The 117,503-nt window shown below is 50.5% G+C and overlaps 2 protein-coding genes and 1 non-coding gene across 4 annotated transcripts; 2 read left to right on the forward strand and 1 right to left on the reverse strand.

The window, feature by feature from the left end:
- Positions 1 to 15,502: 15,502 nt before the first annotated feature.
- Positions 15,503 to 23,824, reverse strand: NEFH (neurofilament heavy chain). The gene is made up of 4 exons (XM_087423991.1): positions 22,917 to 23,824; positions 20,849 to 21,048; positions 19,712 to 19,836; positions 15,503 to 18,059 (listed from the first exon to the last, which is right to left on the reverse strand). Exons 1-4 carry the CDS (start codon positions 23,785 to 23,787, stop codon positions 16,106 to 16,108), a joined length of 3,150 nt encoding a protein of 1,049 aa, XP_087280117.1. The 5' UTR covers positions 23,788 to 23,824; the 3' UTR covers positions 15,503 to 16,105.
- Positions 23,825 to 64,556: 40,732 nt separating this feature from the next.
- Positions 64,557 to 115,425, forward strand: AP1B1 (adaptor related protein complex 1 subunit beta 1). 2 transcript variants are annotated; one of them, XM_087423992.1, is made up of 21 exons: positions 64,557 to 64,695; positions 80,852 to 80,914; positions 84,002 to 84,107; positions 87,093 to 87,228; positions 88,004 to 88,249; positions 89,495 to 89,685; positions 90,509 to 90,730; positions 93,361 to 93,481; positions 93,953 to 94,048; positions 95,081 to 95,196; positions 95,754 to 95,919; positions 101,211 to 101,309; positions 101,832 to 102,091; positions 102,759 to 102,960; positions 104,421 to 104,564; positions 109,359 to 109,504; positions 111,301 to 111,430; positions 111,729 to 111,813; positions 112,509 to 112,595; positions 112,700 to 112,854; positions 114,460 to 115,425. In XM_087423992.1, the coding sequence occupies exons 2-21, from the start codon at positions 80,878 to 80,880 to the stop codon at positions 114,532 to 114,534; spliced, it is 2,820 nt and encodes a 939-aa protein (XP_087280118.1). In that variant the 5' UTR covers positions 64,557 to 64,695; positions 80,852 to 80,877; the 3' UTR covers positions 114,535 to 115,425. The 2 variants fall into 2 exon arrangements, with proteins under 2 accessions (XP_087280118.1, XP_087280119.1); XM_087423993.1 differs by lacking the exon at positions 64,557 to 64,695 and adding an exon at positions 79,386 to 79,532.
- LOC147912449 (small nucleolar RNA SNORD125) lies at positions 110,081 to 110,177 on the forward strand. The gene has a single exon (XR_015549988.1). It is a non-coding gene; the product is annotated as a small nucleolar RNA SNORD125 (small nucleolar RNA).
- Positions 115,426 to 117,503: the final 2,078 nt, after the last annotated feature.

Genomic DNA, 117,503 nt, shown 5'->3' on the forward strand with positions numbered 1-117,503 from the left:
GGCCTTACCTGCCTGATGCCCATTCCTCTGCTGGAGGGCTCCCAGGCTCTGGACGCCCAGCTCTCTCTGGCCCCATCCCTCCTTGCCAGCAGCACATCCACCGGTCAGTGGCTAAGCTGGGCTCTGCTCTTGGCTGAAGCGAGGCTCTCATTACCCATCACTCACACTAGGCCAACTGCAGCCTGTTAGCCACACATCTGTTCCCTGCTGTCTGTGGGCCTGTATCCTGGTCCCCGCCAGAGGGTCACCGCAATTTCCTGGGCTCTTGAGCCACACCCTGTTCTAACGTGGCTCTCTCACCACCTCCGCAGATGACCTAAGGTGGGAAAGGAAACCCCAGCCCTCTCCACTGGGGCTGGTGGAGAAGGACCCTCAGAGTACATTTGTGGAATGGATGGATAGATGGCAGGGAGTCCCAAAATATTTCAAAGATAGACCCAGTCTAACAAGTTGAACTGTAAAGTCCTACATGAAGGACCTAAAAGCCAACCTCTCACCCATGTGCTGGGATGTAACAGCAGCTTGAGTGAAAATATGTGGTAGTTTTAGTGAGCAACTGGCTTAAAATGCCTAATGGGGCACCTGCCCTGGCCACGCAGAGAGCTGGCAGACACCTTGAAATTATACTATTCCTTTTCTTATTCCATAGGATCAAATCCCACAGGACCAGTACAATATGTATTTCCTACTATATCCAGAATAACCACTTATGGGCTGGGTGTTTTATATTGTTCGATTTCGTATATATTTATTTGTTTTCTTACTAAAATTAGATCATAGTGTACAAATTGTTTTTTTAATTTAATTTTTAGAATAAGTAATACATTCAGAAGTTTCAAAAACCAGAAAGCATAAAAAGTAAAAGTACAGTGAAAGGCTAATCTTATTCCCCACCTGCCTAGTTCCCATCTCCCTCACAAATAGGCAACCAAGTTGCTTAATTTCTTTTGTATCCTTTCAAATTCTTTAAGCAAACACAAATTATTTTTCCATTTTTGCACACAAATATCATACTATATACATTGTTCTGCATTTTGATTTTTTTCATATCTTGGACATCTTTCCATATCAGATCAGACATATGAAGAGCTTCCCCATTCTTTTTTACAGCTGCATAGTAGTCCGTTGAATGGATGTACCAAAATTTATTTAATTAGTCTTACTAATGGATATTTGGTTACCAATCTTTGCTTTAGTGAATAATCTCTGCACAGGGTCATTTCATACATATGCTAAATACATCTGTAAGTTAAATTTTCAAAAGCGTGGGCTGGCCCCATGGCTTAGCAGTTAAGTGTGCACGCTCCACTGCTGGCGGCCCGGGTTCGGATCCTGGGCACACACTGACGAACGGCTTCTCTGGCCATGCTGAGGCCGCGTCCCATGTACCGCAACTGGAAGGATGTGCAACTATGACATACAACTACTGGGGCTTTGAGGAAAAAAAAAAAAGGAGGAGGATTGGCAATAGATGTTAGCTCAGAGCCGGTCTTCCTCAGCAAAAAAAGAGGAGGATTAGCATGGATGTTAGCTCAGGGCTGATCTTCCTCACACACACAAAAAAAAGCAGAAGTACCAGACTAGAGGATATATATATTCATAATTTTTAAAAATAATTTTATTTATTTATTTATTTTTCCCCCAAAGCCCCAGTAGATAGTTGTATGTCATAGCTGCACATCCTTCTAGTTGCTGTATGTGGGACACGGCCTCAGCATGGCCGGAGAAGCAGTGCGTCAGTGCACGCCTGGGATCCGAACCCGGGCCGCCAGCAGCGGAGCGCGCGCACTTAACCGCTAAGCCAGGGGGCCAGCCCTATATTCATAATTTTGAAGGATACATCCAAATTCTCCTCCATGAGGGTCATACCTATGTTCCCACCAGCAACATATGAGAGTACTAGTTTCTCCAGAGCCTCACCAAAATATTATGTTATCAAACTTCCGGAGTTTTGCTGATACAATAACTAAAAAAATGCATTTCGATATAGTTTGGAGGTTTTTTAATGCAAAAAAGAGAATTTATTGACCCAGGTAACTAAGAAGTCCAGCAGAGGATGTCTTCAGCTACAGCTCAGATCAGCTGTTCAAATAGTATCATCAGGACTCAAATACTAGCAATAATTCCAAGGTGCTTCCTTCTCTGCTGTTGCTCATTCTCAGGGTGGACTTCGGCAGAGCTTCTCTGCACCAATAGCTCCTAAAATAGTATTGGAATTGGTTCTCATTGGATAGACTTGCATCACATGGAACTCTGAGCTAATCACGGAGGCCAGGAGGACAGCATATGATGAGCAATATCTGGAACACGTGTACATCTCTGGTCCTTGGTACATGGGGTCACCCAAACCATATAGCCTATATTAGATTTCTATGGCTGCTGTAACAAATTACCACAAACTTGGTGGCTTAAAACAACACAAATTTATTCTCTTATGGGGGCTGGCCCCATGGCTTAGCAGTTAAGTGCGTGTGCTCCGCTACTGGCGGCCTGGATTCGGATCCCAGGTGCGCACCGACGCACCGCTTGTCTGGCCATGCTGAGGCGGCGTCCCACATACAGCAACTAGAAGGATGTGCAGCTATGACATACAACTATCTACTGGGGCTTTGGGGAGACAAAGGGGAAAAAAGGAGGAGGATTGGCAATAGATGTTAGCTCAGGACTGATCTTCCTCACAAAAAAAAAAAATATATATATATATTCTCTTACTATTCTGGAGGCCAGAATTCATTGGGCTAATGTCAAGGTTTTGGCAGGGCTGGTCCCTTCTGGGGGCTCTGGGAGAGAATCTCTTTCCTTGCTTTTCCCAGCTTCTAGAGCTAGCCTCTTGCTTTCCTTGGCTTGTGGTCTCTTCCTCCATCTTCAACGTGTATCACTCCAATCTCTGCTTCCATCATCACACATCACTTTCTCCTCTGACTCTGACTCCTGCTCCCTCTAATAAGGAGCCTTGTGATGATGTTGGCCCCATCGAGATAATCCAGGATAGTCTCCCCATCTCAAAATCCTTGACTTAACCACATCTGCAAAGTCTCTTATGCCATATATGGTAACATTCAGAGATTCCAGGGATAAGGACATAGATGTCTTCAGGGGACCATTATTCACCCTACTAGATGGCCTGAGAGTGGGGAAGTGTGGTTTCTCTTTTTATCAAAAAAAGAGAGAATGGAAGCTAAGAGGCAAAAGCCAACAGAGACCCACTAGAATGGAACATGTAACAAGTTTCATTATGTAACCATTTGTGTTTTACTCTTCAATATTTGTTTTCCTGTTAGACTGCAGCCTCCAGAAAAGGCAGAACACACTTCTGTTTTGCTCCCCTCTGCATCCCCAGGGCCTTGTACAAGGTTGGCCCACAATAGGAGATCAATAAATATTTCTTGACTGAATTAATACATGAAGCTGTAATCTGTTAGGAGAAGATTAAGGTAAATCGTTTAATGAGTAAACTCAGATTTGGGATAGCATGAAAGGCAGAACATTATTTTTATAGTCATTAATGCACTACGTAAGGCTGACATTTATATATGACGGTTAAAGAATCTCCAGGCTTTAGCAAAAACTATAGCAGCAACAAAAACACCTCTCTCCCCGTATCTCCATCATCTTGGTATTACAACATGCAGGATAGACTATTCCCAGAAAGAAGCCAGACACAAAAGCTCGCGGATCGTATGACTCCATTTATATGAAATGTCCAGAATAATAAATCCATAGACACAGAAAGCAGATTAGTGGTTTCCAGAGGCTGGGGGAAGGGGGGGTGGAAAAGACTGCTTAATGGGTAAGCGGTATCCTTTTGGAATAATGAAAAAGTTCTGGAACTCAGTAGTGGTAATGGTTGCACAACATTGTGAATGTACTAAATGTCACTAATAGTGAATTTTATGTTATGTATATTTTACCACAATAAAAAATTTTTAGAAAATAATCTGTTGAGGTGAAACTCACATAACATGAAATTAACCTTTTTAAAGTGAACCATTCAGTGGCATTTAGTACATTCACCAGGTTGTGCAACCACCTTCTACCTATTCAAAAACATTCTCGTCACCCGAAGAGGAAACCCTGTACCCAATAGGCCATCATGGGGATAAAGTGAGGAGAAATCCCCATTTCTCCCTATCCCCAGACCCTGCTTTCTGTCTCTGTGGATTCACCTATTCTGGATGTTTCATACCGATGGAATCATACAATATGAGATCCCTTGTGTCTGGCTGCTTTCACTTAGCATAATGTCTAGATTCATCCAGGTTGTAGTATGTGTCAATACTTCAATCCTTTTCATGGCTGAATAACATTCCATTGTATGTATGTACCACAAATTGTTTATCCATTCATCCATTGGTGGGCATTTGGGCTGTTTCTACCTTTTGGCTGTTGTGAATAGTTCTGCTAGGAATGTGTGTGTTTGTATTTGTTTGAGTACCGGTTTTCAATTCTTCTGAGTATATAGCTAGGAGTGGAATTGCTGTGTCATACGATAGTTCTTTTTTTTTTGTGAGGAAGATCAGCCCTGAGCTAACATCCGTGCTAATCCTCCTCTTTTTGCTGAGGAAGACCAGCTCTGAGCTAACATCTATTGCTCATCCTCCTCTTTTTTCCCCCAAAGCCCCAGTAGATAGTTGTATGTCATAGTTGCACATCCTTCTAGTTGCTGTATGTGGGACGCGGCCTCAGCATGGCCGGAGAAGCGGTGCGTTGGTGCGCGCCCAGGATCCGAACCCGGGCCGCCAGTAGCAGAGTGCACGCACTTAACTGCTAAGCCATGGGGCCGGCCACATATGGTAGTTCTATGGTTAGCTTTTTGAGGAACCATCAAACTGTTTTCCGTAGTGGCTACACCATTTTACATTCCTATCAGCAATGTATAAGTGTTCTAATTTTTCCACATCCTCACCAATACTTGTTATCTTCCATTTTTTAAATTATTATTATAGCCATCCTAGTGGGTATGAAGTGGTTCCTCATTGTGGTTTTTTTTTCCTTGTGAGGAGATCAGCCCTGTGCTAACATCTGCCAATCTTCCTCTTTTATTTTTTGCTGAGGAAGACTGGCCCTGGGCTAACATCCGTCCCATCTTCCTCCACTTTATATGGGACGCTGCCACAGCATGGCTTGCCGAGCAGTGTGTCGGTGCACGCCCGGGATCCGAACCGGCGAACCTCAGGCCGCTGCAGCGGAATGCGCGCACTTAACCGCTTGCGCCACTGGGCCAGCCCCCTCATTGTGGTTTTGAATAGCGTTTCCCTAATGACTAATGATGTCGAACATCTTTTCATGTGCTTGTTGGCTATTTGTGTATCTTCTTTGGAGAAATGTCTATTCAAGTCCTTTGCCCATTTTTAAATTGGGCTGTTTGTCTTTTTGTTCTTGAGTTTTAAGAGTTTTTTAAATATTCTGGATACCTGACCCTTATCAGATATCTGGTTTGCAAATATCTTCTCCCATTTTATAGGCTGTATTTTCATTTTATTGACGACATCTTTTGATGCACAAAAGTTTTTAATTTTCGTGAAGTCGAATTTATTGATTTTTCTTTTGTTGCTTGTGCTTTGGGTGCATCTAAGACTCCATTGTCAAATCCAAGGTCACGGGGATTTAACCCTATATTTTTTTCTAAGAGTTTTAGTTCTTATATTTAGGTTGTTGATCCATTTTGAGTTAATTTTTCTATATGGTGTGAAGTAGAGATCCAGCTTCATTTTATGTGTGTGGATATCTAGTTGTCTCAGCACCATTTGTTGAAGAGACTATTCTTCCCCATTGAATGGTCTTGGAACCCTTGTTGAAAATTAACCGTAGATTTATGGGTCTATTTTTGAATTCCCAATTCTATTCCATTGGTCTATGCCTATCCTTATGCCAGTACCACACTGTTTTGATTAGTGTAGCTGGTAAGTTTTCAATAAGGAAGTGTGATTCCTCTAACTTTGTTCTTCTTTTTCGTTATTGTTTTGGTGATTTGAGGCCCTTGCAATTCCATATAAATTTTCCATTTCTGTGAAAAAGACCACTGAAGTTTTGATAGGGATTGCATTGAATCTGTAAATCACCTTGGGTTGTATTGTCATCTTAACAAAATTAAGTCTTCCAATCCATGAACACGGGATGTCTTGCAATATATCTCAGTCTTTTTTAATTTCCTTCAATAATATTTTACAGTTTTCAAAGTATGTCTTTTGCCTCCTTGGTTAAATTTATTCCTAGGTATTTTATTCTTTTTGATGCTATTATAAATGGAATTGTTTTCTTAATTTCCGTTTCAGATTGTTCATTGTTGGTGAATAGAAGCTCAACTGTCCTTTGTGTGTTGATCTTGTACCCTGAAGCTTCGTTGAATTCATTTATTAGCTCTAGTAGTTTTTTAAAATTTTTGTGGATTCTTTGGGATATTCTATATACAAGATCATGTCACCTGCAAATCAAGATGGGTTTACTTCTTCCATTCCAATTTGGATGCATTTTATTTCTTTTTCTTGCCTAAATGCTGGCTAGAACCGCCAGTACTATGTTGAATAGCAGTGGTGAGAGCAGGCACTTTGTCTCATTTCTGATCTTGGGGGGAAAGTTTTCAGTTTTTCACAATTGAGTATGATGTTAGCTGTGGGTTTTTAACAAACACTCTGTATCATGTTGAGGAAATTCCCTTCTATTCCTAGTTTTCTGAGTGTTTTTATCAGGAAAGGGTGTTGGATTTTGTCAGTTGCTTTCTCTGCATCTATTGAAATGACCATGTGGGTTTTTTCCTTCATTCTGTTAAGGTGGTGTATTACATAGATTGATTTTCTTATGTTGAACCATTGCTGCATTTCTGGGATAAATCCCACTTGATCATGGTGTATAATCTTTTTAATATGCTGTTGGGTTGGATTTGCCTTGTATTTTGTTGAGGATTTTTGCATCTATATTCATGAGGGATATTAGTCTGTAGTTTTGTTGTGGTTCTTTGTCTGGTGTTGGCATTAGGGTAATACAGGGCCCTGAGAGTGAGTTAGGAAGTGTTCCTTCCTCTTCTATTTTTTGGAAGTTTGAGAAAGATTGGTGTTAATTCTTCTCTAAATGTTTGGTAGAATTCACCAATGAAGCCATCTGGGCCTGAACTTTTTTTTGTGGGTAGTTTTTAAATTACTAATTTAATCTCTATTTGTGGTAGGTCTATTCAGATTTTCTATTTCTTCTTGAGTCAGTTTCAGTAGTTTGTGTCTTCTTAGGAATTTGTCTATTTAATCTAAATTATCTAATTAGTAGGCATGCAGTTGTTCACAGTATTCCTTTATAATCCTTTTTATTTCTGTAAGGTCAGTATTCAAGTCCCCTCTCTCATTCCTGATTTTAGTAATTTGAGTCTTTTCTCTTTTTTTCTTCATCAGTCTAAGTTTTGTCAATTTGGTTGATCTTTCAAAGAACCAACTTTTAGTTTCATTGATTTTTCTCTTATTTTTTCTGTTCTGTATTTCATCAATTTCCACTCTAATTCTGCTTTGGGTTTAGTTTGCTCTTCTTTCTCCACTGTCTTAAGATGGAAAGTTAGGTTATTGACTTGAGATCCTTCTTTTTAAATGTAGGCATTTACAGCTGTAAATCTTCCTCTAAGCATTGCTTTAGCTGCATCCCATAAGTCTTCATTTTCATTCATCTCAAAGTATTTTCTAATTTCCCCTGTGGTTTCTTCTTTGACCCTTTGGTTATTTAGGAGTGTGTTATTTAATTTCCACATATTTGTGACTTTTCCAAATTTCTTTCTGTTATTCATTTCTAATTTCACTCTCTTGTGATTAGAGAACATCCTTTGTCTGATTTTAACATCCTGTTAAATTTATTGAAGCTTGTTTTATGGCCTAGCAAATGGTCTATCTTGGAGAATGTTCCATGTACACTTGAGAAGAACGTATATTCTCCTGTTGTTGCGTGGCGTGTTCTATAGATGTCTGTTAGGTCTAATTAATATAAATTACTTTTAAAATTAAAAGCTAGTTTTCTTTTTTGCTGCAACATGTTTACTAATATAGATGTAATTTAATTTATTTAGCCAATCTCCTATTATTGTATATTCAGAGTATTTTTCACTTTTCCAAAATATAAAGAAAACTAAAATGAATATATTTTGTATTTGAATATTTCTGTACAGACCTGATTATTTAGGATACATTCCTGAAAGTGGCATATTTTGGTTAGAGTATCTAAGCTTTTGAGGCTTTTGATATATCTCTTTTTTTTTTTTTTTTTAATTTTTTTTTTTTTTTAATTTTTTTTAAAGATTTTATTTATTTTTTGCCCCCAAAGCCCCAGTAGATAGTTGTATGTCACAGCTGCACACCCTTCTAGTTGCTGTATGTGGGACTCGGCCTCAGGATGGACAGAGAAGTGGTGCCTCGATGCGCACCCGGGATCCGAACCCGGGCCGCCAGCATCGCAGCGCGCGCACTTAACCACCAAGCCACAGGGCCGGCCCTGATATATCTCTTTAGTTTGCCTTCCAGGAAGGTTTTGTCAATTTTTATTTCAAACATTGGTTCCAGAAAATTCAGGTTTCTCTGCACACCCACTAACACTGGGTATTATTGCTCCTTTGGATCTTCTGCTCCATGCACTCAAGAAACTGTGGACTTGATCATTGTTGCTGCCCAGCATCCACTCCTTTTTCTTCTGGTAACAGTACCTCTAATTTCCTGTGGGAACCGTGCCTTCCAAACTCTCAATTTCAGTTTGAAGGGCCTCACTATTCCCCCAGCTCCAGGCACGGGCATGTGACTACTGCCTAGCACCTCAGTGTCCTGTGGGTGCCCAGCCACAGGGATTGGCTCAAGGAGGAGCATGTGACCTTACCAGCCCAATGAGAACCAACTCCTGGACCTCTCCTGGAATGATGAACAAGAGTTCTTATTTCCCCCTGAGTTTATTAAACTGGTGGGATGTAAGCCTGAAGCTTCTGGAGACCACATGGAGAGGTCCTGCCCAAGAATGAAGCCTACACACAAAAAAACAGCTGAGATATGGAGAAATGAGTGACAGTACCTTGGGGAATTTTCATTTGAAAATTTGAAAATTCCCCTGGATCTGGCTATATCTGAAGCAAGTCAACTCTCTTCAACTCCTTGGTTATGTAAGCTAATATTATTATTATTAATTATTAAATATAGCTAATATTTTAATATTTTTATGTAAGTATTTTAAAAAGCTAATATTATTAATTATCACTAGCAGTAGTAAGTATTTTGTTTAACTAGTTTGATTCTGTTTTGACCACTTGCAACAGAAATAATACTGATGAATATGGAAAACTCCAGAGCATCCCCTCAGGAGCTGCAGAATTCTCTGGTCAGAGAATTCTCTGGAACATTGCTATGGAGTTATCAGTGCTGCTCCCTAAAAGAGTCCTCACTCTCCTCCCTTCAGGCACTTGGTAGGACCATTCTGCCCAACCCCTCTGATGTTAGATATAACAGTGTGAATTGTTTGGCCAATGAAATGTTGCTGGAATTTCTCACGTGAGTGAGAAAGACACTTTCTTTGTGTTAAGCCACTAAGATGTAGTTGTTGATTATTACAGACAGAACCTAACCCATCCTGTCTGAAACAATCCCCCTGGGGGAAAAATGAAGGATGTTTTTCATCAACCCAGCTGTATCTGCTGAGCCAACACCTAGCTTCAGGAAGGGCACATCCTAAAGCAGTTAGCCCCTTCCCACATATAGTCTGTGTCCTCCAGGCCTCTGACGTCTGACAAGCAATTCCTTAGCAAATTGACTCTATTGGTTTTTCCTAAGATTTGTTATTGTCCCAGAGGGAGGATGATTTTGTTTGGCAGATGGTTAAAGTCAGTCCTGGTTGGTATCTGGCCAGCTAATCCTGCCTACAGCTTTAGGAGTATGTCCACTTAGGGAAAAAGAGGAGGGGCAGCTGGGTCAGATCCTTCTGCCCTGCCTGTGCCAGTCGGGGTCACCATGAGAATGATGTCATCAAGGAGGGCTAGGGCTTTTGACTTCCAAATACCTTGAGCATCTGGTTTGGGGATGGCCATGTAATATATCCCGGGAGAGGACAAAGGCTGAATGGCGGAGTAAGGAAGAGCCTGGGCTCTGTGGTCAGACGGGCTCAAATTTAAATCCAGGCTCCACCTCTTCCTGGCTATGGGACTTTGGGCAAGCTCCACTTCTCTGAGCCTCAGTTTCCTCAACTGAGAAATGCACATTCAATAGTGCTCACTTCATTGGGCTGTTGTTAGACCGTAGACATAAAATGTGTAGCCCAGGGCCCAGTCCTTGGAAGCGCTCAGTAAGTGGTGACTATGGTGGTGCCAAAGCTGATGACCTGGATTCTAGTCTGGACAAGTCCCTTCTTGTCTTCTGTGGACATTTGCTGAGTCAGTGATTCATAAGAGCCCTTGTAGCTCTAACATCTTTCATGTCTTCCCTGTGATTTCAAAACTGAGTAAATGTAGGTAGGTTTTCTGTGTAAGGGTCACTGAGGGCAATTTTTAAAAAATTAGATTCTTAAAAAAATTAATATCCATGTAATTCATATTTTCTCTATAGAACAAATAGTAAAGTATGGCTTCTGCTACCAACTGGCTGTTTGGCCTCAGGCAGGCTCCTGCCTCTCTGGCCTCAGTTTCCTCATCTGTGTAATGAAGAGATTGGACTAGGTGCTGTTTCGGTCCCTGTTTGCTTTGACTGGTGATGATCTGCTTATAATAATGCACAGGGGCCTTTGCCTCCTCTCCCCGACCCCCATCTACTCTTATCTTCAACTCTACATCCTAGGTTCTGATACTTACCTCCATGTTTCATCATATGGGATCTCTTGATGTATCAGTTCTTTTTAACTTTTTATTTTTAGTAATTTTAAATTTACTGAAAAGTTACAAAGATGGTATAGCGAGTTCCTGAATACCCTCACTCAGCTCCCTCTAATGCTAACATCTTACATGATCATGGTCCATTTGTCAAAACTAAGAGACTAATGTTGGTACATTACTACCGTCATATGTCGCTTAACGATGAGGGTACATTCTGAGAAATGCGTCGTTAGGTGATTTCATCATTGTGTGAACATTATAGAGTGTGTATACACAAACCTAGATGGTATAGCCTACTACATACCTAGGTTATATGGTACTAATCTTATGGGACCACCGTCATATATGCAGTCAGTCATTAACTGAAATGTTAAGTGGAGCATGACTGTATTAACTGAATTACAGACTTGATTTGGCGTTCACTGGTTTTTCCACAATGTTCCAGAATCCAGTCCGGAATACCACATTGTGCTGAGTCATCATGTCTCCTCAGTCTCCTCTAGTTTGTGATAGTTTCTCAGTCTTTCCTTTGATTTATCAATTTTAAGCATTTTCTCCAGACTAGTATGAGAGATGAGTGTTTTTGATCAATTGCACGCTCCGTTGTCCCTTTCCCTATCTTTCCCATATATTTTTCTTACTTTTTGGTGTAATCCAGATTAATCACTTTTGTTATTTTTATGTAAATATTGTTACCTGCTGAATTGATTAGTGTACCATAATTATACTTCCTCTCATATATAATTTTTTGTCTTGGAGTTATTTTATTATTTGTTTTATTTTCTTTGAAATTGACTTAATCTTCTCACATTCTCCAATAGTTCAGTAAAAGGCTTTCAATTCAATTTTATACATGGTGGATCATGTCAAATATTTTATCAGTTTAATTTTTTTCTTGGAATTCCCTCTCTCCTCCCAGATCCACTCCAATCTGCATAGAGGCTGCACAGCTATTGTCCTTCAACTCCTCTGTCATCACTTTGGGGATTTCTTTCTCATCTCGTTTTTGTCGTGGTCCCTGTTTTTTGTATTCCTAGATATTTTATTTCTTGGTGTATGCTCTTCTTTTGTTGGAGCAGGTCCTCTAAATTTTCAGAGAAATAATTTATGGGAAGTAATATTTTGAGACTTTGTATGCTTTAAATTGCCCTTTTTCTACCTTCACACTTAATTTGTCAGTATAGAACTCTAGGCATTTTCCATCGTTGCTGCTGAGAAGTTCAGGGCCATCCTGTATTTTTCTCTCTGGAAGATTTTAGAATCCTCTATATCCCTGGGTTCTGAAATGTCAGGTCTAGTCTATGTAAGTCAGATGGGCTGACTCCACCCCTGGATCTAGCTTATCATGTGACCCAGCAGGTCCAATTAGTACGTTACATTAATTTCGGGATAGGGCACGTGACGCAATCATCTAATGAGACTCAATTTTCAGACTTTGGCTGAACTGATAGGGATAGAATCTCTCTCTCCCTGATTTGTACCTGGAAGGGTGAAAGCCCATCACTGCTTAGGATCTCCATGAAAAGAAGGCCTTCCTTAGAGAGAAGATATATTAGTGGCTTAAAATAACAAACAAAACTTAGTGGCTTCAAACAACAAACATCTATTATCTAGGCACAGTTTAGCTGGGTGCTTCTTCCTTAAGGTTTCTCACAAGGCTGCAATCAGGGTATTGTTTGGGGCTGCAGTCTCATCTGAAGGCTCAGCGGGGAGAATCTGCTTCCATGCTCACTTATGTGCTTGTAAGCAGGATTCAGTTTCTTGTTGGCCTGAGGGCCCCAGTTCTTCACTGGCTGTTGGCCAGAGGCCTCCTTCAGTTCCTTCTATGTGGGCTTCTCTTTAGAGCAGCTCACAACATGGCAACTGGCTTCCATCAGAATGAGCAAGTGAGAGAGCAAGAGAGGACAAGGAAAACAGAAGCCAGAATCTTTTTATAACCTACTCTCAGAAATGACATCCCATCTTTTTGCCATATTCAAGTCATTAGAAGTAAGTCACAAGGTCACGTTTACATTCAAGGGGAGGAAATTATAAAAAAGCATGAATACCAGGAAGTGGGGAACATTGAGAGCCATTTTAGAGGCTGCCTATCACAGAAGCCAATGCTGAGAAAACAGAGCTGAGACACAAGACATGATCAAGTCCCAGGGACTTCATTTCAGCCCATGAATCTAGCTGGGCCTAAACTTGCACCATCCTTGAGTGTTTCAGTTAGGCCAGCCACTGAATTCCTTTATGTATTTGTGTTAGTCTGCTAGAGCTGCCATGACAAAATACCACAGACTGGGTGGCTTAAACAATAGAAATTTATTTTCTCACAATTCTGGAGGCTACCAGTCCAAAATCAAGGTGCCATCAAGGTTGGTTTCTGGTGAGGCCACTCCTCTTGGCTTGTAGATGGCTGCCTTCTGTGTCCTCACATGGCCTCTTCTCTCTGCATGCAGAGAGAGAGATCTCTGGTGTCTCTTTCTCTTATATAAGGGCACCCATCCTATTGGATTAGGGCCCCACCCTTATGACCTCATTTAACCTTAATTACTTCCCTAAAGACTCTATCTCTAAATACAGAAACGTTGGGTGTTAGGACTGCAATATGTGAATTTGGGGGGATTACACAATGCAGTCCATAAAGTGTTTAAGCCAATAGATTACATCATCTGCCATATTCTGAAATGTACTAAAGTGGCTTCCCAAACACTAGGGAGAGCAATTCATCCTCATTTGCTCAGGACTTTCCTAGTTTTAGCACTGAAATCCCTGTTCTGGGAAACACCTCCATCTCAGGCAAATTGGGACAATTGTCACCCTACATAGCAGTCCTCTGATGACCAAAATTAAACCAATGAAACACCAAAGCAACTTGCTCAGGCTTCTGTGGCATGGTACTACAGAAAACATATGGACTCTGGAGTTAAGTTCTAGGTTTACGTTTTGGCTCTACTACTTACTAGCTGTACGACTCTGGGCAACTCACCTGACGTTTTCTCACCATTATCAAATAGGCATCAGAATAGCTACCTTGAGAATTCCCATGTGTATTGGAAAGAATTTATGCAAAAACACGGTTATCTCAACAAATGGTAGTTGTTATCATTGTAAGCAATTTGGGGAACTCAGCCAACTGTGACTTCTTTTCAGGTAAGACACATAAGGATTCCCTAGGTCCCAAATCCCCGCTTGATATTTAGATACTGTAGCTATGTGCCAGCGTCTGTGGAGGTCTCTCTGATTTCCCTAAGACAGAGATGCTCAGAAAACTAATGCTTAGGTTTTCACAGAGTCCTTGGACATGTTTGACAACTTGAAGACTCAATCAAAACCATTTCTAAAATGGCATTTAAAGACCCCTTGGTTTAAATGTGACCACCCTGCACTGTCTTGGCACTTTCTTTAAAAAATTCAGACCAGTGAGAGATGAAAATGGTTGCTGAGGGTGAGATGTGGACCCTGGGCTGAGAAGTTGACCTTGGGCAGAACTTTGAGGGGCCACTTACTCATTCCCTGAGAGATTATTTGGTTTCTAGCAAAGCAACCACCCTCTTCGGTCACTATATTATTCAGAACTCTTCTGGTTCCAAAGACAGAGCCATGTCCCAAATGAGATTTGGCAAAAAGAGGACTTTATTGGCTCAAAGAATGGCCAACAAGCCATGGAAAAGAACATCAGAATCGGGACCTGATATCTACCATGACTCTCTGGGTATCTTGTCTCTGTCCACCTATCACACCCTTTCTCACAGACTAGCTTTTCCACAAGGGTGGAAATATGGCAGCCCATAGCTACTGATTCCCACATCCTCCCACCTTCCACAACCAGTAGACTGCCAGCCACTCTCACTGGTCTCAAGTTTAAAATCCCGGAAAAGGGCTCTCATTGGCTCACTTGGGGTCAGGTGGCAATCCTTGGACCAATCACCAGTGACCACCGGTACAAAGCAATTAGAAAATATGGTGGCTCTGAGAACCATCTGATTGGGACAGGGAAAGAAGCAATTCCCAGGAGAGGTGCTAGGAAAACACAAGGCATCATTACCGGCCTAAAGTTGGGAACCGCACAAGAATTTTATAGTCAAGACCCCACATAAACCCACAAGTGCACCACAGCTTTCAACATCATATCCAAAGCATATTGGTGTCCAATTAAGTGACTATTGATAAATTGTTCCCAATAGTCGTGACTATAGTCTTCACTACAGGTGAATTAGCTACCTATGGCCCCTCATTCAGAAGGCTCGTCCCTCCTTACAAGAGGACATATGCAGAGCTCTATAAATAAGATCGTTCAATTTCCTTAGGACCACATCTCTTCCCAGACTTCAGTGTGCATTAGAATCAATTGGGAGTTGGTGAAGCATGCACTTTCCCAGGCCTACCCCTCAGACAGATAACCATTCAATGGTCTAGGGTGGAATCAAGGAGTCTGCATTTTTATAAGGCTCCCAGATGATGCTGATGTAGGTGGCCCATGCACCATGCTGAGAAACCAGGGCCCCTGTCTATAGCAGCATAAAAATAAAGCACCTAGCATATTGCTCAGCACAGTTTGCCCAGGTGAGAAGCCATGTAACTGTCCCAGACCTGCACGAGACCTCTGATGCCCGCTCTGTCCTGTGCAGTCTTGAGTGTGACATCTAGATCTCCCCTAGCCCTGTCCCCCAGCCTGCCCAGGGAAAGAGAATAAATAACACAGCAACATTTTCATTTTATAAGCACTTGGTTTTATTGCAGAGAAGCAATTGAAAGTGGACTCCAGTGGAAAAGTGCGCCCTGGCATGATTCAGTGGCCATGCCCAGCCCCACCTGCTCCAGCTCTGCCAGGATAGAGAGCTCTGGGCTAGGGCTCGACCACTCCTTTGGAAAACAGAAGGCATTCAGGAATAGGTTAAGACATCTCAAGCATAATGTGTTTCTAACTGCTCATTCATTATTGCAGTCACCTGTCAGTTGCACATACAGGAAGTAAATGCACTTATTTGGAAAGGAGGGGGGCAGTTTTTATAGTCAAGTGTTTACATATGGCATTTGGCATATATCACATTCAGCTACATAAGCTATCATAACATAATTGTCCATCGCCTGGGGAGGGTTTGGATGTGGGGTCGGGGATTGGGGGTGCCCTCTTGCTAATATATTGCTAACAAAAATTCCTGTTTGGTGAAAGAGGGCCCCGTCATCTAAGTAGAGTTTCTTCTTACATAAAGGAAAGAGAGAAAACATGAAAATTTGTTATACCGACCCTTGAGCTCCCAGACCCTCCTACGTTTCTTTGGCTGCTCTGGATGTTTCTTTCTCCCTGCCTTACTTCTCCCCCTTGGAAGCCTTCTCCTCTGTGGCCTTCTCTGGAGGCTTGCTTTCTTTCTGCTCTGTGCTGGAGGATTTCTCAGCCTTTTCCGTCTTGGCTTTGCTGGGCTCTTCCTTGGCTTGGGCCTCCGTTTTGGGCTTCTCCTCAGGCTTCTTGGCCTCTGTGGCCTTCTCCTTGGCATCTTTTTTCTCAGATGCTGCTGGCGTCTCTTCCTTCTTTGGCTTTTCCGGCTCCTTCTTGGCCACATCACTCTTCTCTTTGGGTTTGGCCTCTTCCTTCACCTTGGCAGGAGCCTCCTTCTCTGGGGTCACTGCTTTTTTGTCTCCAGCCTCTTCCTTCTTGGCTTCAGCTTTGGATTCTTTGGGCTTCTCCACAGCAGGTTCCTTCTTCTCCTGGACCTCAGGCTTTGGAGCCTCCTTCTTGGGCACCTCATCTTTCTTGCTATCCTTCTTCTCCTCAGTTTTTGGTGTGGCTGGAGCTTTCTCTTCCTCTACCTTCTTTGGGGGCTCTTTGACTTTCACCTCCTGGGGTTTCTCTTCCTCCTTCTTGGGGGACTTTGCCTCTTCCTTCTTTGGGACCTCCTTCTCTGGAGCCTTTGCCTCCTCCTTCACAGGAGATTTGACCTTCTCTGGGGACTTGACCTCCTCTTTGACAGGGCTTTTGGCCTTCTCAGGGGACTTTGCTTCTTCCTTCGTGGGAGACTTGGCCTTCTCAGGGGACTTGGCCTTCTCAGGGGATTTGGCCTCCTCCTTCACTGGGGACTTGGCCTTCTCGGGGGACTTGGCCTTCTCAGGGGACTTGGCCTCTTCTTTCACTGGGGACTTGGCCTTCTCAGGGGACTTGGCCTTCTCTGGGGACTTGGCCTCTTCCTTCACTGGGGACTTGGCCTTCTCAGGGGATTTGGCCTCTTCCTTCACCGGGGACTTGGCCTTCTCGGGGGACTTGGCCTTCTCAGGGGACTTGGCCTCTTCCTTCACTGGGGACTTGGCCTTCTCAGGGGACTTGGCCTCCTCCTTCACTGGGGACTTGGCCTTCTCGGGGGACTTGGCCTCTTCCTTCACCGGGGACTTGGCCTTCTCGGGGGACTTGGCCTTTTCAGGGGACTTAGCCTCTTCCTTCACTGGGGACTTGGCCTTCTCGGGGGACTTGGCCTTCTCAGGGGACTTGGCCTCTTCTTTCACTGGGGACTTGGCCTTTTCTGGGGACTTGGCCTCTTCCTTCACTGGGGACTTGGCCTTCTCGGGGGACTTGGCCTTCTCAGGGGACTTGGCCTCTTCCTTCACTGGGGACTTGGCCTTCTCGGGGGACTTGGCCTTCTCAGGGGACTTGGCCTTCTCGGGGGACTTGGCCTTCTCTGGAGACTTGGCCTCTTCCTTCACTGGGGACTTGGCCTTCTCGGGGGACTTAACTTCTGCTGGGGACTTTGCCTTCTCAGGAGATTTTACCTCAGTTGGTGATTTTGCTTCTTCCTTCACTGGGGACTTGGCCTTCTCAGGGGACTTGGCTTCTTCCTTCACTGGGGACTTGGCCTTCTCTGGGGACTTCACTTCAGCTGGAGACTTGGCTTCTTCCTTCTCGGGGGACTTGGCCTCAGCTGGCGATTTTGCTTCTTCTTTCACGGGGGACTTAGCCTTTTCTGGGGACTTGGCCTCTTCCTTCTCTGGAGATGCAGCCTCTTCTGCTGGGGGAGACTTTGCTTCTTCTTCTCCCGCTTCTTCCTCTTTGGCCTCTTTCACCTCTTCTTCAGTCACTTCTTCAGTCACTTGGATCTCCTCTGTCTGTTCCTCCAATATCACAGTTTCCTTCTCTGACTTTTCTACTACCTTGATCTTCTCTTCACTTTTGACCTTTATGTGAGTGGGCATGGAGGGGATTTTGGGGAGTCCTTCTGGAAGGGCGAAAGGACTCGGGCCAAAGCCAATGCGACACTCCTCGCCCTCCAGGAGTTTTCTGCAGAATGGATAATGGAATACGTTACTATTAACCCAAAGCAGACTGATGATCTAGGGGTCTTCTTGAGTTACTCTGAAGGTCCATGGCCTCCAATGATACAGACTTTAGCAAAAGAAGGAATGTGAATGGTGGGCACTTTGAAACTGGAGAAAGTCACTTAGTAAACCATTCCAGGGACCACCCAGAATCTGCACCCCAACGTCACTGCTCTTGTTTAATGCAGCTAAGGCTGCAACTTACGAAATAAAACAACTTTTTTTTTTTTCCTGAAAAATGGTCCTCGAGAGAGTGCCTACATTAACAAAAATTACATTTATTGTCCCTCAACTAACACGCTATTCAAGAGAAAGGTGAGAGCCTCAGCAACCAATTCCACATTTATAAATTTGGGTTCAAGAGGTCTTACAATGTTCCCATTTGAATTTCAAGGGTCTCCTGCAACCTTATATTCTCATCCTTTGAGTTTTAGGAGTAGGGTGACAGCAGCAGTTTCTACTCTCTGCCACTCACTAGATGTGTGACCTTAGCCAAGCCAGTCCAACTCTTTAAGCTTCAGTTTCCTCATTGGTAAAAACAGGTCCTAAGAATCTCTACATCAGAGGGTTGTTTCAATGAGATAACGAATAAAAAGGACCTGGCAGTTCCTGCCTCAGAGTAAGTGTAGGGGTGACCCCTATAGACCAGTGCTTTGCAAATTTAATGGCATACAAATCACCCAGGGATCTGATTAAAATGCAGATTCTGATTCAGTAGGTCTGGGATACAGCCTGAGAATCTGCCTTTCTGATAAGCTTGTGGATGATGCTGAGTGTGCAGGTTCGTGGACGAGCTTTGAGTAGCAAGATTACAGACTAGAGCAAAGAGGTAGAAAGTGAAGGGTCACCAGCCAGCAACTGGGAGAGGTCCTCAGGGAGTCAGCCTTGCTCCTTAGCAGGAAATGGCTATGCTGGGAGGTCTCATGGCTTTCTCATGGCTACTATTTCTCGAGGGCTTTCTCTGTGGCAGCCCAGTGGTACCTTTGTTACCTGGATTAGCTCCTGAACAGGATTAGCTCCTCCTCCCAACAACCCCATGACATGGGTAGTGTTATAACCCCCAGTCTATTTCCCCAGGAAACAAATGCTCAGAGAGCTAAGAAACTCTGAGAGAGAGAATTGGAAGGGCCCCTGAAAGCTCAAGTACCTCCCTTCCCTCCAAAGCAGGCCCCTGGTTGGCTGGATTGGGGAGGATGTGAGGAGCTTGAACCCTCCAAGTCATTATCAGAATGAAAATAAGCTACTCAAAATTTTTGTCTCTCAGAAAGTAGGTGGTTGCCAGGGCCGGGAAAATGGGGGAAGGGGGAGTGGGAAGTTACTGTTTAACGAGCTGAGTTTCACTTTGGGATGATGAAAAAAGTCTTGGAGATAGATGGTGGCAATGGTTGCACAACAATGTAAATATATTTAATGCCACTGAACTGTATACTTAAAAATGGTTAAATGGTAAATTTTATGTCATATGCATTTTACCTCAATAAAAAAAATTTTTTTTGTCTCTAAGACAGGCAGGCTGCCTCACTGGGGGCTTGAAACCCAAGGCTTAGTTCCTCATAAAGAAGGAGGGCTCACAAGGGTTCCCCACCACCCTGAAGGCCCCGCGGCCCACCTCACCTGTAAGCGGCAATCTCAATATCCAGGGCCATCTTGACATTAAGCAGGTCCTGGTACTCTCGGAGCTGGGCTGCCATCTCCCACTTGGTGTTCCTCAGCTCGGCGTCCAGCTGCTGGATAGCTTCCTGGGGAGGAGAGGTCACATACACATCATGTGCCAGCCAGTGCCTGGCCCTCAGCATCGGAGAAGTTGAGGGGGGCTATGCTAACCCAAAGCAGTCCCGTCCAACCGGGCTCTCTGGGGCCAACACCTGCCCTGTCGAAGCTGCAGGGGCCTCATCCATTGGACATGGAAACCACCCAGAGCAAAAATCCTGCTGTGTATATAACCTTAGCCTGGAGAATGGTCTGGAACGAAACACACCAGATGCCAACAATGGTTATCACTGTTCAGTGGGATGATGGGTGAATTTTTACAGATCTCTTAAGCTAAGAAAATGTTCAGTGGGACCAGAGCCTTGTCTGTTTTGGCTCCCTATTGTTTCCCTAATGCTCCAAAGTGCATGCCACATAGGAAGGGCGTGGGAAGCACCTGCTGTTGATGACTGAAACAACACACAGATGCACACAGTAAATACGGGTTGAAGCTTCTCCCCGTCCCCAGGCCCACTTAGCCACTGCTTAAAGAGAACCATTAAGGCTGATTTTTATTGCCTCTTTTTTTCTTCCTCCATTTCCTAATTCTTCTACAATCACTACATATTACTTGCATAATAAGTTCTTCAAAAGTGATATTTTCGTTTGCCAGTTGTCTTTAATGCAGAGACTCTGCCAAGGCTTTCCCCAGGCTAACTCACAGACGCTGCTTATTATTTACCGAATGCCCACTGTGATCAAGACCCCGCTAAGCATGTTCACACTCATCTCATGAAAAGTCTGTCTATCTCTTTAACCTTCACAGCTCTGCACAGCAGGCATTCTTTTTTTTTTTCATTGCATTGAAAGAATTCAGATTCAGAGAGACAGATAATTTTCCTGGGGTCACACAGCTAGAAAGACATACTGGTACCCCTGGTATGTCTGACTCCAAGGCCCATGGTCTTAGCCACCGCAACCCTGCTGGGAGAGGGGCAGTGTCTTGTCCAGGGTCACTCAACCAGGTGGGGCAACCTGGCTCTCTGTCTCAGCCCTGCCCACCTGGTAGGATGCGATGTCAGCCTGATGACGGTCCTCCAACTCAGAGCGCTGCCTCTCTAGCGAGTCCTTGGTGCCTTTGAGTGCCTCTAGCTCTGTGGTCCTGGCCTGCAGCTGGCGCCGGTACTCAGTTATCTCCTCCTGTGCTGTGCGCATGGCGTCTGTGTTCACCTTGGCTGCCTCGGACAGTCGGTCCAGCCTCACTGGGGGAGAAGATGGCAGGGCACAGGGTTAGACATACCCGGATTTGGGTTCTAGAGTATCTAGTGATACACATGGACTGAGGACCTACTGGGTGCTGGGTACCATCTTGGATGCTTAACTCACCCTATCCTTTGTGATAGGCAAATGACTACTGCCCAACGCCACTCAGCTAGTGAGCAGCAGAGCTGAGGTTCAAATCCAATGTCTACTGGCTCCAAAGATCAGACTCTGTCTCTCCCATCTCAGAATCCAGAAACTTGCAGGGCAGAGGAAGCCCCCATTTCTGGTCTTAACACCTGGTTCAGCTCCCCAGCAAGGGCTGGCAGTGCTAGGCGTTCAGATGTGAAACCTGGCCCACAGGGCTGAACTCTGAGCTTGTGGCTGAACAAGTTAATGAACTGGTGACCTTTGGAGGCCTGAGGGCCTTGTGAGCCACCATGTAGCCACAGCCCCTTCCTTGCAGGTTTCTGCTGTGCAGAGCCCAAGGTCACTGCAGAGCCTGGGGCCTGCGTGCCAGTTCCTCTGTCCCTTCCTCCACTTGGCTGTGCATTCACTAGCACAGGAGCCCCTGCGTCAATGGCAGCCACACCCTGGCCCCTGTGAGCAAGGAGCTGCTGGTTCCCAGAACACCTTCTGGGGCCAGAGGAGGTCTGGAGACTAGTCTACATCTCCTGAAAGTGAACGTCCTGAATCCCAAGATAGTGACACCCAGGACCTGGCGATTGGGAGTGGGAAAAGAAGAAGGGAAGCTAGCTGGGTGGGCCAGGAGTCCTGGGATGGTCTGCCTGTATGAAGGGCAAAGCCCAAGAGAGCAGAGAGCCTTGCTGCAGAGATGGGGGAGGGGACGCTTCTACCACTGCAGAGGGGAGGAAAAGGAACAGGAAAAGCCATGAAGCCAAATCCCAGCTTTCCTGGCTTTCCCTGCTAGTGCCGGCAGAGACTTAGAAACCATCCAGGTGGGTGAGGATTCTTATCCATTGTGGATCACAGGCCCGTTTGAAAATCGTTGAAGCCTCTACACCCGCTCCCAAGAACAATGCAAAAGTTTTATACACAGTTTCGGGAAGGATCATGGAGCTCCCCAGAGTAAGAAGCCCAACTGGTCGACCCCCACACCTTCAACCCAAAAAGAAAGAAAAACCAGAGAGGGCAAATGTTGGTCAAGATCACCCTGCAGGCGCTGGGCACAGCTTCAGAACTGCTGCAGCTGCAATCTAGCTGACTCAGGGCGGCAGGGAGTTGGGGGAGGGGGCGAACTTGGGAGGCTGCCAGATTCTCTGAAGGGGAGAGGGGACATTAAAGGGCAACCTCAGGCACCGACTGGTTGTGGTGATGGTCCCCCCTGGGGAGAAAGGATGTGAGAATGCCTCACCCCTCCCCAATGTAGTGGGGAGGAGACTGAGGTCCCCTCCAGCGTGCAGGAAAGGAGGATGAGCAACCTTGGGCAGGGAAGGCAAGTTACTTTGAAGGACAAAGAATCCCCAAGCGCCTGGGACCAGAAGCCGGCACTGCTTTGGTGCTGTAGAGGGAACCTGATAGAGAGGGGCCTCAGAGTGGGGTTTCCTAACCTTGGGAGGGGGAGCAGAGGGGACCCAGAGCTGAAGGACAGATATAAGGACTCTACAGGAGGGGAACCAAAGGGGAACCCAGAGTTGCGAGGAGGCACGGGGTGTCCCACAACAGACCCAGAGGGAAACCGTTATCTAACTAAGGGGTCTGCACACTGCAGGAGGAAGCTGAGCAGGGCTCTCTCCAGTCCTGCCACCTCCGCGCAGAGTCCACCACCGTCCCCTCCCCTTACGCCACTCTGCCCCTCGCTGCCCGACCAGCAGGGGGCGCCCCCTCCTCCCCACTCCCACGCGCCTACCTCGGAACCACTCCTCGGACTGCAGCGTGCTCTGCACCGCGTGGCCTTCGAGCTGCGCGCGGATCTCGCGCAGTGCCGACGTCACGTCGCACTTGAGGGCGTCGCGCGCTTCGGCCTGCGCCTGCGCCTGCGCGGCGCTGGAGCCCTGGATCTGGCCGAGCAGCTCGCCCACCTCCTCCTGGTGGTGACGCCGCAGGTAGCCGCACTCCTCCTGCAGCGCTTGCGCCTTCTTCTGCAGCTCGACGCGCGCCGCTTCGGCCTCCTGCGCAAAGCGCGCGAGTGCGCGCGCCGCCGCCTCAGCCTCTTCGCGCTGCCGGGCCTCGTCGTCTAGGCGCTGGCGCACGTGCGCGATGTCCTCCAGCAGGTGCTCCTGCTCCAGGCGCAGCTGGCCGCGCGCCGCGCCCAGGCGCAGCACGGCGCCGCGCATCTCGCGCACCTCGCGCTCGTACAGCTCGCCCATGGCGGAGCGGCCTGCCTGCTGCTGGCGCAGCGCCGCCGCCTCGCCCTCCAGGCTGCGGTTGTGAGCTTCGAGCTGCCGCACCTTGTCGATGTAGCCGGCGAAGCGGTCGTTCAGCGCCTGCAGCTGCTCCTTCTCGCTGCGGGCCACCACCACGCAGCCCTCCGGTCCGTTGCTCAGCGTGTCTAGAGAGTCGGTGCTTGAGGCTCCGGCGCCGCGGAAGCGTGCGGGTGAGGCGGTCACGGAGCTCACAGATGTCCGCGCCCACGAGTGGAAGCCGCTAGACGAGCCGGCAGCGGAGCGCATTCCGCCCGCGCCGCCCTTGCGGGACAGCGCGTAGTGCAGGCTGCCGCCTCCATGAAGCGGCGCGAACGGGGCGCCCAGCAGCGCGTCCGCGCCGCTGAAGCTCATCATGGCCGGAGCAGGTGCGGCCGCCGGCGGAGAGAGAGCTCGAGGCCGGGACGGGGCGGGTGGCACTGCGGCAGCACCGGGATGCCGGCCTTTTTATAGCAGCCCGGCCGGGTCCAGCCCCTCGGCAGTTGCGGGGGGGGCAGCGGGGGAGGAGGGCCCCGCCCTCTCCGCCTCCTCCCCCTCGGCCCCGGGCCGGTCGGCTTCGCCGCAGTGAGAGGGGCGGGGCAGGGGGACCAAGGAGTGAAGGGGAATCGGTGCCGCGTCAGAGAAGCCCCCCGAGGTCGGGTCAGAGCGTAGAGGACTCCCGGAGTGGACCAGCGGGGACCCCCCCGCCCCGTGCGTGTGGGAAGACCCTGCTACTGTGTTCAGGATAAGAGAAGGGGCTCAAAATGGGAAGAAGACGAGGAGACCTGATGGGAATAGGGATAGGGTGCCTTCGGGATGGAGCGATGGGAGACTCTAGTCAGTAGGATGAGGGACCCCTGAATGAGAGGGGAGCACAAGATTTTCCTAATAGTTAGACCCTCAGGATAGGGGGTACAGAGTGTCTGCCCCTGGCCCCCGGAATAGGGGAGGGAGCAAGGTAATCCTGAATGGAGGCATGGTGGATGCTACAGAGGGTAGAGATAGAAGACCCTTGAGTAGAGGTACACTTTTCCCCTAATAGCTAGAGGCGCCACCAGGAGAGGGCTTAAGAAACTCTGCAGCCGGCTCCAGAACAGGGGAGGGGGACGTGGAGTTGGGGAGGGGAGCAAGGCAACCCTGAATTGGGGGTATGGAGACACGGCAGAGGATGGAGAGAGGGAAGCCCGGATGGCGGCACAGTGGTCTCCGCAGGAGAGGAGGCGAGAGATCCTGCAGCTGCCCCAGCAAGGAGGACCCTCAGTGAAGGGAGTAGAGGGTCCCCTGAATAGGCAGGAGGAACCTGGGCTATGTGTGAGGGTCAGAGAACCCAGACTGGGGTGCTGCGGGGGACTGGGCATGAAGTTGGGAGAGCTGGCCCCTCTGTGGGGTGGGGGTAAGTGACAGGTGTGCTAGAAGTCACTCAGGCCAGGGTCTGTACACTGAGGTCAGCTCAACAGTTTGCTGGTCAAATGACCTTGGACAAGTTGTGTACCCCCACCCTCGGTTTTCCCATCTGTACAGAAAGGAGGCCTTGCCCTGGGACAGGATGCAACTCAAGACCCCATCTCCCCAGCAGCTTCTGCTTTGGGGGTTCTCTGGCTGAACTGAGGGAGAGGAACCTGCGTAGTGCCCGTGGTTGTGACAACTGTTTTCCCACAACTAGGAAGTCCATCTTTCTCACTCTCTCCTCCCCATCTCCTTAGCTTCAACTTGTCATCTCTCCCCCACCCTCACAACAGACAAGTGGGTACCAGGATAGGCATCTCTTCTCTCCCCCAGGGAAATGATGGAGTGCTTTTGAAGTACCAGAGTCCCTCACCCCCATAAGCCCTAATTGGGGATTAGGTAGAAAAAGGGGTCCCTGGGATATGGGGGGCCCTGCAACTGCTGGTGTTATTTGGCTTTTTCTTGGGTTTGGCTCATGTCAAATGCCTTTGGAGTGGGGCAGCGCTGCTGTTGGTGCTTCGGCTCCAGGGACAGGGCCTGCTCCTTGTTGGGGAGAAAAGGGTTAACGCCTGCCTTTACCTTGGGGGGAGGGGAGGGAGGTATGCCATTTCCCCCTTGCCTGACCCCTGTGCTGTGCAGTTGGGGACCTAAGGAGGGGTGGGTGAATGATCAGGCAGGGTCACACCAGGAGCCAGGGACCCAGTCCTTCGACCTTCTGTTAGGGGTCCAGTCCCCTATTTTCTGTGAAGTTCTCCCCTCTATACAATTGGACTGTCCTGCTCCTCTATTGGGAGCTGAAAGGATCCCCCACAGATGCCAGATGCCAGAAAAGACCCTTGAGTCCCTCTGGGGAGTCAGTGTAGACTCCCCCACCCCAGATCTGAGCCTCCCCCAGGAAGTTATCTCAACCCCCACTACATTTCCAGTTTACACTGGTTTTCCTGTGGGATCCCCAGGATGGGGAAAGACAGACCCCCCAGGAAAGACTTCTGCCAGGTCTTTCTTTTCTCTTTGCCTTCCACCTCATTCCCAGACCCCTGGTTCTAAGCAGACCCTCAGAGATGGGGAGTGATGGTGCTGTCCCTTTAACCACGTTTTACTGGAAGGAGAGTGCGCTGGGAGGAGGCAGGAGGGGGAAGGGAGTTTCTGGTTTTGCATGGAGAAGCAGAACATGATGAAGCATTTTTCTCCCATTTAAAGATCCAGTCATGCTCCAGTTTGCAGGGGATGGAAGGGCTGGTTTGCAGTTGGTGCTGGGAGGATGGAGGTGAGTGTCTGGTCTGAGGCTTCTGAGAGTGGTACTTGGGGGGCTTGAGCAGGGCCCCCATGCTCTCACATGGCTCCCCATTTCCTTGTCATTCTGCTTGGAATTTTGCCATTAGAGCCTTGTTCCTTTGGGTCTGTTCAGTCATCTGCATAATGCGGATACATCCTCTGGGTGTGGGAAGGCTGGCAAGCAGCTGACAGCAAGGGAGAGTGGTGGGATGGGCAGGGAGATATAGGGGAGGGGGCCAAGCCTGTCAAGGCCAGGGGGCCACAACTGTGGGATCTGTGGTTGTAGATTCCAAGCAAGAAGCTGCCTGTGGATTCCAAGCAAGAAGTCCTAAGCATGATTCCTGTGGCTGGAAAAAATGACGTGAGGGTGGGAGCCCTGAGTTCAGTTCCCCAAAGGGCCCTTCAAGATCACCTCTAGGAAGCTATCCCAGGCCTCCTTTACCCCCACATTTAGTTAATTAACCCCTCCATGGTCCCCAGTGCTAATTCGCTGCATCGCTCTTACCACTCTGTGTTTTTATTGGGTGAATGAACGTATGGATGACTAAGTTCCATCAGTTCTCCAGCCAAACTTGTGGTCTAGAGGGAACTAAAAATGATTCTGCCCCAAGTCCTTGGGTCTCAAATCACTTTCATCTTCCTCCCCTCAATTCTTACCATTTGGAAGTGAGTAAAACACCATATTCATTCATTCGTCCACCATATTCATTCATTCGTCCATCCATCTCATGTTTACTGAACACCTGCTGTGTGATAGGCACACACAAGGCACTGAGGTTACAGAACCCTATAAGCCTCTAAAATTGTCTCCCCGAGACAAGGATCCCCAAGTCCTTCCCAAATACCAGTCCATCATTTCCCAAAGCACCTTCTTGAGGATGATAATGTGTCCTCCAAAAAGGAGAGGAAAAGAAGAGTTTCATGGCTAATGGAGTTAAACAGGGCTCTCAGAGCCTGGACTTGGTGATGAGCGTTGGGACTCTCCCAGAGGTGAGTCAAGTGTGCTGAGTTCCCCAAACTTGTTTGACCACAGGCCCTTCTTACCCTCAAGTGTCTCCCACGGTGGCCCACACTGAAGGACCCACTCAGAATTGGGCTCCAGCCTCTGTTCTCCCTGGGCTGTCATGTGGGCTCCTGTGGACCCCAAGGTTAGTGCTGTTTAGGAACAGAGCTGCAGTGTGAAGGATAAAGCAGTACAGCTCTCTGTGAACATCGGCTAAGCATTGCTGTCACTCACTGTATTCATTCAGCATCCACAGGATTAGACCTTGTGGTGAGCACTGGGGACTCTGAATAATGAGACCCTAGTGAGGGTGAATCCTCCCCCATGTGTACAGCAGAGAGAACTCAGCCACCACTTTCTCCTTGGTAGGTCCTCAAACCTGGTTCACAAGGCAGGGATCATTGTCCCTATTTTATAGATGAGTAAACTGAGGCCAGAGTGAGGAGGTGGGTTGCCTGAGTTGAACCAGTGATCCATCAGAGGTGAGCCCAGTGTCTCAAATCATCCAGGCCTAAGCTGGTGCTGGACACACGGGGTGGAAACCCATTTCTCTGGCACAGTAAAGGGGCCCGGATGACCTGAGGGCGGAGGAATGAGAGGTCCCCAGAGAAGGAACAGGTAGCTGGCTGGGGTTGGGGTCTGGCCTCTGACAGGTCGCCCAGCTGAGAGTCCCTGCGACCTGTGACCCAGTGTCAGCACATCGTTTATGTGGGGGCTCACTGCCAGCCTGGGCATCCTGCACCACTGTGTCACCTCTCTGGGGAACAGCAGGTGGCCACTGTTTGGGGGTACATTTGCTAAACTCCTCATTCTCTTCCTGCTTTATTTTTCTCCATAGAACGTGACGTTTCTAACATGGGAAATTCTACTATCTTGTCTCCGCCCATAGAATGTAAGCTTCATGAGGGCAGGGATTTTTGTCTGTTTTATTCACTGCTGTTTCTCCAGCTCATGGAACAATGGCTGGCATAGTGTAGGTGCTTAACAAGTAGTTGTCCAATGGCTGAGCAGCCCTGCCTGCGAGGCTGGTAATCACCCGGACATTTCAGCACCAGGCATCCGGACAGTTCCCGGCCCGCTGAGCCCTTAGAGGGAGGCCCCTGCAGGGTGTCTGCGAAAGGTGGGCTTGAAAGTGCGGCCCTGCCCTCAGGCTTGGAGTCTCTCAGCCTGAGCTGTGGTCAGCTTTGCTGGGGCTCAAGCCCTGCTCACTCCATTGCCTGCAAACTCCCCTCACTCCTAGTATTACCTTTTCCTTCTTGAGTTCAGCAATTATTTTTATATATCTATGAAGCACTGAGCCTTTCTCTTTCTCCTTGCCTCTCTTCCCCTTTAGTGCCCCACATTCTCTGTCTCTCCCTGCCTTGCCCCCTCCTTTCTCCACTTCTTTCTCTTTCCCCTCTCTGTGCCTTCTCCCTCTGTTACATCCCTCCTTCCTCTTTCCCCCTAATTTCTCTGTCCTCCTTATCCCTTTTTGCCTGCCTCCCCTCTTCCTCCTCCCCTTCCGTAGAGGTGTCCTATTTCTGCATAGCTTGATTTATAGTAAAGAGGAGGCAGCCTCCCTCCCCCTACTCCCTTTATGAAGCAGACCGCACAAAGTGAACTACGTGCAGTTTTGCATAAACCTCCCCCTCCTAGTGTCCACCCACAGTCTTAACCACCAGGGGACTGGCCCAAAGCGATGAAAGCCTGCAGCAGGCCTGCCTGCCTGCCCACCGGTCTGCCGCCCTGGGACGGCACGGGGTGTGAGGCTGAATTCTGCTGCAAAGATCAGGAGCTGGTGGGCGGATTTACAGACCGCCCCATCTCCCCCACTGCAGTTCCCTTTGTGGGCAATTATGGATGAATGATTCTTGGGTTCCTGAGACTGGGAGTGAGATGGTTCATTGGTCTTTGCTAAGGGACCAGTTCTAACAGCTGGGTGAGGTTTGCTGAGTTACACGTGCTCTAGGGCTGTCATACTCTTGTTACCTAGAGCAAGAGGCTAAGCAGCAATAGGAATGAAGGCTCTCATCTAAGGAGGGGAAAAGGTGCGTCTGCTTTTATGCCTGGCCTCTCTCATCCCCCAACCCTATGAAGTAGATAGTTACTATCCCCATTTCATGGTTTGGAAATGGAGGCCCAGAGAGGTTGGGTAACTTGCCCCAGGTTACACAGCTAGCAAGTGGTGGAGCTGGAACCACTTCGAACCCAGGTCTGATGGGCTCTGCAGCAGGTATACTCAACTACAAGATTGTGCTACCACCTCTCACGTTCACAGGACAGCCCAGCTGGGTTCCCGCAGGACCACTGCTTTAGAACTGGACCCAGCACTTTCCTGGTTCCATCACAGCTGGCATGAGCTCTGGGGGTTCCTTCTGGCACCTTGGTGGAAGCAAAGGGGGTTGAGAACTGGCATTGTGTTGGGGGAAGAGGCTTCCCAGGCAGTAAGTTGAAATGACAGCCAACTCAGCTTCTGGACAACCTGGCCTGAGGAGACAGATAAGTAGAAAGCAGTCACGGAACCATGACTGAGAGTCACAGTATAGATCTTGAGTCATCAAGAAAACAATTTTGGCAACCTCTTGTGGTGAGCACCTGCCTGCTGAGTGCTGGCTGCTTACATACATGGTGTCTGCAACAACTCTGCTAGGTCTGTAGGGTCATCCTCCAATACAGAGTAGGACATCTGGGTCAGAGAAAGAAAGTGACCTGCAGAGCAAGGTGGTGGAGGGGCTGTGGCTCACACCTAGGCCTCCTGCACTTCCCAGGATCCACAACGGCTCTCAGGAAAAGAGATTTCAGTGACACTTCATCTCTTTAATCAGGAGGAGAAGGCAGCCCATAGTACATGTTAGAAAGATTCTATGCTGATGAGTTGAAGTGGGGGTGTTGGGGCTTGAGGGGAGAACTGTCAATTGGATAAAAGTTCATTCTTTTTTTTTTTTTTTTTTTTTTTTTAAAGATTTTATTTATTTTTTCCCCCCAAAGCCCCAGTAGATAGTTGTATGTCATAGCTGCACATCCTTCTAGTTGCTGTATGTGGGACTCGGCCTCAGGATGGACGGAGAAGTGGTGCCTCGGTGCGCGCCCGGGATCCGAACCCGGGCCACCAGCATCGGAGCGCGCGCACTTAACCACCAAGCCACGGGGCCGGCCCTAAAAGTTCATTCTTGATGGTCAATGGTGGCAGGTAAATGAGGCATTACTAGGCTTTAACAGAGGCCCCTGCAAGTGGGTACAGCCCCAGCCTTGGTGGACATGAAGCCTGCCTTGCTTGGGGACAGCCACTCCCTGGCCTGTCCCTCTGCAGTCAGGATGGGTGAGGATACGCAGGGCATGGCAGCAGCCTGCACCACCCAAAAGCAGCAAACACCAGCAGGGGGGAGACATGCCGGGAAAGTTTCTGAAACCTCTTCCTGGGCCCTGAGCCAGGCGCCTGCCACGGACAGAAGGAAGACTGCAGGAGCCCAGAGCGGACGTGGACCAGGGATTCGGTCACACCCACCGGTAAAAGCCCTGCTGGGCGCCTGAACTGCCTTCTGGCTTCTGGGGAGGTTAGTGGTGGACGAAGGAGGGACAGAGCTGACCTTGAGGGCTTTGCAAGAGTTAGTGTCTATCTTAGGGGGAGTTAGTGGAAATAAAGTGCTTGTCATTAAAATTTTTTAATAATTCTTTCTGAGTGTTGGTCACAATTCCTGGGCCCACCCACATCCTCAGAGTCAGAATCTCTAGTGGAGGCTCCTAGGGATGTGCATTCTGAGCCAGTGTCCCTGGAGCAGAACTGCCTCTGGATCTGTTCTCAACCAACCTTCCAAATTCACTGACTGAGCTCTTGTTATTAAGTCTTTTACATACATCGTCTCATTTAGGTGTTGCATCCACTCTAAGCAGCTTTGGTGAGAAAACTGAGGCCTGGAGAGGTTAAATCACTTGCCAAGCACAGAACCAGGATCCAAATCTAGAACTCCACCCTGTCCCACCTTCCTGACTTTGCTCACAGCTGGACCTCTCCCGGCAATGCCTTCCTGCTTCATCTCTCCAGTCCGAGCCTTCCTCCTCCTCCATGTCCTCTCCTCCCTGGTGCCTTGTGCCCTGCTCGTTACCAGACTGCATGTCCTGGGACCTAGGTGATGACATGTGCTGGAGTCCCCAGTGCCTGTGCCTTCTGGTCCTTCCTAGACCATCAGCTCCTGGGTGCAGTGATGTGTGCAGTGGGTGAACAAATGGTGGGGACATAAACACTTGAGACACAGACAGAAGAACTCCAGAATGTTCCCTGGTGGTGGCTTTGGAGGGGGCAGGGCTGGACAGAATGGACAGAGAGAGCTGGTATGTCCTCCCCTGCCCACATCCCTCTCTTCTCAAATCTCTTCTACCTTCCAGGCCCACCTCCATGAAACTCTTGATTCTGCCATATTCGCTCATACCCCAAGCTTCTTGTCTGAAATCCTTTCCCCCAAGCAGGTATTCACTCCCCCCGCCACCGTTCACATAATTCCTCTTTATCCTTCAGCTATTCCGTGTTACCGCCTCCTTCAGGGAGCTTTCTCTAACCCCCAAGGTTTTGATGGGTGCTTCCTTTGGGCTCCCACAGTCCCCTGCCTTTCCCTCGTTCTAGCCCTAACAGTGTATTCTAAAGGGCAGTTTATTTGTCTCCTAACTGGACTTGAGCTCCACAAGGGCGAGAGCCATCTCTCATTCAATGTTGCTTCCCTAGGACCTGGGACCAGAGTATGGGCTCAGTGAAGTTTATTAAATGAATAAAAGGCAATTGGTGGTGACTTCCTGTAGACTCTACTCCACCTTATACATCTAATTACAAGCCACCTTGGACTGCTTCACAAGCCAGAGTCCAAGGAAGCTGGGCTAGAGGGCCATAGAGGCCATCAATTGTACAGATGAGGAAACTGAGGCCCAAGTGGTCAGTGGCAGGTCTGACTCCCGGCCAGGGCTTTCACTGCAGCTCATAGCTGCCTTGCTTCTGGTTCTGCAGCTGGAGCACCTTAAGGGCAGGAACCAAGACTTGGACGTTATTTCCTGGCTTGGCGGGGTGCTTTGCCCATTGCCTTTTACAGGGTGCTTACAAGGTGCCAGTCCCTGTATATATATTTTTCCCACAGTTTGCAATTCTCACAATATACACAGGGAAGGAAGGTACAGTCATCTGTATTTAGAGATGAACAAACTGAGGCGAGTCAAGTAACTTGCATAGTTATCAATGTGTCTTCTAATTCTTTTCACAAACTTATCCGGGTCCCACTGGAGCCTCACAAGACTTGTCATCAAGTCCATTTTCCAGAGGAAAAAACCGAGGCTCCAGAACTACAGAACCTATTTCTGCGCCTCGGAAGACTAGGCTGGCTCTCCCGCTTGACAGAATCGTGCTGGCAACAGCGCCCTCTGCAGGCGGCGGCGGGCACGCCTGCGTCACAGTCGGCCCCGCCCCTCAGCGCCGGAAACGCCCGAACACTCCCTCCGGCCTCCGAAGATTGTCGAGCGCTCCTCCGAAAGCCTGGGGTCGGAGAAGCTGGGCGCGCCGCCTTCAGCCCGGACCTGGCTTCCCGGCAGCCTTGGTCGCTACGGCGTCGGGTCAGAGGCATCCCCGGGGGCCGCGGAAAGGTGGTGGCGGCCTTGGCTGCCGTCGCTTCCTTCGTCGTGAGTAACCCCCGGACCAACGCCGCAGGGTATCCGGGAGGACCGGACGCACGGCCCCGAACGGAGGAGGAGGGGCTCCGGAAGGGGCTCCTGGGGAAGAGGATCTTTCCTGGGGGACCGTGCCACAAGCGGCGACACCGGTGCGTCAGGCCCTGGGCCTGTGTCCCAGCCGGTGCGTCTGTGGGCAGCATCCTCCCCCTCCCCAGACCTCAGTTTCTGCACTTGTAAAATGGGGGCCTTCCGGGACACTTCCACAACTGCAAAAATCAGAATTTCCTCCAGCATTTTCAGAATTCGCGTTCCCAGGCAGGCACTGAGAAACCAGAGCGGGGTCAGGCGAGCCCGTGTGGACACTCAGAGCTCTGGGATCTTCTTCCTTTGCTGCATTAGCACTCCTGAGACTGGAGGTTGGGGACCAGCCTCTTCCTGGTGGACCAGGCGCCCTGCAGCCTGGGATGTGACAGACATGAGACGCGGCCATGAAAATAACAAGTAGCAATGGTAGCTCAGATTTATTGAGCATTTACTGTGTGCCTGGCTTTGCATGAAGCATTATTTCCACCTCACCACAGCCCTGTCTGGTAGGTACTGTTCTTTCCGTCCTCAGTTTGTTGAAGAGGCACTTGAGACCCAGAGTCACAGAGTAGTAACCACTGCAAGGTCACCCAGCTAACAAGTGGCTGGAGCGTGGGCCACAGTGTTACCCACTATGCGGTGCTAAGAAACCTTTGACCTGGAAGGCAGAATGGCGGAGGGGAAAAATGACAAGGGCCTACCCGTGTTAATAATAAATACCATAAATAGAGCACTTAATATGTGTTGGGTGCTGGCCTAAGGGCCAGCGTCATTTATACTCCTAACAGTGACCCTATACTCTAGGTTTTGTTACTTCCATTTCACAGATGAGCCTCGGAGAGGTCACCTCATATGTCTCAGGTCACACCTGAGCAGGTCACACGCTAGTAAAAAATTGGAACTTTTGAGTTCATCAGTGGTGCACTCTGCCTGCCTATATATCACTCTTAGGAAGTTCCCACTCTTCTCTCAATTTCCCCTTCTGAAAATGTGAGGCTTCGGCTGGAAGGCCCTAGACGTTGTTTCCTGAGCCCATATTCTTTGATTTTATGGAGCATCAACGTAACGTCCAGATTCCTGGGTTTGTTTCTAATTACCTGTGACTTGGGAACACCTTGGCTAAGTGCCTGCATCTCTAGGCCTCAGTTTCCCCCTTCATGAAATGTGGAGACTAGACAATCCCAATCGCCAGGGCATCTTCCGGCTTTAATATTTTATGACTGCAGATGATGAAACAAGCCAAGGCTCGGCAAACTGCGCATCCCCTGGGAATTTCTCGTGAATGTGAATCTGCCACTTCACTCAGGATGTTCCTGGTGCTCGGCTTCCAAGGACAGACACCCTACACGAGTGAGGGGGAGCAGCCACCCCCAGTGACTACTTGGGGGCTCATTCTCCTATTGGTTGAGGGCCCACCCCTGAGATCAGACCAGCCCGAGGCTGAATGCCAGCACTCTCGCTTCCCAGTGGGGCAAGCGACCTCGCCTTTCTGGGCCCCAGTTACTACATCTGTAAAATGGGGTGCTGATAGTACCAGCTTCGTTTGCGATTTGGGGGAAAAACATATGCAAAAGCCTAACACCATTTCCAGCCTAGAAAACCCTCAGTCGTTATCGATTGTGTCTGCAGCATCGTGCTGGGCACTGGGAGAGTTCCTGAGCCTTGGACTCTGCCCACCCTCTGCCTCCTGGGACCAAGATGGTGTTAGGGGCAAAGGAGGAGAAGCAGTGTCCTGCTGAGTCACTGGGGGACCCAGATGTGGGATGCAGGCAGCCCCTGCATCCTGAGGCTGCTGACACAGGCTGCCAGGCCTGATGGCGGCTGAAGTAGCATTAACAAGCATTCCAGCACGTCCCTGGCTGGCAGCAGCCCCTGGGGGAGGGCAACGGCCGTGTGAGGCCGGATGGAGGAGGAAGCGGATGAACGGTGTCAGGACTGCCGCATTGTGTGCCAGGGCTTCCGGCTCGGTGCAGGTGTGTGGTTTGAGACGAGACACCTGAAGTGCATGCTGTGCTTCAGGCTTTTATGAAGTGCAGTTGCATCTGTTGTGTCCCCAGGACAGGGCTGTGTGGCATGGTACCGGCTTTTCAACCTGCAGTACAGAGACTCTACTCCTGGGGGCCTGTGAGTGACCTACAGGGTGCCAGGCGCCTTCAAAACGGTGTGCAGGATCGTGTGGGTGATTCTCCAAGAGGCCTAAGACCCCAAAGTGTCAAAAGAGTTCTAGATTTAGGAGTCGGAAGAACTGGGGTAAGACCCTGTGATGCTAGTGAATGGCATCTGTGATTCTGGAGAGATGGTTGCACCACCCGCCCCCACCCCTCAAACCTCAGTCCTCCCTTCCTTCCTTTCATCATCCATTCAACAAACATTTCCTGGTGATGGATTGTAATTAGTATTTGGGTGGTGAACATGATGTAATCTATGCAGAAATAGAAGTAAAATGATGTACACCTGAAATTTACACAATGTTATAAATGAATGTGACCGCAATAAAGTAAAAAAAAAAATTAAAAACCCAACCAAACAAACAAAAAAGAAACATTTCTTGAGACCTGTTCCAGGCCCGGGCCTAACCTGGGAATACAGCCGTGAAGAAGACTTGGATCCCAGCTCTCCTCAACACCAACATGTAAGGAGCCAGTTTTATAAGGGCTGATAAACGGGCAAGTCCAGCGGCTGTGGGAGCCACAGATGGGGGCTCCTGACTCGGCGTGTGATGGGGGGCAAGTTGGGGAGTCAGCAGATGAGTCCTGGCTCAGTGCCTGTGGCCTTGGGCAGGTCACTAGCCTCGTCGAGCCTCAGTTTCCCCCTCTTTCCCATGGCTCTGATGACACCACTTTCAGAATGGGGTGAGAGTGGAGGAGATGATGGCTTCCTATTTGAAATAGGCTGGGGGAAGAGCGTTGGTGTGAGAGTCAGGGATCCAGCCCTGGTCCCCACTCTGCCTGGTCTCACTGGGTGACCCCAGACACCTCCCCAGGGTCTCAGTTTCCCACCCACACAGAGAGGGAGCCAGGCTGCCTGGTCTATAGGCAGATGCACACAGGTAGTGGAAGCACCAAGAAAGGTGAACAATCAGGGAAAGCTTCCCAAAGGAGGCGGCATGGCTGAGGCCTGACGGATTGAAAGCGGGGTCGTGAGAGAACTGGGTGGGGTCTTTGGGCCTGGGGTTTCCCTGGCAGAAACCTGGGTGTGATGGAGGAATTTAGGGGCAGGGCCCTGGGTTCAGATAGAAGGGAGGGGAGGAGTGAGGGAGTTAGCTCCAGGGCTCACTCACTGGTAGAGTTAATGACAGAGCAGGACCTCTGGGGTCAGGCAGGCCTCGGTTTCAATCCTGCCCATCATTGCTCCATTGAGGGCCCTCAGTAAGGTTTCTACCTGTCCAAGCCTCAGTTACTTTCATCTGGAAATGGGGGTAATGATAACACCCCTTCAAAAGTTGTTGGATGTTATATGACACCATTTATATGAAATATCCAGAATAGGCAAATATGCAGAGAAAAAAGAAGGTTAGTGGTTCCCTAGAGCTGAGGGACTGAGGGGAGTGAAGGATGATAGTTAAAGAGTATGGTGTTTCTTTTTAGGGGGATGAAAATGTTCCAAAATTGTGATGGTTGCACAGTCTGAATCCACTAAACACCATTGGATTATATACTTTAAATGGTTAAATTGCCTGGTATGTGAATTATATCTCAATAAAGCTGTTCCCAAAACAAAAGGTGGTTGAGAGGATTAGATGAGATGCCACGTGCCTGGCACGTCATAAACGCTCCCTAAATGTTAGCCATCACTGGCACCATTTATTCCTGGCAGCAAGTCCAGCCTTGCCCTAGAAAGAGCTAATAGGCTCCAGGAGACCGGGAAGGCGCCTGGCCTACTACTGGCTCACTAGGGGCCCCAAGCAAGTCTCCCTGAGCCTCAGTTTTCTCATCTGTGAAATGGAGGTGATTTTCCAGGCCTTGACCACTTCTTGGGACCCTGAGTTGCTCAGATCAGACATGGGTTTTGCCAGATACAGAGGCAAGGTCAGATGTGTGTCCGCTTACATGGAGTGGGTGTTCCCTCTCTGCCTGCAGTGGGGCTGGCTTCATGCCTCCACTCATTTTGTGCACTGAGTGCAGGCTGTGTTTAAGGCACTGGGCAGGGGATAAGGCAGGGACAGCGACAGACAGAGCCCTACCGCCTGAGCGCAGAGCCCTGGAGGAGGGGCGCACAGGCGTCTCTGGGCTAGGATGGAGCAAGCCAGCTATGTGGGCCGTCTTGTCATTCTGGGCCTCAGTTACCTCCTCTGTAAAGTGGGGGAAAATAGTGCCTCCCTCGTAGGGCTGCACTGGGGCTCACAATGACTGGCCTGGTGTCTACACTGAATACACGGGAACCATTATTGTCATTATTACTATCATTAATATCATGATCATCCACCAAGTGCCTTTTGTCACCTCAGCTGTCTTGTCACACAGTGAATTGTGTCAGGGCTGCATCTCCCCTGTCCCCGCCCCAGACCATCACCTCCCCCAGGGCAGGGCCTGGATGCCCCCTCCAGGCACTGCCCCTTTCAGACCCAGCCCCAGGGCCTGAAGAAGCTTCTTCTCTGGGCAGCCCCAGGTCCCCTTCCTGTCCCCTTTCTCCAGGCCCAGCCAGTAAAGGCACAACTGCCTGGACCTGCAGGCCTGACCCGGCAGGGAGCTAAAGCCCCCCTCCTGCCCACTCCTACTCAGCTGCAGGGTAAGGTCACCAGGCCACCCCCCAGTGGGCCTTTCTGGCCATTCTGCTCTCACTGCGGCTGGAGCTGGAGCAGGCTCAGCCCGACTCAGCATCTCCTCCCACATTCCTCCTTCTGCAGAGCCCTAGCGGGGCTGCTGTGGTGGGCAGAGGGCATGGATGGGAGTTGCGTTTTCTCTGCTGGGCGCTAGTCCCCACTCCAGACCTGCAGCCGCAGTGCCTGCTTTCTGCTCCCTCTGAGCTCTCTCCAGCAAAACTGCTTGCAAACCACGCCTCTTGCCCATTTTACTCTGGTTCCCACTTGGAGACAGTCAGGTTGGCTCAGGCCACAGCCTGCCGGGCTTCCCTGGGCACCTGAGATAACAGGGCAGGATGTGCATTGAAAGGAAGGACAGAGTCCCATTCCGGCCCTGCTCTGGATGGGCTGGGCGGCCTGGAGTGGCTTTTGGAACCTCTCTGGGCCTCAGTTTCCCCATTTGTACAGTGAATGATCTTGAAGGTGTCATCACTGACATCCATGCTTCTGATTTCCCTTCACCTCCCCCTGACCCTGAATCTTCTACCTTGGAACTGAGTCTCCCGCATATCTGAACAGGGGTCCTGGCAATGAAGCCAGGCGAGCAGGAGAGAGCTAGGACAGGGTGGGTGATGTGGTGGTGGAAGAGCCCAGCTTTGGAGCCCCGGGGCCTTGGGCAGGACTCCCCTCTCCTCCCTGGGCTGGTCCTCACCTCCCCATAAAATCAAGAGAGTCAGACCTGAGTTATTGGAGGTGAATCCCTGTGCCGGACACAGCACTAGCAGCTGACAATAAACAAGGGTCGCCTTCCCCTTCGATGCCCAGCTCCCTGAAGCTGGGGCTCTCGAGTCCAGGCCCCTGCAGACAGTGTCAGAGATGGGGGATGGACTGGCGGTGGGCATTTTGTGGCCAAGGTGGTCCCCAGGTGGGGAGGGAGGGAGGGACATCACTGTGCCGCCAGGTAATCTGTGTGACCCCAGCTCAGTGGTGAGCAGGAAGTGGGGAGGCCAGAGCAGGCCCCGACTCTGGGGCTTGCACAGGGGGGCGTGGGACTGTCCCAGAGCTTGGCGGCCAGTTTCCTCATTTGTTCATCCACTCAGCAAATATTTAGTCAGCATCTTCGCCTTGAAGGCTGCTGCACGCCTGGGCCTGCAGAGGACAGCAGAACAGGGATGTGTGCCAGCCCCTCTTCTCAGCACCTTACGTGAATTAACTCACTTTTATCCTCACAACAACAGTATGAAGTAAGCACTGTTTGCCTCATTTGGTACAGAGACGTTAAGTAACTTGCCCAAGGTCACACAGCTGATGAGTGGTAGAGCTGGGGTCTGAAACCAGGCAGTCTTCCAAGATCCATGACAAAAGCCTTCCACAGCTTCCCACTGCCCTCAGCGCCAAGCCTCCTTCCTGCTTGTTCTGGAACAACCAATTGGGTCTTACACCTCCAGCCTTTGCTCTTACTGCTTTCCCTGCCTGCAGTGCCTTTTCTGACCCCCTTTCTCCTCTGACTGACCAACCCCTGGTTATCCTTCAATGTGCAGCTGTGGCAACACCTCCTCCAGGAAGGCTCCCTTGGTGCCCTCCCCACCCCAGGCTGGGTTAGGCTCCTCTGCTGGCTTCTCTTAGCTCCATTTCCCCCATCCACCACTTCTCTCTCTTGTAAGCATCTGTTCATGTATCTGCCTCTCCACCAGAATGTGAGCCCCTCGCCCTCACCGTGGCACCCCCTGTGCCAGGCGCCATATGTGGTACAGAGATCACTGGGAAATGTTGAATGACTCAGTCTTGTTAATAATCTCATGGACAGTGGGCAAGTTCTAGTGTCTCTGTTTCAGAGGAAGAAACCAAGGCACAGAGAGGTGACATGATCCACCCAAGTCACAGAGCCAGTGGTAACAGAGCTGGCATTTGCTGGAATGGCTTCCATCTCGAGGATGAGATCCTGGAAGGAGACAGAGGACTGTGGCAGTAGCCTTTGCCTGGGGTCTGTCAGGCAAATGGCCAATGATAATAATAATAGTAGTAGCAATCCCATTTTAGGGGTTCTTACAGTGTGTCAGGCACCATGCTAAGCACTTTGCATGCATGCTTTCATTTATGCCTCACACTTGCCCTTTGAAGTAAGTGCTATAATTAACCTTATTTTATAGCTGGGGAAATAGAGGCTCAGAGAGGTTAAGTGACTTGCTCAAGATCACACAGCAATGATTTACCAATCCAGGATTTTAAATATTTAAATTACTTAGTAATGGTTCAAAAGTCCAAAGGCCTGAAGAGTAGATGGTGAAAAGTCTCCCTCCCCCTCCTCTGTCCCCAGCCACCTGGCTCCTACCCTCGAGGCAACCAGAGTGATTCTCAAGCGTCCTTCAGTGCAGATTTGTGTGTTCACAGACAAACCCGGGTGTGTGTTACTCAGAGCCAGGTGTAAACCCAGGCCTGTGAGATGCCCTGTCACCCATGGAGGCTCAGGGCTTGACAGAGAGTGCCCACCATGCCCTGGCAGAGATGTGGGGCCACCAAAGGCCTCCGTGCCCCCGCCCCAGTCCCCCTCCCCGCTGCCGTTGTGCCTCCCCAGCAGTTGGCTGAGCCGCCTGCCTGGCTCTACGCCCTGGGCTGCAGCAAAGCCTGGGCACCAGTCCAGGGCCCTGCGGGCGATGGGGAAGGGCTGCGGCAGGCCGTGGGGGACCCGTCAGCGCACCGTGAGACCCATTTTATATCCCTCGTGGAGCCCAATGAGGGGGAGGAGCCCACGCGAAGGCAGGGAGGCCGGAGTGAGCATAGGGGCATGTCGGTGCAGGGCGGGCGGCCATGGTCTTTGGGGCTGAGCAGACTTGATTTTGAGTCTCCGCGCCACCCCTTCCTGCTGTGGAACCGGGTGAGCTGCCTCCCTAAGGAAGATCAGGAGACGAAGTACCTGCAGCTGCTTGGGGAGTGTAGTTGGCCCTGGATAAGTGGTAGTTGGGTTGTTTTAGTTATAGAGGCCTCTGCTCTGAGCTTTTCCAAGCTTCTGTCTGACCCCTGAAAAGGAGGGACGCAAGACCCTCAGAACCCTTCCTTCCTTCCCACGTGCAGAAGGGATTGAGTGTGAATAAACATTAGGTGGTATTGTTGTTGTTGTTATTATTATTATTACTCTTATTTGGTGCCCAGTTCTGTATGTAGACCCCAAAGACCCCCACCCCCACCCCATTCCCCGGGGTGACACTCTGTGGGGGAGCCCAAGAGCTGGGGTGTACCCCCAGTGGGGGGCAAGGCGGCAGGGAGTGTGTGCACGGGTTCAGAGAGTGGGGGAGGGAGGCTAACACGAAGCTGGGTGGTGACAAGACAGGGCACAGGGCTGGGAATCAGGTGTCTTGGTCAGCAGCCTTGGCCTGCCTGAGCCCCAGTTTCCTCCTCTGGAAAATGGGGGTCATCTTCCCTCTCCCATTAACTCCATGGGATTTGGGATGCTCAGGCAGGGGAACACGTGAGAGAGTATTTGCCACCTGCAAAGAGAAGGTCACAAGCAGGCAGCTCAGGCTAATGTGGCCTGCAGACCAGCTTGGTTCAGTCCCCTGAGGGTATTAGAAGGATTTCATTTGGAAATAGATAGTGGTCATGGTTGCACAACATTGTGAATGTAATTAATGCCACTGAACTGTACACTTAAAAATGGTTACAATGGTAAATTTTATGTTATATATAGTTTACCACAATAAAAAAAATGTGGGGAAAAAAGAGGATTTGAATTAGTTGCCATATCAGTCAGAAAAATGGAGCCCACTTTCGTGGGAGGGTCAATAGGGGCAATTTTGAAAGGCCAAACAAAAGGCAGTAGGGGCCGGCCCGGTGGCGCAAGTGGTTAAGTGTGCGCGCTCCGCTGCGGCAGCCTGGGGTTCGCCGGTTTGGATCCCGGGCGCGCACCGATGCACCGCTTGTCAAGCCATGCTGTGGCGGTGTCCCATATAAAATGGAGGAAGATGGGCATGGATGTTAGCCCAGGGCTAGTCTTTCTCAGCAAAAAAAGAGGAGGATTGGCAGATGTTAGCTCAGGGCCGATCTTCCTCACACACACACAAAAAAAGGCGGTAGGGGGCTGGTTACCCAAACTCATGACTTGGAACCTTGGTGGGTGAGTTGTCTGGAGGAGGACACTGGAACTTCCACTGCACAGAGAGGCAGAGAAATACCCTGGCCTTGTCCCACCCATCAGTCTCCCTTCAGTGCCTCCCATTGGCTGAACCTAACCAGGGCCAGTTGGCAAAGGAGCTTGGGAAATGTAGTTCACAGGGGTCAGCCCCACGGATGACAAGCAGAGCAGGGGAAGGGCAGGGAATGGGTGTGAGATCACACATCAAATGACCAGTAGAGTTGTCAACATTTAACAACTGGGTGATTTAGCATAAAAATCTGGATATATAGCTTTTTCTGAAACACCCTTGGGCCCACTGTCCTGGCAGTGACCCTTAAGACTGGGGAAAGGAAAGGAAGATGGGAGTTGGGGGATGGTGAGGTCTACCTCTGCCTAGTCGTGCTGTGGCACTGGCCTTGAGGACTGAGGAGTCCCGAGAAGCCTACAGTGTCCGCAGTGACCTGACTAGCGCTTGGCGAGGCGTGAGGGGACCCCAGGTCCTCCAGAGCAGGGATCAGAGGAGGAGAAGCCGTGAGGACCCTGAGTGGAGTGGACTGAGCAGGCAGAGCCGGGGGAGCAGGTGGGGCAGGATTGGCTCCTAGAAAGAGCACATTAGGTATCCGGGACTGTGGGAACCTTCCTGTCGTAGCTCTTGGAGACTGGTCCTGTGGGCATTTTGTTTGTTTTTTGTTTTTTATTTTAGTTTTCTTTCTGAGGCTGTCAGGCCCTGTGTTCAGACCACATCTTCCAGGAAAGCCCAAGATGTAAACTCATGACAGAGCTATCCTGCAGGAGGAGGTCGTGGCCTGGAGTTTTCCTCTGAAAATCCCTGAGGGAGATATTGAAACACCCTGGAGGAGTCTCAGACCTGCCCAGGGTCCCACATGGAGGCTGAGGGGAGCTGTGTGGGCCTCTTGGCTGTCTGGAAGCTGAAAGCAATGGCCCTGGAATCAGTCGGACTGGCTGTGGCTCAGTGACCTGGGACAAGCCGCTTCACCTCTCACTAGAAGAGGATGCCAGTACCTCCGTCGCAGGGTGTGGGGAGGGGTGGAGGGGCTTATGCTTCTCAGGTGCCCACACAGTACCTGGGAGTGGGGTTGTCATGGTTACCAAGGGGCCAGTCCCAGGGCTGCCATGATGACCTGGGCTGCCCTCTGACCCCCAAGACGGGGAGAACTCCCCGGATTCCCTCCTCTGCTCTTCCTGCTCCTTCCCAGGCCACACAGCCATCAGGAATTTGTCCTCTGCAGGGATGTGCCGGGAGAGAGTCTCCTTTTTTGATGAAACAGCGATGAGGTGATGTCTGGGTTTTTTATATCCCCATTGCTGAACTGGTGCCAGGCACAGAGTCCAGGCCAGATTCCATTAGCCACATTTGTCCTCTGGGCTCCTGGCCCTGTGGGGACCTTCCGGGGGTCCAGCTTGAGACCCAAAGGCTGGGAAGAAGTTGACCAGGGCCAGTGAAAGCAGTTCCAAGACCTAGCACCTCCACTGGGGACCCAGGCAGGGTCCTTGAGAGCCTGCCTCATTCAAGTGTCTTTTCTTTAAAAAAAAGAAAAATTATTTTTTTCTTCTTACCAAAGTAAGAAACGCTTTGAGGTGTAGGAATCACCACTAACCCCATTTTGGAGGGTAAACTGAGGCCTAGATAGGTTAATTACCTTGCCCATAGGAATCCAGTTGTAAATGTCAACTCATGGTCTTAATCCTGTTGATCCATTGTCGATCAGACTTCAGAAGCCTGAGTCCTCATTACCGTTCTGCTCAACAGAAGAGCAGAGAATTGGTCTGGAGAATTGGAGATTGTTGGTGATATTATAGGAGCATATTTTAAATGAGAAAAAAATATTCCTAAAAGTAGCACACACTTGTTAAAAAATATTCAATTACAAAAATGTCTGAGTACGCAGTAGAAGGCCCTGAAAAGCTCTTGAACCATTTATTATATATATTCCCCAAGATTTTTCTGAATATTTACAAGTAAATGTTAATGTTTATGTTTTAAAAAGATTATGCTGTACATTCTGATTTGCAACTTGCTTTTTGCAAATAACAGTAACTCCTGAAATGAAGAGGTTCCTAACCAGGCAGATTTGGGGCAAATCAGGTAGGGGAAGTGGCTGCTAAAGTTTTGTGCAAAAGAGTGTGTTATGTGTGTGAGCATTTTTTAGGGATAACGATTATGACTGTCATCAAAATCTTAAGAAAGAGTCAGACCCAAGCCCACTGTTTTTCAGATGGAGAAAGTGAGGTGGAGAAGGTACGGGCGAGGTGAGTGGGGAGCCCAGCCCCTCGGGATGGCCTTGATGGCTGAGGGTGAGAATGCCGCAGTCTCCTGGCCCTGAGCATCCTACCCTGGCCCCGGAGAGGAGCTGCGCCCTGCAGAGCCAGGAGGAGGGTGAGGGAATCAGCCCTGCCCGAGCTACCAGGCAGAGCCTCTGCAGTCCCTGCCAGGAGAAGATTTACGGCCACCAGGAGCTCTGGGAGGTTACAGAGAAGAAGCCTGGTACAGCACTTGGGGACTCTGCTGCCTGCAGTGCCTGTAATGGACCAGCTTCTGGTCAGGCCTGGCTCCTCCAGGCTTGGAAGAGCCCTCCAAGGGGCAGGCCTGGAGCATGAGCGTGGTGAGGGGCAGGGGTCAGAGGGCACTGCCGGGATCAGAATCCCCCGCCACGCACACAGCTGGTGCTGGGACCCAGACCCTGGGGAGGGCGCTGGCCGGGCTCTTGTTACTGCGCTATGAGCATTGTCAGTGCAGCCAGCAGGCTTTATGGAGCTTGGACTGCTCAGGACTTTTCCAGCTGCCGTGGGAGGGTCTGATGTCACCAATAACGACCACCACCATCCATGGAGCGCGTCTGCTACATGGGCCCTGTGCCAAGCACCGTGTGTGCACACACTGAGGTCTTCGACCTGCCCAACAACCCTGCGTGGGGGTCCTGCGTTCCCCCACTTGACAGTGGCTCAGCAGGGAACCTGCCAAGACCAATGCGGTCAGCAGTGGCACCGTGCAGGTTTGAGCCTGGTGTCCCCAGTGCCTGAGCCCCTGTCCTCAGCCATGAGTGCTCTCCTCTGCCCTCCTGGGGAGGGGTGGCACCCTGGCACAGGAATGACTTGTGCAAGGTGAGGGTAGAGGAGTTTTTGTTCTATTTGAATTTTTTTACCACAAACACACGTCACTTTTGTAGTTAAAGGGAAAAATTTTTTTTTCAAATTTGTATTTCTGAAATGATAGGCAAACAGCCCAGCTTAGTGCCCTACATGTTGGGCCCAATAAAGCCCCACTGAGTCTGGGATACCACAGGCCTCCTGCCCGTGGGTGCCCCTCCCACACACCACCTTCCTCAGACCCAGCCTTGGGCTGAGCAGAAGCTCCTTCCATGGCATTCTTGGCCTCAAAGCAGGGCAGGCTTCCAGGATGAGGAGGGTCACGGGCTGGTGGGGGTGGGGTGGGGTAGGGGGCCGCAGGAAGGCCTTCTAGGCTGGGTATACAATCTAGACAAAGGCTCACAATTGTGGATGAGTGCAGGCTGCTCTTGGAATAAGATTGGCCCAAGAGGGCTTCTGGAATACTACCAAGAGCAGAAAGTACTATGTTTTAGGCTGGAGGGCAACAAGGCCTGCTCACTCTTGGTGAAACAGCCGGGGGCGGAGGGCCACGGCAGGGGCCCAGGCCTCTCAGCAAACCCGGACCCTCGTAAGCTGCTCCTTAATCAAGTCATCTCTTCTTTCAGCCCACCAGTCTTTGTTTATTTAGCCCTGCTGGTCACCAGATCTGGAGCTTCCAACCTACGCTAAGGAGCATGCTGTGACGGGGGGAGGGACAGGCGCACACAGCTCAGGGTGGCCATTAAAAGGCAGGCTTTGAAAAGAGCCTGAGAGATAAGGGTTCGCTTCCCTGCTCCACCCCTTGCTGACCTAGCACCCCTTATGGACCAGGCCCTGTGCTGGGCACTGGTGGGACAGTTAGGAGCACCCCTGCCCCCACAGAGCTCAGCGCCCAAGGCTCTTTCCGAGTCTGTTTCCTCATCTACATGGTAGAGATCATCATAGTGCTCCCTCACCCTGGGCCGTGTGTGAAGACTGAGTGAATGCCAGGCGCCTGGTGTGGTGTTCAGTCTACAGGGCAGTTATAATGGACAGCTGGGGAGTGCAGCGGCTGCAGAAGCTTCCTGGGTGAGTTCTGCCTCAGCTTTCTGCTTCGGCCGACCTTTATTGAGCATTTACTGTGTGCCAGGCTCTAGGCCAAGCAGTTTGCCCTTCATCACCTCATTTCTTCCTCTGGCAACTTTATGAGGTGGGTGCAGCTCCCCCCACTTGACAGATGAGGAAACTGAGGCTCAGAGAACTGAGTTAACCAGTCCAAGGTCACACAGTGATGGTTTCACCCCCAGAACTCTCGCAGCCAAGTCTACTGCACTTGCGAGGACACAGCCTAGGGACCTTCGGGATTGTTCCAGAAACCAAAAGATGTGTTATGTACGTGGTGTCTGGAGTCAGAGCCTGGATTTGAGTCCCAGCTCAGTCATTTCCTCGCTGTGTGACGTGGATTGGTTACTCAACCTCTCTGAGCTGCAATTTTCTCACGTGTAAAATGTGTTGATAATATTGACCCTGCAGAGCAGTTGTGAGGTTAAACATGAGATGATTGAACTTGCACATTTATCGCGGTGCCTGTCACTTGGAAGAGCACGGTATATGGGGGGCACCATTGTCACTGTTGTCATTGTTTTGGGCCACAGCTTCCGCTTCCTGTGCTGTGTTTCAATCTCAGCCTCTCTGCTGGATGTAAGCACCATTCACACAGATGTTGGACCCAGGCTGACCCAGACTGCCCTAGCCTCTGGGTCCCCCAGCCTCAGCCTGGAGACCCGGGGCAGCGACAGCCTTGCTGGGCAGACCCCCGAGGTATGTTCCTGGTGAGCTGCTGAGGCCTTCTTGCGTTCTCTCCCGCAGTATCTAAGCCTTCATTCTCTAGCAAGGTCCAGCCCCTCTGCAAGGTGCTGGTGAGCGTGGAGAATTGGACAGCCATCGCGCCTGCACTCAGACAGTTCCTGGTCTGAGGGTGACGGACATTCACACACACACTTATGCTGAGAAGACAGTCCCACGAGCACGTCTAACGGAGCCCAGCCCCGACTTGAGGGTCAGGGTGGATGCCCTTGGGGACTACCTGAGGACAGGCCTGGGGGAAACAGACCCACTCAAGCCGCTGGAGTCAGTGGCCTTGCCTCCCCAGGCCTCTTGTTGCCCCTGCTCAGCTGCTTCTCCTCTGTCACAGCCAGCTCTGGTTTTCCCGCTAGGACATCTGCGTCCTGTGGTTGAGAGGTGCCCTTGGCTGCCATCAGGCCTCAGTCCTGCAGCTCCGAGGGTGCAGGGTGTGTGTGTCCAGACCAATTCCTGGGAGAGAGGGTCTGATGGCCCCACCCAGCCGGGTGTCCACTGGCTGAGCCCTGGGGGAGGAGCCTCAGGACTCTGGGCGGTGGCTGAGGCTGGGGGAGGGGCGTCTTCTGTGATAGCGACCCCCTCCTATCTGAGCTTCCTCTGTGACCCTGCCTTCCCTACCTCCGGCCTCCTCAGCTCCCAGGGTTGTAGCCTCAGCCCCTTCCTCTTCTCTCTTGTTCTCCTGTCCCCTATCCAACCTTACCACCACCACCACCACCCCCACCAGAAGATGTATATCTCACCTTCTCTCCCGCACCCACCTGTCACTTTCCTGCTCCTTAGGCCTGACCTCTGGGCAGTTTCAGGTTGGCCATTCCATCTGGATGTCCCAGGAACCCTTCCACCTTGCTGAGCCCGCACACTGTTCTTTGATCCGTTCAGGAGACGTCTAATGGGCACCCGCTGTGCCTGGCCCTTGTTGGACATTCACGATTCACAGGAAGAGAACAACACAGCCAATGCCCTCTTGGAGCTTGCCTTCTTCTGTGTGTTCATTCACAGATTCATTCAACAAACACTTCTCAGGCTGGGGCAGGGGGTGGCACCCACAGTCAAGAAAGCTGTAGTCTGTGCCCCGCAACGAGTTCAGAATGAGCAGAGTCTGTACCAAGTGACAGGTAAGGGTGTGGGTTTTGGAACCAGGCAGCCAGGTTCTGCCTCTTGCCAGCTGTGTGACCTTGGGTGAGTCCTGTCCCCTCTCGGAGCCTCAGTTTCCCCTCTGTAAAATGGGGAAAGTAATGGTACCTACTTTGTAAGGTTGATGTGAGAATTAAAGGAGATGATGTTTGTAAAGAGCACAGCTCAGTTCTGGGCATATACTAAGCCTCAGTAAGTGGTGGCTATGATTCAGAACCACAAATGCTGTCATTGCAGAGGACGGGAAGGGCCATTCTAGGTGGACGAATGCTCAGGGTGGTGGAGGAGCCCAGTGGAGGGGCAGCAAAAATTTCCTGGCAGAGGTGCAGCTGAGCAGGTGGGGCAAAGGACAGAGTGAGCAGCACAGGTAGAACGACATGAGGAGTTACCAGGAGGTCCATACGGCTGCAGCTCAGAGCTGGAGGGTGAGGGAGGAGAGGAGAGAGGCTGCAGAGGGCATGGGGCATCATGCCAGGTGGAGAACTGTACCAGGGAAGGTTCCAAGAAGGGCCTAGGCAGGGCCGACCAGGGTCAGATGCAGTATTTGAAAGCTGCCTCTGCCTAGAGGCTGGATCCGGGGAAGCTGGGGATGGGAGGGTGGTGAGGAGGCAGCTGCCGGCACCTGGGTGCCACCCTGGGTGGGGTGCAGACAGGGCTGGGCCACAGAACTGACTAGGGGGCTCACACCTTTGGCTCCCTGCCCTTGTTCCTGACCGAGCTGGGCCAACAGATGCCTCACCACAAGGTTTCATGCTGGCACCCTCGAGAGCAGCTGAGTATCCCCCCTGCACCTCCAAACCCACCGCTAGCACCCAGGTTGTGGTGCCCATGTGGCTCAGGAAGGTGGGCATTGACTGGTATGGGTAATCATACTAGTACCAGGCTGTGCTCGCTTCTCTCCATGCTGTCCCTACGTTGGTTCCAGGAGGTAGGGACTGTTACTCTCACCTGTTTACAGAAGAGGAAACTGAGGGTTGAGGAGGTTGAGAACCTTGCCTGAGGTTCCATGGCTGCTGAGTGGTGGCACACAGAGTCAGGACTCAAATCCGGGGTTCCCAGTTCCATTGAATGCCCCTGAGTCCCCAAAATCCAAAGGCCAAACCCAGCCCTGCATCATTATTCATTCATTCACTCCATTCATTCATTCATTCATTCATCAACACTCTCGTGAGCCCTGGCTGTGTGCCCGCTGCTCTGTCATGCACTCTGCAGAGGAGGTACGCAGGCAGCAGCCCCTCCACTCCCAGGGGGCTACCCTGTGTGCAAAGGACAGCAGCTTTAGCAGAAGCTGGGTGGTGGGGACCCAGGAGACCAGGGACACCGCCAGCCCCACCCCTTGATGGCATCCACCAGACACAGACGTCTTGTCCCCTTTGAGAACAGCATCTCTTTGGTATCCAGGCAGGTGAGCCAGGTGAGGGCAAGGGGATCAGCCAGCTTGGGGGTTACTGGGTGAAGGATCAGGCAAGTGAAGGAGGCCAATTTGGGGGGACACTGAAACGATATCTTCCAAAGGGCAGCCCCTGGGAGGTTACAAGGGGTTCCATTATCTAGTGAAACGGAGGCTCGGCTGGTAAGTGCCTTCTTACCTTAGACACCCAACAAGGAAGTGGAGCCATGGGTATTCCCACCATGGCCCGAGTTCAGGTCACTCTGTCGCCCTGGGGAGTCCTGGGAGGTGGCCCCTGCCCTGCTCTCCAGGCCTCTGGCACATCCATGATGTGTCCCCTGGGCTGCAGCCCCACATACCGTCCCCCTCGCCAGGCCCCCTGGCCCCCAATGGGCTAGAGCTCTGCCAGCAGAACCAGCGCCTGTGGGTGGAGGACAGGGAGACCGAGATTGGGCAGTTGAAGGAGCAGGTGAGCATCTGTGAGAGAGAGTGGGCTCAACAAACAGACCAGCCAGCGCAGCCAGGAGCCAGTTTTCCCTCTCAGAGTTCACAGTCATGACCACAGCTGTTTCCAGCGTAGACATCTGTGCATCCCTTGGCATTTTCACACTTGGGTTTTTGTCCACTTCTTCCAGCTCGGCAGGTGGAGAGGGCACTATTGTCATCCCCATTGTGCAGATGAGGAAACAGAGGCTCAGGGAAGGCAAGTGACTTGCCCCAAATCACACAACCAGGCCAGCTCATCTGGCTTCCAATATCCTGCTGTACAGTGAGCAGCCCAGGAAAGTGTCCTCTTTCTGGCCCTCCAGCCATGGCTTGGCTGGAACCAAGGTGGATGTCATCCTGGTGCTTCATTACCCCTACTGGGTAGGGGTAATGGCCACATCCACTACTGGGGACCCACCTTAGGAGAGCCACTGTGCCAAGTGCTCCACATTCGTTCACACGGTACATCCGCCCAGCAACTTCCAAAAAGAGACATTATTGTTCTCGTTTTACAGTGGATGGAAAAGAGGCACCAGCAGGTTAAAAAACACCCAAGGCCACACGGCTAGAGCCAGCACTGCAACCCAGGTCCTCTTTCGCTTTTTAAAAATTGAGCTATCATTCGCATATCATAACATTCACCATTTTAAAGTGTAAAATTCGGTGGCTTTTAGTATATTCCCAAGGTTGTGCATCCATCACCTAATTCCAGAACATTTTTTTCACCCCCAAAATAAACTCCATACCCATGAGGAGTCGCTCTCCATGCTCTCCTTCCCAGCCCCTGAGCAACCACTAATCTCCTTTCTGTCTCTATGGATTTGCCTACTCGGGACCTTTCATATAAATGGGATCATACACTACATGGCCTTTTATGTCTGGCTTCTTTCACTTCGCCTAATGTTTTCAAGGTTCAGCCATGTTGTAGCATGTGTTAGTGCTTCATCCATTTGTATAAGTATACAAACATACATTTTGTTTATCCATTCATAGCCCAGGTCCTTTTGCCCCCAAAACTCAGTGCTATTCCAGGTGGTCTCGGGTCCAGCCACATGGCCTTGGGGTCATGGGGGCTGTGGCCTCACTGTCTCGCCGGCACACGCCGACGTTGTCCAGGTCGGTGAATGCATGGCTGAGGAGCTGAGGTGCTACCACATCAGCAAAGGTTCGAGAGGAAGGCTGGCCAAATGGTGTGGACGCTCAAGGCCCCTGGAACTTCCCGGGGGCTGCCAGGGGCTCCTCTCCTGCATCTCAGGGGTTGTGGGTACATTCGGACTTAGAGTGTAAGAATATGGAGATTCCTCAGAGATGGGCCCACTCACCCACTCCTTGGTGTTGATAGGGTTGTTAGCTTTAACAGTATTGACGGTAGTGGTACTATCAATTGTGGAAGCTCAAAACAGGGCCAGCCTGGGGCAGTGGGTGCTAGTTGGGGCAGTGGGTGCACTAGTTGGATCACTTTCCTGAGCACCTACTGTGCACCTGACCTTGACTGGGCCCTTTGTGTGTCTGAGGGTCTGGGAGCTTACAGAATAAGAATCACCAGGGGGCCGGCCTTGTGGCATAGTAGTTAAGTTTGCACGCTCCACTTTGGCAGCCCGGGGTTCATGGGTTCGGATCCCGGGCACAGACCTACACATCGCTTATCAAGCCATGCTGTGGCAGGCATCCCACGTATAAAGTAGAGGAAGATGGGCACGGATGTTAGCCCAGGGCCAATCTTCCTCAGCAAAACGAGGAGGATTGGTGACAGATGTTAGCTCAGGGCTAATCTTCCCCACCAAAAAAAAAAAAAAAAAGAATCACCACTTAGTTCATGTTCATTATCTCATAGCAACCTCACAGCAATAATAGCACGTTTCAGGTAGCTCTCATTTTTACAGATGAGTAAACTGAGGCCTGGAGAAGTAAAATGACTTGTCCAAGGTCACACAGCTACTGACTGAAACCTTGGTCTGTATGATGCTCTAACCTGGGCCTGATATCAAGGCCCTACTCAGACATGTCTTCTTCAGGGAGCCCTCCCTGCCCCCTCTCCAGGCCCTCTCCCCTGCCCCCCTGCTTTGACCTCGCAGGCAGGGACTGTCTGTTGATGCGGCATGTTCCCAGGAGGGCAGGTCTGGCACAGGGCCTGGCACAGAGCCACAAATATTTATCAAAAAGAATGAAAAAATGAATTAAATCTCCCTAATTTGTTTTAAGGAGAGGACACTGAGGCACCCCATCATTCCCTGGGTCCTCTGACCCTCCCACCATCTGGAACAGACACAACCAGCTGGCTCATTCATTCATTCATCCAACAAGTAACATGTGAATGAGACAGTGCTAAAGTGAATTGGTTCCAGTTCTGGATCTGATGGAGAGTCAGAGCAGAACAGGCCAGCACCGGCTGGATCAGGCCCGTCCTCAAAGGAGGTCAGGGAATATGGGAGGTGTTCCCTGGAGGACAGAGCAAGGAGAGTTAGAAGGCTAGTTAAGAGCATGGACTTGGGACCAAAGAGTCCTGTGTTCAATCCTGCGTCTGTCACCTACCAGCTGAGTGGCTCCAGGGAGATCATGTGGGGGAAGCACTGGCACAGGGCGTGTGTCATCCTCCTGTGGGCAAGGGTAAAGAATAGGACAGCCACGGCTGATTCTAGAATAGCAAACATGGAGGGCAGTTGCTCCTATGGCAACAGCTCAGTCCTGTGGGGAGCTCCGGGAGGACAGCAGCTCTGGAGACCCCCAAGGATGGGGCTGCTGTTGGGGGTCTGGTCGTAGGGCTCTCCCAGGACCTGGTGGAGAAGTGAGGTATTAGCTGGGCCTTGCAGAGGGGGCTCAGAGAGTTTGGTGAGGAGCAAATGGGAAGCTCCTGGGGGCAGAGGCTGGCTATGGGCCTGCCGGGATGCGGTGGCAGAAGCTGCTGGCCAGGGGAGGCGAGAACGCCTGTGCAGCCCCCGGGACAGCCTGGCCTGGCTGGGGAGCTGGGCAGGCAGCTTTCTGGGCACCTGGCAGGCCTGAGTGCAGCTGCAGTGACCTGGCTCCTGTAGCAGGCGACCTGAGCCTGTCATGAAATTGGAGTCCTCAACCCAGGCAGCATTTCACCTCCTGCTTCAGCAGGGATTTACCCAGAGGATGGAGAGCCAGGACTGTGGGATCAAACGGAGTGTGGTTCAAGTCCCAGCCACAGATAATGATGCATTAGTCTGGAACAACGATTGATATCCACAGTGTGCTCCCTGGGTGCCAGGCATTGGGCTCTACCTCCTTTGGTTCTCGTGGCAGTCCTGTGGAATGGGCATCAGAGGAGACAGAGGCACAGAGAGGGCAAGTGACTTGCTCAGGGTCACACAGCTAGAAACAGCAGAACCTGGGTCCAAGCCAAGGTCCGTGTGATTCTGGGCTGGGCTCTTCCCAGCTGTACTATCTCCCTCCCAGCTCAGCTCCTTTCCAGCTGTATGAGCCTCTATGTCCTCACCTATGAAATGGGAATGACAACTGGGCCTACCCCATGGGGTTATCATGCAGATTAAGGGAAACAGTCCAATTAAATGATTTTTGTGTGGAGTCTGGCACATGATGAGTTCTTGGCAAATGGCACCACCATCATCATTGCCACTATCATCACCATTGTTACTGGTAGGCCGGAAGCCACCTGAATGATCATCCAGTCCAGCCTCTTCATTGTAAAGATGGGGAAACTGAGGCCTGAGCAGGGATCAGTGGATCACACAGTTGCTAAGCAGTGAAGGAGTAACAGAAATCCTCGTGAGGCTGAGACCTGCCACCTCCAGCCTCCCCACCCGTGTGATGACAGCCTCAGGCCTTCCCATGAGCGTAGCCCCGGTGGGGGTTCCAGGTAGCACTGACCCAGCTTCATACTCCCAGCGGCCCACGGTGGAGCAGATGGAGCCACAGCACCAAGAGTCCCTCCAGGGGCAGCTGGCTGCCTTGCACAGAGAATTTGCCCTGCTCAACTTTGGAGACCCCCACGCCTCTACCCTGGATTCTTCCTACCTCCCAGCACCCTCTGACACCTGTAGGGACATCACTGCCTTCCTGGACATGGCCTCAGAGCCCCCTGGTGGCCATCCAGGGCCCGAGCTGCAGAGTCTGGGTGTCAGGAAGTCCAGCTCAGCCCCAGCGGGGACCCCAGCTCATGTGCGCCTCTTTACCCAACTGAGTTCTGGAGCGGGGTCCCAACCTGGAAGCCGAGGCCCAAACCCTGCTCCTGGGGGGCACGTAACCCCATCCTGGTGGGCGGTTAATACCCACCGGCAGAGTCCCTTCACCAGATTTTGTCCCTGAGGTGCCCCAGTGCTGGGATGCCTACTCAACAAAGTAGCCCCTATGATACAGAGGATCTGATGTTTATGTAGGATTCTGGGTTCTTTTTGTTCTGTTTGGCCCATGAGTCAGCAGGTGACTGCAGCTTTTTGTTGTCGGCCCCAGCTTGGGAAAAGTCCGTCCTCCTCCAGCCGCTGATAGCCACAGGGCAGTTAGGAAAGCTGGACTTGGAGCAGGAGGACCCGATGCTAACGGCCTTTGAGGCCCTGAGCTCTAAGTTCCCATCTGCTCTGAACCAATGTCTCCCCTGATTCAGTCAGGGTTCAAGCGGAAACTCCAGGCCATAGAGACTAAGAGGTTGTCACAGGCGTCTGAATTTAGGCGATTGTGGGAGCTGCGTAAGCAATCTCTGGAAGGCTGTAGTCCTTGAGTCTGACGCTGGAGCTTGAAGCCACAGGGCAGGCTGCTGGGAAGGACAGAGGGATGTAATGTGGGGGAGGGTGAGAACATTCTGGAATCCACAGGCACGAGCTGAAGCCCATGCAGACACACTGAAACCCAGGTCAGTACTTGCTGCTGCCAACCTTGGTGGTGTGCATGGAGGTCTGGGAGACGCCAGGGCCCTTCCTTGCAGAGCTAAACACACATACCCAGCCTAGGAGTGGAAGCTGAGGGCCCATCTCTGGGCAGCTGGGGCAGTGGCAGGCCTGCCCCTGCCTCACACCGACAAAATGAGCCAGCCAATCTGCTCCAGCTTGTGTGAGCTACAGAAAGGGCAGCTGCCTCACTTCTGCCCTCCAAATCTTGCACAAGAACCTCTCTTGTGGCCGGCCTAGGGAAGGAAATTCTGAAAAGTATCGTTCAGTCTAGCCAAATGGACACGTTAGAGATCCACCACGGCTTCTGAGGCATCCATCGTGAACTAGCTCTTCTAGTTCATTCACGTCCCCCTGCCCTCCCTATCTCCCATTATCCATCAGAGAAAAGAGCCCCAGCCTTCGGGGCCCACAGACCTGGGCTGAAACTCTCCATCTACAAGGCCATTTACAAACTGAGCCTTGAGCCTCAGTTTCTCCATCTGTAAACAGGGATAATAATAGTACCCAGCCTGCAGAGGTAACATGAGGATTAAAGATAATGCACAGAACATACCCAGGATGGTGTGTCCAGGTAACCTAGTTAATATTAACCTGAAGAAAGCATAATTCATAAATGTAATCTGCACTTAATAAAATCATGATCCCAGAGGTAATTTATTTAGAAAAGTGGTTGATTCCAGTGCTGGAGCAGAGAAACTACAAGAAGAGCCTGGAAACATCTTGAGTAACCAAGAAAGTAAGGAAGAAATGAAAAAAAGTGATGAGGGCTTGTTGAAAGGAGCCACCCTGAAGGAATTCCCAAGGACCAAAGCTGGAAACAATGATCAACAAAGTAAATGACGATAGAATTGGAGTATAACTCGGAATAAAACGTTCATGAGTTCATACAGATAATAAATCATTGCATTTAAATAAATAACTAATTGAATATGGATATAAATAAATAATAGAATACATTAATGAGGAAGAAAGGGCAGCTCTTCCTTACAGCAGAATTCCGATTAATAAATGTGGCAAGAATGAGAGAATAGAAAAATCATCATTAGGGCCGGCCCCGTAGCTTAGCAGTTAAGTGCGCGCACTCCGATGCTGGCGGCCCGGGTTTGGATCCCAGGCGCGCACTGACGCACCGCTTCTCTGGCCATGCTGAGGCCGCGTCCCACATACAGCAACTAGAAGGATGTGCAACTATGACATACAACTATCTACTGGGGCTTTGGGGGAAAAATAAATAAATAAAATTATAAAAAAAAAAAAAAAAGAAAAATCATCATTAGGCAAACACCATAGTAATAATTGTTGCAGGCAAGAACCATAGAGGGAGGCTAAAATTAGTGGAAAAAATGTGATATGAAAAAGGATTTTGCATAGTCTCAAAGTATTTCCCCACAAGATATTCATTAATTACAAAGGAAAAATAGTAACTTGACAGTGGAGAAACATTGCATACATAATCTCGAGCAAATGACCTTGGTTGACATCACCAGTAACAAGATACATCAAAATCACGTATCATGTGTCCCCTGATATGATGCACCGAGAAGGGCACATCACTTTTGTGGTATTGCCAAAAATGCATAATGCTTAAAGTTGATAAATCAAAGGAAAGACAGAGAAACTGTCACAGACCAGAGGAGTCTAAAGGGACATGATGACAAAATGTAATGTGGGATCCTGGATTGGATCCTGACACAGAAAAGAGACATTAGTGGGAAAACTGGTGAAATCTGAATAAAGTCTGTAGTTTAATCAACAGTATTGTATCAACCATTTTGATTCCTGGTTTTGATCACTGTACTGTGGTTAGATAAGACGTTAACATTAGAGGAACCTGGGTGAATGGCAAATGGGAACTCTCTCTGCTATTTTTGTAACTTCTCTGTACGTCTAAAATTATTTCAAAATGAAAAGTTTAAAATAATTTTGCAGATTCAAAAAGAAGTACAGTGAGGGGCCGGCTCAGTGGTGTAGTGGTTAAGTTCGTGTGCTCAGCTTTGGCAGCCCAGGGTTCCCAGGTTTGGATCCCAGGCGCAGACATACGTACCACTCCTCAAGCCATGCTGTGGCGGCGTCCCACGTATAGGATGGAGGAGGATGGGCACAGATGTTAGCTCAGGTCTAATCTTCCTCACCAAAAAAAAAAGGACAGTGAAAATCTCCTTTCCACCCCTGTCCTTCAGCCGCCCAGGTCGCTTCCCCACAGGCATCAATGTGATCAGTTTCTTGTGTTTCCTTCCCGCACAGTCTATGTGTATGCAGTAGCTAGTCTCAATTGTATCCATGTTGTTTTATCTGTTTGTCATCTTGGCCTCTGACTTCCACGTTCCTCAAATGCCTGGTGATCCTTGGCTGCTTCCTCAGCCTTACGGGATGCACTGACAGCTGAGTGACAGCTCTGACGGGGTGGCTTGTCCACTGTGGTCCTCTCTGCCGGGATCCCTGTTTCCTCCCTGTTTTTACTATGATTACCCCCTCCACCGGGGGGTGTTCCGTGGCCCTTTGTCTTACTGCTTTCTGAGAGTAAACCTCAGTCTTCTGCTGGAGGAAGGAGTGGACATATGGCCGACGGTCAAAACTGGGGAAGGATCTGGGGGTGTCTAACTCTTTTTCAGACTTTCTATCAATCTTTCAAATTTTAGTCCATTCTTAACCCCTACTTCCAGAAGTTTCTGGTGCCACCAGTTCCTGAATCTTCGGGGTTCTGCAGTATAACTGGGTTGCCTCTTGGCTTCCCTCCTTGTGGCTTAGGATTCAGCTAAGTTGGTAACCTTTTATCCATTTGCTTTCCTGCTTCCAGTGTTGTCACTATTGTCTCCTTTCTTGTTCTCCTTGCTCTTGTGGATTTATACCTTTAAAAAATCACTTTAGTCACAGTGAGATATCACTTCACATGCATTAGTATGGCTATTATTAAAAAAGTCCAAAAAACAGAAAATAAGTGTTGATGAGGACGTGAAGAAACTGGAACCCTTGTGCACTGCTGGTGGGACTGCAAAAGGGTGCAGCTGCTGTGGAAAACAGTATGGTGGTTCTTCAAGAACTTAAACATCAAATTACCATATGATCCAACAATTCCATTTCTTGGTGTATAACCTAAAGAATTGAAAGCAGGGACTTGAGGGCTGGCCCCGTGGCTTAGCGGTTGGGTGCGCGCGCTCCGCTGCTGGCGGCCCGGGTTCGGATCCCAGGCGTGCACCGACGCACTGCTTCTCTGGCCATGCTGAGGCCGCGTCCCACATACAGCAACTAGAAGGATGTGCAGCTGTGACATACAACTATCTACTGGGGCTTTGGGGGAAAAAAATAAATAAATAAAATTAAAAAAAAAAAAAGAAAGCAGGGACTTGAACAGATATTTGTACACCAATGTTTGTACAGCATTATTCACAATAGTCAAAAGGTGGAAGCAACCCAAGTGTCCATCGATGGATGAATGGATAAATAAAATGTGGTATATCCATACAATGGAATATTATTCAACCATTGCCATTGAAGACATTAAGCTAAGTGAAATAAGCCAGACACAAAAGGACAAATATTATATGATTCCACTTATATGAGGTACCTAGAATAGTCAAATCCACAGAGACAGAAAGAATGGTGGTTTCCAGGGGCTCAGGGGAGGGGGAAATGGAAAGTTAGTATTCAAAGGGTTTAGAGGGCCGGCCCTGTGGCTTGGTGGTTAAGTGCGCGCGCTGCGATGCTGGCGGCCCGGGTTCGGATCCCGGGTGCGCATCGAGGCACCACTTCTCCGTTCATCCTGAGGCCGAGTCCCACATACAGCAACTAGAAGGATGTGCAGCTACGACACACGCTGCACAACTATCCACTGGGGCTTTGGGGGGAAAAAATAAAATAAATAAAATCTTAAAAAAAAAAAAAGAAAAAAAAAGGGTTTAGAGTTTCATTTTTGGAAGATGAAAAGAGTTCTGGAGATGGATGGTAGTAATGATTGCACAACAATGTGAATGTACTTAATGCCACTGAAGCGTACACTTAAAATGGTTAAAATGGTAAATTTTATGTTACATATATTTCATTAAAATTCCAGAAAATGAACAGCCACATGCAAAAGAATGAAAGTACGCCATTATCTTTCGCCATACACAAAAATTAACTCAAAATGGTTCAAAGACTTGAAGGTAAGACCTGAAACCATAAAACTCCTAGAAAAAAATATAGGGAATACACTCTTTGACGTCGGTCTTAGAAGGATCTTTTCAAATACCATGCCTACTTGAGCAAGGGAAACCAAAGAAAAAATAAACAAGTAGAACTTCATCAGACTAAAGAGCTTCTGCAAGACAAAGGAAACCAGGAACAAAACAAAAAGACAACCCACCAACTGGGAGAAAATATTTGCAAATCATATATCTGACAAGGGGTTAATCTCCAAAATATATAAAGAACTCACACAACTCAACAACAAAAAAACAAACACCCCTATCAAAAAATGGGCAGAGGATATGAACAGACATTTTCCCAAAGAAGATATACAGATGGCCAATAGGCATATGAAAAGATGTTCAACATCACTAATCATCAGGGAAATGCAAATCAAAACTACATCGAGATACCACCTTACACCCATTGGAATGGCTATAATCACCAAGACTAGAAATAACAAGTGTTGGAGAGGATGTGGAGAAAAGGGAACCCTCATACACTGCTGCTGGGAATGCAAACTGGTACAGCCACTTTGGAAAACAGTATGGAGATTTCTCAAAAAATTAAAAGTAGAAATACCACATGACCCAGCTATCCCACTACTGGGTATTTATCCAAAGAACTTGAAATCAACAATTCAAAGAGACGTATGTACCCCTATGTTCATTGCAGCATTATTCACTATAGCTAAGAAGTGGAAGCAACCCAGGAACCCATTGACTGATGACTGGTTAAGGAAGATGTGGTATATGTGTACAATGGAATACTACTCAGCCATAAAAACAGACAAAAATCATCCCAATCACAACGACGTGGATGGGCCTTGAGGGTATGATGTTAAATGAAATAAGCCAGTCAGAGAAAGACACACACCATATGATTTTACTCATTTGTCGAAGATAAACTAATACATGGACAAAGAGAACAGATTAGTGGTTACCAGAGGGGAAGGGGGTGGAGGTAGGCATAAGGGGTAAAGGGGCGCATTTATATGGTGACTAACAAATGATAATGTACAACTGAAATTTCACAATGTTTTAACTATTATGACCTCAATAAAAAAAATTCTAAAATTCCCTTACTTTTGTTTTAGTGGGATTTCAGAAAGGTGTGGAGTTACATACACATGTTGAATTCACTCCCTTACCCAGAAGTTTCAGGAGTTAAATACCTAAAGTTAAACTGCTAACTAAATAGTTGAACTAAATATTTAGATAAACTAAAAAGGTAAACTAAATAACTAAAGTTAAACTATTTAACTAATAGTTAAATAACTAAAATAACTAAATTTAAAGAGTGTTTTATTTGCCAGGTGTAGAGTCCATTTTCTGATTTTATTATTGGTTTCTAGCTTTTTAGATTGTGATCAAAGACTGATGTATGAACTCCAATTCTACTGTATTGGAGTTTATTGACATTTTCTTTGTGCCTCAATTTATGCCTTTGAATAATTTTTAAAGCTCCCATTGAAGGAGGGTTTATAGGTTGCCAGGCACTATACATAAATTCTACAATTTAATCTCTTTAGCAACTTTGCATGGAGGCCCAATCAGCTGGAAAGTGGGGTCCAGCTGAAGATTTGAACCTGGGTGTGGTTCAGAGCTTGGGCCTTTTTGATTGCACCAGTGGAGGGCGGTTCAGCCCTCTCAGGGGAACCTGAGAAGGGAGAGCAGAGCCCTTCAAGAGGCAGCCTATGGCAGAACTGGGGCCACAGGGGAGTGAACAGAATTTTGCTCCTGGGAAGACCAGGGATGGTGTAATGAGAGCATTTGCAGCAGGAAAGAATGGAGGCAGAGGAGAGGTCCCTGGCAGCCTCTAGGCCCCTCTGCCCTGGAGTCTGTGCCAGGTCCCACCTGAACGGGAAGGATATGGAGCTGCCCACCCTCAGCAGGTCTGGGGCTGGTGTTGTTAGTGAGGGTACAGACAAAATCACTCCTGCCTCCTTCCGGAAAGGATCTGAGGCAACTTTTAGAAGTTTGTAAGATAAAAACAACAAAAACAGAAAGCAGGGCCAGCCCCGTGGCTTGGTGGTTAAGTGCACGCACTCCGATGCTGGTGGCCCGGGTTCGGATCCCGGGCACGCACCGAGGCACCACTTCTCCGTCCATCCTGAGGCCGAGTCCCACATACAGCAACTAGAAGGATGTGCAGCTATGACATACAACTATCTACTGGGGCTTTGGGGGGAAAAAATAAATAAATAAAAAAAATCTTTAAAAAAAAAAAACAAAAACAAAAAAAACAAACAAAAACAGAAAGCAAACATAAATTGAAGTAGAGTAATAGCGATAAGAAGAAGAATCTAGAAAGAAGGTTGGGACGGAGAAAGGCATGCTATCGGCTGCCTGTGCAACACTTACACCGAAAGGTCAGGGGCAGTTAATGTCACCAGTGCGCCCTCTAGTGGGCATAGATGGAAAAAACCACTTAATTTGTTCAACGTGTATTTATTAGGCACCCGTTTGGATGGAGGGTGGGAAAGACATGCTCTGAGATTCTGTGTGTCAGCAGGTCCCCGGTCATTTCTTGACACCACAAGAACTCCCAACCTTCCTCTGATTGGATTAAACGTCATGAGGCAGGTAAGGGTGGGATGAGGGGGAAAGCATGGGCCCTGCAGTCTTCAGCTCTGGCCTTGCCTCTCAGCTTGGTCCATTGTTGCCTCCTGAAGTTGGAAAAGTTCCTTAGCTTCTCAGGGCCTCAGTGTGCTCATCTGTAAAGTGGGAGTTCCATAGTGCCCACCTCTTGGGAATAGTGAGGGTTAAATGAAGTGATGGGTGTCAAGGGCATACAATGGTGCTTGGCACATGTTGGGTACAGAGTTCTCAGGAAGGAGAAACTGAGGCCCAAAGAGGTGGACAGGCCTGTCCGTCATCAGCCAGCTCAATAGGGCAGGGTAGAAAATGAATAGGACTTGGAGAAAAGTTTAAAAACTTCCTCCTCCAATCAGGAGGTGACATTACTGTTAGTAATGGTATATCTGTTGGGACAAGTCTGTTCTCTCTCCAAGTGGACTTGGCCATCACTGGCTCTGCTCCATCCTGGAGCAAAGAGCTCCTCCTGGGCCAGGGGCTCAGAGGTCTGAGGCAGGCCACACATGCCCCAGGTGGGACTTTTCTAGACAGTGTTGGACAGTGAGTGTGACTCAGGCAGTGTGGCCAGCTGGGTTGGAGATGGGGGTAGAGAGGGAAGCCCCCTGAAAGCCCCCCTTCCCTGCTTCCATCTCCCACCTCTGCAAGCTGTAATTATTCAGCCTTTGGCATTGAGTTGTGCCTCTTCTTATTAGTATTATATTTTTAGCTCTTCTGCCAGGCTGAGCTGTGAGAGAGGAGGCCAAGGCCTACAGGGAAGTGAGGAAAATCAGCTCTGCCCACTGGCCTAAGTTTTCTCATCTTTACTTGGGGACAGTCACAGAACCCCAAATTGTTGAGAGAGTTCAGTGAGTTAATATGGGGAAGAGCCTAGCACAGTGACTCTTCATGGTAACTATTAGTAGTAGTAATATCATCCTTCACAGTTCCTGCTGGATGTCACCTCCTCCAGGAAGCCATCCCTGACTTTCCCAGGATGAGTTTGGTGCCCAAGTCTCCTGCACATCCCTGGTCCTTCTGGGCTGTGTTATAATTGCCCCTTTAATTGTTCCTCTCCCAAGGAGAGGTTGTGCCACATCTTGTTCACTGTTGTATCTCCAATATGGCTGGCTCAGGTAAGAGGCACAGACATATTTTAGGTGAATGAGTGGGACTTATGAGAGCACGTATGCTGTGGCTCTGGGACCAGACCATCAGCTTTGCCACTCGGACATTGTTTGACTTCAGCTCTTGGAGTTGCAGCTCCCCTCCACTCCCCAAATAAAATGGGGCTGATGTGAGGAGCAAATGAGACCCCCTGTGCACCACCTAGCACACTACAGGTGCTCCATAAACATCCATTGCTGTTCTGCAATTTCATATTAAATGCCCCCCACTTGTCCACACCTCCCCTGCTCCCTCCAACCCCAGGGGGAGCTTCAGTGCCTGCTCTGGACTCCCATAGTCCCCAATACCTCCCCTATCACAGCACCAACCACATTTGTGCCTGCTGCTCTGTCACCCTCCCTGGACAAACTGATGGTTCAGCAAGGGCAGGGCCTTTGCCTCACCTGTGTGACTATCCAACACCCAGCCCAGGGTCTGGTTCAGAGCAGGGGCTTGGGAAATGCTTTCTGAAGGACCCAGACGTCTGGCTCCCTTGCCTTCCTGTCTCTGCACTGACCTCTCTGGTTTGCCCTTTCTTTCCATCTCAGCCTCTGCAACTCTGTCCTCACTGGGCAAGGCCTAGCACAAATGCCACCTTCCCCAGAACATCCTTCTTGAGCAAACTGATGCTGTGACTTCTGTCTCCTTGGAACTCTTAAAGCTCTGACTGCTTTTACCACCAACTTGCCACTTTCACATAAGCTCTCCAGCTTGGTACCTTTAGGTTTGCTGGTTTGTTTTGTTAGATAATCCTTCTCTTTCCATGTTACATTCCCAGTGAAATCTTGTTTTTCATTGAGGCTGATGGCATTTGCCAACATTGATCATTAGGGAAAGGTGGTTCCTCCAGACAGCTGTGCATAGCATGTGGAACATGACGCATGCATACAAAATCACTCTATTTGTTTTCTGCCTACTTCAGAAAAGGATTTAAAAATGGAATAAGGTCTGTAAATTTAGTTAATGGTATTATACCAATGCCGATTTCCTGGTTTTGATGTTGTACTACTAGTATATAAAATGTCACTATTGAAGGAAACTGGGTGAAGGCACCCTATGTATTATTTTTGCAATTTCCTGTAAGTCTATAATGATTTAAAAATAAAACCTTTTATAAAAAGGATTTGAGGCAGGTTAAACATATAAAAACTACATTGAATATTAAAACAATAATATCGAGATTAGACAGGACATACAGACTTGGCTTTGCAAGCTTATTTATTAATAAGTTTTATAATATTATAAGATTGGTAGCAACCTAAGTGTACAACTGTAGGGATTGTTTTTGAGAACAGTGATACCATCCATACAGTGGAATACCATGCAGGTATTGGAAAGCACCAAACAGAAATGTATTTATTGTTTTGGGAAAGCTTTACCAACATCTTAGTGAGTTAAAAATACTGAATGATATGTCAAGTCCTGAAGGATATTCACCAAAATATTAAAAATGATTGTCTCGGGGCGGTGGGATTGCAGATGATTTTTTATCTTCTTTTTGCTTGCTAGTATATTGCCATTCCTCTACAATGCAAATATTATTTTCCTAGTAAAACATTTTTAAAGAGTAGCAATAAAATAATGTTTTACGGGGGATGATCAAAAATTATCTAGAAGGAGAAGAAAGTTAATAGTACCAGAGCCGGGAGTGAGATGGCTATTGCACTTGAAGTCGTGGCAGACCCAGCAAAAGGAGAAATGGGATATTGTGAAGTTCTTGGAGAGTGCGATGTTTTCACCTCTAGCGTGGAATACCCAAAGGGCTGCACTGAAGGGCAGGGAGCGCTAGACTAGATTTACAGCTCTAGTTTTGACTCTTCCATTCATACGGTAAGTGATCTTGAGCAAAATCCTGCCCCTCTCAGAGCCTCAGTTTTCCCGTCTATAACAGAAGGGAGATGGACCTCAGAGTCTCCACGACCTTTTCCATCTCCATCACGCGAAATTACTTAGCGGTGAGGGGGCTAATTTGCCTAACCACGCTGCGGGAGACAGCGGCGGAGCAGCGCCGCGGCCGGCGAGAGGTTAATCCGGTCGGCCCCGCCCCGCGGGCACCACCCCCCCGCCCGGGTCGCACCCTTGACCCCGCCCCCAGGCCGTGCGTCCACCGGAAGTGCCCGCGCGCGGGCAGCTCACTTCCGCCCGGCAGGTGACAGCCGCGGGGCTCGAGCGGCCGGCCGCACGGGCGCACCGGGAGAGCAGGGGGAGGAGGCCGCGGACATTTTCCTGCCGAGCCGCGCCGCGCTGTGGCGCCGGGAGCCGTGCGGACCTGCGGGTGAGGAGGCGGGGAGTTCGACGAGGCTGGAGGAGAAGTGGGGCGGGGAGGCGGGGGTCTGAGGTGAGGGCGTTGCGGGGTCAGAGGTCACGGAGAGGACGTGGGGCTGGAGGGGCGAGAGAGGCTTCCCGGGCCCCGACGAGGCGGAAGGACTGCGGGTTCATTCATTCGCACCCGCTTGGCCGCTGCCCGCAGCCCAGCCGCCCCAGGTCCGCAGCCCCACCTGGGGCGCCCTCCCGGAGAGACGGCTAGACTTAGGCCCCGCGGAGCCCGCCCCTGGCCGCAGGGGAAGCTCCTCTTCGGTCCCGGTTTTCCCCTTCACACTTATCCCCTGGGGCCTCTTCGTTCCGGCCTTATCTCTCTGCCACGGTTCGAAAAGGAAAAAAAACTGCAAGAAACAGCCCTACGCCGCCTGCTCCGGGGCACGCTGGGGCTTGGTCTGTCCGTTGGCGCCCCACGGACGAGTTAGCTGGGGACACCTGTAATAATGCTAAAAACACCGACGAAAATGCCAGCTGCTGCGTGTTGAGCTCCTACTGTGTACCAGGCGCTGTGCTAAGCGCTTTAGTACAGTGCCACGTTTAAACTTCACAGCAGCCCTTGTGAGGTAGCTACGGTTGTTATCCCCATTTTATCCACGGGGAAACTGTGGCACAGGGAGGTTAAATCACACGTATAAGGTCAATCAGGTAGTATAGACAAGAACCAGGGTTTCTACCCCGGCTTGCAGAGACCAGCAAAGTGCAGAGACAGCAGAGAGGCTGGAGCAAGGTTGGGATGAAGGGGCTATATAATATCTTTAGCCATTATGTGTATTTGCATCTATGTAAAGATGTAGGCTTATTGCTTCTCGTCTAGTCTTCATAAGGGGTATTTGACTCACTTTCTTTAGGATGAAACAATCCTGCAGGCTGTTGGTGTAAGTGATTACGTTTCAGGGCAAGCGTGGAAGTTTTTCCTGACTATTGGGAACTGTGAGACACAAAGCAGGCTATCCATGAAGCTAGTTTGAGAGTATCTAGAACCTCTCTTGAGAGTAGTTGAGCTGCATTCCTTTTGGATTGAAGAGAAGAACCACATGACCTCTAGGGGCTCTTGTAGCCCTAGGTTCTTGAAGGACGTTCTCAAGGGAAGGGTCTGTGTCTCTCTGAGAAAAGTGCAGGCCCCATGGCTTCTTGGCTAGGGAAAGCACATCTTGCCTGGGAGGTGGTGAGGTGGTTTGATGGCCGGAGGGCTAGGTTCTGTGAGTCTGAGCCTTATTCCTTTGCAGACATTCACTAGCTCCAGTTCTGCCTCAGTTTCCCTGAGAGCAGCACAAGGGAGACCTGCTGCCTTCCTACCCACTCTTGGGTGTTGTAAGCCTTAATGAACTCGTGAAGGTTTCCACGTGCTTCTGAAGAAAGCTGTGATGTAAATATTACTGTAGTGCCTTTTTTTTTTTAACTCTATGATCTGTTCTCCTAGTTCCATTGAATTCACAGAACCTTAATATTGTCACCTTATCCCCATCCTTCCAAGGGAGGATTTGAGATGAAGCTACTTGTCACAAATGGTAGGAACGTGAGCAGAGCTCAGAGCATCTGGCTCCCTGTCCTGAGTTGAGCCCACCAGGCTCCTCCGACCTCTTAAAAACTGACGTGAAGAGCAGCTTCACTAGTTTCAAAGAATCAGATCCCTCAGAAGTTGTGTAGAGATTATCTGTTGAGTGTGGGTTGAGCAGAGGCTTCTCCCTGAGCAACCTGAAGAGCTCAGAGGTACACGCAAAAGATTCCCTTTCTCCCCCTCGCTCAGCCCTGGGTTCTGATCCCAGCTCAGCAGCTTCGTGATAGTGGGACCCAGACAACTTACTTAGACTGGGCCTCTACTTCAGCTCTAAAATAATGATCACCACCTTCCCCCTCTCCTCCCAACACTGGTGCGTGTGGGGGTTAGATGAGGAAGTTTGTGCAGAGCCTGTTAATGTTGCGGTGGGAGCCTTGATCGTAGGCAGTTGATGCCTGCTGAGGGTCTATGTCTGAGGAAGGCTGTCTACCCTGGTTTGTGGGGTGTTACTTCCTTCCGCAGACAGAGACCTTTGTGTACACAGGACTTCTCCCACCCTTCTCGTTTCACTTCCTAAAAGTTTGTCAGAACAAGTTCAGTCCATTGGTCCTGCTGGCTTTCGGCTTGGACTTTCATCTTTTTCTAGTCATCCTCTGAAACTGTTGCGTATCTTGACTGCTCACTTCCCAGAAAACCCGCATGCCTGGCACCAAAGCCTGATGTGCTGACACTGAGCAAACATGGCTTGGGTATGGGTTTTGCACTTTGGTGTATTTCTGAAAGCTGAGGGAACATCTATAACTTGAAGATGTTTCTTTTTCTGCACAAGTCTTTTTGTCTAAGATAGGTTACTTATAAATTATTACAGCCCAGAAATGGTTTTTGTGTTCTTTTTCTCTTCACACGGAGAGAAACATATAACTCCAGAGAGAAAATACCACTTGAGCAGTTGGAGAATCCTTAAAAAAAAAGTTCTGCTTGAATATCCATCAGTGGCTCCTCGTTGCCCTCAAGCTAAAACTCACATTCCTTAGCATGGCATTCAAGGCCTTTTGGGCTCTGACCCCTGCCTGGCTCTTCCGGAAGCCTTATCTCTCCTGCTCCACACTTCTACCTCCTCCCAAGCTCCAAGCAAACTCAGCTGCTTTTCTACAAAGTCCTAACTCGTTATGCCTCTGTGTCTTTGCTTTGTGCTGTTCTCACTGCCTGAACACCATTTCGTGTCACATACACACCCCCCCACACCCTTCTTTGCTGGACCACTACTTGGTGCCTCCCATCCGATCATCCCCTCCACCTTGCAGGCCTGAGCTAGATGCCCCTCCTTGATGTCCTGTGGCACTGATCATAATGGGTTATCATTGTCTGTTTACTTGGCTGTCTTCTAAGTAAACAAACGGTTCTTAATCCTTGGAGAGGGCTTGTCATAACTGTCTGTGTCTCCAGCACCTGGTGAAATGTCTGGCACATAGTAGGTGCTCAGTAAATGCTCAGTGAATGAATGAATGAATATTGCATTGAATTGTCAGGGATCCTTGACTCCTGAGGAATTCAAAGCACTTTCCAGGTGATCTCCTGCGCATCCTCATGTCACCACAGGGGGGTAGGGAGAAATCTAACCAGTGGTGGGATTAACTACTCTTGAACTGTTGTTGCTGCCACCCAGCCAGCCACCAGAGTGCCTCAGGGCCTCCAGAGATCTGGGGGTTGGGAAGCAGCAGGGAGGTGCTGGTGGTAACCACTCTCCCTGTGTAGTAGTAACAGTGGCTAACGTTTATCAAGCACTTGGTGGTCTGGGCAGTGCTAAGGGCTTTGTATGTATTGACTTGTTTTAGCCTCACAAACCAGTCAGGTATATAATGTGTAATTCTCATTTTACAGTTGTCGTATGGTTGTGCCTGTTAGTTGTATAGACTCCAGGAGAGCCTCTGTGGCCACCTTTCCTTTCCCAACCCTTTGTTCTTAGATTGTCTCCTGTTATTTAATGGAGTTCAGGAGAGGCTTGGCTGTGGGTCCAGATGCCTAAGTCTCATGCTTTTTGGGTCTTTCAGCTTGGGCCTGACTTCTGACCTCCATCAAGAGGGTCTCCCTGAAGCTAGGAGGCCTCTTCTAGTTAAGATTGACTCCATAATGCCCCAAGTTGATCATCAGCGGGATGCATTAGTCACTGATCACCCAGGTTACCATCTCTGTGGATCCTGAGCGGGAAGATGGTAGATTTGGAAGTCAGATCTCAAAACTTTTAAAACCAACCCTTCAGTGTTCACGTTTAGCACTGAAAACTTTCCTTACAGCTGAGCTCTCTAGAGGAATAGACTTGAGTGGCACATACTTTTTACTACACCCTAATTGTTTTTAGGGTCTTAAGCATATTGAGAGTGAAATGTCAAAATTTCATTTTAGCCAGCTGTTGAGTCTACTTCTGTGGTCTTCATTCTCTGATCTCTAAGGGGTGGGTGGCTGGATGTTGAGACGCTGAGGACAGAGACTTCCTAAGTCCAGCATTCATTCATTCAGTCTTTATTCAGCCCTGTTTTGTGCCTGCCACTGGGCTGAGTGATGATAGGTAAACGAGCCAGACATAGTTTCTGCCCTTGGGTTGCCTACTACATTCTAATGGGAGAGAGAGACGAAGAAATAGAAAACAAATGTAATGATAAGAAAAACTGATAAGCTATGAGAGAAGCAAGCATCGCAGCCAGAGCCTGTTAAAATGTAAGTCAGATCTCAGGACTCCTGCGTCAGTGGCCCCCAGCTTGCTCAGAGGGAAAGTCAGAGTCCTTACCTTGATCTGTCAGGCCCCTTCCATTCTCCTCTGACCTCACAACCCACTGTCCTCTCGCTGCTCACTCAGCTCAAGCCACTTCACCTCTCTGCTGTTCCTCAAACAGGCCAGGCACACTCTCACCTTTTCACTGTTTCTTACGCCTAGAAGGCTCTTCCCCAGACAATGTCACCTGTCACCTGCTCAAGGAGGCCTTCTGTGGCCACCCTGGTTAAATTTCAACCTCCCAAAACCCTCCGCCCTGCTCTGTGTCGTCCTTCCCTGCTCTCTTTTTCTCCACAGCATTTATCACTATCTGAGATACTATATATTTTACTTATTGATCTTGCTTATGGTCTCTGTGCCTCATTAGGATGTGAGCTCCATAAAGGGAAGCATTTTTGTCTGTTTCATTCACTCCTGCATCCCCAGCATGTGGATCTGTTTCTGGCGTGTGGGAATATATGAGTAAGTATATGAGTAAGAATTCTAGGGGTTAGGGACAGAAAATACCTACTTGAGATAGTGCGTGCAGGGAAGGTATCTTTGAAGTGATGTCATCTAAGCTGAGATTTGAAGGATAAATTGGAGCAGCCACTATAGAAGCTGGTGAGGATAATCCAGGGAGAAGGATCAGCAAGTACAAAGGCAGTGAAGAGCTTCACAATTAGAGGAAAACAGAGGGCGGCCTGGGGGCCTTGAGGGTTATAGGCAGAGGGAAGGGCCTAGCCGTGCTCACATCATAGCCTGTGTCAGAGCTCCCTCCTCAGCCCACCCCCAGCATTTGTACCCCTGCCTTTCGCAGTTCTGGTCCCTGAGCTGATGCCTGGGAGCAGGGGATGGTGGTCTGGCCTCACTGAAGGAAGTGGCCTGAACATTTCCTCCATTGGAGATGTTGCCACCTGATAGTCTTCCCTTTGCCTTTCTTCTCTCTCTTATCATTTATTTACTTGCCTTCCATTTATAGGCTGTAAGATGGGCTAGGGGGTCGGGTGTTTTCAATTCCGATTTTGTTCAAAAAGCTTGACGGCCGGAACAGATGTAGCTCTGATCCTGGCAAACCCTGGGAGTGGAACATTGGGAAGCTGCACTCCAGCTGAGGTTGGCTTACAAAACATGAAATGTCCCTGACAGGAGAGTTGAGTACTAGCCATTCAAACATTTATTGAGCACCTGCTGTTTGCCAGGTACCATCTAGGAGCTAGGAATACAGTACGAACAAAATCTCTCCTCATACAATTCACATTATAGAGAGAGAAAAAAATAATATACATTTGATACTATGTTGTTTTTCCTTTTGAAGAAAAAACAAAAGGAGGAAAGAGGGACAGGAAGTGGAGGGGATTGGTTGGGGATGTGCACAATTTTAAATAAAGTGGTCAGAGGAGGCCTCAGAGAGAAGGTGACGTTTCAGCTGAGACATAAAAGAGGTACGGGACTGAGCCATGAGGCTATCTGGGGCAGGAGCCTTCCTGGCAAAGTGAACGGCACATGGGAAGGCCCTGACGTGGAAACATGCCTGTTGTGTTCAGGGATCAGCAAAGAGGCCCGTATGGCTGGAGCTGAGGGAGTGGTGGGGAGAACAGTGGGAGAAGAGTTCAAAGAGGTAATGGTGGGGAGGGGGTGTGGGTGAGGGAGACAGAAGGGGGTGTGCATCTCATACGGGGCCTTGTAGGCTATGAGGCCATGGTAGGGACTTTGGGTTTTACTCGGAGTGAGATGGGGAACCCTTGGAGGATTTCGAGCAGAGGGGTGCTGGTGTCTGACCTAGACTGTAATAGGATCATTCTGGCTGTTGCTGAGACGGGTTGCCAAGAGCAGTGTGGAAGCAGCTTTGGTAGCAATCTCAATGGGAGGGGTTGTTGGCCTGGGGCCAGGTGGTAGTGATGGAGCTGGTGAAAAGTCACTTTGTGTTTCTAGATTCGGTAGACCCAATAGGATTTGCTGATAGATTAGATGTGAGATATTGAGAGAGTGTGTGTTGTCAAGGTAACTGAGGTTTTTGGCCTGAGAACCTGTTAAAGATGGTGTTGGCAGTAACTAGATAATGAAGACTGCGGGAGGAGACAGTTGGGGGCCAGGGGGAAGCAAGAGGTCAGTTTTTATCTTGTTAAGTTTGAGCTGCCTGTTGCCATATGGACATTCAAGTGGCGATGACAGTTAGGCAGTTTGGATATATGTAGATGATACTTGAAGCTGTGACACTGGATGAAGCAAGATAGTGTCGTGTGGAGAAAGGAAGAGGTACCAGTCCTGAGCCCTGGGGCATTTCAAGTGTTGAAGGAGAGGGAGAGGAGGAGGAACAAACAAAGGAGACTGAATCAGTGGGGTAGGCGGGAGAGCAGAGAGCATGGCATTCTGGAATCAGGGGAAGAAAGTGTTTCGAGGAGGAGGGAGTGATCAGCAGTGTCAAGTGCTTGTCAGCATGAGATTTGTCATATGATAGGATCACTGCATCTTCTGCAGCAGGGTCCAGCACCCTGGCGTCCAAGGCCATCTTTGAGTCTCATCCTTCCTTGCCTAACCTCATCAGCTCCTTTCCCTTCCAAGTCCTTGCCTTCAGCCAGGCAGGGGGTCTCACAAACTCCTGAACACGCATGCTTGTTTTGGCTTTGGATAAGTTATTCTTCTCTCAGTGTCTCTAATTCCTCACTTTTAAATAGGTTACCTTGAGAATTAAATGAGACGGGGGCTATAAATTACTGAGCACAGAGCCTGAGCCCCAGCCAGTGTTGGTGGTGGTTTAGTTATTCTCAGTTCACTCCCTGTTATGCTGGTTGTTGTGATTCTTCTCCATGTCACCCTTGCCCCTCCCTTTCCAAATCTGATGCACCTTTTCATGTCCAGCCAAGCCCCTCTTCATCTAAGAGGGCTTCCTTTGATGCTCCACCTATCTCAGAACTCTCCTCCTCTGAGCTTTGGTGTCAGTTACCTGCAGGGCATGATCACTCTGCTGTTCACCTGAAGTCCTTTACCTGGCCTCTGAATCTGTAAGCGCCCTGTGGGAAAAGACTGTCCTTTGTCTATTCTGTGCTTGCTCCCGTGTGCGGCACAGTCCCAGGCTTGGAGCCAACGATGCTTCACACTGTTATACGTGCTGAATGGATGGCCACAAAACTTGATAGGTTTTCGGAAAGTGTTCCCATTATATAGATGGGAAAACTGAGATCACAAGGAGCTTTGTTTTGTAGCTTTGGCCTCTTTCTTCTCATCTTGATTAATTTAAGGATTGTTCAGAAGAAGCCCCTGTTACATTTTTTTTTCCATTCCAGAGGAACTTGTCTTTTTCTCGGCAGCAGATCTTTCCACACATTACTGCTTGTAGATTAGTTGAGAACTGGCACATGATTCTAGAATTCAGTTCTAGAGACTTGGTGCTGATATCAGAACATTTGCATGTGCCATTTGCCTGCCTTTAGTTCCTTTTCACTTTGAGGCTTTGCTAGTGGGTCTCAGGAGATTGACTTTGACTAATCAATTTTTGTCCAAATCCCAGGAGGCCAGTAACTCGGCGAACTCCTCCAGGCAGGCGTTTGCTAGGCACGTTACCAAACTTGACATTCCTGTTGTCCAGGAATGAATTGGGTGGCCCTAAAATAACCTGTAATTCAACATTCGAGGGATGTGTGGCAACATATTTCACGTACCCTTTAGCCTAGAGAGTGTGTATTTCTCCTTCATTCAGAGAGGAGGAGTTGCCTCGCTGGACAGAGTGGGACATGTGCGACTTCATTATGGGGCAGGGATAGAGTGTCAGCACTACCGTTTTCTAGCCGTGTGACTCCAGACAAATGCCTTGACCTCTCGGGGCTCCCGTTTCCTCATCTGCCAACTTGTGATGTTATCAGTCCCTTCTTTACAGATGACTGTGGGGATTAAGTTTGAAGCTCTTTAGTGCCTGGCCCATAGTGCACATCTATTTGCCATCATATTACCACTGCCACCTTCATTCCGAATTTCATGCCAAGCCCAAAGAACACAGCTTATTTTCTCATAGTTATTGAGCTGACTTGAAAGAGCCTGTGTGTGGTTTGCTTGTTTGGTGACCATGTTGTCTCAGAGAGAAACTGAGAAACAGAGAAATCTGGTTTCTCTACTGCTGACTCACTTTAATCTTCGATTTGGCTTTACCTGTTTCCCTGTCTGTTTAGTACTTACCTGTGAGGACCTTTTCCTTTTTAAAAGGAGACTGTCAGACAGGTGAGGAATGGTGAGTAGAATTACTGGGTCTTGAGTAGAATCATTGTCTCTATTAAACTCTAAATCATGGGATCAGGGACATAATCCACAGCACAGAGTAGGGGAATGTTTGTGAAATAAATCAATCTCTGCCCTTGAGAAGGAACTGAAACCACAAAACGTGTGGGATGATCAAAGTTTGGCTTTTCTGTTCCAAATGAAGAAGAAACAGTGACACCACCCTAGCCTCTTTTATTCACTCTTCCTAGCTTAGTCTTGACTGTCCTTGAGCTGGCATGTGCCTTGGAGCAGGTTTCTGAAAGCTGTTCATCAGGCAAGGGTTTAACAGTGACAGCTTCAGCACTGAAGTTGAAAGTCACCAACACAGACTTTCAGGGATCAGTTTGCCCTGCCCGACTATGCTCGAATTCAGAGATGGGTCTTGGCAGCTGGATCAGACCTCAAATGTCTCTTTCCCCTTTTCCTTTCCTAAAGCCGCTTATCTAGCTGATCTCACAACACTGGTTGTCTGACTGGTTAATTCGTTGAGTGCCAATGGTGTGCAGTGAGCTATGTTAGTGCTGCTGACTTAAAGCTTCTCATCCAATTGCAGAGCATGGGCTGCTCTGACATGAATCATTGCCCTGAGACTAGAAAAGTCCTTTCCCTGGCCATTGGCTGGCCATTTGGGGAATTGCTTGGCTTGTTACTGTTTTCCTTCCTACTGAAGACATAATAAGGTTTGCTGGCCTTGGCTGCATTCTGAATTTATTTTCTCTTTTGTCCCCCTGGAAACATCTTCTGTCATGCTCTGAGAATGATCATGCTCCATTTCCTCTTGTTTGATAACCCAGGAAGAATACTCATTGGTGAGGAAATGGGTTTCTCATCTAGCAGAGAATCGTAGAACATGAGATGTGGGAGGGGCTTTATCTGTCATTTAATAGTTTGTTCCATGGAACTATGGGTTGTCTGAAGGGCTCCTGATGAGGAGGGGGAGAGGTGGGCATAGTAGAGTGAGCCAGGCTCTAGGCCCCCTACCCCTTACTTCAACCAGAGCAGTTCCACTCTTGCTTTAAACAGTTTAAAAGCAAGGAGGGACTTGAAAAGCCATTGATCTGGTTGAATTCTCTTGTTTGACAATTGGAGAAAGTAAGGCCAAGAGATGGGGGGATTTGCCCAGGGTCACACAGCTGTTGGTAGCAAGGCTAGATTTCTTGGCAGCCATCTTGGCATTGGATCAGCCTTGCCATATTTGTTGAAAGTTAACTGCAAAGCCTTATCTTCCTGGTTTGCCAGTCGTCACTGTCTGGCACTCATCAGGGAGTCCTCTTGTCTTGATCTGTTATGAGCCCTTGGTTTTTAGCTTCTCTGGGAACCTGTCTTTTCATTTGTTTTGCCAGCAAACATTTGGTGAGCTCCTGGAATGTGCCGGGCATAGTGCCAGTCACTGGGTTGACAGCATTAAACAGGGCAGATCACAAATTAGAGTCTTGAGGAGGGCTGTGGAGAAGTCCACGATATGATTGAGTCAAATGTGGGGAGGCCTCTGCCTCCCTGGGTCCAGAGAATGCTCCTCTGGGGCAGCGGTGTTGGAGCCGAGACTGAAGGATGCGCCCAGGAGTGGGAACAGTGTTTTGGATAGATGCACCGTTGTTTTCTAAACTGCATTATATTTAAAGAGGTGATACATGCACAGGATATAAAATTCCTGAGATACAAAAAGGTGAAGGATGGAAAATCAGTCTCTCACCCCATCCCTTGGTAATCCAGCTTCCTTTCTGGAGCACATCACTGTTGACTTTTCTTGTTTACCCTTTCAAGGATAGCCAATGCATTTGCAAACATGGATATTTATGTTTTATTAATATTCATATTTTTCTTTTTAATAGAAATGGTAGTATACTACATATACTTTTGCTTGTTGCCTTTTTCACTAATATCTTGGAAAGCTTTGCATACAAGCACATTTAGAACTGCCTCGTTCTTTTTTATAGTTGCATAGTATTCCGTATGTCTATAAGCCGTGCCATGGTTTTTTAAACCAGTCCTCCATAGAAGAATATTTAAGGTGTTTACAGTATTTTGCTATTGCAAAGGATGCTACATGAATAACTGTGTATACATAGTTTTGTACATATAGAATAAATTCCTAGAGGCAGAATTGCTAGGTCAAAGGGTAAATACCTTTGTAATTTTGGTAGCTGTTGCCAAATTGCTGTAGAGGTTGTAGCAATTTAGACTCTCACTAGCATCATATGAGGGGATCTATTTCCCCACATCAGCACCAACATGGAATGTTATCAGACTTTTGGGTCTTTACCAATCCAGTAGCTGATGGATGGTATTTCATTGTAATTTCAGTTTCCATTTCTCTTATTATAAGCAAGCTTAAACCACTGTACTTCGTTTTCTGTGAATAGGCCACATCCTTTGCCATTCTCCTGTTTGTAGTCACTTTTCATATATTAAGGAAAAGAGGCTTTTGTCTGCAATGGGACGCAAATATTTTTATGTGTGTTTATCGTATGTCTTTTGTTTTTTTATTATGTTCTTGGCCATGCAGGAAAACTTGATTTTTATTTTTTTTTTGTGAGGAAGATCAGTCCTGAGCTAACATCCGATGCCAATCCTCCTCTTTTTGCTGAGGAAGATTGGCCATGGGCTAACGTCCGTGCCCATCTTCCTCTACTTTATATGGGACGCCGCCACAGCATGGCTTGACAAGTGGTGCATCGGTGCACGCCTGGGATCCGAACCTGTGAACTCCGGGTCGCCAAAGCAAAGCGCGCGCACTTAACCACTGCGCCACCAGGCCGGCCCCAAAACTTGATTTTTGTATAATTTAATTCATAGATCTTTTAAGTCTTCTTGATTTTATGTCATACTCAGAAAGGCTTTATTTCTTCTGGAGTATGCAGTGTTTTATTTTTCTTCTGCAGCATTGGGTTTTATTTTGTTATTAAAAAAAATTAATGTTTGTATAGTTTACACCAAGTGAAATGCTCAGCTCTCAAGTGTACAGTGTGGCCAGTGTACAGTTTGGATCAAGATGGGCCAGCCTGGTGGTGTAGTGGTTGAGTTTGGCGCACTTCGCTTTGGCAGCCCAGGTTCACAGGTTTGGATCCCGAGTGTGGACCTACACCACTCATCGAGCCATCCTGTAGCAGTGACAACATGCAAAATAGAGGAAAGATTGGCATAAATGTTAGCTCAGGGCCACTCTTCTTTAAGCAAAAAGAGGAAGATTGGCACAGATGTTAGCTCAGGGCCACTCTCCCTCACACACGTGATAAAGAAGACACAGATCATTTCTTTCAACCCTAGTGTTCTTTCGTGCCCCCTTCTGTCAGTCCTTCCCACCTAGAAGCATCCTCTTCTACTTATTCTAGAATTTCATATTTACGGTGTTGATGTTTATACTCATCAACGTGCTTTCATTCTCACGTTATTCTCTGTCAGAAGAAATATGTAAAGTAAGTAGAGCAGCAGGTGGTGAGATCCCCATTTTCAAGAGGCGAAGTTGAATTACAGAGATGAAGTAAACTGTAACCTCAGTTCAGTACTCTTTCCTTTAAAAATTATTATTGTTATTATTAGCAATTTTGAGACCTTGGAGAAAAGTTGAAATATACTCAATACTCATTTTCTTAATGTATTTCTTGCAGATTTAAATTCATTTTATGAGCTCAAAACACAAAGGTATTCTTTCTCTTGTTTATAAAATTACATTTAGATATGTGAAGACTCAAAGATTTGAAAAGTGTTGAAGTCTTTTTTTTTTTTTCCCTTAAATGTAACCCTAACTCCAGTGGCTAAAATCTAAAGTCAGCTGGGAATATTTTTATGAGTTTTTTCCCCTTCCCTTTTCTTCCTAGGACTTCATTTTTCCATTCTTAGATTACATTACATCTTTGTCCCTGGCCAGTATGTCAGTGATTCTCACCAAGGACTTCTTTATAATTCTAGAAAACTACTCTATTTCAGGCTTTATTACTCAGTCCCTTTTCTTTAAGCCTAGTGGCAGGGGGAAACAGGCATGTCAATAGAATTAAAAAAAAAAAAAAGTGAGATTAACAGGAACTGGTCCTAGGATTGTGGCATCAAAGTCATCTTCTGAGGATGGGTGTGGGAAGGTAGACTTAAGGTAGGGACAGCAGCAGTGGCTCCTCAAAGACAAAACCAGTCCTTCCAGGTGTGCCCCTCTTTTAATTTGGACTGTGCCATCCCCTTGAGGCATTCCTTGGCCTATAGATACTGAAATTAAGGGGTATCCCAGCCCAGAATGCTGTCTCCTTAGCAAGAGTGACTCATCACACTGGCCAGAGCAGTTTCCAAACCAAAAATTCCTTCCAATTACTGCTTTTTTTAATGCACCCTGCCACTTCCAAAGATGGAATCCAAACCCTAAGTTTTTCCTTGCCTAAATTGGCTCCCTGCTTCCAAAGATGGCTCATGTACACGATCAGATTCATCAAAATCTTAGCCCCTTTGGCCTCCATTAGTAGGGATACAGTGTATGGGGACAGCTGAGCAGTGCCAGGGAAAGCACCCGTCTTTCCTGTGGCATCTACAAGTCTGAGCTTTTTCCGTTCCTGCAGAGAGAATGAAAAATCTCTCTTGTGCTGACATCTAAGCGGCAACTACAGAGAAAGGACACAAGGAGATAGCCTCCCTCAGTAGATGAACAAGGTGCAGTTGATCTTTCACCGTGAAGTGAGGTTTTTTAGATCTGTGCTCTGGGGTGACTTTGCAAAAGCATTTTCACTTCTCCCCACCTCCCCTTCCTTCTCTTTTAATTTCCTGTATATGAAACAACTTCAGAGGGATACGATTTCAGCATCCTCAGTCCCGTTGGGCCCTCTGCAGAGGGATATGCAAAATAGACGCTGCAGAGAAAAGAGGCAGCCAGTGCCAGCGCCCTGGGTGGCAGTGTAAGTTTGTGAGTAGTTGCTTAGCACCTGTGAAAGGAAGAGTGTCATCAAAAGCTCGTTGCGGTAGGGGTGTCAGTGGCTGTGGTGATCTAACTACTGACCCTGCAGCTCTGTTGCTTTTTTTAATCCCCCGAAAGAGAAGCTTTCCCACCCTTTCCTCCACCTGGCATACAGCACAGATCTGTCGCCAGCAAGTTGTGTTCTGGGAATTGAGGGCCCCCAGATGTTGTGCTGTGCCTGCAGATAAGGGGAAAGTCTCTGACAGCCTCCTCTACTGGAGAAGGAAGAATTTCTGGGCAGCGCTGAAGTTAGACATCTAAGGTAGTTTTTACTTTGTTCACGTTGATTTCCTTCTAGATTTAATGGTGAAGGGGTTTATATGTTACTTTCTGTGATTGTTTTGGCCTGTGATTTTTAGCCCCATTTGCCTTCATTGACCCCTCTTCTTAGACTAAACTTAGTCTTGAGAAACAGGGAAACCTGTTTTGGATACCTCTGCCGGTTTTGCTCACGCCTGTGGCTTCTGAAGCCATGCAGCCCTTTATTGTGTGACAGACATCCCATTATCTCATTTACCTGCTCATTCTCAGCACTCCAGAAAGAACCTCTAGGTTTGTGAGGTTTCTCTAAGAAAATGGCTTTATATGTACTCAAAAGAAAATTATTTTTAATGTAAGTAAACTCCTGTAGGGAACGAATGCCAAATAGTTACATAACAGAGCTGTCAGAGAGCAGGCTGAGGCTCCTGGGATTTTCAGGGCTCCCTTTTCATTTCTTTCAACAAGTATCAATTGAACACTGGCCACGTGTTAATTGGCTATGAAGGGGAAGGATGGATGGAGCTGTGGAGCAGGCCGACGTGGGTTCTCCCTTTGTGTATCTGTCCACAGCCCTGACTCCTGCTGCCAGGACCTGCTAGTTAGAGTCTCCATGGTGGGTCTGGCATCCTCAGACACAGCAGTCTCTTGTGTGCTTTCCCACAGCTCCCACAGGAAAGTTCCATCATCCCTTTTCAACCTTGCAAAGCAAAGTAGAATTGTGTCTTTTTCTGTATAACTGTTATGTCAGCGAAGCCTTTATTCCTTTATTCTAACAGGATCCACAAAGGATTTAAGGCAGTCCTGGGACAGTACATATTGTTTCCCATTGATTACTGAAACAAAATCTATGGGTGTCTCAGTTGGAGAACAGCCCCAATGCCATCCTGTCATAAATACAAGCTTAGCCTGGAAAAATACAGTTGAGCTGGAGAGGAGCTATGTCAGCTTTGTTTCCAGAGACTTTTGAAATGATCCTTGATCTCTCACATCCATCCCACCGGTAACCTTCATCTCGTCCCCCCGTAGTAATGAGTTGAAAGAAGATGTTGATGGGTTACATGTTTGAGTCTCTTCCATAGAGGCAACAGAAGGAACAAAGTGAGTGAATTTCCTCCATTCACATGTCTGTTTTTCGGGTTGTTTGGTTTTCTGTACCATTAAAACAACAGGAAGGACTAGAAGGTGGCACTGAAAGTCTCCTGGTTTTTTGGACTGAGTCCTTAGCCACTGTCAGGGCTCCATCTTCCCTCTCAGATGGGGGAAGCAGAATTCCTTCATTGATAGAGCACAGGTGCTAAGCTCAGATAGACCTGAGATGGTCTCCCAGTCCACTTATTTACAAGCCATGTGACCTTCTGCAATTTACTTAACATCCCTGAGCCTCAGTTTCCTCAGCTGTAAAATGGGGTTAAAAACAGTTACCTTATTGGTAGGATTAAAGAGATAATATGTATAAAGCTCCTGGCTGTAATAGGGGATCGGTGAAGGGATAGCTTCTTAATATATGTTAGAACAACCCCAGGAGCCTCTGCCATGTGTCTAGGATACTTGGCTCCTGTGTAGCTTCTTTTATCTTTCATCTGTTGACCAAGGGGAACTATTGAGGTTACATAGCAGGTGCTCAGTATATGTTTATTGAATGAATGAGGGGGCCCTGGTACTTTCTTTGTCCTATTGCCTTAGAATAGCACTTCACAGTGTGAGTATTGCACTGGGAGATGTCCTCAGAGATGCTCTGAGAAAACTGGCCAGTTAGATTTGGAGAATGCTATAGAGTGTGCAATGTGTAGATTCTAGCCTTCTTTAGAGATGAATAGTGCACATCACCATTAGAGAAGCTCTGAAACGTTGGGGAGAGAAGAAACTTCCCCAGCTTTTCAAACTTGGCATTTTCCAAGCTCATTTGACCGTATTGGGGTAATGATAGTACCTCCGCGAGGCTGTGATGAGGGTTTAGTGAGTGAAGGGATGTGAAGCACCTAGAACAGTGCTGGGCAGAGTGAGCACCATGAAGGGGCATCTGAGACTGTGATTGTTGAGTGCTTTTTAATCTGTGGACTCTTCCAGAGTATTTAGCCATTCTCTTATGATGGGCTAGGTTATTTCCAATAATGCATTGTTATGGACAGTGCTGCAGTAAAACCCTTATATTGTTGTGCAGATATTTCTGTGGGGGAGCTTCCTAGAAGCAGAATTGCTGGGTCAAAGGATATGCACATTCAAAAATTTGATCAATCCCTCAGAATTCCCTTCCAAAATCTGATCAGCCATTATCTAATAGTTCATTTGCCCAGTAAAGAGATAAGAAGCTATCTTCCTATGCCACTTGTATGCTGGATCCTTCCCTCCTCCTGTGCTCCGTAACTGAAAATGAAATGGAACACAATGGAAAGTCACCCCTCTCTTCTATCTTGCAGAGTCTGGCCACAGATAAGAGACCAAAATGACTGACTCAAAATATTTCACCACGACCAAGAAAGGTACTGTATATTTCACTGTGGGGTCTTGTCCTACTCTTTCCCCTGCCTGACCCTTCTGCTTGCTCCTTTCAAGGGTGGGGAGTAGGGTGGGGGTGGAGGCCTAGAAGTGAGTGGTGGGAATTACCCAGAGCATCTTTAACCTTGTGGATCCAGAAAATTGAATTGTTGATGATGTAAGAAATTGACCACTTCTTTTAGAACTCAAGAAGGGAAGAGCATTAGCTCCAACTAAAGCAAAAACCCTCTTTTGTTCTCCATGGCTTAAACTTGTTAAATATGATGTTTTTTCTTAGAGGAAAGAAAGCATACAATCTTATCAGCAGCCCCACAGTGATAAGTGTGTGTGTGTCTGGTCCTTATCCATGGGCCCATATTTTATGTGATTGAAGTCAGAGTTTATATCCTGTTTTTCATTTGACATTATCATAAACATTTCCCCATAGTTCTAACGACTCAGGGTTAGTCTGTTGAGTTGCTGCACTGAAATTTGCTAAGCTAGTCTTATATTGTTGAGTATTGTGGTTGTTTCTGCTTTTCGGGAAATGGAGGTTGTTGTAGTGGCTGACAAATGTGCTTTACCCCTGTAAGCATCTTTCTGACTGGCCCTTCCTTCCTCCCTCCTTCCTTCCAAGTGAGATTGACACATGCTTGCTGACCAGATGAGAAGAGTCTGTTGTTGGGTCATCTGAGCCAGGACCTGCAGTCTGCCCCTCATCAGCCATCTCACTTATTGGTCCAGCCAGTTTTTATTGAGCACCTTCCATGTGCAGTGGAGGAGACAAACAGAGTCTCTCACCTGGCTTTGCTTGCAGTTGAGCAGAGAAGACAGGCTATTAAGTAGTAATCACACTAAAGGGCGGTGGGTGCTGTGATAAGGGAAGTGCAGCAGGCTGTGGGAGGACCCTGGGTGGAGCTAGCTAGCTAAAGGGGGCTGTGGGGGAGGGGAGGGGAGGGCAGCAAGTGCTCTGCCCATGGCACCTTCAGGGAAAGGAAAGCAGTTGGGCACAACTTACTGAAGAGTGTGATGGAAGGTTGGAGAGGTGTGCAGGAATCAGTTGTGCAGGGCCTGGTGAGCCAGGCAGAGGGGGTGAACTTAGTGCTAAGTGTATCGGGATGTCAGTGGTGGGGTTTTTTGTGGGTGTACTTTTGAGGAGAATGTCTATAGAGGGATGCCTGGTTCCAAATCTGGCGTCAGTGATGGTTTTAAGCAAGGGAAGGTCCAAGGCAGGTTCTAATAAAGGATTGAAGAGGTTGAAGCTGGGCTGTGGGGGGAGGTAGGCAGGGAGACCAGTACCACGGCTCTGATGAGAGATGATGGTGCCTGAGCCAGGGGCGTTGGGGGGATGGCACGGGGATGGAGAGGATCAGATGCCTTGTATGAGACTGAGAAGGTAGGTGTGGTGATTGATGGGATTTGGGGCCCATTACAGGAAGGAGACATTTCAGAAGCAGGCAGATCCCCTCACCAGCCTTCTTGGGGCCAAGGTGACTCAGGCCTAGATCCATCAATTGACGGCCAGTTGTACTGCATCTGGCCAAACGCTTTGAGCAAAGCAGGGGCAGCCCTGCAGCAGGGAGCAGGTCAAAGTCATCACGGTCTGTTGGATCCCACAGGAGGGAGACCCGGCCACCTCAGTCTCTTGGAGGAGAAGGGCTTGTGTTCCTTCAGCACAACAGAGCCATGAATTTGAACTGCAAAGTCTGCAGATTCCTCCTGGCTCCGTTGAGCAATATCCTCAGTGTGGCCTTGCCCTGGGCTCTGCTGTGTGGATTGTTCTTAATTAACCTTGTTTGCTGTCTCTCATCTCAAGTTCTTTGGTGAATACCACATTGTTTAGTCATGATAAAAGCTTGCTAGTTTTCTTTTCTCCCAATCTTGAACTTCCTCAGCACTTCCCCCCACATGATAGTCTCTGCTTCTCCCCCACCCCAAGTAACTTGAGAGGGAAGCCCAGGACTCTCCTTCTACAAAAGAGGGATCCAAGACAAAGGTCACATGGCAAGTTACTATTAATAGTGGCCACCTTTAATGCAGACCACTGAGTGCCAGGCGCTGAGATAAACATTTTACATCTGAGTGTTAAATGAGAGAATTCAATGCTCCAATCAAGGTAGAGAGTACAGACAAGGAAATATGTTCAGAGAAGAGAGGGATGTCCTCAGTCAGCCTGAGCATATGAGCTGTGGAGCTGGCAGACCTGGCTTTGAATCTTGGCCCTACCTCCTCCTACCTGTGTGTTCTTGGGCAAGTTACTAAACCTCTTATAGCCTCCATTTGCTCGTCTGTAAAATGGGCAGAAATGCAGAGTTGTTGTGAGAATGAAATGAGAGGCGTGGGAAGAAGTTAATGTGGCACCTGGCTTAGGGAAGTGCTCAGGAACTGCTGGCTGCTGCTGTTCTGAGGGCAGGAGGCCTGTCTGACTCCAGAGTCTGCCCTCTGTAACCTGTTATTGGGCTTATCACGGTCCTGACTACCTCTCCATGCCAGGGCCTTGAACAACCCTACTTCCTTGTTTGTTTTTTCCAGATCATCAAGTTCTTAAGAACAGTTTATTACGTGCTAGAGCCCTCGTGGGGCAGCTGAATTCCCATTTTCAGAGCTGAGCAACCACTTGTGGCTCGGGAAGTGAAACCCTGAGCGAGCTGTTTTAACTGGAGGTCCTAGGAAAACAGGAAAAGCCTGTGTGTGTGAGAATGGAGCAAATCCTACCCTCTCCCTTCAAACCTTAAGACCCAGATTCCCGTCACACACTACCTTGAGGCTTTGGGTGAGCGTGGCTGAGGAGAACTTTGCTTTCTTCTGTGTGTTTTTACCCATCTGACTAAGCAGGACCTGCCTTTATGCTTTTGGTCTCTCAGACCTTCGGAGCTTCCATGGTTCCTCTCCTCAGTCCAGCGTATCCTCCAAGCTTCCGTCTCGACAGCTCTTCTCCTAACAGTGGTCCACCCAGGGCCAGGGCCTAACGCTGCCCTCAGCTCCAGCACAGTGTCTTACCTGCTTCTCTTCCATCCTTTTGGAAGTTGGGCACTGGGAATCGCCCCCTGGCAGGGCGGGAATGGATTGCTTATGCGTGCTTCCTTTTTTAGGGGAGATCTTCGAGCTGAAGGCAGAGCTCAACAGTGACAAGAAGGAAAAGAAGAAGGAGGCAGTGAAGAAAGTGATTGCGTCGATGACCGTGGGCAAAGATGTCAGGTGTGCAGGAGTGGGCTGGGTGGCAGCTGGAGGGAGGCTTTAGAGCTTGGGTCCAGTTCAGATTTCTCCTTTAGGGTGTCTCTAGGGACCCATGTCTCCCCTCCTATAGCTGCCTTCACAAACCTTTCCAAACAGAAGGTTTTGTTTGCAGAGGGGTCACGAGCTCAGATGCTGATGGAGTCGGGTAGTAATGGAGTGAGTGAAGTGAACTAGGTTGAAAAGGCACCAGGCAATGAAGTGGATGTGGCAGGAACCCTGTAAGAAGCTCCAGAGGGTAGCTGCCAGCTGGAAAAAATGGACCCGGTGTGGCCAAGTCTTCTGGTTTTTAAAAAGAACAGGAAATCTGGATTTTTCATTTTAAATCTGCCTATTTTAGATTGCCAGATGTTATTAAACAAGCAAATAAACATTGCAAATTAACATTGTCCAAGTAAAACACACCTGCAGATTGGATCTGTCAAATTTGTCACCAGTTTGTAACCTCTGGTTTGCATCTGATTGCCAGAGCAGATCATGTGTAGAATTGCTGCCACACCTTTGCTCCTGCTTTTCCCCTGCCTGGACTGTCCCTTTCCCCTTTTCCATTTACACAGCTCGTTTTCCCCTTTTTTTTTTTTTTTTTTTTAGTGAGGAAGATTGGCCCTGAGTTCTGTTGCCAATCCTCCTGTTTTTGCTTGAGGAAGATTGGCGCTGAGCTAACATCCATACCCATCTTCCTCTACTTTATATGTGGGATGCCTGCCACAGCATGCTTGATAAGTGGTGTGTAGGTCCACCCCCAGGATCTGAACCTGCGAACCCTGGGCCACCGAAGTGAGTGCGCTAACGTAAACACTACACCACCAGGCTGGCCCCACGTTTTTCTGTTTTTAAAACCCATTCAAGGTCTCCCCGCTGCTTTCCCTCATCACTTTGGCCATTTGCCCTGAACCTGCAGCGTTTGCTCTGTGTTCCTGTCACCTGGCCCTAATTCTAGACTGTCCTCTTTTTGTGTGTGTGTGTGTGTGTGTGTGTGTGTGAGGAAGACTGGCTCTGAGCTAACATCCATTGCCAATCCTCCTCTTTTTGCTGAGGAAGATTAACACTGAGCTAACATCTGGGCCCATCTTCCTCCATTTTGTATATGGGACGCCGCCACAGCATGGCTTGATGAGCAGTGCACATGTCTGCGCCCAGGATCTGAATCTGTGAATCCCGGGCCGCCGAAGCAGAGCACACGAACTTAACCACTACGCCACTGGGCCCAAGACTGTCCTCTTCTTATGTGTACTTGTGTTTACCCACCCACCACACTGTAAAGTCCTCAAGGGCAGGGACTGGATTTTATGACAACTAACACTTGCACAGTGTTTGAGAGTCTTCAGAACACTTTCAAATGTTTCCCTAGTAGTTCCTTACAATTCCTAAATTATAGTTAATGATATTTTTACTGCCAAAGAAACAAGATAAAGAAGGAGTACAGTGATTTCTCAACAGTCACATGGTTAACGGCAGAGCTAGGACTCACGCCCAGCCCTTCTGAAATCCAAATCCAGGGTGCTTTCGCCCATTTCCTCTCCTCTGTGCCCTCATGGTGCCCAGCCCCGTGCTTCATAGGCCTGGGTGCTAGCATGGAGCAGCTCCCCATCCAGGTCCCTTGGCAGTCTCCCACTGCTCTAGACTTCTCTGTGGATTACCCTATCCCATTGCCCCCATCAGCAAAGGACCTCCTGACAGCACCACAGGAGAAATAGTTCTGCAGAGGGACCTCTTAAAGACAGAGCGGCAAAGGGATCAGGCGTCTGCTGGAAACTGGGCCTCCTTCCAAGTCAGATTCCTTCCAGGACAAAGCCGCTCTCCTTCAACTAGAACACCCCTGTCACCTCCTCACAGAGGAAGCATCGTTGTTGTTCTGTCTCAAACGAGTTTGTTGTGCTGATGTGGCGAGCCCAAAAGAGCAACTCGGCTCATCAGCTGTTCCTCCTCTCCCCTCCTCCTTCCTGGTTGTCACCTTCCAAGGCGATGCGTCACTTCCAGCACTGGCTGAACTCCTGCCTGCTGGGGCTCAGGAAATTCACTTTGACCTCTTAAGTCTCGTGTTGCAGTGTCCTTGCCCGTAAAAGCATGAAAATTGAGAGGGGAGGTGATGGTTCCAGAGACAGAAAATTGGTCTCTCACCATATTTCACATCTCAAGGGGCGTGTGACTTTGGGACTTTGGGGTACCATGTCAGGACTGGTTCTATGCAGTATACCAGTTATTTGACATTTATGAGCCTCAGTATTATCCTCCGTAAAATGAGGATAATCCCCTGGCTTCTCGGGGCTGTTAAATGAGATCAAGTATGTGAAGCCCTTATCGCCAGGCCTGGCGTATAGCACACGCTCTGTACATGCTGGGCTGGTTCTTAGTGCGTGCTTGAGCTGGCCCTTGTGGTGAAAGCAGGACGACCCATCCCTGCTTCCCTACACCCCTCTGGCACCAGCAGCCCAATGTAAGGATCCATGTTAAGTATCAGGGGAAGAAAAACAATCATTTTCATTTATTAACATCTCCCAGATGTCAAGGACCAGATACGTTAAGTATGCTGTCTCCTTTAATTATCACAAGGGCCGTGTGAAGTGGGGTTTTGTTGCCCTTTCTTGAAAATGAGGAAACTGAGACTTAGTGGATAGAGGCATTTTCCCAGCCTCATACAGCCAGCAAGAGGCAGAGCTGGGTTTGAACCAGGTCTGATGGGCTTTAGAGCTCATGTTTGAACCCTCTGAAAAGAATAGAGGACTTTTTTTGCTTTTAAAATCATCCTTTGGGATTCCATTTCTACCAGTAAGTGTTCATGGTAACAAAGCATACTGATGCCCTCCTTTTTACTAGGAAGTGCTGTTATCTTTCTCCATTCCTCCTACCCACTGTCCCCGCCTTTTCAACTTCCTCCATTAGCTGCCTGAAAGTCTTCCTCTTGTTTTCTTCAGCCTTCCCCACACTGACGCCATTGTGATCTTCCAGTGCCCTCTTCCCCGACGTGGTGAACTGTATGCAGACAGACAACCTGGAGCTGAAGAAGCTGGTGTACCTATACTTGATGAACTATGCCAAGAGTCAGCCTGACATGGCCATCATGGCCGTCAACACCTTTGTGAAGGTGAGTGGGAGCTTGGTGAGAGGAGGGGTATGGGTGCTCACTGCTCTATCTCTCCTCAGTCTGCTGGGATGGGGCACTATGGCCCTGGGTAGAAACACTGAGGCTCCTTCCCAGGCCCTCAGACTTCCAGCCTGAGGGCCTCTTCCTCCAGCAGAGGGCTCCCACTCTCTCCAGAAAATCAGATGCTACAGACCCTGCTAACTCATTCCATGTGAGGTCGCCCAAGGCCTGTTGATCCCCGCCTGCCCTGGGGATGAGCCATTGCCCTGCATCATTTGCCAGGTCAGGATTCAGCGAGCGTCTGAGAGCTTCGGTGTTCTCCTTCTAGACTTTGCTTCTCTCTGCGTTTTCTGTCCTTCAGGTTGAGGAGCAAGCAGGGACTTGAATTGTCAGCTCTGTGTGAACCTTAGCTCCCCTAGCCCAGTCGATGTTCAGGTATAGGCAAGTGAGGGTTTTTGTGGCTCAGTGGAAAGACTGAGGGTTTTGGTGCTGGATGGTTGTGAGTTTGAATCGTAGTTCTGCTCTGTGGCTGGGAGAGCTCTCAACCTTGAGAGCCTCAGTTCCCTCACCTATAAAACGGGAACAGTATTGTATGTCTGCTGTGAGGATCAGAGGCGACAGTGCAAAGCCCCAGCAAGTATCTGGCAAATGCTAGGTGCCTGTACATGGCACTTACTTTTGGTGCTGTTGGCCGCAGTTGGTGGGAGATCCCACAGCAGCTGTTTAATGTTGCTCAGCCTGCCCCTGCCCCCGGCCTATGGCTGGTTCCTCTCAGGACTGTGAGGACCCCAACCCCCTGATCCGGGCCCTGGCTGTGCGGACCATGGGCTGCATCCGCGTTGACAAGATCACAGAGTACCTGTGCGAGCCACTCCGGAAGTGCCTGAAGGACGAGGACCCATATGTGCGCAAAACAGCAGCCGTGTGCGTGGCCAAGCTCCACGATATCAACGCCCAGCTGGTGGAGGACCAGGGCTTCCTGGACACCCTTAAAGACCTCATCTCTGACTCTAACCCCATGGTAAGCCACTGCCACCTGCTGTATCACCTCTGCCACCTCTTGGGTCACTTGGGCAGTCTCTTGGGAAGACCTTGGCTTGACCCTGTACCGAGCAGTCCCTAGTTCTTGGAATTCAGAGCCTTGCTGGGTGGACTACTTGTTCTTGGGCCTGCAGTGTTTTGAGCACCATCTTTAGAGTGAGTGGGACCTGGATTCTCTTCTCTGTGCCCTCCCTAATGAGCTGTGCGACCACGGGTAAGCTGCTTAACCTTCCAGAGCCCTCTTTTCTTCATCAGTAGGGTGGAGCTAACTCTACGTGGCTGGGAGGAGTGCTGTGGGCTTAATCTGTGAAGGTAATGTGTCTGGCACGGCCTGGCACACAGTGGGCCTGCAACCAAGTCTAGTGCCCCCCTTCCCCTTCCAGTCACTGTCATTGTCACTGTCTTCTTACCAAGACTATCAGTGAGCTCTGAATGTGAGGTGCTTTTCTCTTGTCCCACATCTTTGCAGGGTTGTAGAGGGTCACTCTTGAAGTAGCATAGCCTGGAGGACAGAGCACCAGGATTTGTCTGGGTTGGAAACTAGTCTCCTCACACACGGCAGTGGCAGCAGTTTGGAGGACAGGTCATCCGGTCCTGTGTAAAGTGAAATGCAGAAACTCCTCTGCCCAGCCATCCCACTCTACTTCCTACAGAAACACTGATCACACCCAGGTGTGGAGTGGCCAGTACATTGGCCATTGGAGCACTGTATGTCACAGGGAAAAGTTGAACACAGTGCAGAACACACATAAAAACAGCTGCTCTGGTGGAAATGGGTTGAGGGCCAGGAGCTTCACATGGCAAGCCTTTCTGTACTCCAGCCCCCATCTGTTCCCAGCAGCCCTGAGGGGCCCTGTAGGAATCTTCTAGCTCTGAGAAGCACAGTTGACAACCTCTGAAGTGATCTGTTGTAGCTGGTAGACAGGGGCTGTGTGTTAGGTAGCTGGGAATGCTTTCTGTTGCCAGGCACTTGGAGCTAGATCTTTCTTTTGTTTCTTTTGTTTTGCCTGTTTTTCTTCAGTGGCGGGTACACTTAGTTTAGTTCGTTTACAGAGGAGTCAGTAGAGTGAATGCTTGGAGTGGGTCTCAATGCTCCAGACCCTGCCCATCAGGTCATATTCCTTTCAGGATATTCAACCTCTGACTGACCAGCATCATTAGCCTCACTGCCCCCTGGCCTGTAACCAGTGCCCCCAGGCTCTGCCCCTTCCACTCTCTCAACTAGGTGGTGGCAAATGCAGTGGCTGCCCTCTCAGAGATTGCTGAGTCTCACCCCAGTAGCAACCTGCTTGACCTGAACCCGCAGTCCATTAACAAGCTGCTGACAGCCCTGAATGAGTGCACCGAGTGGGGCCAGATCTTCATCCTGGACTGCCTGGCCAACTATACACCCAAGGATGACCGAGAGGCCCAGAGGTGAGCAGGCTGCCCCTCGCTTGCCAGCCCAGCCGAAGCTGCTTCTTGGGGGCTCCAACCGTGAGCTGGGCCTCAGGCCTCTAGTGGGCTCCTTCCCGGGGCCTTGCTCCACAGACCATCCTCAGACACATCTCAAGCGAGGCCAGAGCCACGCTGTCAGTAGTTTTGCTTCAGTCAGCTCACTGCTCGTCGTGGGCGCATATAGCAGCCAGGACCTGACCTGGGAGCTGACAGGGACCTGGTCACCTTGGGCTGAGTAAAGGAGGTGGATAACCTCAGAACCACCATTTGATGACTTCTTACTGAGTGCCTGCGCTCTGCTGGGTGCTTCCCACTCCTTAGATAATCCATAAAGCACATCTGTGAAGGCAGTCCCATCATTGTCCCCATTTTACAGGTAAGGAACTCCAGCTTAGACAGGTGGAGGAAATCATGCAGGTCACCCAGCTGGGAGTCTCGTGACTCTTAGTCCTAACCAGCACAGGTGATGATATCCTGCCCCTTTTGCATGCCCTCGCAGCGAGGGGAGGGAGGGAGTTGGCATTTATAGAGTATTTACTACATGCCAGGCACTGTGCTCCATGCTTTCCCTGCATTATCTCCTTTAAGCCCCCAGCAACCGTGTGAAGTCCGTGTCATCACCTCCATGTTCTAGATAAGGAAACTGAGGCTCAGTGGTTTTAACCTGCTTGGGGTCAGTTAGCAGGCAACAGAACAAGGATCTAAATCTTCTGCCTACAAAAGACATGCTATCTTGATAACTAAAAACAGGGTATTTCCCCTTGTCTGTCTCTCCTATTTGCCCCCTTGGAATGGACCCCAGCATCTGTGAGCGGGTCACCCCCAGGCTCTCCCATGCCAACTCTGCTGTGGTGCTGTCTGCTGTGAAGGTGCTGATGAAGTTCATGGAGATGTTGTCCAAGGACCTGGACTACTACGGCACACTGCTCAAGAAGCTGGCCCCACCCCTGGTCACACTGCTGTCCGCGGAGCCTGAGCTGCAGTACGTGGCCCTGCGCAACATTAACCTCATTGTGCAGAAAAGGTACTGGGACTGCCACCTACGTGCAGTGTGTGCTCCTGGGGGGTCTGCTGCTGAGAATAGGGGCTCTGAAGGGGAACTGACCTGTCACCATGCAGGAAATCTCAAAGAATAGCTTAACCCAGAGGTTCTCAGCCAGGGACAACTTAGTCCTCCAGGGGACATTTGGCAATGTCTGGAGACATTTTTGCTTGTCACACCTGGAGGGTGCTACTGGCATCTAGTGGGTAGAGGCTGGGGATGCTCCTCAACGTCCTACAATGCACAGGACAGCCTCCCCCCACCCCAGATAACTATTCCGTCCAAAATGTCAGTAGTGCTGAGGTTGAGAGACCCTGGCTTAGCCTAAGCAGGTAGCAGGCTGGATACAGGCTAGCATGATAGTTCCACAGTCCACAGAGCCTTCCTGAAACAGGATGTGAGATTTTGTGTGTCTATGTGCATTTTTGCTGGGGACAGAGTCCGTATTCTAGTCAAATTCCCCGAGGTTGGAGGACCCCAAGGTGGTCAAGACACTGTGGACTTTGCATCAGCCTCGGGGCAGGGAAAGAGGTATGTCAGAGTTGCTCAGGGTGCTGTGCAGCCCATGGCCACCCACCTCTTAGGAATGACTGTGGCGGTAAGCCACGGATCCTCAGGGAAGGATCTGGTACTGGGATGGGTGGGGCTGAAAAACAATTGAGCAGTGCTTGTTCGAGGGACCCGGAGAAAGGGGGGTTCTCTGGAACGATCCAGCAAACGGGCCTGCAGCTCTGTGGACTGGGGCTGGACTCAGGAGTTCTGCTCCCAGCCGTTTTGGTCAGATGGCTCACTCAGCAACTAACTGGCAAGCATCAGCGTATTACAGCCACCTCATTGCTGGGAGCAGGGCCACGCGGAGAACAAGGGCCTCTTGTAGACGTTCTCTCTTAGAAGTTGGAAGACAGCAAACGCTCCTTGTCTTTGTAACATCAGTGTAGTTCTTAGGACACTCTTGGGGGCCCAGAGATATCAGTGGAATCGAGCCATTTGTGAAGGTTTGGGAGGTAAAGATGGGAAAGCTTTCTGAGTACCTAAACAAAGGGACGAGCCTAGGATTCGCAGTTGCCGCGTGGGGTTTAGTAAAGTATAGTGAGTGACCTGTGGATCCCGATCAGTGGGAAGGGCTCCCTGTGCTATATTTAACATGGCAAATCTCTTTAAGAAGTTGGCCGTGTTGCTGAGGTACCAGCTGGCCCAGTCCCAACGTGTGGTTGGGCAGCTTTTCCCAAGTCCTGGTTGCAGAAATCATGTCTTCCTGCTGCCCAGCTTGGGATCCTGCCTCCCCCACTGGGCATGACAAAGGCTCCTTGCTTTGCCAAGACCTCCCGCAGCTCACACAGCAGCACTGAGTATTGCCCTGATAGGGTCCCTCGTTTCTCTCTGCTGTCTTCTCCCCCCTTCACCAGTTGTCCTCATTCCTTTTCCCTCCTCCTTTCTGTTCTGGAAAGGGCATCGGAGTAGGACTTGGGGGTGGTGACTCTCATCTTGCTCCCGCCCTTATTAGCACTAGATGTGTGACCTAGTGCGAGCCTCTCCACCTCTCAGGTTTCTTCATCTAAGAAAAATGAGGTGGATGGTGCCAGTTGAGGGAGACGGAATAACACATATGAAAGTGCTTAGCTGGTGACAGCTCCTGCTTAACGAGTGCCTTCTCTGAGGCAGGCATGGCCCACGCTAGATGTTTTTGCAGCTAACTCTCACAACAACCCTGTTATATAGGTATCTGTGTCAGGATCCCCAGGACCACCCATGAAGGACTCATGGGAGTCAGCATATAGTAGTTCTCATGGCTAAGATTTATTATCAACATAGTAAGGGTACACAGCTGGACCATAAGGGAGAAAGATACAGGTGGAGTCTGGAGGAATCCATGTGCAGGCTTCCTTATACTCCCTTCCTCCCATTGGAGGGAAGGTCACACAGAGCACACTCCTCCCCCAGCAATAAAACGCAGCAACATGTGTGTAATGCTTCTGCCCGGGGAAGCCTAGAGACTCAGAACCCTAGGTTTTTATTGGGGCCTGGTCGTGTAGGCTCCCTCTGCCTAGCACCTACCAAATTTCCAGACTCCTAGAAGGAAAGCAGGTGTTCAGCATAAATCATATTGTTTGTACAAACAGTCTAGGCACAATTAAACACCTTTATCATTGAGAGAGCGGTGAGAACACTCCCGGAAGTCGAGTTCCTAGACACCAGGCCTTTCTAAGACTAGAGACCCAAGCCTGCAGTGGTAGCGCTTTCCTGCACAGTGTCATTCCTGTTTCATGGGTGAGGAGGCAGGCCTGAGGTCACAAGCTGGGATTGGAACCAAGTCTGTCTATTCCCAAGTCCATCCCCTAGTGCCTGCTGCCTCTCAAATGTGGGCTGTTTCTTGCTCCTGTTCCCTCTTCCCTTCCTGGGATGTGGTTGGACACGCAGCGGCCCATCAGAACTTTGCTCAGGCCTGTCAGCGGCCCTCTGCCCGGGAGTATGCAGCTGTGGTGGGGACTGTCTTCATGGAGGGCAGGCTGCACCTCAGACCCCAGAAATGTCCCAGCAAACACGGAGGGAGTTTTCTCACAAGGCCTATGCCTTGCTTTTTTGCTCTTTGGTTAATCCTGCCCTGCCACCAGGCCTGAGATCCTGAAGCACGAGATGAAGGTCTTCTTCGTGAAGTACAATGACCCCATCTACGTGAAGCTGGAGAAGCTGGACATCATGATCCGCCTGGCCTCCCAGGCCAATATTGCCCAGGTCAGCAGAGGGCGGTGGCCGGGGACACGGGCGTTGGTGTTGGATGGCATCACCACCAGTGAGCTGTGGTCTCTGGGCAGGCTGCCCAGCCTCACCATTAACAGTTTATTTCGTGAAGAGTGCTTAGCACAGGGCTCTGTGAGCCAGCACTCAACAAATGTTAGCTGATATTTTTGTGATTAAAGAATTTGTTCTCCTTGTTATTACTATCATCCATTCATTGAAAAGTGTTAGTTATGTGGATGTGTTAGCTAGATCAACCTAAACAAGGGTTGTCCAGCTCTGCCAACTAGTCCTTCCCTGCTTTCCTCTTAGGGCACCTGACGGCTCTCTCTCCCCCCTGGGCCTCCACCTGGAGCAGGAGGCAGAATCCCATCCTTCTAGGGGTCTGTGCATATCCACTGCCCAGGGGTGCTCCAAGAGTTGCCCTGCCAGATCCCTCCCACCCCATCTTCTCTGTTTGGGCCACAGGTCTTGGCAGAGCTGAAAGAGTATGCGACAGAGGTGGATGTGGACTTTGTACGGAAGGCAGTGCGAGCCATTGGGCGCTGTGCCATCAAGGTGGAGGTGAGGCTCTGGGACTCTGTTCTTGGTCAGGGGAGGGGAAGGAAGCTGAAACCAGGAAACCAGTCTGATTCTAGCAGAATCTGCCAGCTGCTTATGGTCCAGGAAGGCCTGAGAGTCACCATCAGAGCCCCCAAGGCACCCATGTTGCAGATTGGTTGGGCTCTTTCTCACGCTGTCATCTCCTTTAGGCCTTTGAGCTGCTGCAGATGAATTAACCTGTCATAATCATGGGTTCTCCTGCAGCATTAGCTAAGAGGATGGTGCAGCCCCAGTCTGGTGGTGGCCCTGATAGACTTAGCTTTCACTACATGGAGCTATGGGGCAGGGGCTCTCTGCCTGTTGAACATTTGGCAAGAATCATGATTCGGCTGTCCATGTGCCCCTTTCTCCAAGCTCCCAAGAGCCATCCAGACTCCTGTGTCCTGGCATTTCATCCCTCCCATTCTCTGCCTATGCAAATGTTCCTTGACGGCCAAGCTGATTCTCCCTAAATGGATCTGCTGGTGGCTAGGGGATCCTGGGACAGCTAGTCAGCCCAGCACCACCCCCCCGAGGCATTTTCCCTTGGCACCTGTGTTGGCATCCTGAGAAATCTCTCCTGCAAGGGCATTAGCACAGCGTGTTGGAATAAGGGTCGGGGTGGCGTGGGGGAGGAGCTGGTCCAAGCAGGGACTTTCTAAGTTGTTTTTGGTCACAGGAGCCCATTTTATGAAACAAGTAGAAGTAAGGTGGGGTCAGGCTGGAGCATAGTGACTCTACCCTCTGGGCTTGGCCTGGAGGAGATCCAACGACCCTCCCCACTCTCAGAAGTTCTGCCTCTGGCCTCCTACTCAATCTAATTCTGTCTCCCTGCGTCCCTGCCAGCCCAGGCCATCATTTTGTACTCCTTCTCCCACCTGTTGTCTGGGGAGAGTGTTCTCCTGTTCTCGCACTGTGACAAGGAAGGTGGGCAAGGAGTGACTGAGCTCTTGACCGGGGTTCTATTGGAAATGGGTGCAGGGGCCTGGCCCACACTCTCTTCTTCCCACACAGCAATCTGCAGAGCGCTGTGTGAGCACGCTGCTCGATCTCATCCAGACCAAGGTCAACTACGTGGTCCAGGAAGCCATCGTGGTGATCAAGGACATCTTCCGCAAGTACCCCAATAAGTACGTACCTAGCCCTGCCAGTGAGGGGATGTGGCTCTGCTGTGGAGAGGGATGGTGGGAGGAAGAGCAAGGAGGAGCATCTCCTCTCTTCCTTCCTTCTCTGCCACAAACAGCATTCTCAAAAGAAACCCCTTATTATTTCTCTGAGCTACCCCGCCTCTGCTCCCCAGACCAAAATAAGAACTAAAATGTAACAGGTAAAACTCAAATTCCCGGGCCGGCCCCGTGGCTTAGCAGTTAAGTGCGCGTGCTCCGCTGCTGGCGGCCCAGGTTCGGATCCCGGGCGTGCACCGACGCACCGCTTCTCTGGCCATGCTGAGGCCGCGTCCCACATACAGCAACTAGAAGGATGTGCAGCTATGACATACAACTATCTACTGGGGCTTTGGGGGGAAAAAATAAATAAATAAAAAAAATCTTTAAAAAAAAAAAACTCAAATCCCATTACTCACCACTGTCTCCGGGTCTTGCTAGCAGCTGCCTGTCTCTTTTGGCCCCTGCTGAGCCTCCCCTGGGCTCCTTCAGTGCTCATGTGCTGGCTGTGCCCTGGTCTCCAGGTACGAGAGCGTGATCGCCACACTGTGCGAGAACCTAGACTCCCTGGATGAGCCCGAGGCCCGGGCTGCCATGATCTGGATCGTGGGCGAGTATGCCGAGCGGATAGACAATGCGGACGAGCTGCTGGAGAGCTTCCTTGAGGGCTTCCATGACGAGAGCACCCAGGTGAGCTGTCGGGCGAGCCGACTCAGGACAGGTTGTGGGTCATGACTGGCAGCTGGGCACCACTGCAGTCCATCCTGCCCTGAAACTCTCCCTCAGCAGCAGGCCTCAGGGCCCCGCCCCTCCTAATATTGCATTGACAGTTTGGACAGATAGATATGTGATGTATAGGTGACAGGTGTAGCCCCTTTTCCTTCCACACTGCAGTACCTAAGTGGGACGTGTGAGGACAGTCTGTGATGGTGTGCATTGAAGGCAGGCAAAAGTTTCTGGTTTTGTTTTCATTTCATATTTATCTTTGGATAGGTGATGTATTGACTTGGTTCAAAATTGAAAAGATAGAAAAGGATATATAGTGAAAATTGCCTTTCCCACCACTTTCCTAGCTACCTCCTCTTCTCCCAGAGAACACCAAGTGTTATTTGTTGGTTTCTGGAGGAGACTTCCAGAGAGAGTTTAGGAATACCGGTACAGCAGCAGGTATACACACACCTGTCCATACATGTAAACGTACACACATACAGTCAATTCTCATTATTCATGGTACTTATGTTCTATAAAGTCACCACAGGGGCCCCCGGCCCGGTGCCATAGTAGTTAAGTTCAGCTCACTCCACTTCGGTGGCCCAGGTTTGCGGGTTCAGATCCCAGGCCCAGACCTACACCCCTCATCAAGCCATGCTGTGGAGGCGTCCCACATATAAAATAGAGGAAGATGGGCACAGATGTTAGCTCAGGGCCATCTTCACCAAAAAAAAAGTCACCACCAACACTGAATTAGTGAGTACTGAACCATTGCTGGTAAGAGAAATACAGAGTTGGGTTCCTGTGAGCCTCTGGTCACAACATTTTAATCAACTGGTCAATAAGAATGTTGTTTTATGTGTGTCTCTGTTTAAAGACACCTTATCTAATATACATTGTTGATTAACTAACATCGAACTCATGGCCAACAGCACTCATGCCTAAACGAAGCTTATCTAACACATGTCTTTTCTCCATAAGATACATCACAGCCTTCTTGTGCTTTGAAACACTAAACATCACTTCAGCACTGCACTTGGGGGCCATTTTAAACAGCAAAATCACCAACAAAAAGCACCAAAATGTGAAAGACGTGGCACTAAGTAGACTGTGAAGACGACACTTGTTTACAGTACGAGAGCTGAAACAAAAAGGCAGGGCGTCACCTCATTTGACCCCAGCTGGGATTGTGTACATCAGGCAACTCAAATTTCTCACTGCTCCACATGTCTGTGAATGACCATGAAAGCTCCATGAGCATTGATTTCAGGGTTACAAGTAAATTTTAGCAAGTAGGCAAATTTCAAATATGTACTCTGTGAATAATGAAGATCAACTATATATGTATTTCCCTCTGATTTATTTTTTAATACAACTGGTAGCACACTATACAAATTCAAATTGTTCAGTCCCATGCCTTTTTCCTTTAAAAATATATCTGAAGGCCATGCTGTTATTAATTTATGAGAACCTTTTACGGCTGCATAGGAGTCCTTCATACAGAGGGACCATGTTTATTTAACCAGCCTCCCCTGATGGGTACGTAGGTGTCAGTCTTCTGGAACTCTTTCAATCAATACTGCTATGAATAACCTGTGTATGGCACACCTGCAAGTATAGCTGGGGGAGAAATTCTTAGAAGCAGAATGCTTGGTAAAAGGGCCTGTGCATTGGAGATTTGGGTAGCTATTGCCAGATTTCCCTCAGTGTAGAGACTGTTCTGGTTTACACTTCTGTCTGAGAGGTGAGATAGCCCTCTCTTTACCTCCTTACGAACCTAGTGCATCCTCAGACTTTACTTTTGCCAATCTGATCCGTAACAAGGGGTACCTTGGTATAGTTTTGTTTGCATTTCCGTTCTGAGTGCGGTTGAGCATCTTTTTGTTTGTATCCCTTTTCTGTGAACTGAGAACTCTCTGCTCATGCACAGGGGCCTTTAAAACATCTGTTTGTAAGCACAGAAATCTTAGCTACCCAGCTGGGGCAGTGTAACCCAGTGAGTCAGAGCATGGGCCTTGGAATCAGAGACCTCAAAGTCCAAACCGCTCTTCTGCCCCTTCCTGGCTCGGTGGCTTTATGCTAATCCTTTACCTCTCTGAGCGTCAGTTTCCTCATTTACAAAATGAGGGTCATAAGACTTGCCCTGAGCCTGTTGCTGTGAAGGTTAATGGGATACTTTGTATAATGTCCTTAAGACGTGCCCAGCCCATAATAAGCTCTCATTAGTAGCAGTATTGATGTTAGTCAGAATTGGTTTAAAGCAAACTTGTCCAGGCGAAAAAGGGGACCAGCTGGTTCCTGTAGCTGGCAAATCTAAGGAGCATGCTCCCTTCCAGCACCCTGGGTGAGGGTGCTCAGATGGTGGCATCTGAGCTGTCTCTGCCTCTCTGGGGTGGCTTCTCCCTTCAGCAGGCTCCCACAAATGGGGCTTACGAGGGGTTAGTGGTTCCAGGCTACGTCCTTACAGCTTAGTGACTCCCGTAACTACCTCCCCCTCAGTAGTGCCAGCACCAGTCCAGGCTTATTGGCGTTATCCTGAGCCAGTCACTGTGATTCCAACTGGCCAGGTCTGTCAGACGCCCATCCTGGTCTCCATGGATTGAATGGGGCAGAGAGAATGGCGATTCTCTGAAGGAAAGCCAGCGTTTCTGTTAGCAGAAGAGAGAATAGATGCTGGGTGGACAAAAACAACAGATGTCCATCACAAAATAGTAGTATAACTCCCGCTGTCACTCACTCCCACTGCCACCTGCCAGGTCCAGCCGCCAGCCTGCCTTGATGCTGCCTTCACTCTCATCACACCAGCTTCTCCCTCTTTCTTGTCTCTGAGGAGCAAAGCCCAGCCTGGTTTATGCCCCTGCAGTCAAGTCCCGCCCAGATTACTGCAGAGGATGTCCTGTGGGGGGTGTTTCTGCCCACATATTAGAGTAAATCTTTTGCAGCCTCTTCCTCCTCGGCTAAACCTGCTCAAGAGCCGAGATTAGAGAAGTCAGACAAGGGAAAGCTGAGTAGGAGCCTGGTGTGAGGACATGGAGCAGGGCTTTCCAGTCCAGGCTCCTCCCCTGTTGTGGGGCTGTTGAGTGCATTAAATTTGCTAAGCCCGTTTCCTTGTCTCCAGCACAGGGTTCCTGCAAAGCTTATTGGATGATGTGTCCAACTGCCCACTCCAGTGCTCAGCAAACAGTAGCTGGGTCATGGTGGTGTTTTAATTAAGTGGCCTGCTTCCTTTGCCTCCTGGGTTCACAGCACAGTTCAGAGCTTTTATAAGAATATTTCGTGCTTTGCAGTTGGGGAACTTATTTTAGATTGTCTCTTTGAGCCCCCTTGTCCTAGGCTCCTAGGCCTCTCCACCCGTGGACAGGGAGCTCAGAAAGACTTTGCCAAGGTGGTCTGTCAGCCCAGCCTGCTTCTGGGCCCTGTCTGGATGGCAGGGGCATTGGCATCATTGCAGGAGGGCTGCCTTGAACATGCTGGCTAACAGGGCATATAGGGGGAGGGGGCGGTAGGAGGAGCTGGGTAGGAAACTGAGCCAGAACCCTGCTCCCAGGCAGCACAGTAGATCTGACAGTGATGAATGATTCCAGGCAGCCAGCTGACCTGGGTTAGGGAGAACCTGGTAAAGAGTCCCTGTGTGGTGGCCATGATGATATTGATGACGATACGACAGCTGTTGTGTATTGAGCAGAATACACACTAGGTTCTTTACGTTTGTTGCTTAGTGACTCTTCCCATTAACCTGGTGAGGTGTTATACCCATTTTATAGATGAGGAAACAGACTCAGAAGTTAAAGATTTTTTATTTATTTATTTATTTTTCCCCCCAAAGCCCCAGTAGATAGCCGCATGTCACAGCTGCACATCCCTCTAGCTGCTGTATGTGGGACGCGGCCCCAGCATGGCCAGAGAAGCGGTGCGTCGGTGCGCGCCCGGGATCCAAACCCGGGCCGCGGGCAGCGGAACGCACGCACTTAACCGCCAAGCCACGGGGCTGGCCCAGACTCAGAAGTTAAATGACTTGTCCAGGGTCACCAGCTGGGAGGTGATAGAACCAGAGTGCAAATGAGGTGTGATCTAACTCTGGCTCCAAGTAAGCTGCCATAAATTGCTGTTTTCAAAGCTCACAAGAACTCCCTGACGTAGGCCACAGGTCTCCCTCACCAGCTGAGGGTAAATTGCTTTCTCTAGACTACCCATCCAGGAGCTGGGGCCAGGTCTGGGCTGCCTTCTGCCTTGGAAACAGCCAGCCCACTGCTCTTCTGCCATTGGCCTATGTATAACCAAATTGCAAGGACTTTGGATCTCTTAATCTCAGAAACAGACTGAATCCCCTCCATTCTGCCTCCCCCTGTCAGCCCACCTGTGTACCATTAAGCCATTTGTTTCCATAAGTGCCCTCCTGCCAGCCCCATTCCCGCCCTCCTGCCACAGGCCTGTCTCTGGTACAGCCCTGGCTCAGGAGCTTCAGGCTGCCCTCTGGTCCCAGGGCTGGCAAAAATGAGATGTGGCTAAGGAAGAGCTATGTGCAGAGAACTGTTCTTTCAGAGATGTTTTTTCAGTCAGCAAGTTTTTCTTAGGTGCCTGCTATGCACTGGAAACTAGATTGATCAGTAACCAGGGCTACGACAAGGACAGACACGATCCCTGCCCTCAAAGGGCACTCTCCAGGATAGCCTGGTGGCTGGAAAGCATTTCCAGTACTGTGGGATGGCACTGATGAGGAGGGGTGCAGGAGGCTGCAGAGGCAGAGTGAGGGGTGAGGGCAGCAGCTGGCTAAGAGGTGGGGGCTGATAGAGGGCTGGGCAAGAATGGTTCCTGCCCTCTAGTAGAAGCACAGTTCCTCGACGACAGGCTGGCCCAGTCCCCTGGGCCTCCCTGGCACCATTTCTGCTTGTTGACAGGTGTTCCTGTTAAGAAGCATACCAGCCATACGTGTTGCCTTTTTAAGTTGAGAGCTCCTTAAGGCACTGTGAGGCCAGAGCCCTGACAGGTTTCTGGGGCTGGGCAGCAGCCCCCAGCCTGCCTGGGTTTGCCAAGCAGTACAGTGGCCACCTCCCTCCTGAGCAGTAATGCCAAGGTCTAGGCTACTCAGCACTGCCAACACCCCCTGCTGGCCTTAGTCTGTGTTCCGTGGCCAGCCCCAAACCTACGAGAGCTGTTCTCAGCTTCCAGGGCTTTTGAACACACTTTTCTCTCTTCAATGCCCTGATTTGGTTTCCTGCTATCCTTACATGAAGCCCATACTTCTTCATCTCCTCTCTGACTTCCTGCAGGTCCAGCTGCAGCTGCTGACAGCCATCGTGAAACTCTTTCTGAAGAAGCCAACAGAGACCCAGGAGCTGGTGCAGCAGGTCCTCAGTTTGGCCACTCAGGTGGGTGCCGCAGCCTCAGCGCTGTGCCCAGCACAGCTCTCGCTCCACAGGGGGTGCTTCGGTCCAAGGAGCTAGCCTTTGTTCCAAGGTCCTGCCCCTGAGACTGGCACCGTTGGTGGTTTGGCCCCAGAGTAATCCATCATCCCTGCTCAGGGAGCTCAGTCACAAATAAATCAAGATGGAGTGGGATCAGGTGGTGAAGTTGAGACAGACCATAATCGAGAGAGGAGAGGGAGGTCTGAGGGAAGTCCAGGAGAGCCGGAAGGTTTGTGTGAGGGCAGGGAGGGCAGACCGTGGAGGGGCCTGGAGCCTGCTTGAGGCCAGGGTAGAGTGGAAAACCAGGGGACTGGGCCATATCCGTTTACGTGGTTTAGGGACAGGCTCACGGGAACACTCAGGATTGCTGTCATCACCTGGCCCTGTGATCACGCCTGCATCATGGGGTTGCTGGAGGGGCCCTTCTTTTCTCCTCACCCGGTTGCCCTGCTCTGAGTTTCATGGGCTTCTCGTCACCTCCCCAAGGACTCAGATAACCCAGACCTACGGGACCGCGGCTACATCTACTGGCGCCTGCTCTCCACGGACCCAGTGGCTGCCAAGGAGGTGGTGTTGGCCGAGAAGCCACTCATCTCTGAAGAGACGGACCTCATCGAGCCCACGCTGCTGGATGAGCTCATCTGCTACATCGGCACGCTGGCCTCCGTCTACCACAAGCCGCCCAGCACCTTTGTGGAGGGGGGCCGAGGCGTGGTGCACAAGAGCCTGCCGCCCCGCACCGCCTCGTGAGTGAAGTAGGCCAGTCGCCGGGCTGAGCCTCCCCACCTGGTTCCTCAGTTCAGGAGCACAGACACTCAGGCCCAGTGTGGTATCCTCTGACAAAGCCCAAGTCTGAGGAAAATTACCATTCTAGTAAGCTTTTATTGAATGCTTACTACACACCAGGTGTGGACTAGGTGACCTCATTTGATGCTTACAACAGCTCTGAGAGATGGCCCCATTAACAGACGAGGGCGATAGGCATAGAGAGCTTGAGTGCCTGGTGCAGCATTCTACAGCCAGCAGAACTGGGCTCAGACCCGATTCTGTCTGATTCCAGAGCCTCATTCTTCTCACCTTCCTCCTCTGCCGCTCCCAGGTGGTTGATTTGGCCTGGTTGCCCAGTCCTCTGGGGACCAGCATCCAGTCTTCTCTTTAGAGTAGGCTGAGTGGTGGAAATACAGACGGCCCCTCCCTTCACTCATCCCCACGAAGCTGGATCTCTTGGAGAGCTGAAAAAATGGATCAGGCATGGGAAGGGGGAGGAAGAGGGGGCATTTAGACAGCTCCTTCTGGGACAGTGAAGAGACCCAGGCGCCTGTTCTGGGTGGGGATCCTGGAGACTGGGGACTCTGACCTCCCTGAGACAGCCGGACCCCCTACCCGGCTGACCTCCCTCCTGTGTCCTCACAGGAATGAGAGCGTGGAGAGCCCTGAGACGGCCCCTGCCGGAGCCGCCTCCAATGAGCAGCCGGATGTCATCCCCACCCAGGGTGACCTGCTGGGCGACCTCCTCAACCTGGACCTCGGCCCCCCAGTGAGCGGCCCACCCCTGGCCACCTCCTCGGTGCAAATGGGAGCTGTGGACCTTCTTGGCGGTGGCCTCGACAGCCTGGTATGTCTTGGGGTCCCCTCTGGATGACACTGAATGCCCTCTCTGTGCCAGGCACCAGCCAAAGGCCTTAGGTGCAAAGGTGCCTGCCTGCAAAGGTGATCGGGTAGCTTCCTACTTATAGATGAGAAAACTGAGGCTCAAAGAGGTCAGATGACCTTCCCTCCCAGAGTGCATAGTTGCTAAGTGGCAGGCACAGGAGTTAGCCCCTTGCCAGGCCACCAAGCCCCAAGAGACCTGGGGCAATGTAAGGCTGGTCCTAGCCCCTTCCCCCAAGTCTGGCCCTGCAAGCGCCTTGGCCCTGTAAGACTGGAGGAGCCACACCTGTGTCCACTTACCCCCATGCCGTGTGCCAGCTGGGGCTACAGCCCAGCAGGCCTGAGACACGCCCACGAGAGTTCAGGGACAGTCTCTTCTCCCCTGTAGAAAGAGGGTGGTAAGACTGGCCTAGGCATCTCCCTGGGACTTCTTTAGGCAGCTGGTAGAGCCAGGTGAAGGGGGCAGCAGAGCCCTGTCACTTGGCCGTGCCTGGCTCAGGTCCCCAAGGCTTTGGCACAGGAAAAGGTAGAAAGGGCCGTGGCACAGGATGTGGGTCGGGGAGTGAGGCCGTGGGGTAGTGCCCTTCATAGAGACGGTCTGGGCCCCTCCTAGGACTGGCACATCCTCACATGAGACTCATCTTGGATGGAGCAGCAGTGACTAATGTTTTCCTTCTTTTCCTCTCTGTCTTGTCTTTCTCTGTGTCTTCTTTCCTGGCTTTTCTCTGTGCATGTGGCTGCCTGTTCTCTTCACTCTGCCTGCTTCTGCTTGGAGATGGGGGATGAGCCTGAAGGGGTATGGTTCAACCCTTGTGTCACCAAGCCTTCGTCCCTGCTCCTCCTGAGAGCATTGGTCCAGCATCCCAAGGGTCAGATGGTGTCAAAGCAGTCCCTCCCTGCTGAGCCATGGCCTTCTGTCCAGTGTCCTGGCAGCCTCTGCTTTGACCTCCTGGTGTCCAGCTGCCAGTGGGCCCCCATATCCATGATTTTCTCGCCCTGTCCTCACCACCCTATGACTAAGTTGCCTTGTCATCCTGAAGATTGCTGGCCCTCTCAGTCCCCACGGCTCCTCTCTGGCATCCTGGAGGACGTGTTTCCCTCTGCTTAGCACAGCCCCCTCACAGCAGTGTGTCTCGGGTACCCCTTTTATTCATGGGCTGCGTATTACTTTGCGAGTGTCCCCAGCCCTTTCCCAGAGGTCACCCCTAAGGCTTGAGGCTGTTGGGCACAGGAGGGTACTGCCTCTCTTCTCCAACCACCTCTCTGTCTTGTTTCTGCAACTTAGAGTTGATGTGACGACAGCCCTGCAGTACCCCTCCTGCCCCGCCCCCTGTTTCCTAAAGAGAGAGGTGGCTCTACTCATCCCGAGCCCTTGATGTCCCTGCCTCTGATGCCTGCCTCTGACCCCTTTCTCTTCCTTTCCAGATCGGGGGCCCCAACTTTGTGGCACCCCCAGCAGCAGCAGTACCAGCCAACCTAGGAGCACCCATGGGCAGTGGCCTGAGTGACCTCTTTGACCTGACCAGTGGTGTAGGCACCCTGTCAGGATCATATGTGGCCCCCAAAGCAGTAAGTAGCACGCCTCCTCTCATGGCAGGAGCAGAAAGAAGTTAGAGACTGACATGTGGGCTCCTTAAATGGCCAGTTCCGTGGAATCAGCTCAGGCCAGCATAGAAAGGCTCCAGGAACAGCAGTTTGCCAGTGTGATGCCGAGGGCAGCTGGGGGCCGTGAGAGCAGCTCACGCCTTCAGATCAAGTCAGAATTAGCCAGGCAAAAGTGGATAGAGCTCTCCAGCTGGAGGTGACAGCCTGTAGAAAGGCCTGGAGGTGAGGGAGAGGCTGCACCTTCCAGGGAGCTGGCAGAATTCCCATCTAGTTGGAGCAGTGGTTCTCAGTGCTGCCCGACCCAGTGCCCCTTATTGATAATAGACATCTTATAATGCCCATCTTTTCCTATCTTTAAGTGAGATTTGTGGACTGTGCAACCTACCTACACATGTAATTTCAAAATCAATCAGTAAGATGCTCATGCTGCAAAAAGGAGACATAAAAGGAATAGAATAAAATTATGTATTTCAGGGGCCAGCCTGGTGGCGTAGTGATTAAGTTCGCACGTTCCACTTCAGTGGCCTGGGGTTTGTGGGTTCAGATCCCGGGTGCGGACCTACACACTGCTCCTCAAGCCATGCTGTGGCAGTGTCCCACATACAAAATACAGGAAGATTGGCACAGGTGTTAGCTCAGAGCCAATCTTCCTCACCAAAAAAAAAATATATATATATATATCTCTTTCTCAATATTGTGAAGGCTTGGGCACGCCTGCCTCAGAAGACCTGCTGAGGTTGTCAGGTGTTGGCAGCAGTGCAGAGTCACCATGACAGCCACAGCTACAGATAGTGTTTGTAGCTTGGGTGCTATAGGTAGAGTGGCCAGTGGTGCTGTTTGTTTCTGAAATGGTGACCGACTTTCAGTAAAGTTCCAACGAAACAAAGAACAGGCTTCCCTTGATTTTCACCGTAGTTAAGTTCCTGGCAGTTTCAGGGTATGTTGAAACTATGCAGAACGTACTCGAGGGATGCAGGACGGTTCCTCATTGTGTGGACTGTTGCCCCCCTGGCAGCATGTCCGACATCCCTGACCCTGGCCCACTAAATGTAATGCCTCCCCTGCATTGTGCCACCTGAAGATGCCCCATAAATGCCACTGTGCTACCTGTGAGCAGCACCCCCCAAGACTCCTGGCTAGACTAGAAATTAGGGAGGGAGGAAGCTGGTGAGGTCAGCAGCACCAGGCTGTGAGGGGTTGCTCCTGATCTTGGCGCAGTGGGAGCTGTTGGAAAGTTTTAAACAGAGATTAAATGGATTTGCACTTGAGGGAGGTGGCTCTGGCTACAGTGTGGAGGACGGACTGGAAGGAAAAGAGCAGAAGCAAGGAGCCCGGTGAGGAGACTGGCAGGAGTTGATGCGTGCTGATGGCAGCCTGGACAAGGAACGCACCTGTCGGGGTGGAGGCAAGAGGCTGGACTGAAGAGCTCCCTGGGAGATAGGAAAGGCAGGATGTGGGGGCTGACGGGGAGGGAGGGGTGGATTCTGGCTCCAGCAATGGGGTGAGGGGAGGTGCCATTTGCTGAGATGAGGGCGGGGCAGTGGATGGAGAGCAGAGTCGGGTGCCTGCAAGACACGTGGGTCTGGCTGTAAGGAGAGCACGGTGTGGGCTGTGCTCTCAGCATCAAGGAAGCTATCAGAGGGGATGGACCTGGCTGAATTTCCCTCACAACTCTCAGGTCGGACACCATGTCTGCCACTTTGTTCCCAGCCAGAGCCCCTCTCTCTCTCCCATGGCCCCTTCCCCAGAGCAGGATGTAGCTGGGCTTCAGGGGCACAGTGACATCTGTCATGACTAGGGAGCTGTAGACCCAAGGGGCCCACAACAGACAGCAAGTTTAGTGCTAGCAGCTGCACACTGCCGTGCCAGGGACTGCATGAGCGTGGCTCAGCCTCCGTCCCACTAAATCCTCCAACAGCCTTGTGGTGCTGTTCCTCCCATTTTGTGGTTGAGAAATCTGAGTGCTGTTGCCTAAGGTCACATAGCTGATAAATGACAGAGTCTGAAACTGAATGTAAGGCGATGGCACCAAAGTTTCTGTTCCCAACTCCTACCTGATCATATCCCAAAGTAGTCGAGAACCTCCTCTGTGCCTGCCTTAATGTCATGGGTTGTCAGAATCAGTAGGACTGAAGAGAACACACACTCAGATACGTGGTATGATGTAAAAAAATGTTTAGTTGACTAATTATTACATAGATCGGCTATGCTGATGCATGAGGCCAACTCATACACATTAAAAGCCCAATATGACAGGCATAAGGCAGGACCGAGTGACAGAAGAGCAGCAAAGACTCCTGCAACCCTGTGGGTGCCAGCCCTTACCAGGCACTGCAGAGCTGCCAGAAATATAAAGCCTGGAGCTGGCCCTCTGCTTGTGTGTTCATTTTAACAGATGTTATTGCTGCTTTGTCATAGTGGAGGGCCAGATGAATGTACCAACAGCGAGTGCTAGAAATGAGAGGTGAGGGATCACCAGGTCAGGAGGAATCTGGGCAGGCTGCCTGGAGGAGGAGTCCTTGCAACATGGGCAGGACTTTCCCCACTACCTTAGTCACAGGAGGTTCCGGGTTGTGGGTATGCTCTCCCTTCAGAAGCAGTAGTTATGTCATCTACACTTTCCTAACAGTGCTGTGACTACCTAGAATTTTTGTCACTCGTGCATTTCCCTGCCCTGCCTGTGGGGTAAATACATTGTCCAACCTTCCTGGGCATGGGGGATGAGGCTCTCTGTGTACAAGAATTTGGAGTTCCTCAAGCATTTGGACCAGGGGGGCTGACAGTCCATTGGTTCCTCCAGTAAATGTTGAGGGTTAGTTCTGTGCTTGATTCCATGAAGCCACAGTGACCAAGAGAGACAAGGTCCCCTCCCTCAGCAGTCAGGCATGGTGACAGAAAGAGGCAGTCCTGCAAGAATGCATGAGAGAAGGCCTGATGGAGGGGCAGGGCTCAGGGAAGTCACCGGGCAGGCGCCCTCCGAGTGCTGTCTGCATGCCAAGTCACAGCTGAGAACTAAAGCCATGCCAGTCTGCCCTCACAAGTTTGTCCAGGGGAAGCAAAGGATGATCAGGGTTAGCAACTACTCGGGGGCAGGGGCCTGCGGAAGCATGTTCCAAGGAGAGGGAACAGCGAGTGTGAGGGCCGGAGGAACAGGTGCAGTCCGAGCCCAGGAGGGGCGGGCACCAGGCTGTGGAGGCCCCGGGCAGTGGAAGCCCTTGCAAGATTGGAGGGTTTTTTAAGGGTGCCATGATTAGGTCTGCATTTTATTTTATTTTATTTTTTAGGAAGATCAGCCCTGAGCTAACATCCATGCTAATCCTCCCGTTTTTTTTTGCTGAGGAAGATCAGCTCTGAGCTAACATCTATTGCCAATCCTCCTCCCTTTTTTTTCTCCCAAAGCCCCAGTAGATAGTCGTATGTCATGGCTGCACATCCTTCTAGTTGCTGTATGTGGGACGCCGCCTCAGCATGGCGGGAGAAGCGGTGCGTCGGTGCGCGCCCGGGATCCGAACCCGGGCCGCCGCTAGCAGAGCGCGTGCACTTAACCGCTAAGCCACGGGGCCGGCCCTACATCTGCATTTTAAAAGATGACTTTAGCGGCTGTGGAAATTGGGGAGGAGGAGTTGGGGCAGCCACGTGGGCAGCTGCCATCTTAGCTGGGGAACTCTGGTGGCAGCTCAGATGCAGGTGGTGCCTATGGAGAGGAGAGAAGAGGAGGGCCTGCTGGCAGATGGAGGAGGTGGTGTTGACAGGACCTGGGCTGCATGACTGGGGCGTGGGGGTCAGGGTGGGCTCAGGGCTGGTGCCCCGATGGCTCTGTGGCTCCTGGTGTTGGCACCTTGAGAGACGGGGAGACGTTCACTGACACAGTGCGCCTTGAGGGAGCAGGGCCTGAGCCTTTTGACCTCAGGGGGCCTATGAGCTGTCTGAGTGACGACAACGGCCTGAGAGGCATTTGCATGTCCACAGGATGCTGCCCGAGTATGTCCTTCATGGGCAGGGCTCTAGTTCAAGCTGTTCACTCAGCAAACACTCCCTGAATACCAGTTCCACCCCAAGCTCCGAGCCAAGGATGTGAAGACAAAAAGGCAGAGTCTTGCCCTTAAAGAGCTGGCTGGGCACAGAGGAGACAAACACGTAGGCACACGTATATCAGCTAAAACGTCATTGTCCAGGAACATAGAGAAGGAGCCTGGGGGCGGGCTTCCTGGAGGGGGCAGTTCTTGAGCTGAGATTCAAATGATGGGCAGCCAAGGAAGCAGCAGAAAGCCTGCCAGGCAAGGGGTCCTCTTAGGTACTGTCTTTTCTGTGACCAGTTTCTACAATTAAAGGCCAGCCCTGCCTTCTGCGAGAGAGGACAGGCTGTGACAGCCAGGGAGGCCTCAGGCTCTGGCCAAGGCCCAGGGTGCCACTGGCCTCTCGACTCTTCTTGGCTCATCAGGAGGCTGGCAGGGCTGGCTTACCTTCCTCACCGTACTTCCTGAATGTTCCTTCTTTGACCTCTGAAGACTCAGGTCAGCCCTTGGTACAGCAAATGCCTCCCTACCCCAGGCTGTTCCAGTATGCAGCCACACATGGTGGTGGGCTTTGCAGGATTATTGCTCTCACCCTGAGATACACATGGTCATCCCCTGGTGGTAAAGGCAGGTGTGGTCAGTCTGGGAGATCCCCTCAGGAGAGAATGAGAGAGAGAGCGAAAGCTGTTGAGTTTTTGGGAAGTAGAAAACACCAGCCCCCTCCCCACCGTCTTCCCTGCAGGTCTGGCTCCCGGCCATGAAGGCCAAGGGGTTGGAGATCTCAGGCACCTTCACCCGCCATGTGGGCTCCATTTCCATGGACCTGCAGCTGACCAACAAGGCCCTGCAGGTCATGACCGACTTCGCCATCCAGTTCAACCGCAACAGGTGAGCTCCTCGAGGCCGGCCTGCTGAGAGCCCGCACTGGTGACTGCAGGCAGGGGCTGAGGGCTGCCAGGGGCCCGCTGCCTCTTTTCTGGTGAAGGTGGATATTTCTCACAACCACACCTCAGGCCAAAACTCTCTAAGGCAGTGATTTTCCCCCCAGTGACCTCTTATGTGGACTCCAAACTACCAGGCAGAGGGGTTGGGGCATCTCCCCTTATTTTTGCCTTTCTCCACTGCCCAAAGTGGTGTTTTACTGACAAAAATCCACAGCTCCAGCCTATGAGCCTGCCTTTGGCAAGCACCCCACATAACAGGAGCTTAGAACCTCCTCTTCAGGCCTGAGTTGCTCCCATCTCAGCGCCCAGCTCGAAGAAGGCCAATGAGGAGTGGACCTGCCTGCCAGCCTCCCCCATGTGGCAAGGATTAAACCATCAGGCAGGGCCTCTGTGAGTGGTGGCCACTCCAGGCTCCTCACCCCCACCAGCTCCCCTGCACTGGGGGTGAGTGGGGAAGATTCCTATCTAGCACCATCAGGGTCTTCCTGGACCAGGCCAGCCGGGCCAGGGCTCTCTGAGGAACCTAGGCAGCCCCTCCTGATGATTCTTCTTCCTGAGCGGCTTTAGTGATGAGCAAACTGAGCCTCTAAGAAGTTGACTGAAGGGGCTGCTTCCTCAGGGAGAGCCTGCTGGCCAGTGGGTCCCAGCCCTCTGTCAGACCGGGAAAGGTGGCGGAAGCTCTGCTGCTTACTCTCAGATGACCCTAGAGGCCACAGAAACACTCCAGGCACCAAGAGATGGTCCTGATGATTGTTCATAACAAACTTAGTGTGTGTTGAAAACTTCTTGGGTCCCAGGCCTGTGCCATGTGCTTTAGGAGTATTGTCTCACTTGATCCACCTGACAGCCCAGGGAGGTCAATACCATTATCCTCCTTTTAGGTAATGACACCTGAGCTCAGAGAGGGCAAGGCACTTGCACAGCAGGCAGTGGTGGAGCTCCCAGGAAATCCCAAGGGCTAGGCCACCACAAGGGCCTGGGGTTCCCCATGTTGCCTCCCGCTGTGTCCCAGGCAGGCCTGATTGCCATCGTGGGCAGAGCACAGGCTGGAGTCAAGCAGCTCAAGCTCTGGATCTCAGCAGTGACTCTCACCCCGAAGGGTCTGGGCATGGTCCTGCCTTCCCTGAGTCTCTGTGTCCTGGAAGATGGGAGACTGTATCCCTGTCGCTGTTTTTATGAGGATAGGAGTTAGTATAATATCAAATACCCAGCCCGGGCACAGTGAGCACTCGGTTCATAGTCTCCGTCATTACTGTGGGGACTTATCTTCCCTGAGCCTGGGGCTGGGGTGTCTCACACGCATGTGGGGATCCTCCTGATTTGCCCACATGCTTGTGATGGTCAGGTCCCTCCCAGGAGATGGTGATTGGCAGTAGTAACTTGGGCAGTCACCGAGTTCTCAAGTTAAAAGAAGTTTATAGGCCCCTGGATGGAGTCCTTGAGAGCAGGACAGGGCAAGGCCATGCTTCCTGGGCCTGCCCAGTGCCTAGCCCAGAGGAAAAAGAGGAGCAGAGACAGGCTGGGCCTGCAGCTGGCCCAGGACTTTTCCTCCTGTCCACATGGCCATTGGGTGGGGGCTAGTTAAGAGCTAGTCCTTCTGGCATGGGCCTGCGGTGGGGCTGGCTTGCTGGAGAGGCTTTTTGCCAACTGCTGCCCCAGCTCTGGAGCCCGAGGAGCCCACCTGTGCCATGTCAGCACCTGTTTCCCCTGCCATCCCCGCGGGGGCTTCTCTCTCCCCAGCTTTGGGCTGGCCCCCGCCGCCCCCCTCCAGGTCCATGCACCGCTCAGCCCTAACCAGACTGTGGAGATCTCCCTGCCTCTCAACACAGTGGGCTCAGTCATGAAGATGGAGCCTCTGAACAACCTCCAGGTGTGTTCCGGGCAGGGCCAAGCACCCCAGTCCTTACCCGCCTGCCAGCCCCAGGGGAGGGGCCTGAGGGAGAGGTCTGGGGCCTGGCCTGTGTTGGCAAAGGGTTGTGTCTGTGCAGTTGTGCTCTTGGTCACAGACGTGGCAGGGGAGGCCTGATCAGGGCGGACAGAGGGGCATGGGTACCACAGAAGGCATGTGAGAGAACCTGCTCAGGTGGGGAGCATAGGGAACAGGCCCTTCCTGGGGCCTCAGGTGGTATCAAGCATCAGGGACTGACTGGGGACCCCTTTGTTTCTAGGTGGCCGTGAAGAACAACATTGATGTCTTCTACTTCAGCACCTTGTACCCACTGCACATCCTCTTTGTGGAGGACGGGAAGATGGGTGAGTTATGAGGGTGCCCCTGGGGTCTCTGGAACGGATGATTGGCTTGCCCCACATTGGAGTCCATGAGTCGCTGGCTCCTCTGCAGAACCTGGAGCAAGGGGCACACCTCCATTGGGGCCCGCAGGGTCTTGTCTGGCCAGCTCTCGGGGCTGTGCCATGTAGGAGCTGTCTCACTCAGGTTCTCCTGCTTCACCCCTCAGCCTTGCCCGCAGCCTCTAGACTCATCCTATGGGCTCCCCGAGGCAGGGACCCCAGGCCATGCTTACACCTGATGCCCATCTCCCGTGCCCTGGATGGAACCCCTGAGAAGACTGTCATCCCAGCGCCCGGAGGGCTCACTCCCGGCCTGGTGCTGTGTGGTGCACTTTGCCCACATCATCTCTCGGTCACCAGAGAAGCCCTGTAACGCTGGCTATGACTAATGAGCATGCTGCTCTGGCCCAGAGCAGGAGGAGGGCGTGTGTGGGTGCTGGGGAGGAAAGAGCTAAGGCCCGGAGGCAGGGACGGCACGGGTGGCCACCTTCACGGTGCTGCAAGTCTACTCAGGGAACCAGGAGGGGCTGTGGTGGAGCTAGTGCCTGTCCTCAGCTTCAAGCTGGCACCCCCCCCACCAGACCCATTTCCTGCTGAGTGTTGTTGAGCAGGGCCACAGGTTTATCAGGGTCCCGTCTCCTACCCCACCCCACCTCCAGACCGGCAGATGTTCCTGGCCACGTGGAAGGACATTCCCAATGAGAATGAAGCCCAGTTCCAGATCAGAGAATGCCCCCTCAATGCAGGTAGGACTCCTGAGCCCCTCCCCCCAGTCCACACTGCCCTCGCCTGTACGCCAGGCCCTCCCCATTGCTGACTGGGGGACCTTCTATGGCCGTCTGATCCCCAGAGGCCGTGAGCAGCAGGCTGCAGAGCAGCAACATCTTCACGGTCGCCAAGAGGAACGTGGAGGGCCAGGACATGCTCTACCAGTCCCTGAAGCTGACCAACGGCATCTGGGTGCTGGCGGAGCTGCGCATTCAGCCCGGCAACCCCAGCTTCACGGTGAGGGCGCCAGCTCCTGCACTACCAGCCCTAGGACCCCTACCTCCCTGTCCTGGGCAGCCTCTGCTACCCCACCCACCCCAGGCCAGGGGTCTGCTCTGATGGGGGACACTCCAGCCCAGCTAGGCTGGGGTCCCTTCTAGGCTGGCGTGAATGAGCATCAGAATTCTGTTCCTGGAAGGGACCTTAGAAAGCTTCCAACTCAATCCGTTAATTTACCTGGATAAGACACCAAATTGAGTCTCAGAACAGTGAGTTGGACTAGAAGGTTCTGTAAAATCGGGCCCTGTGAGGTGGCACAGTTGGCTGGAGGCCTGCCTGACTGGAAGTGGCCGGCTGGGCCCAGGCCCTGGTGCTCCTCCCTGCCCGAGTGCCTGCCTGGGAGGACGGTGATTCCTAGCAGCTTATCCTTCTCGGCCTTTGAGTTGGACTCCAGTCAAGACAGGGCTTCCGTGGAGCGTGGTTGTCCTGGAGGTCGTGCTGCTCTCCCAGGCCCCCGGAGAGCCCCAGGCTTTGCTTCTGCCTCTGCACCCAAGTCTCTGGCAGGCATGGCCCTCCAGACACTGCTCCCGGGCCCGACGGGCGGTGCTGGCACTATGGTTGGGTGGGGGTTGCGGCCATGGCTTCGGTGGTGGTAATTTCCGTCTCCCTGTGTTCGGTTGCTGCATGTCCACCTTCCCTGCTGGTGCCTGTGGTGCAGGACTTGGAGGTTAGCAGATTGCATTTCTCTTCCTCTTTCCCCTCCATCCTCCCCAGCCATACTTCGCACACCCCATCTCCTGGCCTGGCTCCAGTGCACCCCTGGCTATCCTGGCCTCGCCTCACCCTGCGGCTCCCCAAAGCCAGGCAGACATGCATGCAGGCTGCGGGCAGGACGACAGGCTGCCCTCTGCTGACACCTTGATGCTTCCCAACTGGGTGGCCCTGATTGAGGAGCCGGTACCCCCACTTCCCAACTCACACGGCATGGACAGAGCCCTTCAGAGGAGACTGGGGGCCCAGGGGGGCCACCACTGCTGACTTCCAGACCTCTATTTGCCTCTCCCCCTTCCTAATTGCAGCATTCAGAAGCAGAGATTTCGGCAGAAGGGGTGGTGGCACTTGTCTCCTCTGCCTGTGCTCTCCAGGCTCATACCACAGTTAGAGCTGAGGCAAAGTGCAGGAAACCAGGAAGAACCCCCAGCCGCCCCACTGTCTCCCTGAGCAGAGATCTCCCTCCCAGCCTTCGCAGGGTTTCCTATCAGGCTTGGGTCCGGAGGACCCCAGCCCTCCACTGGGGGGGGCGGGCACACCCTGACAGTCTCCAGCTCATGATTCACGCTGCTTGCCAGTAGGGCCATGTGGCTGGGCTGACAGCAGGTGTGTGGGCTGCAAGTATATTTGTCCACACCCTGCTGGCTACAGTGGCCACCCCCTCTGCTTTACCACACATCTGCTCCAGCCGCGCCACTGCCCCCAGGCCACGTGAGCACGCCACGCTCCTCCATCTGGTTCCCACCCTCTTCTCCCTCCCCGTGTGTTCCTTCCCAGCCTGGTAAATGACAGCCCCAAAGAGGAGCCCCAGGAATGAGCGCTCTCTTTCCCTGACCCTCTCTGCCCCTGCAGCTGTCCCTGAAGTGTCGAGCGCCAGAGGTGTCCCAGCACGTGTACCAGGCCTACGAGACCATCCTCAAGAACTGAGGCCCTTCCAGCGCCTGCCCCAGCCTTCTGCCAGCCCTGCCGAGGAGCCCCTGGGAGGTGGCAGCTCCTCCTTCTGGGAGGGGCCTGGCAAGGCCTCTGGCCACCCACGGGGCCCCCTGGTCCTGACTCCAGGGCCTGCCTGGGTCCTCGGGGCAAGGCAGCACCCCTCCTGGAGTAAAATCTCAGTGTACTCCCATGCTCGGGGACTCCCTTCTTCCATTGCTGCTGACATTTAGGGTCAGGTGAGGAGGGGACCAAAGGAGACAGAGCCAGAGTGGCCGCAGAAGCTGAACAGGGTTCTCTTCCTTGTCCCGGTGCCTGAGGGCGAGTGCACGGTTCCCTCCTCAGGCTCCCAGCCCGGGCAGCCCCCTGCCCCTCAGTCTCTCTTGGGTTTGTGTTAGAGGCCCTCCCCACCACCCACTCATGTGGGATGGGCCCTGCCAGGCTGTCCTGGTGTGCATGGAGGGTCCCCTGGGTACTAGGAGAGCTGCTCTGTCAGGGTCTGGGGCCTGCACACACACACACTGCCCCTACCCCCACCCCCACATCCGCCCAGGCTGGGGCCCTGTGGTCATGCCAGTCAGGCCACAGCCTCCTAGAGCATCTGCCCGGGCTCCTACTCCCTTGGCATTTGCACTCCCCCTTGCCCCTGAGAACAGTCACTGCCTATAATACATTCCTTGGTGTCCCCTGGGCTCCTGGAGCAGAGACAGGGCTGAGGGATGGTGCACGCTGGTGAGCAGCGTGCTTCCAGTCTGGGGTTTCTTTGGGGTTTCTCCTCAGTGTCTGCTACCCTCCTCCTGGCCTCCCAAGTTTCAGTTGTGTCTGACAGAGCATTAGGTTTTCCTGTTACTGCTGTTTAATAATAAAGAAAGATTCTGCTTTTGGCAATCATGGGCAATTTTTTCCCCCCTCCACCAGAACTGAAAACTGCCTTCGAGTGGCTGACGATGGTTTTCTGAGCCCTGCAGTAACTACATCTAATATATATAAATAGAGAATCTATATATATATTGTATGTTTACTTATTTTCAAAAAGAGAAAGTGAATAAAAATGATGACATCAAGCGTGTCCCTGGCCAGTGTGTCAGGTCCTGAGGCTCTTCTGGGTGGGGTCCTGGGTCAAAGGGTCGAGATGTGTACCGGGCCCCTCCCCTACTGGTCTGAGGACAGCGCCCTTCTCTCTACCCTGTCTTTAAAGACTGGCTTCTGAGGCCTGCTGGTCTTCCTGGCACCTCTCCCGCCCTTGATCCCAACTCCACCCCAGCCGACGCCGTCTCGCCTTTGATGTTGGCCGGGAGGGTGACATTCCGTTTTGGTTTTCCTCAGCTCTCTGCCTTTGGGGAGGTTCCCCAGAGTGGCAAGGAGGTCCTCTGACTGGGGGCAGCTGTGGGAGAGGGAGCGGGCAGGCGGGCTGAGGACCAGGCTTGTGTGGGCAGGCTCTTCCCCACCCTGCATCTGTGGCTGGCGCCCGCCCCAGCTGCCAACGAGGACACCCCATGTGGCCCCAGTCCTGGCACTGGTCTGGCTCCCAGGGGAGGGCAGCCAGACCCTGGGCAGGGCTCTGGTGGCAGAGCTGCCAGTGGGTTCTCGGTGCCTTCTGGCCAGTGGGCCTTCAGCCTGCTTCTGTGGGAGGGGCAGCCTGGGTGCCCCAGCCTCGCCCTGCACCCCGCCCACCTCTGACACACTGCTGCCTTCCCAGCTGCCTGGGGCTGAAAGAAGAGGGCTTGTTCCTCTTGCTGGGCATCGGCAGGGGCACCTGGCCCTCCACTGGCCCACCTCTAACCCCTGGGGTATTGCCATGCTTCCCTGGGGACCACGGCATCTAGAGCCAACCAAGGCCCTGGATTGTACAACTCCACTTCTCACCTCACCTGAAAGTCCCCGGGCTTGGGGGTCCCTGCACAAACGCAGCAGAGTCCCCTCTGGCTGTGGACTAGAGGGGTTTGAGCCCTTGGTAAGAGAGACTCTCTCACCCTGGCCTGCCATGTCACCTGCTGCCCCTGGCCCCCCCGAGGGCCCAGCTCGCACCCGAACACCCTGTGAGTGTGCTGCCAGGTCCCCCACCACCTGCCGGCTCAGCCATCCAGTGCCTCCCAGAACTTGCTTTTCACCCCTCCACCATTGAGTGCTGAAGAGTTGAAGTGTAGGATAGTTGTCCACAGTGGGGCGATGAGGGTAACTTTAGGCCCAGGACCAAGCACCTGGGTGAGGACGGAAGGCTGATGAGAAAGGCTGGCCTGGTAGGACAGAGGGCCTTGGACTGTCATCGTACATCCTGGGTTCGCCCTCCTAACTCAAGCCGAGCTCCGGCCTCAGGCGATGTAGGAGGGACCTTACCATGATTTTGCCCCTCTCCCACCCACACAGCGCCCGGCATGACAGTAGCCAGCAGTCTTACTATGCACAGGGAGAGGCTGAGGCAGAGAGAGCCTTCTCACCCCCAGGTCCCCGAGCCTGGGCCTCACCTCCTCACTCTCTCAGGAAAACAAGCCCCCAGGGCGCCACTGAGGCCCAGGCCTTTAGGAGAAGCACTTTAGGGGACATCCTGTGCCCCTCTACTTCCTTGTCCCGCCGTCACTTCATGAGGGCCCATCACAGGCCTCCTCCCCTCTCACGTGGCGCTCCTGCTCCTGAGAGTGGGCCTGACGCCTCTCGGGGGCCTTGGCGTCCTGAAGAAGGTTCTCCAGCATCAGGGCTTTCCCAGGCAGTTGGGGAATTCAACAACAGCAACTCGTTATTTCTGGAGGGGCCCGACGGGTTCCCTGTGTGCCAGCCACTGTGCTAAGACCTGCGGCGTGACCTCATTTTACATTTGTTATCTTCAACTAGTGGTTTGCTTTGTCTTTTGTTTTTATGGAGAGAATGATTGCAGACCATGGTAAGATCAGCCACACAAAGGATAAAGTTCTCCCCCACACCCTTTCCCAGTTCTTATTCTTCTTCCCTAGAAGCAAACTTCATTGCTA

This window comes from Ceratotherium simum, chromosome 35, assembly GCF_057802395.1.
Source record: "Ceratotherium simum simum isolate JZ-2026a chromosome 35, ASM5780239v1, whole genome shotgun sequence".
Lineage (NCBI taxonomy): Eukaryota > Metazoa > Chordata > Mammalia > Perissodactyla > Rhinocerotidae > Ceratotherium > Ceratotherium simum.

Excerpts from the sequence above, each read along its gene's own strand:
- AP1B1 (XM_087423992.1), top strand. The coding sequence starts at position 80,878 with ATGACTGACTCAAAATATTTCACCACGACCAAGAAAG. Across the intron at positions 80,915-84,001 it reads TTTCACCACGACCAAGAAAG|GGGAGATCTTCGAGCTGAAG; the intron begins GTACTGTATATT and ends TTCCTTTTTTAG. Across the intron at positions 111,814-112,508 it reads TGTGGAGGACGGGAAGATGG|ACCGGCAGATGTTCCTGGCC; the intron begins GTGAGTTATGAG and ends CCCCACCTCCAG.
- NEFH (XM_087423991.1), bottom strand. The coding sequence starts at position 23,787 with ATGATGAGCTTCAGCGGCGCGGACGCGCTGCTGGGCGCCCCGTTCGCG. Across the intron at positions 19,837-20,848 it reads CTGACATCGCATCCTACCAG|GAAGCTATCCAGCAGCTGGA; the intron begins GTGGGCAGGGCT and ends TCTCCTCCCCAG. Across the intron at positions 18,060-19,711 it reads ATTGAGATTGCCGCTTACAG|AAAACTCCTGGAGGGCGAGG; the intron begins GTGAGGTGGGCC and ends TCCATTCTGCAG.